Genomic DNA, 144,179 nt, shown 5'->3' on the forward strand with positions numbered 1-144,179 from the left:
CATCTTCTTCAAGCCCACCTCGTTCTGATGCAAGTGATCTGTCTTGGGAACCACAACTGCGGTCTGACAGTGAGGCACACCATGATCTGACACCGGTACCTAAGCGTAAAAGGAAGGTCGTCCAAAAACTCAAACCTATGGAGTGTGATGAGGCTCAACAAGAAGTGACAGATACTGCTGGTGATGAAGCCTCTCACGATGACAACGAGCCAGTCATCACAAAGGTCACTGCAGCCCCACCGGGCATGCAGCAAAGAGACATTTTGACCCTATCCCGAGAAGCTGCTGAGCGTGATGATGATGTCGGCGAGGAGGCAATGGAAATGGAATCATTAGATTTGGAGTTAAGTAGTACACCAAAACCTACCGCTTCCATATTTCTTCCTCGCAAGAAGGTACCCACCTCGTCCTCGACCTCAATTCGTGGTGGTGAAAGTGCAAAACGTACTGAAGTTCGGCAATCCACATCCTCCACTTCATCTGACATTAGCAGCAGGACCACCACCACCACCAGTATCGCCGCCTCCTCCGGCCCCCGAAGACATTTCAAGTCTCCAGTTTGGGACTTCTTTAGTGTTTGCCCAAAAAATGAAAACGTAGCCATTTGTAGCATTTGTAAGCTTCGAGTTAGTCGTGGTAAGTTGGGTTCCAACTATGGTACCGGAGGCCAGAGAGGTCATCTTAGGAGAACGCACGATGTCCAATGGTTTGCGCACCTACACGCGATCAAGGAAGCCGGAATTGCACGCAATGAAAACGTTGTTTTTTCATCTGATGATGACGAGGGGGAAGAAGGCGATTCAAACACTTCACTTACACCCAGTTCCCCTGTCAGCAGCACACCCCATGGGAGCCACACTAAGAGTGTGGGAGAGAGTGAGACATCAATGCGGAAAAGTTCATCAGTGAGCGTAACTGGGTCGAAAAGATCATCATCATCCCGTAAATCCTTGGTCCAGGGCAACAATAAAAAGATGTTGTTTACAGAAGCGCAATATGAACGCAACCACCCAATGACCCGTCTGTATAACACTAAGCTGGCTAAAATGCTAGGTCTGGACCTTCTCCCTTTTTCTTTTGTAGAAGGGGTTGGTTTTCTAGAATTAGTGACAGCGCTCTGCCCTAAATGGAAGGTTCCTAGCCGGTTCTATTTTGCCCGAGTTGCGGTTCCAGCACTACATGAAGATGTTCTGAAGGTGATTGGGGCAGCTTTGCAGAAGAGTGCTGTTCACACTATACATCTGACAACAGACATGTGGACCAGTGGCGCAGGCGCTGATTACATGTGCATCACTGCACACTGGGTCTCTTTTTCAGGGGCTAAATCAAAGCTAAACGCAGGTGTTGACACGAACATTGTTTTTAAAGGTGCTCGGAAACATGCAACACTAGCCATGTTTGGTTTGGAGAAACGTCACACAGCAGAAAACATTTTGGATGTCTTTAACACAAAGGTCCTTAACTGGCTGTCCCCACTAAAACGCAAGGTTGGTTATGTTTCCACGGACAATGGCGCCAATATAGTTAAGGCCATGAGGGACGGTTACTATTTCAGAGTGCCGTGTTTGGCGCACTGTATAAACCTGGTTGTCCAAAAATTCTTGGGTAATAAAGGCAGTGCAGCGTACAGTGTATTGGACACCTGCCGAAAAATGTGCAAGCATTTCAGCCATTCTTTTAAGGCCCGGAAGCAGCTGAGGAGCCTGCTATATCAACGTCAAATGCCAGTGAAAGCACTCATCCAGGAGGTGGTAACACGTTGGAACTCAACCTTCTACATGCTTGAGCGTCTGTATGAGCAGTATACGGAACTCGATCAATATTTCCTTAAAGAGGGTACAGAGGAGCTGAGGATGGGTGGGCCGCAATGGAACATAGTTGAAAGCCTGACACGCATGCTTCGTCCTTTTGAGTTCTTCACGCGTGCAGTCAGCAAGGAGGACTCTAATTTGGGAAAAGCTATCCCATTGTTGTACATGCTGGAGGACCAACTGAAGGAGGTGTGTTCTGTGTTTGGAAAAGATAAAAACCAAGACTCTTTGCTTCTGGCTGAGCAATTATTAGAGCTCCTACAAGGTGATGAACGTCTTCAAAAGATCCACTCAGAACAGCATTACATTTGTGCTACTATTCTGGATCCACGCTACAAAAAGGCGCTGGCAGGCCAAGCATTCTTTCCTTTTGATGATGAACATGTTCCAAAGTACAAACGTTGGCTAGCCTTGTCAGCCAAGAAGTTTGAAACAGAACGGCTGGAAATTGAAGGAAATGGCAGTACATCAGCAGGCCATCCCCAGTCAAAACAATCCACTTCTGCACCTGTGGCTGTGGCACAAGTGACCTCTCAGCCGTTAAAGACACCGGCAACCGGATCATCTGCACGAAAGACAACAGAAACATTGGAGGCTGAAGAGGATTGGCTAGCTCTGTGTTGGTTTGGTTCTCAAAAGGTCAGAGGCACAGCAAGAGCTAAGCAAAGTGGAGGAACCTTGGATGAGGACCTTGAGTCGATGGTGAAGGACTATCTGAATGACTCAACAGAGGTCTATGTTAATTCTGACCTATTGGCGTATTGGCATGGGAAAAAAGAATTGTGGCCACAGCTCACCAACCTGGCTTTAAACTACTTGTCTTGCCCACTCGCAAGCGTGTCTTCTGAACGGGTTTTCAGTGCGGCTGGTGGGATTGTAACTCCCAAACGGAGCCGCCTCTCGCCCAAAAATGTGGAGAGGTTAACAATGATCAAGATGAATCAGCACCTCATACCACCAGATTTCAGAGTACGAGAGAGCGTGCCGGATGAAGAGGAGGTGGCCAGCAACATAGATGAGGGAATTTCTACTCTGTCAGGTGACACTGAGCTCACCCTGCCTGAATTCACAGAGTATGATGACGAAGCCTTATTCTTATTCCTGGACCGTGATACCGAGCCCTGAAAATGAGACAACGAATCAATAACTTTCTTTTTCATCCTTATTCACTTTTATTCCTGTGTGTCTGTCTTTCTTTGTTGTGCACAGTTAATATAATTCAAACTTTAATCAGATAATCACAAAAACAAGCCCATCAGCAGAACTGTCTTCACTTGTTTGCGAATTGATTTGAAGGTGCCGCAGTCTGCATTCCTCAGGTTCAGAAGTTCCGAAGAACATGCTCCTCTATCCTCCTCCTCCAGACTCCTATTTCCATCAAAGCAGAGGGCTGGTTTACGCCCAATGAAGAAAGACTCAGCACTTGTGGGGGTGTTGTTCTACCTCTTTGCAGGTGAGTTGACGGGTCTCTGGGGCCATTTCTGGGAAGCACTAAAAGTGGTTTGGACCAAATCCGAGGCGGAAATTTTTTTGTGTTTTTGATGACTTGCTTGCCTTTGAGGTGCTCTTAGGGGGGGTTCCGTCTGTTTGTGGGTGAGTTTCGTGGTCTGGGAGCATTGCTGGGACACTCTAATCTTGATTGCATTTGCTTTTCAGGAAATCCGTTGTGCCAACCCCGACTTATGGCCTAGCTACGCAGCGCGTTTGGACCGAAGGCCCAGAAATATTGCAAGTATGAGATATTGCTTTTGGCCTGTTTGGGGGTGTTATGCTTCCTGGCGGGTGGGTTGGCGGGTCTTGGGGCATTCCTGGGAAGGTCTAATACCGGGTAGAAGTGGTTGGGACAAAATCCAGGCCGATTTTTTTTTGGCTATTTCTGACATTTTGCTCTATGTAGCGTTTTCGGGGGCCTGTTTGGGGGGCTTCCTGGTGTTTGTGGGTGAGTTTCGTGGTCTGGGAGCATTGCTGGGACACTCTAATCTTGATTGCATTTGCTTTTCAGGAAATCCGTCGTGGCAACCCCGACTTATGGCCTAGCTACGCAGTGCGTTTGGACCGAAGGCCCAGAAATATTGCAAGTATGAGATTTTGCTTTTGGCCTGTTTGGGGGTGTTATGCTTCCTGGCGGGTGGGTTGGCGGGTCTTGGGGCATTCCTGGGAAGGTCTAATACCGGGTAGAAGTGGTTGGGACAAAATCCAGGCCGAATTTTTTTTGGCTATTTCTGACATTTTGCTCTATGTAGCGTTTTCGGGGGCCTGTTTGGGGGGCTTCCTGGTGTTTGTGGGTGAGTTTCGTGGTCTGGGAGCACTGCTGGGACACTCTAATCTTGATTGCATTTGCTTTTCAGGAAATCCGTCGTGGCAACCCCGACTTATGGCCTAGCTACGCAGTGCGTTTGGACCGAAGGCCCAGAAATATTGCAAGTATGAGATTTTGCTTTTGGCCTGTTTGGGGGTGTTATGCTTCTTGGCGGGTGGGTTGGCGGGTCTTGGGGCATTCCTGGGAAGGTCTAATACCGGGTAGAAGTGGTTGGGACTTGGGACAAAATCCAGGCCGATTTTTTTTTTGGCTATTTCTGACATTTTGCTCTATGTAGCGTTTTCGGGGGCCTGTTTGGGGGGCTTCCTGGTGTTTGTGGGTGAGTTTCGTGGTCTGGGAGCATTGCTGGGACACTCTAATCTTGATTGCATTTGCTTTTCAGGAAATCCGTCGTGGCAACCCCGACTTATGGCCTAGCTACGCAGTGCGTTTGGACCGAAGGCCCAGAAATATTGCAAGTATGAGATTTTGCTTTTGGCCTGTTTGGGGGTGTTATGCTTCTTGGCGGGTGGGTTGGCGGGTCTTGGGGCATTCCTGGGAAGGTCTAATACCGGGTAGAAGTGGTTGGGACAAAATCCAGGCCGATTTTTTTTGGGCTATTTCTGACATTTTGCTCTATGTAGCGTTTTCGGGGGCCTGTTTGGGGGGCTTCCTGGTGTTTGTGGGTGAGTTTCGTGGTCTGGGAGCACTGCTGGCTATATATACTTTACTTTGCAAGAGGTTTGAAGCAAATCCATGGTGGCAGAGGGGAGTTAGGGCCTAGCTGCAGAGCGCGCGCGGAGTGATTTGGGAAATTTGTGAAAAATTGACTAAGTCCCCATTTTTGTACTTTTGCTCTCTGGCTGTTTGGGGGTCTTCTACTCGTTTTCTCCTGGGTTGACGGCTCTGGGGCCAATGCTGGGAAGCTCTAATACCGGATAAAAGTGTTTTGGACCAAATCCCAGGCGGAATTTTTTTTGTGTTTTTGATGACTTGCTTGCCTTTGAGGTGCTCTTAGGGGGGGTTACGTCTGTTTGTGGGTGAGTTTCGTGGTCTGGGAGCATTGCTGGGACACTCTAATCTTGATTGCATTTGCTTTTCAGGAAATCCGTTGTGCCAACCCCGACTTATGGCCTAGCTACGCAGCGCGTTTGGACCGAAGGCCCAGAAATATTGCAAGTATGAGATTTTGCTTTTGGCCTGTTTGGGGGTGTTATGCTTCTTGGCGGGTGGGTTGGCGGGTCTTGGGGCATTCCTGGGAAGGTCTAATACCGGGTAGAAGTGGTTGGGACAAAATCCAGGCCGATTTTTTTTTAGCTATTTCTGACATTTTGCTCTATGTAGCGTTTTCGGGGGCCTGTTTGGGGGGCTTCCTGGTGTTTGTGGGTGAGTTTCGTGGTCTGGGAGCACTGCTGGCTATATATACTTTACTTTGCAAGAGGTTTGAAGCAAATCCATGGTGGCAGAGGGGAGTTAGGGCCTAGCTGCAGAGCGCGCGCGGAGTGATTTGGGAAATTTGTGAAAAATTGATTAAGTCCCCATTTTTGTACTTTTGCTCTTTGGCTGTTTGGGGGTCTTCTACTCGTTTTCTCCTGGGTTGACGGCTCTGGGGCCAATGCTGGGAAGCTCTAATACCGGATAAAAGTGTTTTGGACCAAATCCCAGGCGGAATTTTTTTTGTGTTTTTGATGACTTGCTTGCCTTTGAGGTGCTCTTACGGGGGTTACGTCTGTTTGTGGGTGAGTTTCGTGGTCTGGGAGCATTGCTGGGACACTCTAATCTTGATTGCATTTGCTTTTCAGGAAATCCGTTGTGCCAACCCCGACTTATGGCCTAGCTACGCAGCGAGTTTGGACCGAAGGCCCAGAAATATTGCAAGTATGAGATTTTGCTTTTGGCCTGTTTGGGGGTGTTATGCTTCTTGGCGGGTGGGTTGGCGGGTCTTGGGGCATTCCTGGGAAGGTCTAATACCGGGTAGAAGTGGTTGGGACAAAATCCTCGCGGAAAAGCCTTTTGGCACTTTTTGTAACTTAGGGTTCGTTAGGGTTAGCCCTAGCAGCAGGATTGCATGTGTTTCGGGGTGTTCTAGATTATTCCAACTGAGTTCTGGGGTCTTAGAGCACTCGTGAGAATGTGTGATTTTGGTTGCAAGTCATTTGAAGAAAATCCAAGGTGGGAAAGGGGGGATTTGGCATAGTTAAAGAAAGCCTTTGCCACTATTCTTAACTTAGGGTTCGTTAGGGTTAGCAGTATTTCTATTGCATGTGTTTGAGTGGGGGGGATTTCGAGTCTTGGAGCGATGCTGGCTATGGCTACTTTTGCTTGGTTGCTTGCAAGTGGTTTCAATGCAATCCACGGTGGGTAATGGGTAATTAGGAAGGGGGTACTTCGGCCTATTTTTACTTTCAAAGTAAGTTTTGTCACCAGTTTTCTGCTAGGCCTCGTTTTTTGAGATTTGATTGGGGGTCTTCTACATTTTTGCGACTGGCTTTAGTAAGGGTCTGGGTGGGAGCACTGCTAGGAAGATCTAATTTTGTTCTAAAACACAGTTTACAGTACAGCTAGCTTGAGGGGCAAGATCCGCTACATTAATTTGCCCATACTTATTTATCCTTCAAAAGGTGACTCAGAGTACGCACTTTCAAAAATATTGTACTGTCTACTAGGAAAATCAAATTGTGACTTTTTGCACTCCACAGCCTACATACCTTATATTTATTTATCAGTGGTGTTGTAATATTATATCACTTCCTGTTTTTCGTTGAATAATTACAGGCCGGGTTTCAGTCTCTGTAATGGGGAAAAAAGGATGGAGTCAGGCTTCACAGTAGCGAGCCACAATTCAGCATCAGGCAGGCAGTGGACAGGGTGTCTTCTGGTGACCAACATCGATGGACGAAGCGTCGGCTGCAATGGAGGAGTGCCGCTAATAAGAGGATTTTTTTTCTGCAGGCAACTTACTTACCACTTCCAACAGGACAACTACAACCACATAGATACAGTATCCCTTGCCTTTTTCTCTGACTGTGACTGCATTTCTTAGATCTCTCTCTGCTTCTAAATTGATCCCTTAACACATCACTTAGTCCACTCCACTATCACATCTGCACCACACATAGTCATTTGTAAGTGCTCCGACGTAATTCGCAAGTCGCAGCACGCCCCAGGCCGTAGAGGACTGGGATGGCCCCAATGATGAAGCATGTCACCAAGGGGCAACCCTGGTGAGTGAGGGGACACCTAGAAAACAAGCAATTTCTCCTTTTCTATCTACTATACCTTCCAGACCAACCCCACTGAGTGTTGTTGTGAATGGATTTATAGTGACCAGCAAGGCTCTCGGGTATCTGGCTAAGTACAGAGACCTTATGTTGAATATCGTTATCAATAATTCCACACAGGCCCTGTACTGTCGCATTCTTTCTTCCACAGTTGTCGAATGTACTACTTACTTTTCACTGACATGCATGCAGTAGTGCATGCACTTTCAAAGATTGATGGATAGGTTTGTACCCAAAGAATTGTTTATGTTCCATTGTTTGTCTATGCTGTGCTTTTTTTTACAGGGTGTCTTCTGGTGACCAACATCGATGGACGAAGCGTCGGCTGCAATGGAGGAGTGCCGCTAAAAGGAGGATTTTTTTTCTGCAGGCAACTTACTTACCACTTCCAACAGGACCACTACAACCACATAGATACAGTATCCCTTGCCTTTTTCTCTGACTGTGACTGCATTTCTTGGATCTCTCTCTGCTTCTAAATTGATCCCTTAACACATCACTTAGTCCACTCCACTATCACATCTGCACCACACATAGTCATTTGTAAGTGCTCCTACGTAATTCGCAAGTCGCAGCACGCCCCAGGCCGTAGAGGACTGGGATGGCCCCAATGATGAAGCATGTCACCAAGGGGCAACCCTGGTGAGTGAGGGGACACCTAGAAAACAAGCAATTTCTCCTTTTCTATCTACTATACCTTCCAGACCAACCCCACTGAGTGTTGTTGTGAATGGATTTATAGTGACCAGCAAGGCTCTCGGGTATCTGGCTAAGTACAGAGACCTTATGTTGAATATCGTTATCAATAATTCCACACAGGCCCTGTACTGTCGCATTCTTTCTTCCACAGTTGTCGAATGTACTACTTACTTTTCACTGACATGCATGCAGTAGTGCATGCACTTTCAAAGATTGATGGATAGGTTTGTACCCAAAGAATTGTTTATGTTCCATTGTTTGTCTATGCTGTGCTTTTTTTTACAGGGTGTCTTCTGGTGACCAACATCGATGGACGAAGCGTCGGCTGCAATGGAGGAGTGCCGCTAAAAGGAGGATTTTTTTTCTGCAGGCAACTTACTTACCACTTCCAACAGGACCACTACAACCACATAGATACAGTATCCCTTGCCTTTTTCTCTGACTGTGACTGCATTTCTTGGATCTCTCTCTGCTTCTAAATTGATCCCTTAACACATCACTTAGTTCACTCCACTATCACATCTGCACCACACATAGTCATTTGTAAGTGCTCCTACGTAATTCGCAAGTCGCAGCACGCCCCAGCCCGTAGAGGACTGGGATGGCCCCAATGATGAAGCATGTCACCAAGGGGCAACCCTGGTGAGTGAGGGGACACCTAGAAAAAAAGCAATTTCTCCTTTTCTATCTACTATACCTTCCAGACCAACCCCATTGAGTGTTGTTGTGAATGGATTTATAGTGACCAGCAAGGCTCTCAGGTATCTGGCTACAGAGACCTTATGTTGAATATAGTTAACAATATTTCCACCCACGCCCTGTACTGTCGCATTCTTTCTTCCACAGTTGTCGAAAGTACTACTTACTTTTAACTGACATGCATGCAGTAGTGTATGCACTTTCAAAGATTGATGGATAGGTTTGTACACAAAGATTTGTTTATGTTCACAATTGTTCGTCCATGCTGTGCTACTTTTTCTTGTCTCCCAAAACCTTTCCCAAAAACCCCCGTACCCATCCATTTTTCAAACCCTAACCCTCTTCCCCCGGGCTGTGTGGTTTTGATTGATGTGTGACTAAATTACAGCAATAAATCCACACACTTGCTGGGGAGGATAAGGTGATAGCAACAGGCTGGTGAAGAAATCCGAGGATATATTCTTACTCTGCTTGACAAAGACCCATGGCTAATGTCAAAGAACTTCAACCAAATTAGTTATACTTTAACATTTGTTAGGCTACAACGTGGCACTGTTCTAGTGTACTTCTGTCACCTGCTATATTCTGTATTGTACCTTTGTATTGCTCAGGAGGACAAACCAGATTTCATTTTCTTTTTTTTCATAGGCAAGCAACTGCCACTGTGTCACACCACTAGTACCACCGCTATGAGGAAATTTTATCCGCCCAGGATTGCCAACCTTATTTGCTGTTTCCCGTGGAGCCAGCCCTGGGCCTAGCCCTACTTGCAAACAGAAATTACAGGTAAGATAGGCGTTTGGTTGGAGGTAGTATAATGGAGTATTAGGAGAGACGAGAGATTTGATTGACGGTAGTACTACTAAAGTCCTAGGACTATTCAGGAAAACAAACTTACTGTTATGTTAAACCCCCACCCACCAGACTCAAAAGCAGTAAAAAACAGGTATGGTCAGATAAAGTTTCAAAAAGTATATTTTTATAGCCCTAACAAAAGAATCTCCAGCAAGACCCTCCCTAACCCCAACGATTGTCCTTCAAAAGTCCCCAAAAATCACAACTCCCAATTCCCACCCCCCAAAAGTCTCTAAAAAAGGGGCAAGGGACACTATGGCAGGGTGCTGTTGGAATTAGCAGCCAGGGCATCATGCTCCTTGCGGAGGGTGGCAAGTTCGAAGCGGAGGCCCTCCACCACGTTCTTATAATTATGGACCTCCTGCTCCAGGTAGGACAGTCTGAGGGATAAGCGGCGCCGGTGTGCCTTGCAAATCCTGTGAGGGGCAGCTGCTTTCTTTGCTGCTGGGCGGTGGCGTTTTGCTTTGGTAGCCCGGCTCCGTACCGCTGGAGCACTGCGCTGGCTGGCAGCCCGCACGGAGGAGGATGCAGCTGTCCCAGTGGACGTTGTTGTTGTTCCAGACTGCGTCTCCTCCTCCTCCAGGGCCACCAGCCGCCGATATTCAGCAACAGTGGCATCCAGCCTCCGTTGCCGGGCCATTCGAGCCAGCTCCTTCCTCCTCGATGGTGTCTTGGATTTGGAAGGAGCAACTACATGAAAAAAGAAAGACATAGTCTGTAACCAATGCTCCTTAAGATTAACACAAAATGATTGAGCAGAAAGTTGTCACAGTACAAGTAGCAAATTGAAAGCACAGTGCATAACTATTGAGGACAGTATCTATGTAACCTCCGACTTCTTCATCCTTGCTCTAACATTAGTGGGAGTTTAAGGAACAAATTCTACGAGCACTATGGACTTCTATTACAGTCGACTATGACAGTACACCACTCTTATTCTTCTTCTTCTCTCTTGTTTAGGAAAATTGGTACGTTATCTTATGCAAGCCGGCATAATGCCAGCGCAGTGAACTTGCACCCGAGAAAAACAGACGCACACCATGGTGAGTGAGACAGACTTGCGTTACTGTACCGGTCCAGTACATGCAGGTGGTGAAGCTCTTACTTTTCTATTACGGGTGGCACTGAGAATACTCTGTTAAAAGGGCTACTGCTTAATTAATTTAGCTTTCACCCTACAGTGCAAATGAGTATTAGAAAAGGAAAATGAAGAAGCTAAATTATCTGATTATCTATCACTTCACATGGGATGTATTTGATGACATATGGGATGACTTTAGGTGCTTTGCTTATTATTGAGTGAACAGTGATACCCCCACACATGAATGACGTACTACTACTAAACTAAAGTTATTAAGGGAGGTAGGGAGTGTCCACCGTAATAACTGGATATATGCTGTGCTTGCAGTTGCAATACAAACTACTGCTACTATTCATGGTAGTCTTTGGACAACGTTACAACTTCTTTTCCTTGCCTTTCCTACACTGGAACGGACGTGCGGGTGCGGTGTTACATGCTCTTCAAAGTAACACTTAGTTCATCCAGTGACCGTCTACTCTCTCTAGATTCACATATGCTATCTAAGAGTCAGATAGTACCATGAATGATCCAGGCATCCATCCATTCAAAGTATATTGAACACATACAGTTTCTGTCTCACCCACCCAGGCTGTTCTCCTTCCACCCATCCTTGCTTCATCATTCACCCAGCCATGCACCATACCATTTTCTTACCTTCCCAGCCACCTCGGGGACCAAGCAAACACATATCATTCTTCTTTGCCAGTCATCATTACATTTCTCGTGCTTCCACACTTACTTACACCCTTCTTTCGCTTTTCGTTCATCCCATCCATCAAGTTCACCTCAGATCTGATTGGGATTCTTCTCGCCAAAAACTTCACAGCTAAGTTGAAGTACATTTAGAGGAGGCTACTACCTGCTTTTTTTATAATACACCCATGCAGAAAGCACACTCTGCAGTCTTCAATCTCAATGACTAAGGAATGTATAGCTTACCTCTGCCCGCCACCACCGTGTGAACCCTCACAGGCATGTCCTTTTCCGGCCCTTGCACCGCCTCCTCCCCAGAGTTGTCCTCCTCGTCCAATGCCACCACCTCCGCGCTGGCCACGTCTCCAGATGTTCCACCTACAAAGTACATTTAATAATGTTAGAATACACCACTCACTACTATATAATATTTGGTCTAGGAGGAAGAAAGAAATGTGAAAAAAAGTGTACATTTTAATAATTTTTGACTGTGTACTCTAGAGTAAAAATGTCCCTTTTTCCAGGGAAGGCTTTTTGGCACAACTGATGAATGTTTGCTTTTTACTTTTTAACACGTACCACTTTTTCTCCTAACAGACAGAACCTTGACTTCTAAGAACACGAGCAGGATCAAGTTCAAACCAGGTGAGAGCTCGGCTCGACCACAAGAAATGTGTCCAATTAATCGTCAGCACTAAGCACTTTTCCATTTTCAGTTACACGTTCACTTTTATGACAAACTTGAATTTAATAAATGTGTTTACTTTTAATAAAGCTTTTAAACTTAAATAGACTCTGTGGTTTTTGGTCCTCCAGACTAGAGTGGATGAGCTAAAGGTTTTCGAATTTTTGCAAGCATGAGTCCGTGCCTCTGCCATCGGTGACTTTGGGAGCTAAATGACTCTGCCACACTATCTAGTCAGTAAGGAGATTGGGGGTTCAACTACAAAGTCTGTTATCACTGAGGTATGTGGAAAGTCTAACAGTTACAGCATCTATTATAATTGATAAGCTAAGCGATGCATTATTTAGTGTCCATAGTTCTGTTTGTGCAGATTTGTCCCTGCAACAGTAGTAGAATGGATTGTCCTCCTATCCAAACCAAAAGTAAAGTAGTATCTTATTATTTCTTGGTGGTGGTCATTCACCTTTTTATTGTTGGCAATGGTCAAAGCATAAACATTTAGAATACTTGAAAAGACATTATGGACAATCCCAGAGGACTACACTCAGTGCATAGAGCTATTGCTGACTAGAATGGGAGTCCAATGGAAATGCCAAATGTGCAATCTTAGTTAGCTACACAGACAGACTAATAAGAATAATCTAGTAATACCACACGGAGTCATAGTCGAGGCAGGATAAGAATTTAGATCCTGTCTACAAGAAGATCAAAGACGATTTAGAAAAAATCGAATGAGGAACGCTAGGAAAAAATAAGTACTCTATATTAAAATTAAAACTTACTGGGGCCAGCAAAGGAGCCCTCGACTGCCCGGTCCTGGCCTGCATCGACAACAGCACCCTCCTCCTCCTCCTCCTGTGTCCTCCTCTTGCCCCTGGGGGAAGCTGATGTACAACATGAAAGAAAGAAAAACAGAAAACATGGATGATATTTCTCAACCAAATCAAACATTTAAAAAAGAACTAACAAAGTAACAAAATATTTTTGCGAAATAGCAAATAGGGAACGACTCCACGGGATATATTATTGACCAATCTCATGTGGTCGACTACGTCATTACTTTAGTATTGCTTGATTTGCGGACCGTCGAATTGGAAACTACCCTATGTAACTCACTAAACAAAGTACTAAAAAGGTTTGCCTAGGATTGGCAGGCAGCAGTCCGCAGCACGCAAAGTGACAGCCAAAGTCCATCGTGATTGAAGATCAGCGACAACACTAAAGTTTCCTACTACATTCACCAGTCATTAAAATACTCAAACTATTAATCCACCACCACTATTTCTTCTTATCGCCATGTGTACAAAGGAAGGACTGGACTTGAGTCTGTAGGGGCTGATTTAGAAGGCCCTTGCGGCTCTTTTGCTCCACTGTTGCGTGACTTTTGTGACGCAGCGACAGCACAAAAGAGGCGCAATGGTGCGGCGTATATTAACAACGTGACGCATCTGGGAGATGCATCACGTTGTAAAGCCCTGCGCCAATAGGGGTGTTCCGGCGCAAGGGAGGGCGTTCCTGCGCAGGAACGCATCCTAAAAGTGGCTGAGGGAAATCTACAAGATTACAATCAGTCACTTTGAGGACAATGATGCGTGACTCAAACCCTGCGCCTGCTTGAAGCAGACGTACGGCTTGACGCAGCATTGGGGAGATAGGGCACCCCAGAGAATTGATGGAGCTGCACCATCGTTGCGACGCAACTCCAGCAATGCGCCGCCTTTACGGCACAGATGCGTAACGCTTTGGTGACGTTTTGGGCCCATGGCGCGCCGCATTGTAAATACGGCGCACCATGGGTGATGGTGGCGTGACGCACAATTACTGGCGCATCCCTGCAACTTTGCAGGGATGCGCCGGTAATTAAAAATCTGAACCTTAGTGTGTAGCATTGCGCAGTTCTTTCAACTACACTCATACATAATTTCACAGGCCAATGAAATGAACACAAAATCTAAAACAAATAGGCATAGTAGCAACACTACTGAGAAGGAGAGCAGTGTACCTGAAATGCACAGAAGATTTTGAAATAAAATTTACCTACAATGTAATGAGCAGCATTATTGCTCTTGGTAAAAAACAAAAATTTGCAATATAATAACACAGCAGGAGAAAACATAGTAGTAAAGACATAGCTACTACTACTCACCAAGCCCGGGGATCTCAAGGCCAAGGAGGTCGAGCAGATCTCGCTCACGGGTCAGGACATCCGTCCAGCGGTGGGTGGCCTGGTTGTAGGTGCGCCAGACCCGAGAGTGGTGGTAAATGGCCTGGCACACCTTCTCCCACCGCTTCCGGCGCTCCCGGGCCCCGTACCCGGCACTGATCTTGCCGCCTCCCATGATGGTCCTGGGGAGGCGGCGCTGAACATAAAAAATGAGTTGGGCCACCTCCTCCGGGGTAAAGATCTCCCGTGGCATCACTAGCTCCCCCCTCAAACGCCCGCACGGGAGCCGGACACGGGGTGCGGGACCCTTCCCCTTCTCGGGATGCTTCCCGGCTCCCTTCACCATGGTCTGGGCGGAAAGGAATAAAGAAAATAGAATAGGGAAGAGAAGAAAAGAAAAGAGTTTACAAAAGTAGTTTAAAATTAACCAAAAGTAGCAGTAAACACAAAAATATAGGGCTAGAAAAATAGAGGGATAGATAATAAGTAAAATAGATAAAAAAAAACTTCAAACAAGCAAAGGATGGCAGAGATTGACAGAGGATACAAAGACCATGCCCAGAACCATAGCAATGAATGAGAAACAAGATGGCCGCGCCCGTTCACGACCGCGCGGGTAAGTTCGCGCGAGATTTTCCTTGCGAACACGCGCGAGACTGTACTGGCAAGCCGCGGACTTTGCGAGATTACACTTCGCGACCGGAAACGGAAATACGTCAGGCAAACAAGATGGCTGCGCCCTTGAACGACCGCAAGGGTAACTTCGCGTCTTGCGCTACGAGCGGCTCGCAAAAACGCACAAAACCTTGCCAACTAACACGCCGCAAAAAAAACAAATTGCATATTCGCACGAATTTGCGGCTTCCGAATCCGATCTCGCGCGTGTTCGCACCCCGCGAACCCCGCGAAATTGCAGAAAAACGAATTTTTCAAAACTGAAAGCACTCGGCAGGGGCAAGAGTTCAAACTCATCATTAGTAACAATTCCCGGTAGTGCTTCCTGACTGGGGCCCCTCCAGAATTCAGTTGCTAGTTGCAACAATTGTATGACCCTGCTCTGACCCTCACAGCAGGCTCATACAATAGCTACAAGTAGGCCACAAAGAAGGTCCTGGGGGAAAAAAATGCACTGCAACAGAAAGCAAAATTACAGATAAGGAAGCAGGTGCCAGACTGGAATTTTAAAACAGTGACACATTAATAAACTAACCCCAAATTAATTCATCTCAGTTGAAGCAGGGCTGGTGTGCTTGCTTTCCCCCCCATAATCTACAGTAATGATGAACCAGAGGGTGGCATTGATGTAACAGAGGGTTGCAGTGGTGAAACAGAGGGTGCTGGGAACCTGTGATGATGAACCAGACGTAGAAACAACATAATTCGCGACCGTTGCGAGACGAAATGTAAGTTCGCAATTGCGAACTGGTACGAAACCCTCGCGAACTGGCAGAAATCCTTGCGAACACACAAAAAAAAAATCCGCAAATTCGCAAGAATTCGCGGATTTTGCGGATTGCGAGTTCGCAAATCCGCAAAATTCGCGAACGCGAGATCCGCAAAATTCGCCCATGCTTAGTCTCACCTGAGCCACGCATGCGCTGCTGTGTGCAAGACATTTTGGGGCTCTAAGAAATGATCTTTTGCGGCGATCAGCTTGCTAGAATGTGCACAAGCGTGCCTCAATATGCACAGCTGTCTCGGCTTCTTTGATGTCTACTCCTAGCTGACAAGCATTTTCTTTCATCCTTTGCGGACGTGAATGCTTCCCTTTGTCCCCTTTGCTTTGCTCTCTACCCCCAGCTGGCATGCTTCTTCTTTCATTTGGGGCGGTTCCTCTTTGAGGGCGGGGTGTGGCCCCCCTTAATTGTAGCCCCCCCAGCCCCTATTTGTGGCCTCTCTCCCCAGTATTAAACTTAAAACTCGCGCAATTATTTTTTTCTTGCCCGCAGCGTCAGGTTTTTTTCAGCCGGGGGCCAGTTGTTAAGTGCTTGATGAAGGTGGGAGCGGCTAAACTGACCTCGCGTTGCACTGTTGTTCCAGTCACGCACTCTTCAAAGTGGCAGTGAGCATGTCGGGTAGGGCGACACCCTTTCAGCGCCCAGCCCGGACGTGAGCACGAGCTGCCTCTCTCACATGCTCAACAGTGAGCCAGGGGGAGTCACAGCTGATTCCCCCTGGTCTCCTAATGAGCGCTAACGTCGCCTGCCAATCCAATCCCGACACTGCTTTTATGCTGTATGTTGATAACATAAAGCAAAGAGCAGTGTCTGGATTGGTGCGGGTACCAGGCCTCTGATGGTGATTTGAGGCAGCCGCAGTGTCGGGTGCGTCTAAGCACTCACATGTAACTTGGTGTTCGGAGGAGTAAACCCTTTCTTTGTCCAGTCTGTTTCGAAGCGGGGACCCCCTGCTCTGTCAGAAAAGCTGCTGGCCTGTGCAGTGTTTCCGACCGGTCGGGTTTAATTTGGCCAGGAAAACCAGGTAAATGTCGACTCTTTCCCAGATTAGGGATGGGGAGGGCGGTTTGCAGAGAGGTGCCAAAACCTCTTCTCGGCCTCTGAATTAGAAGCGTCCAACTGCAAAACCTCCCGATTGCAAGCACCCCACATTTAGAAATCTAAATTACAGCCAGGAGGTTTGGGTAGAGCTGAGTCTGTGTGTGCGCATAATGCAATTTGTGTCTTGTTAACTTGCCAAATAAAATACATAATCACAAACCATTTTGGATAGATACAGCATGGTCCGTTCTGTGTGTCTGACGCACCTCCTTTATGGCATTTTTTTAATAGATTTTTTTTGCGTGTGCCTGAGCTTTCTGCCAAGTCAATCAACCACCTTCCCACCTTTCAAGGTCAGCAGGCCAGAGAGGAGGGGGAGAGGCAGCAGAAGGTGAGGGTAAGGACTTGTTGACTCTTCCTGTGGCGCACCTGGACGGGGGGACCTTGGAGGCTAAGGGAGAACACACGCTTGTGTGTTGTACCTCTTTGGCACACAGAGAAACCCACGAGCGTGTGTCATCTGTCTGTAATGTGTGCAAATAGCTATGTTAAAATCAAAAGTGATTTATTTCTAGATATGTTCATTTATTTACACAATAAGAGTTGTGACCTGACCTCTGGTCGCTCCCCATGCCGCACGGCTCTTCCTGTACTCCCTGACTCTCCCCTCTTCTGCCGCCACCAGGAGTCCGCCGCTCGTGTGCCCCTGGTGACTGTCTCTGCATTTTTCTGCTAAGTTGTTTCTTCGCTCTGCTTTTTGCATTTTTATTCCGTATTCTGTATTGTGTATTTTATCCTGTTAGCATTCCTTGCGGCCCTCGCCCTCTGTGCCCCCCCTGCCCCTCGCTTCCTGCCGCTGCTTCCCTGCGGCCCGCCCCCTTTTGCCTTCTGTGTCCCTTCCCTCGCCCATTGTCCGCCCGATCCCGCCTCCCAGCTGCTCCTCCCTCCCACTTGGCCTCTTTTGGAGCTCGCCGCGCGGCAGTGGTTGTGACCTGATCTCTGGTCGCTCCCCACACCGCACGGCTCCTCCTGTGCTCCCTGACTCTCCCCTCTGCTGCCGTCGCCGGGAGTCCGCCAATCGTGTGCCCCTGGTGACTGTCTCTGCATTTTTCTGCTAAGTTGTTTTTTCGCTCTGCTTTCTGCATTTTTATTCCGTATTCTGTATTGTGTATTTTATCCTGTTAGCGTTCCTTGCGCCCCTGGCTCTTTGTGCCCCTTGCTTCCCGCCGCTGCTCCCCTGCGGCCCCACCCCCTTTTGCCTTCTGTGTCCCTTCCCTCTCCCATTGGCCGCCCCGCTCCCGCCTCCCAGCTGCTCCTCCCTCCCACTTCGCCTCTTATGGAGCTCGCCGCGCGGAGGCGCAGAGGACGCACGCGGTGAGCGTGCCGCTAGCAAGCCCGTCTGCGCCCATCCGCGCCTGGACCGCGCCCAGCGCCAGAACCCCTGCACTCTAACACCAGACTGCACTACGACTCCAACACCCTCCACGCACTCAACCCCAGAAGACACCACTCCTGCTGCCAGGCCGTCCCTAAGCACACCGAAGGTCCCTTCACCTGCCGGAACTGCAGATACACCAGCATCCGGCCCGCCAAACCACCAGCCAGAGAACCCAACCACCACAGATGCATCCTCCTCAACACCCGCTCCGCTCGCAAGCACACCATCGAACTCTGGGACCTCCTAGACTCTACCGCCCCCGACGTCGCCTTCCTGGCGGAGACCTGGCTGAACGCCACCCCAGCACCTGACATCCCTATAGCCATACTACAGGGCTACAAGATCTCCCGCAGAGACCGCGCCAACGGAGCTGGAGGGGGAATCAGCATCGTCCATAAAGACACCCTCAGAGTCTCGACCGACACCGACACAACCCTACCCACTGCCGAGCACATGCACTTACAGGTCCACACCGACCCCAACACGACCCTCAGAGGAACACTCGTCTACAGAACACCCAGACCACGACCAGTTCTGCGACACCATCGCCGACCTCGTCAGCACCCACGCCCTCACCTCCAAGGACTACATCCTCCTCGGGGACCTGAACTTTCACCTCGAGACCAACAACAACGCCAACTCCACCGCCCTGATCGACAATCTGGCCAACCTCGGACTCAAACAACTCGTGACAACTCCCACCCATGCCGCTGGGCACACTTTGGACCCCATCTTCTCCTCAAGTCGGCATATCCCCTTCAACCACACCACCGTACCCCACTGGACCGACAACAGATGCATCCACTTCACCTTCAGGAAACCCACCACTCACCACCGCACCCAACAGTTGCCACGCCGCAACTGGGGCAAGGTCACCAAGGACCAACTGACCACCACCCTCGCCCTCAGACCACCCACCGACCCCATCGACCCCGACACCGCTGCTGTCAACCTCAAACAGTGGATCAACGACTGCGCCAACACCCTCACTCCTTTCAAGACCTCCACAACCAACCACACCAACAAGAAAGCTGCCTGGTTCACCAAAGACCTCCGGACCTCCAAGCGCACCTGTCGGAAGCTGGAGAAGAAATGGTACCGCGACAGATCACCAGACAGCCTCGCAGCCCACAAGAACGCCACCAGCGGACACCACCAACTCATCAGGACCGCCAAAAGAACCGCCTTCAGAGACCTCCTAGACAACAACGCACACAACACCAAGGAGCTCTTCAACATTGTGAAAGAACTCTCCAACCCAGCTCCAACACAAACGACATTCCACCATCACAAGACCTGTGAGACTCCCTGGCCAGCTTCTTTCACCGCAAGATCACCGACATCCACGACAGCTTGAACTGCGACACCCCCGCACCCACCACGAGACCACCATCCCCGTGACCTCCACCCACTCCAGTCACCTGACTGCCTGGGCCAACGTCAGCGGCGAAGACACCATCAAAACCATGAACTCCATCCACTCTGGATCCCCATCCGACTCGTGCCCCCACCAAGTCTTCAACCAAGCAAGCACAACCATCGCATCCCACCTTCGGAAAACAATCAACATCTCCTTCGAGACAGCATTCTTCCTGGAAAGCTGTAAGCACGCCGAGATCAACGCCCTTCTGAAGAAACCCAAGGCGGACCCCAAGGACCTCAAGAACTTCCGGCCCATCTCCCTGCTCCCCTTCCTGTCAAAAGTGACAGAGAAGATTGTCAATAAACAGCTAACCCGATACCTCGAAGACAACAACATCCTGGACCCTTCCTAATCCGGCTTCCGCAGCAACCACAGCACCGCAACCACCCTCATCGCCGCCACCGACGACATCAGGACCCTGATGGACAAAGGAGAAACAGCCGCCCTCCTCCTCCTGGACCTGTCAGCTGCCTTTGACATGGTCTGCCACCGCACCCTATCAATGCGCCTCCATGACGCCGGAATTCAAGAAAAGGCCCTGGCCTGGACCACATCTTTCCTCTCCAGCAGAACCCAGAGCGTCCGCCTCCCACCCTTCCGCTCCAAAACCGCCAAGATCATCTGTGGCGTCCCTCAGGGATCCTCCTTTAGCCTGACACTGTTCAACATTTAAATGGCACCTCTTGCCCACGTCGCACGACAACACAACCTCAACATCATCTTCTACGCCGACGACACCCAGCTGATCATATCCCTCACCGAAGACCCCCACACTGCCAAAGCCAACCTCCACAGAGGAATGAAGGCCGTAGCCGACTGGATGAAGGACAGCAGACTGAAGCTGAACTCAGACAAGACAGAGGTCCTCATCCTCTGACCCAACCCATCAGCCTGGGACGACACCTGGTGGCCCACATCGCTAGGCACAGCCCCGGAACCCACCGACCACGCACGCAACCTGGGGGTCATCCTCGACTCCACCCTCTCCATGACCAAACAAGTCAATGCCGACTCCTCGATCTGCTTCAACACCCTCTGCATGCTCCACAGGATCTTCAAATGGATCCCTCTTGACACAAGGAAAACCATCACCCAGGCCCTCGTCACCAGCAGACTCGACTACGGGAACGCCCTCTACTCAGGAACAACAACCAAGCTCCTGAGACGACTACAACAAATCCAGAACGCCTCGGCACGACTGATCCTCGACGTCCCCCGATGCAGCCACATCACACCCCACCTGAGTGGCCTGCACTGGCTCCCCGTCAACAAGAAAAACACCTTCAAACTCCTCACCCACGCACACAAAGCGCTACACAACACCGGACCTACATACCTCAACAACAGACTCAGCTTCCACACCCCCACCCGCAACCTCTGCTCTGCCACCCTCGCCCTCGCCACAGTTCCTCGTATTCGGAAAACCACCGCTGGTGGCAGATCCTTCTCCTACCTCGCCGCCAAGACCTGGAACGCTCTCCCTACCAGTCTTCGACAGACCCAGGACCTGCTGGCCTTCAGAAGACTTCTCAAGACCTCGCTCTTCGATCAGCGGCAGCCCCCCCGCGCCTTGAGACCCTCACGGGTATGTAGCGTGCTGTACAAATGCTTGATTGATTGAGAGTTGTTTAACCTGCTTCCAATCATCTAATTGTGACAGCTGAGAGCGCTGAGATAAAACTATTTCCCCAGGATCATATATCTTGCTCTAGAGACGAAGCAATGATTTGCACCGGGTTTCCTTGTTCCTCTGTGGGCTCTTTCACTAGAACGAGGCCCCACTTCTCCTTATGTGCTGTTGGTGTAATGTGCGAGGTGTGCACAGCCCTGTTCTACAGCTGGCACCCGTGGCACCCATATATGCCCTGGCACCGATCACTGGCAGCCACGGGTGCACCTAGGGTGCTACTACAAAAGAGGGCTCTACATACAGCTGCCTTGGGATCCTGGGACACCTCAGACAAGTATGACACTTTAACCAACAACATAGTGTCACTGCGCATGCCCCTGCCACCGCCATCTGTGCAGCTTCCAGTGAGGGGCCGTGTGCAGACACCCTAAGGAAGTGTTTCCAAAGTGGAGGTCCATGCGGGAGGCTCTCTGCAGGGGGTACTGTGAGATGTCTCTGTGAGAGGGCATGTGGCACTGGCTCTACGCCGAGGCATGTTGCTGAGGCATTGTTCCATGCCTGTCAATGTAAAACCCTTGCGCTGGGATGAATGTACAGGGCACAGTGCAGGGCTATGTTATGTAGAGGAGCACTGTACAAGTTTGACATCCAACGGTCATTTACTGGGCTATTGTGCCCTGGGCTATTGTGCCTGGGTCTGTTGAAGAGTTATAACGAAGGAGTCGTGTACTTAAGACTTGTTGTGTGGGCAATGGACAGCTGTTCTGTTCTGTTCTGTTAACTGTCATTTGTACATTGCCAACATAAGATGCAGAACTGAAATGGCTTTTTACTTCCAAGAAGTTGGACAGGAATGAATGGCAGCGACTGTGTTGCACGTCATCATGTGTTAATTAGAACTTACTGAAATATATCTAAAGGCTGTACATATTGCAAAAACAGGTTTATTACGCAGTTTTAGATAGCACTTTATGAACCTACTTGCTTTCTCTAATTTGCTTGAAAATGAATAATTTGCCCACTCTTTTTCAAATATTTTTGTGGGGGAGAACCCCCTGAAACCTCCTTATGGCAGTCAGCTCATTCGCTGCCAGTCACTCATCCTGAACATTTACGCCTCACCACTTTCAAATGTCACCAGCCGCCACTGTTTTTAATGCGTGAATGCTTTCCTCTACCCGCGTTCCACTTGCTTCGAGTTTTCTTGTTTTGTAATCCCTATTTCTTTTGTTTTTCCCCAGCTCCGGTCTTATAATGTGCCCCAATGAGACGCTTGCACAGAATGGCGGTGGCAGAGCGCAGCGATGTCAAGGTAAGTTGTACTTAGCGCTATGTTATGTTTGCTATTGCAGATTTGTCTCTGTAATGTTTTGTAATCCTTATTTCTTTTGTTTTTCCCCAGCTCCGGTCGGTTTGTAGTGCTCATTTCTTCTTTTTTTTATTTTTTATCTCCGGTCGACATGCTAAGTGTTTTTTACAACTACTTTCCAAGGCAGGGACGCGCCTTCTTGTGAAAGGCCCTCGCTCTGCCATCAGTTTGCCTCTTGCTTGGTTCGTCCCGCACAAGTGGAAGGTTTGATCTGATGAGTTTTTGCCCCCTTGGGACAGCCACAAGTAGAGTCTTTCTTATCGACGGCGCCACCATTTACAACTCATCACTAGCGCCTCGAGCTGCAGCTTGGCGCGCCCTTTCACCACTACTATGCGTGTTCGTACGCCCCCTTCTATTTGCTAACACTGGTTTTGCTTTGGTTTCACTTACATTTCAAAATAAAAAAATATCACTTGTAGTTCTTGGACCTTTCTATACGAAGAACAATGTTTATACTTATGAAATTACAAAATATATTTGATGTATAATGCGTGTTGTATTGCTTTCGCACTAAAGGAAAATATAATTTATGTTTTGGGGTTTGTTACACTCTATTTGTGCGCGTGCTTTCTTTTCTTAACATTGGCTCAGCGGACCTGAAGAGAGCACAGCCTGAAAAAAAGCTTTTTTTATTCACATCATGTTGATTTATGGGCAACATAAGTTTTATCAGATTACTCGAGGCTTCGTGGCGCTAAATGCGCTGACCAGCTTTGCAACATTAGACCCAATTAAAACAATTTACAAAGGGTGGGAATGTTTTGCTTCAATGGTAATCATTTCATGAATAACATTTTACACATGCGTTACTCAACATAGTTCATGCCTTTCACACGTGAATATGTTTACAACCTTTTCAGGGGAGTTATATCAAATCGCTGTAGATTTTGGGATCAGTATTAAAGTTTGGAAAGATTCTTGTAGTTAAGCAGTTCCGCTGTTGTCTGTCCACCTTTGGAGCCATCCCTGCACGAAGTGACATCCTACGGCGACCTGCCCTTTCACCCTTGACCTGTGATCACACGCAGCGCCATCTTTACACCTTCTTGTGTCTGTGGCATGGCTCCGCCTCTTGCTGTGCTCGACCCGCACAGGTGAAGCCCCCGCCCTTTCACCCTTGACCTGTGACCACACGCAGCGCCATCTTTACACCTTCTTGTGTCTGTGGCATGGCTCCGCCTCTTGCTGTGCTCGACCCGCACAGGTGAAGCCCCCCCCCTGTTCCACCCTCCCGACCCGCCCTTTCACCCTTGACCTGTGACCACACGCAGCGCCATCTTTACACCTTCTTGTGTCTGTGGCATGGCTCCGCCTCTTGCTGTGCTCGACCCGCACAGGTGAAGCCCCCCCCCCTGTTCCACCCTCCCGACCCGCCCTTTCACCCTTGACCTGTGACCACACGCAGCGCCATCTTTACACCTTCTTGTGTCTGTGGCATGGCTCCGCCTCTTGCTGTGCTCGACCCGCACAGGTGAAGCCCCCCCCCCTGTTCCACCCTCCCGACCCGCCCTTTCACCCTTGACCTGTGACCACACGCAGCGCCATCTTTACACCTTCTTGTGTCTGTGGCATGGCTCCGCCTCTTGCTGTGCTCGACCCGCACAGGTGAAGCCCCCCCCCCTGTTCCACCCTCCCGACCCGCCCTTTCACCCTTGACCTGTGACCACACGCAGCGCCATCTTTACACCTTCTTGTGTCTGTGGCATGGCTCCGCCTCTTGCTGTGCTCGACCCGCACAAGTGGAACAACCCCGACCTGCCCTTTCACCCTTGACCTGTGGCCTTCGCACCTCCTCGGCAGACGAGGAAACATTAGCAAAGCATCGCGAGCTTCTGGCGAGACGAAAGGCGAGCGCGAGGCCTTTGTTATTTAAAAAACACGCCCCTTTTTCCCTCCAAACTAGTTTGCTACTTAAATGAGCATTTGGCAGCTCTTCTTGACACGACGCCACACCTGGACAGCACCGACGGTGAAAGCTCCACAACTGTTGCTTTAAACACAGTAAGTCTCACAATGTTTCGTTGTAATCACAGCGCGGGCTTCATTCCGCTGCAGCATTCAAGAGTAGGAGAGGACTGGGGGCCATGTTTGTTTGTTAATAATGTACCAGCCTAGCACGTCCATGGTGCACCATGAAATATTACATGCTGTGTCTGCTTTACATGCTTGTATGCCAAGTCTGCGCTCCTGCGTGTGTGTGTACACAGCCTCCCTCAGCACAGCTTGTGATTCACTGAAAGCAGTGTGTGCACAGCCTCCCTCAGCACAGCTTGTGATTCACTGAAAGCAGTGTGTGCACAGCCTCCCTCAGCACATGTCCGCTTGCTCCCTTCGCCCTCTGCCTACCCCAGACGCTGCACCCACTGCTGACTGCTTTCGCGCCTGCCTGCCTGCCTGCCTGCTGTTGGAGCGCACTCAGCGCTTGGTATCGTTTAGCAGTTTATTTACTTATTTATTTATTTACTTATTGCTGCATTCGGCGCTTATTCATATCTGCCTGCTTGCTCAGTGTTGTTTTCCTTCTGCACATTGCTGCTAGTTGGTGAGGGAAAAGACGATTGTGTAGGGTGCATTTCACTGTATTTTCTAGCGTGTTACCCACTCCGGCTGTGTCGCAGTTTCGTTTCTGTTTACCCTCGGCAGCCCGTGGCTCCTCCTAGATCCCGCCTCCCAGCTGCCCCTCCCACGCTCCGCCCCCCTCCACTCTCCATTTATGTCAGATGTCCCAACGTGCAGCGGCCACGCGCTACGGCCGCGCCGAAGGTGCGCCAAAGGTAAGCCCGTCTACGCCCGTCCGCGCCTGGACCGCGCCCAGGGCCAGACCCCCTGGTTCTCTTAATTCCCACCCCACCCGCATCACTTATGATTCCTCCTCCCTCCTTGCTCTAAACCCCGGCCGACTCCCCAACTGCGCCCAAGCCGCTCCTGGACACACCCATGGACCCTTCTCTTGCAACTGCTGCAAGTTCGACGGCACCAAAACCAACTCCTCATCCACCAACACCAATCAGAGACCTGACCCCAACCACCTAAAATGCATCCTGCTCAACACCCGCTCGGTCCACAGACACGCCATCGACCTCTGGAATCTACTAGACACCATCTCACCGGACGTCGCCTTCCTAACAGAAACTTGGATGAATGCCTTTTCAGCCCCAGACATCACCATTGCCATCCCGGAAGGATACAAGATCATCCGTAAGGACCGCACCGACCAAACAGGAGGAGGCATCGCTATCGTCCATAAGAACTCCATCCGCATCTCAACCAACTCAGACGTCAACCTTGCCAGCGCCGAACACCTCCACTTCCAGATCCATACCGACCCCAAGACCACACTCAGAGGCACCCTCCTCTACCGGCCTCCAGGACCCCGTGCACAATTCTGTGAAGACATCACTGACTTTATCACCCCACACGCCCTCCCTTCCGAGGACTACATTCTATTGGGAGACCTCAATTTTCACCTGGAAAAGAGCAACGACAGCAGCGCCACCACCCTTCTGGACAATCTTGCCAACCTCGGACTCAAACAACTTGTCACTACCCCCACCCACATTGCAGGTCACACACTCGACCCCATCTTCACCTCCAGCAAACATGTCTCATTCAGTCACACCACAGCTCTTCATTGGACGGACCACAGCTGCGTTCACTTTACCTACAATAAGACCACAATCCACAACCATCCTCAACCCACCCTGCGAAGAAACTGGAACAAAATCACCATCAACCAGATCTCCTCATCACTTCTTCTAAACCCCCCCGCCCACTCCTCAAACCCTGACCAAGCAGCCATTAACCTCACCCAATGGCTATCCAACAGCGCCGACATCCTAGGACCGTTGAAAAAATGTCAAAACAAACTAGCCAGCAAAAACGCCTCCTGGTTCAACGATGATCTTAAGAAATCGAAGAAACTTTGTCGCTCCCTCGAGAAGACCTGGAAATAAGACCCAAACACCAGCACCAGGGACGCCTTCAAAAACGCCACCCGCATACACCACCAACTAATCCGGTCTGCCAAAAAAGTCGCATTCAAAGACCGACTAGATAACAACGCCCACAACAGCAAGGAATTATTCAACATCGTCAAAGAATTTACCAACCCATCAGCCAACTCCAACGACATCACCCCCTCCCAAGCCCTCTGCGACTCCCTAGCTTCCTTCTTCCACAACAAAACCGCAGACATCCACAACAGCTTCGACAACCGACCCGGAGACCAACCCACCCAACCTTCACCAGGACCTTCACCCCCCTTGAACATCCTTAACGAATCGAACCCAATCTCCACTGAGGACACCATCCGCCTGATGAACTCCATCCACTCAGGATCCCCAACTGACCCATGCCCTCACCACATCTTCAACAAAGCAGACTCCATCATAGCACCACACCTCAGAGATGTCATCAACTGCTCCCTCAACTCCGCCACCTTCCCGGAAAGCTGGAAACATGCAGAACTCAGCGCTCTGCTGAAAAAACCCACAGCTGACCCCAACGAACTCAAAAACTACCTCCCCATCTCGCTTCTTCCATTTCTGGCCAAAGTCATCGAGAAAGCTGTCAACAACCAATTCGCCACCTTCCTCGAAACAAACAAATCCCTCGACCCCTCACAGTCCGGATTCCGAGCCAAACACAGCACTGAGACCGCACTTATCGCAGCAACAGACGACATTCGAACTCTACTGGACAATGGAGTCACAGTCGCCCTCATCCTCCTCGACCTCTCCGCTGCCTTCGACACAGTCTGTCATAGCACCCTTCTACAGCGCCTCAGAAACGTCAGAATCCAAGGAAAAGCACTGGAATGGATCACCTCGTTCCTCACCGGAAGAACACAGAGAGTCCGCCTCCCACCATTCAAGTCAGAGGCCTCTGAAGTAATTTGCGGCGTGCCACAAGGATCGTCTCTCAGCCCCATCCTCTTCAACGTATACATGAGCCCCCTTGCGGCCATCGCTCGCCAACACAATCTCAACATCATCTCCTACGCTGACGACACTCAACTGATCCTCTCACTCACCAAAGACCCTAACACCGCCAAAACCAACTTACACGAAGGAATGAAAGAAGTAGCTGAGTGGATGAAGCACAGCCGTCTGAAACTGAACTCAGACAAAACAGAAGTCCTCATCTTAGGCACCTCCCCCTCCGCCTGGGATGACTCTTGGTGGCCAGAGGCCCTTGGAAAAGCACCCATCCCGACGGACCACGCACGGAACCTGGGCGTCATCCTGGACTCCTCACTCTCGATGACCAGACAAGTCAACGCCGTTTCATCATCTTGCTTCAACATTCTTCGCATGCTCAAAAAAACATTACGCTGGATCCCCACCAAAACTAGAAAAACGGTCACCCACGCACTGGTCACGAGCCGCCTGGACTACGGAAACACACTATACGCCGGTACCACCGCAAAACTCCAGAAAAAACTCCAACGCATCCAGAACGCTTCAGCCAGGCTCATACTAGACATCCCGCGTAAAGAACACATCTCTGGTCACCTGAAAAACCTCCACTGGCTCCCCGTAAATAAGAGGATTACCTTCCGCCTCCTAACCCACGCACACAAAGCACTTTACGAACTTGGACCCGAATGCCTCAACACACGACTGTCCTTCTACACCCCCTCCCGTCAACTACGATCCTCCAACCAAGCCCTTGCCACTGTACCTCGCATGAACAAAACCACCATGGGACGTAGATCCTTCTCCTACCTGGCAGCTAAAACGTGGAACTCACTTCCCACTCAACTTCGCCTTACTCAGAACCACCTTGCATTCAGAAAGCAACTCAAAACTTGGATATTCGACAAGTAATTCCCCACCCTTCCTCAAGCGCCTTGAGACCCTATGGGTATGTAGCGCGCTATACAAATATCTTGACTTGACTTGACTTGACTTGTACACAGCCGCCCTCAGCACATGCCAGTTTGTGATTCACTGAAAGCAGTGTGTGCACAGCCTGCCCTCAGCACATGCCAGCTTGTAATTCACTGAAAGCAGTGTGTGCACAGCCTGCCCTCAGCACATGCCAGCTTGTAATTCACTGAAAGCAGTGTGTACACAGCCGGCCCTCAGCACAGCTTGTAATTCACTGAAAGCAGTGTGTACACAGCCTGCCCTCAGCACATGTCAGCTTGTAATTCACTGAAAGCAGTGTGTACACAGCCTCCCTCAGCACATGTCAGCTTGTAATTCACTGAAAGCAGTGTGTACACAGCCGCCCTCAGCACATGCCAGTTTGTGATTCACTGAAAGCAGTGTGTGCACAGCCTGCACTCAGCACATGCCAGCTTGTAATTCACTGAAAGCAGTGTGTACACAGCCTGCCCACAGCACATGTCAGCTTGTGATTCACTGAAAGCAGTGTGTACACAGCCTGCCCTCAGCACATGCAAGCTTGTGATTCACTGAAAGCAGTGTGTACACAGCCACCTTCAGCACATGCCAGCTTGTGATTCACTGAAAGCAGGGTGTACACAGCCGGCCCTCAGCACATGTTAGCTTGTGATTCACTGAAAGCAGTGTGTACACAGCCGGCCCTCAGCACATGTCAGCTTGTGATTCACTGAAAGCAGTGTGTACACAGCCTGCCCTCAGCACATGCCAGCTTGTGATTCACTGAAAGCAGTGTGTACACATCCTACCCTCAGCACATGTCAGCTTGTGATTCACTGAAAGCAGTGTGTACACAGCCTGCCCTCAGCACATGCAAGCTTGTGATTCACTGAACGCAGTGTGTACACAGCCACCTTCAGCACATGCCAGCTTGTGATTCACTGAAAGCAGGGTGTACACAGCCGGCCCTCAGCACATGTTAGCTTGTGATTCACTGAAAGCAGTGTGTACACAGCCGGCCCTCAGCACATGTCAGCTTGTGATTCACTGAAAGCAGTGTGTACACAGCCTGCCCTCAGCACATGCCAGCTTGTGATTCACTGAAAGCAGTGTGTACACAGCCTGCCCTCAGCACATGTCAGCTTGTGATTCACTGAAAGCAGTGTGTACACATCCTGCCCTCAGCACATGTCAGCTTGTGATTCACTGAAAGCAGTGTGTACACAGCCTGCCCTCAGCACATGTCAGCTTGTGATTCACTGAAAGCAGTGTGTACACAGCCGGCCCTCAGCACATGCCAGCTTGTGATTCACTGAAAGCAGTGTGTACACAGCCTCCCTCAGCACATGCCAGCTTGTGATTCACTGAAAGCAGTGTGTACACAGCCGGCCCTCAGCACATGCCAGCTTGTGATTCACTGAAAGCAGTGTGTACACAGCCACCTTCAGCACATGCCAGCTTGTGATTCACTGAAAGCAGTGTGTACACAGCCTGCCCTCAGCACATGTCAGCTTGTGGTTCACTGAAAGCAGTGTGTACACAGCCTGCCCTCAGCACATGTCAGCTTGTGATTCACTGAAAGCATTGTGTACACAGCCTCCCTCAGCACATGCCAGCTTGTAATTCACTGAAAGCAGTGTGTACACAGCCGGCCCTCAGCACAGCTTGTAATTCACTGAAAGCAGTGTGTACACAGCCTGCCCTCAGCACATGCCAGCTTGTGATTCACTGAAAGCAGTGTGTGCTCAGCCTCCCTCAGCACATGCCAGCTTGTAATTCACTGAAAGCAGTGTGTACACAGCCTCCCTCAGCACAGCTTGTGATTCCATGAAAGCAGTGTGTACACAGCCTGCCTCAGCACATGCCAGCTTGTAATTCACTGAAAGCAGTGTGTACACAGCCTGCCCTCAGCACATGCCAGCTTGTAATTCACTGAAAGCAGTGTGTACACAGCCGGCCCTCAGCACAGCTTGTAATTCACTGAAAGCAGTGTGTACACAGCCTGCCCTCAGCACATGCCAGCTTGCAATTCACTGAAAGCAGTGTGTACACAGCCTGCCCTCAGCACATGCCAGCTTGTAATTCACTGAAAGCAGCGTATACACAGCCGGCCCTCAGCACAGCTTGTAATTCACTAAAAGCAGTGTGTACACATCCGGCCCTCAGCACATGCCAGCTTGTAATTCACTGAAAGCAGCGTATACACAGCCGGCCCTCAGCACAGCTTGTAATTCACTGAAAGCAGCGTATACACAGCCGGCCCTCAGCACAGCTTGTAATTCACTGAAAGCAGCGTATACACAGCCGGCCCTCAGCACAGCTTGTAATTCACTGAAAGCAGTGTGTACACAGCCTGCCCTCAGCACAGCTTGTGATTCACTGAAAGCAGTGTGTACACAGCCTGCCCTCAGCACATGCCAGCTTGTAATTCACTGAAAGCAGTGTGTACACAGCCTCCCTCAGCACATGCCAGCTTGTGATTCACTGAAAGCAGTGTGTACACAGCCTCCCGCAGCACATGCCAGCTTGTAATTCACTGAAAGCAGTGTGTACACAGCCGGCCCTCAGCACAGCTTGTGATTCACTGAAAGCAGTGTGTACACAGCCTCCCTCAGCACATGCCAGCTTGTGATTCACTGAAAGCAGTGTGTACACAGCCTGCCCTCAGCACAGCTTGTGATTCACTGAAAGCAGTGTGTACACAGCCTGCCTCAGCACATGTAAATGTAAATGTGTTTCGATTTATATAGCGCACTTTAACCCAGGGGTCCCAAGGCGCTTGCTTAGGGAACCCGTCCTGGTATTCCCCTGTGAGATATCCCGGCCGGGTATCCACAAGGTGAAAGCCAGGCATCCCGCCGCGAGGGGCCATAGTGGAGATTAAGCAAGCTATTGCCCAGAGTCGCAGAGTGAGACCCCGTGAGTCGAGTAGGCACCGGAGCGAGAATTGTCGACTCCGTGGAATTTTTGAGCCCGAGACCCGCCGAGGCGGGGAATCGAACCCTGGTCCACGGACGATCTCAGCTTCCGGGTCTGCCGCCTCTAACCACTGAGCCACGCTTCTCCACATGTCAGCTTGTGATTCACTGAAAGCAGTGTGTACACAGCCGCCCTCAGCACATGCCAGCTTGTGATTCACTGAAAGCAGTGTGTACACAGCCTGCCCTCAGCACATGCCAGCTTGTGAGTCACTGAAAGCAGTGTGTACACAGCCTCCCTCAGCACATGTCAGCTTGTAATTCACTGAAAGCAGTGTGTACACAGCCGGCCCTCAGCACAGCTTGTGATTTACTGAAAGCAGTGTGTACACAGCCTGCCCTCAGCACAAGTCAGCTTGTAATTCACTGAAAGCAGTAAGTACACAGCCTCCCTCAGCACATGTCAGTTTGTAATTCACTGAAAGCAGTGTGTACACAGCCTGCCCTCAGCACAGCTTGTGATTCACTGAAAGCAGTGTGTACACAGCCTGCCTCAGCACATGCCAGCTTGTAATTCACTGAAAGCAGTGTGTACACAGTCTGCCCTCAGCACATGCCAGCTTGTAATTCATTGAAAGCAGTGTGTACACAGCCGGCCCTCAGCACAGCTTGTAATTCACTGAAAGCAGTGTGTACACAGCCTGCCCTCAGCACATGCCAGCTTGTAATTCACTGAAAGCAGTGTGTACACAGCCTGCCCTCAGCACATGCCAGCTTGTTATTCCCTGAAAGCAGCGTGTACACAGCCGGCCCTCAGCAAAGCTTGTAATTCACTGAAAGCAGTGTGTACACAGACGGCCCTCAGCACATTCCAGCTTCTAATTCACTGAAAGCAGTGTGTACACAGCCTGCCCTCAGCACAGTTTGTGATTCACTGAAAGCAGTGTGTACACAGCCTGCCTCAGCACATGCCAGATTGTAATTCACTGAAAGCAGTGTGTACACAGCCTCCCTCAGCACATGTCAGCTTGTAATTCACTGAAAGCAGTGTGTACACAGCCGGTCCTCAGCACATGCCAGCTTGTGATTCACTGAAAGCAGTGTGTACTCAGCCTCCCTCAGCACAGCTTGTAATTCACTGAAAGCAGTGTGTACACAGCCTGCCCTCAGCACAGCTTGTGATTCACTGAAAGCAGTGTGTACACAGCCTGCCTCAGCACATGCCAGCTTGTAATTCACTGAAAGCAGTGTGTACACAGCCTGCCTCAGCACATGCCAGCTTGTAATTCACTGAAAGCAGTGTGTACACAGCCTGCCCTCCGCACCTGCCAGCTTGTAATTCACTAAAAGCAGTGTGTACACAGCCGGCCCTCAGCACAGCTTGTAATTCATTGAAAGCAGTGTGTACACAGCCTGCCCTCAGCACATGCCAGCTTGTAATTCACTGAAAGCAGTGTGTACACAGCCTGCCCTCAGCACATGCCAGCTTGTGATTCACTGAAAGCAGCGTGTACACAGCCGGCCCTCAGCACAGCTTGTAATTCACTGAAAGCAGTGTGTACACAGCCGGCCCTCAGCACATGCCAGCTTGTAATTCACTGAAAGCAGTGTGTACACAGCCTGCTTTCAGCACAGCTTGTGATTCACTGACAGCAGTGTGTACACAGCCTGCCTCAGCACATGCCAGCTTGTAATTCACTGAAAGCAGTGTGTACACAGCCTCCCTCAGCACATGTCAGCTTGTAATTCACTGAAAGCAGTGTGTGCTCAGCCTCCCTCAGCACATGCCAGCTTGTAATTCACTGAAAGCAGTGTGTACACAGCCGGCCCTCAGCACAGCTTGTGATTCACTGAAAGCAGTGTGTGCACAGCCTCACGCAGCACATGCCAGCTTGTAATTCACTGAAAGCAGTGTGTGCACAGCCTCCCGCAGCACATGTCAGCTTGTAATTCACTGAAAGCAGTGTGTACACAGCCGGCCCTCAGCACAGCTTGTGATTCACTGAAAGCAGTGTGTACACAGCCTGCCCTCAGCACATGTCAGCTTGTAATTCACTGAAAGCAGTGTGTACACAGCCTCCGTCAGCACATGTCAGCTTGTAATTCACTGAAAGCAGTGTGTACACAGCCTCCCTCAGCACATGTCAGCTTGTAATTCACTGAAAGCAGTGTGTACACAGCCTCCCTCAGCACATGTCAGCTTGTAATTCACTGAAAGCAGTGTGTACACAGCCTGCCCTCAGCACATGTCAGCTTGTGATTCACTGAAAGCAGTGTGTACACAGCCGGCCCTCAGCACATGCCAGCTTGTGATTCACTGAAAGCAGTGTGTACACAGCCTCCCTCAGCACATGTCAGCTTGTAATTCACTGAAAGCAGTGTGTACACAGCCTGCCCTCAGCACATGTCAGCTTGTGATTCACTGAAAGCAGTGTGTACACAGCCTCCCTCAGCACATGTCAGCTTGTGATTCACTGAAAGCAGTGTGTACACAGCCGGCCCTCAGCACATGCCAGCTTGTGATTCACTGAAAGCAGTGTGTACACAGCCTCCCTCAGCACAGCTTGTGATTCACTGAAAGCAGTGTGTGCACAGCCTCCCGCAGCACATGTCAGCTTGTAATTCACTGAAAGCAGTGTGTGCACAGCCTCCCACAGCACATGTCAGCTTGTAATTCACTGAAAGCAGTGTGTACACAGCCGGCCCTCAGCACAGCTTGTGATTCACTGAAAGCAGTGTGTACACAGCCTGCCCTCAGCACATGTCAGCTTGTAATTCACTGAAAGCAGTGTGTACACAGCCTCCGTCAGCACATGTCAGCTTGTAATTCACTGAAAGCAGTGTGTACACAGCCTCCCTCAGCACATGTCAGCTTGTAATTCACTGAAAGCAGTGTGTACACAGCCTGCCCTCAGCACATGTCAGCTTGTGATTCACTGAAAGCAGTGTGTACACAGCCGGCCCTCAGCACATGCCAGCTTGTGATTCACTGAAAGCAGTGTGTACACAGCCTCCCTCAGCACATGTCAGCTTGTAATTCACTGAAAGCAGTGTGTACACAGCCTGCCCTCAGCACATGTCAGCTTGTGATTCACTGAAAGCAGTGTGTACACAGCCTCCCTCAGCACATGTCAGCTTGTGATTCACTGAAAGCAGTGTGTACACAGCCGGCCCTCAGCACAGCTTGTAATTGACTGAAAGCAGTGTGTACACAGCCTGCTTTCAGCACAGTTTGTGATTCACTGAAAGCAGTGTGTACACAGCCTGCCTCAGCACATGCCAGCTTGTAATTCACTGAAAGCAGTGTGTACACAGCCTCCCTCAGCACATGTCAGCTTGTAATTCACTGAAAGCAGTGTGTACACAGCCTGCCCTCAGCACATGTCAGCTTGTGATTCACTGAAAGCAGTGTGTACACAGCCTGCCCTCAGCACATGTCAGCTTGTAATTCACTGAAAGCAGTGTGTACACAGCCTGCCCTCAGCACATGTCAGCTTGTGATTCACTGAAAGCAGTGTGTACACAGCCTCCCTCAGCACATGTCAGCTTGTAATTCACTGAAAGCAGTGTGTACACAGCCTGCCCTCAGCACATGTCAGCTTGTGATTCACTGAAAGCAGTGTGTACACAGCCTGCCCTCAGCACATGTCAGCTTGTAATTCACTGAAAGCAGTGTGTACACAGCCTGCCCTCAGCACATGTCAGCTTGTGATTCACTGAAAGCAGTGTGTACACAGCCTCCCTCAGCACATGTCAGCTTGTAATTGACTGAAAGCAGTGTGTACACAGCCTGCTTTCAGCACAGTTTGTGATTCACTGAAAGCAGTGTGTACACAGCCTGCCTCAGCACATGCCAGCTTGTAATTCACTGAAAGCAGTGTGTACACAGCCGGCCCTCAGCACAGCTTGTAATTGACTGAAAGCAGTGTGTACACAGCCTGCTTTCAGCACAGTTTGTGATTCACTGAAAGCAGTGTGTACACAGCCTGCCTCAGCACATGCCAGCTTGTAATTCACTGAAAGCAGTGTGTACACAGCCTGCCCTCAGCACATGTCAGCTTGTGATTCACTGAAAGCAGTGTGTACACAGCCTGCCCTCAGCACATGTCAGCTTGTAATTCACTGAAAGCAGTGTGTACACAGCCTGCCCTCAGCACATGTCAGCTTGTGATTCACTGAAAGCAGTGTGTACACAGCCTCCCTCAGCACATGTCAGCTTGTAATTCACTGAAAGCAGTGTGTACACAGCCTGCCCTCAGCACATGTCAGCTTGTGATTCACTGAAAGCAGTGTGTACACAGCCTGCCCTCAGCACATGTCAGCTTGTAATTCACTGAAAGCAGTGTGTACACAGCCTGCCCTCAGCACATGTCAGCTTGTGATTCACTGAAAGCAGTGTGTACACAGCCTCCCACAGCACATGTCAACTTGTAATTGACTGAAAGCAGTGTGTACACAGCCTGCTTTCAGCTCAGTTTGTGATTCACTGAAAGCAGTGTGTACACAGCCGGCCCTCAGCACATGCCAGCTTGTGATTCACTGAAAGCAGTGTGTACACAGCCTCCCTCAGCACATGTCAGCTTGTAATTCACTGAAAGCAGTGTGTTCACAGCCTGCCCTCAGCACATGTCAGCTTGTGATTCACTGAAAGCAGTGTGCACACAGCCTCCCTCAGCACATGTCAGCTTGTAATTCACTGAAAGCAGTGTGTACACAGCCTGCCCTCAGCACATGTCAGCTTGTGATTCACTGAAAGCAGTGTGTACACAGCCGGCCCTCAGCACAGCTTGTAATTGACTGAAAGCAGTGTGTACACAGCCGGCCCTCAGCACAGCTTGTGATTCACTGAAAGCAGTGTGTACACAGCCTGCCCTCAGCACATGCCAGCTTGTAATTCACTGAAAGCAGTGTGTGCACAGCCTGCCCTCAGCACATGCCAGCTTGTAATTCACTGAAAGCAGTGTGTACACAGCCTCCCGCAGCACATGCCAGCTTGTAATTCACTGAAAGCAGTGTGTACACAGCCTCCCGCAGCACGTCAGCTTGTGATTCACTGAAAGCAGTGTGTACACAGCCTCCCGCAGCACATGCCAGCTTGTAATTCACTGAAAGCAGTGTGTACACAGCCTCCCTCAGCACATGTCAGCTTGTAATTCACTGAAAACAGTGTGTACACAGCCTGCCCTCAGCACATGTCCGCTTGTGATTCACTGAAAGCAGTGTGTACACAGCCTGCCCTCAGCACATGTCAGCTTGTGATTCACTGAAAGCAGTGTGTACACAGCCTCCCTCAGCACATGTCAGCTTGTAATTCACTGAAAGCAGTGTGTACACAGCCTGCCCTCAGCACAGCTTGTGATTCACTGAAAGCAGTGTGTACACAGCCGGCCCTCAGCACATGCCAGCTTGTGATTCACTGAAAGCAGTGTGTGCACAGCCTGCCCTCAGCACATGCCAGCTTGTAATTCACTGAAAGCAGTGTGTACACAGCCTGCCCTCAGCACATGTTAGCTTGTGATTCACTGAAAGCAGTGTGTACACAGCCGGCCCTCAGCACATGCCAGCTTGTGATTCACTGAAAGCAGTGTGTACACAGCCTGCCCTCAGCACATGTCAGCTTGTGATTCACTGAAAGCAGTGTTGGCTTCTTGAAGGGTTTCCTTTCATAAAGACCCACCCCTGGCCGCCAGTCTGGTGCGCGCATGCCTTTGGACTCCAGCCTTTTGAGGGGAGAGCTTTACCAAGGCCAAGAGTTCGTCATTTTGCAGCTGGGACGGATTGGCTTTGCCAGTGATTGTCTTCTTGTCTTGTCGAGTACTTTACACCCTTAAGGTGCAGCCCTGCTTCCATGTGTTCCTGCGCTCAGGCGAGTGGCCTGTGTGTGATCTTTCATTGGAGCAGCGCAGGTCATACGGGGCTGTTATTGACACAACCACAGAGTCATGGGACCTGCGCGCGCCTGTCGCAAAAACAGATGTTCAAAGCGACAACAGCTGGAATTATCCCTGGTATATTGTCACAGACTCCGCTTGTGTTCCTTGAAGGAGGCACCAGAGGCCACTAGGCGTTGTATCTCACATCAACAGCCTGAGAGTGACCCTCTGGGGACATTGAAACACCATTTGTGACTGACCCTGAATGTGACCCGATAAAGACTAATATTGTGAGCGTGCGCGGCCAGGAGCCTTTTTGCCGTTCACGCTTAGGGGCCCCCTCTCAGCATCCCCTTCCGCCCCTTGAGCGTACACAGCGCTATTGTGCCAGCCACTCTGCCCGGCCAGACCTCTGCTCCCCAGGCCCCCTCCGGAGCCACCCCCGGCCCTGCTGAAGCCACCCTGCCCTGCCAGACCTCTGCTCCCCAGGCCCCCTCCGGAGCCACCCCTGGCCCTGCCCCAGCGCCACTGCCCGGCCAGACCTCTGCCACCCAGGCTCCCTCCGGAGCCACCCCGGCCCTGCTCCAGCCACACTGCCCGGCCAGACCTCTGCCACCCAGGCTCCCTCCGGAGCCACCTCCGGCCCTACTGCAGACACACTGCCCGGCCAGACCTCTGCCACCCAGGCTCCCTCCGCATTCCTTCTTGTCCCCTCCAGGCCACCCCGGGCTCTGGGCAGGTTCAGCCCCTCTTCGGTCCATCAGCCCCCAGGGCCGTTGTTCACTTGGTCTCTCTGGGCACCGTCTCATTCTGGGCTCTCTGTTCCTGCCAGCTGCACCCCTTACTGTGCAGGCCCAAGAGACTGCGTGATGTTGAACTTTCACCTTTATGGGAACAGTGAGTGTCCATCGTTTCAGCCCGGCCGGGGTCGCGTATTTGTGCCTCTGGCGCCTGTGTCCGGCCTCATCCCTGCTCAATCCGACAGACACGAGCTGTCTTTTCTCTACACAACAGGAGGTGTCAGGGTCCCTTCGCATCCATGACAGACGTGCATTCCCTGCAAGCATTGCGCGTTCGTTACTAGCCCTTGCCAATGCTTGTTTAAATGTAGAAATGAGCTCTTTTCGTCGTTACCTGAAGAGGGTAGTGTGTGCCACGTGACCTTGAAAGAACTGGGAGTCATGTGTGTATGTGTTTGGGGTGGTGTCATATTTCTATACTGGGCCCTTTCACGTGCCATTAGCATACCGCTGAGGACCCCCAGCCCCTGACCAGAGGGCCGGAGCCCCCGGTGGAGAGGTACGGTGAGGAAAGGCTCAGAGAGTTCACTTGCGAGGTGTAAGAATGGTGCCAGCCTGTAGACCGACTCAGGATTGCAAAGGAGGTGAAAATCACCTGTTCTACAAGCTCCCAAATGCTGAAAGTTGTCAATCCCAGCTTTATTTAATTATTTATTATTTATTTATTCAAGAGTTTTATATAGCGCTGGCTAGACCCGGAGGTATCAGAGCGCTTTACATGAGGTTCCACAAATATTACAAGATTACATCAGTTCCAATTTACATCAGATGCTAGACAAACAAATGCAAGAGCATAGGAGACGAGATGATTGAAGTGTAGAGAGGAAGGGGGTAAAGGGGTGGGAGGGAGATACGGCAGAGAGACGAAAGGAAAGTCTATCCAAAGTCCGGCTGGGTAGGTGACGGTCGAGGGGAAGTCCCAAAACCCATCTCCACTATAGCTATCAGGTATCTCCACCGGGCATTGGCCAAATAGCTAGGTCTCAATGGAAAGCATTTAAATAACATGGAGGGCAAAATAAATGGAGCGTAGAGGGGAGGGGGCATGGAAGGAGAGAAAGGGGGGGATGAGGGAAGAGACAACAGGGAGAGACAAAATGAAGTCTGATTGGGTAGGTGACGACCAAGGAGGGAGTCCACGGCCCATCTCCCCTATAGCTAAACCAGGTAGCTCCATCGGGCATCAGACAAAATAGCTAGATCTCAAAAGACGAGGTAAAATTCACAGATGGACAGGGTGGGAACTAAGGGCCAGGACAGGTGAAGGCAGAGGTCAGCAGCAGGAAACTGGAGAGGAGTAGAGCGAGGAGGGGTAGGGGGAAGGTAGTTCGGCAGGAAGTTCCCATGGATCTGGTGGGCTATTATTGCCAGCTTAGCCAATGTGCGGGTGCTTGGATGATTCTCCGGTGCAGTCTCAGGTACAGTCAGGTTCTGCGTGATTTTTGGTTTCCCCGTTGTGCAGGCTGGAGTGGATCTTTGCGTGCGGGGTGTTGCCAGTGTCCGGGACTTTTGCACGCATACCAAGATACCGTACCAGATCCGATGTCCACTGTAGGGGGTCGTCCAGTCCCATTGTCAGAATGAAGTTACTGGCAGCTCTGTCTAGGAAAGTCCTGATTCTATCAAGAATGGATTTCTGCATCTCTTTATACAAAGGCATATCTAAATATCTCCTTCATATAAACACAGCATCTGGGCTTAAAAAATCAATGTTGATCGCCAATAGTGAATTGCCCACTTCGTTAAGGGTTTTGCAAAGTTTTTCTTACATCATTTGCTAGATGTATTGAGCATATTTATAAGGGCCTACCCACCAATATTTTTCATGTAAGAAGATTGAGACCTTTTCTTTTAGCCTTGGACCAAAAGCTGCTTGTTGTAGGGGACTACCCTCCCGACAACCAGTCCATGACACTACTAACTAGTGTAGTCAGTTTCCAGTAACGTGTCCCTGAACACCTACTAGCTCTTCCTTCTATGTTTGTGTTCTGAGCCCCTCCTCCTCCTCTAGGACCCATCAAGGATGTTTGGTCTGTGTGTAAAGGCGCTTTTGTGTACTGGATTCATGTGAGGCGCAGAGCCCATTTCAGGTGTCTCCCTTGTATTTACGTAGCCTCTAAAGTTGTGTGCTGTTCCATAACGTTAGTTACAATCTGCGTTCTCTCCTCTCACTGCATGTCCCGCCGCATCTTTTTACAGTCTCTCCTCATATTGAAATTCTTTGTAAAGCAGATGACCCTTGTAGAGAAGATTATAATCTCTCTGACACCCCTTGGTACGTAATATCCCAAACCTGGCCCCCAAAAAACTGAGTCTGCATGATTTACTATATGGTAATACTTCCTTGAAATATTGCTCATTTTGCCCATGTTTCAGTCCTTATGAAAGTATTCTTTGCCCCCCCCACCCTCTTGACCTCAAAGTTCCCTGGATCCCGCCAGCTATTACATGCTGATCTGTCCAGAGAGCTTGTAGACAGAATAGTCTGGCTGGTGGTCACTGAACATTCTCTGCTACAAACTCCACTGGGTGCAATCCCATTGGTGCCTGGCCTGTGTTATTGCATTGTTTGCATCATTCCTAGTGTCTGGCCTGTGTTATTGCATGTTTGCATCAGATTCTCCTCGTGCCTGTGTTATTGCATTGTTTGCATCAGATTCTCCTCGTGCTTGGCCTTTGTTATTGCATTGTTTGCATTAACCAATCGGCCTGGCCTGAGTTATTGCGTTGTTTTCATCAGATTCTCCTCGTGCCTGGCCTGTGCTATTACATTGTTTGCATTAACCATCGTCCCTGGCCTGTGTTATTGCATTGTTTTCATCAGATTCTCCTCGTGCCTGGCCTGTTATTGCATTGTTTGCATCAGATTCTCCTAGTGCCTCGCACATGGTATCACATTGTTTGTGAAAGAATCTCCTAGTGCCCGGACTGTGTTATTGCATTGTTTGCGTCATATTCTCCCAACGCCTGGCTTGTGTTATTGCATTGTTTGCATCAACCCTAGTGCCTGGCCTGTGTTATTGCATTGTTTGCATCAATCCTCGTGCCTGGCCTGTGTTGTTGCATTGTTTGCATCAACCCTAGTGCCTGGCCTGTGTTATTGCATTGTTTGCATCAGAATCTCTTCGTGCCTGGCATGTATTATTGCATTGTTTGCGTCACATTTTCCTAGTGCCTGGACTGTGTTATTGCATTGTTTACGCCAGATTCGCCTCGTGCCTGGCCTGTGTTATTGCATTGTTTGCAACAACCCTAGCGTCTGGCCTGTGTTATTGCATTGTTTACGCCAGATTCTCCTCGTACCTGGCCTGTGTTATTGCATTGTTTGCATCAGCTTCTTCTAGTGCCTGGCCTGTGGTATTGCATTGTTTGCATCAATCCTAGTGCTTGGCCTTTGTTATTGCATTGTTTGCATAAGATTCACCAAGTGCCTGGCCTGTGTTATTGCATTGTTTGCATCAGATTGTCCTAGTGCCTATTCTGTGTTATTGCATTGTTTGTGTCACATTTTCCTAGTACCTGGTCTGTGTTATTGCATTGTATGCACTGCTCTTGGTATGTTATTATTCTAATAGTTGCAGCTTTTCTACCAAACATGGTACCTTTTATCCCAATCAAGTGCATCTGACTGCAGGGACACTGCACTCTTCCTGCAGTAGCAATCTACTTCCTATTTATGTAGCAAACAACAGCACAGCATGTCTGCCAGAGATGTGGTAGGGTCAGAAACAGTACATAGGTAAGTAGGTATGATGCAAAACAAACTGTTGAGTAAGATTTTCAACGAAGACGCTGCTGTGATAGACGGCAAAACATCAATGTGGAAACATCAGCAGTAGGACAATGGTACATGGAATGATAATGATAGATTTATTTACACTTCTGTGCAGTGCGTGTCACTCATTGTTCTTTTCTTCCACTCTCATGAGATGGTTTTAGAAGGGAACTCTGAGCTCACTGAGTGTGGAGCTTCTACGAATCTGAGAGGCGGGCCGTTCCAAAGACGGTAACAGAGATGGTTGAAAGATCTGAGTCTTAATCCTGGCAGATGGACTGGTGATCCCTGAGGGGGTGAAGTTGGTCTGTGGGTTACCACGGCTGTCCAGAGGGTGTAAGAAAATGTCAGCAATTTGTGGAGGGCCCTCTTTTGGGTGAGAACCATCCAACTTCATGCAATACGGAGTTTGTGTCTGCGCTGGATGAGTTACATTCTCATAGCAAAATGGAGGACCTTGTCCAAAGGGGATTGATGTTACCAAGGTTTAACATCTTCAGTTACGGCAGATAGAAAAGTCCATGTACCTCGAGGTGCTTGAAAAGCTTTCTGCACTCTGCTGGTGCAGGCTGGAAGTGTATTCTCTAGTTAGCATTTGCCAGGGGATGTTCAGATACAGTGGTTGTATTAAACCTTGGAGCAGCACATGTACCGTTGACAGAAATCCTGCCTGGAAGGAAGATCTTCACATGGCACAGCTGACAGAAGCCCACCCTGGAAGGAAGATGAAATTAAATTAAATGAAAGTTAGTGTTAAAATTGGGGATCTCTGGTTGGCACAGGTATACACTTGTGACAAGCAGGGACCCTCTCCTCTAGTCAGGGCAAAGGACTACTCCTAGAAATAACCCCTGCTCAACCTCTAGGCGGTTTGGCGCGAGCAGACAAGGCTACTCCCTAGAGCATATATGGTTAAGCATTTGCAATACTACACATAGTAATTCATCAACACACCACAGAGAGACACAAGGCTGTTCTTAGGTAAAAATATACTCTTTATATTTAAACTTCCAAGCAGGCTTTAGATTACAGGCTTAATGACTTAAAATGGTTCCAGTAACTTTTAAAACTGTGCCACAATACTTAAAGGCAACGTTCAGTTCTCTTAGCGATGTTAAAAGACAGGTTGTGCACTTCGTGGGGCTCCTGTGCGCTTCGTAGGGCTCCTGTGCGCTGGGTTCAGTGCGTACAGCAAGACCGTGCCTAATCTCACGCGCCTTGCGGTACGCGGAGTACGGTACAGGCTGATACAATGGGGGGGGGGGGACGAGTCGTAGCACTCCTGTGCGACGCGTACCGTGCTTAACAAAACAAAGGCTTCTCAAGATGATGTGCGCTTCACGGACGTCTCAGTATGGGGCGCAGTGTACAGGGCGACACGGGCACAGTATCTTTGGAGCTTGAAGAGTTCGATGCGGGCGATGCCGGGCCAGATGTCCTACGTCACGGTGCCTTCCTGATGCGGGTGGAGCTACGGCTCGAAGGCTCAGCAATCACGGTGCGTGCAGGGCTGCAATGCGTTGTAGGGCCAGCTTGAAGTGCGATCGTACGCTTCGATCCTGAAGGGGGGAAGCGGCGGACGGTGAAAGCAGGGTGTGGTGCGATCCCAAGTATGGGAAGGCCACCAACCGCACTACGCGTCGCAGCTGCTCAGTCACAGTAGCGTGGCGCGAACAGCAGGACGCCACACGGGGGAAGCGAACACAGGCAGGCGTCAGTCTTTAGGATGCGAGCTATGGCTCGGAGGCCACAGGGTCATGGTGCTCGGACCAGACAGTTCCTTTCTTACGTTGCGCGCAACGGCTCGGAGGGGCACAGTCACGGCGCTCGGGTCAGGCGGGGCTGACCTTTACTTTGCGAGCTGCGGCTCAGCGGGCAGAAGTCACGGTGCTCGGCAGGACAGGGGGTTGCACAGCCTCTTCAGAGTGCGTGATGGCGGGGCACAGCACACTCAACTTTCCGTGGGCAGCACTGCAGGGACAGGCAACACCAGCAGCAGCTTCTCCTTCAGGGGAGTAGGGCCGAGTGTTCCTGGGGCGCAGTTCAGGGGGCAGGCTCACATGCAAGCCCTTGGAGATTGTTCACAAAAATACACAAGTTGAAATAAATAAAGCCTTTCTCAGTTTTGTCTTCTCTCCTTCTTGCAGCAAGGCACCCACCACAGGCCAGTCTCTCAGTCTAGAGACAGTAGTCCTTCATGCAGCTTTCCCAGGTCCTTCTCTGCGGGCAAAGTTTCTTCTTGGCGTAAACAGGATCTAATTTCTTGGGAGCAGGGCTCTTACTTTTATACACCATTTCTTTTGTTCTTGCAGACCAGGGGGCCTGAGCCTGGTTCAGCCCAATTTTGGAGCACTTTGTTGTGGTGACTCTGGCTTCTTCTTTGAGTGAGCAGGGCAGAGACATCAGACGCTCCGCAATAGGTGGAGCCAGCATTGTGGTGGCAGAGCACAGCCCTATTCAGAGTCAAGGGGCACTCCTCCCACCCATCCTGGTGTAATCTCTCTTGACCACCTGGCAGCCCAGCCTGTCTCCTGGAATCCCCCAGCCCTGTCACTCACAGAAACCAGACAGCAGATACACATCTTAGCAGAGGCGGGCTGAAATAGTCAGGCAAGCAAAGGCTAACTTTCTAAAAGTAGCATTTGCAAACACAGAATATTAAAATAAACTTGACTAAAATAAGTATTTTATTATTCTGAGTTCAGGCATACTAAACTTGACTTTCTACCATGCTCTCTGGGTCTGTTAGGATTATATAGTGTAATAATTCCAGCAGCCCATTCTGGCCTATGGAGAGCAGGTAGCCTTACAATAGTGAAAAACAAAAATGGCTGTAATTCAATATTAGGACATGCCACACACATCAGGGCTTGTCCTACGTTATGCTTACAATGCACCCTGACCTTGGGCCTACCATAAGGGTGACTAATATGAAGTTATGGGACGGTTTAGGTACTGGCAAGTAGGTGTACTTGTGCAGTCAGCATGATAGTACCAGACTGCATGCAGGTTCTGCAATGGCAGACCTTAGACATATTTTACTGGGCCACTTCTGTGGGTGGCACCACCAGTGCTGCAAACCCACTAGCAGCATTTGTGTTTACAAGCCCTGGCACACCTCATGCACTTTACTGGGGACTGACAGTAAACCAAATAAGCCAATCATGAAATCCAATCAATGTTTACACTTTTCATAGGGAGCACTTACACTGTGGCACTAAATGGCAGTGGCACAGTGCCCTGAGCTAACACCAGCAAAACACATGAGGCACATCAGCAAAAAGTGGAAGGGAGACTCACGCCAAGGTGCCAGGTCTAACAGTTAGCTTTGTAGAGCGCTCTGCTACCCAAAGGTGTCTGGGCGCTGGAAACTCAGATTAAGAAGAAGGAAACAAGCCAAAAGATAGAATGAACTGGAAGCTTCAATCAAGAAGAGCTTCTGGTTGGAAAGGCAGGTTTTTAATCATTTATGGAACAAGAGCAGGTCTGACGTTTTTGGTGAGATCAGGTGGTATAGAATTCCACATCCTAGCTGTGCAGGCTACAAAGCTTCTGTCTCCCCAAGGAGCCCTTCTGACCTTAGGTATAATGAGATTGGATGTATAAGATATGGGCAGTGATCTTTTAGTGACGTACCACTGGAAGCGTTGATTAAGGTATTCTGGACTGGAGTTACGCAGTGCCTTGAATGCAATGCATGAAGATTTGAACTCAATCCTGTTTTTATAGGAAGCCAATGAACTAAAGGAAGAACATGTGAAACTGATTGGCGTTTGGGTATTGCCATAAGCAGCAGAGTGGCTGCATTTTGGACAACGTGAACTTTATTTTAGAATTTTTTCTGAATGTTGGTGAATAAATCCGCTATAATAATCTATTTTAGCAAGAATAAGTGCAGAGATCAGAGATTTCCTTAAGTCAGAAGGGATAAAGGTAAAGATTTTACTTAGGATTTGGAGTATGAAAAACAGGAGGAAGTATCAAAATGTACGTGTCCTTCAAAAGAGTTTGTTGTCAAAGTATACACCAAGATTTGTCACTCTGGTAATCAGGGTAGGGAGCACCCCAACTCCTGTGGCCACCAGGTGGGGGGCCAGAACAATGTGTTCCTGCCAAAAAGCAGAACCTTGGTTTTACCCTAGTTCAGTTTTAGACCGTTGTTTGACATCCAACTACTGACTTGTAGCATACACTCATGGAAGCGAGCTGCAGTGTCATCAGGGTTGCTGGCCACAAACCCCACAATGTGGGTGTCATCAGCAGAGGATACCATTGCAAAGCCAAATGATTTTATAAGGTTAGCCAAATGGGTTATGTTTAAGGTAAAAAGGGTTGGACTAAGGGCAGAGCCCTGCGGAACCGCACACGGTCGACAGAAAGAGGGCGACTTGAAGCCATTGAGCTCAACAAATTGCTATCCATCTGAAAAGAAAGATTTAACGAGCTTAAGGGCCTTGCCCCTGATCCCTAAAGTGAAGAGACAGTCACTAAGAAGGCTTTGGTTAACTCTTGAAAGCTGCAGAGGGTTCGACAAGGTCAGGGCAGCATTTCCACCTGTGTTAAGGGTTTGCCGTATCTCTTCTGAGGCTGTAATCAGAGATAGTCCATCGGTTGGCTTCTAAAGTCAAATTGGGTGGCATCCAGAAGTGAATTATTAATAATAAAATGTGGATGGACAGAGTTTGCAGCCTTCTCCACATCCTCTGCAGGGAAAGGAAGACCCAAGATAGGCTGTAATTATTTCTATCGCTACTGACTACGTTGGGCTTTTATAGGAGAGGCAGAATGGAGGCCATCCTCTATTCCATAGGAAAATAACCAGACGTGAGCATCCTGTTGAGGATGTCTCCGAGGTGCCTGGAGACGGCATCAGGTGGTAAGTGAAGAATTCCAGGAGGGCCGGGATCCAAGGAGAGCTACATTTTATTTGGCTAAATAATGATTGAACTTGATCTTCCAATAGAAGATTAAAAGGTAGCAAAAACGTATCTCCGGCTGAGGGACCGGCTTCCCTTGTCATAGAGTGGGGGGTCATCCGTATTTTCTGTTGTACTGATCGAGTCGTGGAGGTGGTATCTGCCAGTACCAGATACTACCTGATTCCAACTCCTTTTCTGGCCTGTTTCCTGTTGTTCTGGCGGGGTGGTAGCCATCAGTACCAGTACAATGCCTGTATCCTTCTCATTGGTTACACCACAGGGAGGATGCTTGTGCGAACACGTATTATAGGTAGCTATGACCTTATTTTGAAAAAAAAGTTGCTAACAAATTGCAGAAGGATTGGTCAGCAGTAATGTTTTTAGGTTCAGGAAGCTTGCTCGGTTTTATCACTGTCACAAAGAGTTCTTTGGGGATGTTTAAAGAAGATTCAATTTTGACGACACAGTGACTGGATTTTGCATATCCTGGAAGGCCCGAATGGCCTGCTTATATGGGATTTTATCACAGGGATCATAGTGGATGTTCCGTTTCCTTTCTAGACTTCTGCACGCTTGTTTGTGAGCTCTAAGGTTCTCGTCAAACCAAGGTTCGGAGGGAAAAAATATTTTATTTTTCTGATTTTTAAATGGAACAAGCAAATGGAGACTAGAGTCAATCCACTGACGATATACATCCGCGGCTGCATCTAAATCTGCAGTAATCTCAGGCATAGATTGAGGGAGCTGTGCCATCAATAGTTCAGGGGTCATTTTATGCCAGGAGTGGCATAAGGACCACAGCGGCTGAGGATGAACAGTAAGAATATCAGCTTCCAAATTCAGTTGAAGCATAAGTGCACGATGGTCTGACTAGAGAAGTGGACGTGCAGTAGTGAGTTGAAGAGAGGGATTGTCTGAGAAAATACCATCTGAGTGGCCGGCTGAGTGTTTCGGAGCCGTCACTAAAGGGGTGAGACCGAGACTTGCCCCAGGGTCTGAGAGATCGATTCTATCTTTATTCACAGAATTTTCAAGATGGAACTTGAAGTCACTGAGTAGAGTGAAATCGAGGGAATTGGGTTTAATGTCCTAGAGCTGATTGTTACTATTTAAGATGGCTGTCCTAGGGTCTGGGGGTCGGTAAATAAGTACCCCACTTAAGGAGTAACGATTAGAATGAGCAATTTTAAATGCAAGTGCTTCATAATCAGATGCGGCCGGTAATGTCTCAAAGGAGGCACTGAGGCTGTCCATGTAAATGATTGCTAACCCACCACCCCTTTCCCCAAAAAATCAAGCCTGAAATTGGAAAAACCGGGGTTGTCGGAACAATTAGATCTCGGCGGAATGAAGCATCTGCTCAGGTCTCAGTGATGAAAGCAAAATACAGGCCACAAGCTTCTAGAAAGTTCACAAAATAGGATGCACTCTCTGTTAGAGACCATGCATTAATAAACATGCCTCTGATTTCTCTCTGAGGAGTGGGTAATCTGAGGACATGCAGTGTAGCAGAGCTAAGTCCGACAATCCTGGATCCTCAGAGTCAGCTTACAATCTGGGCAACTATTCTCGCCAATAGTATTATTCGAAATCAAAGTAGGGCCTAAACAAGGCTTACCTAAAGGTTCAAAAGTGAGCAGCTCATCCTGTGCGTAGCGGATATGAACAGCCGGATGGGGGGTGAAACCAACAGGAGGACCGGCGCTGAGCACAGTCTAAGCCTGTACGGGCTTAGACCAGCTTGCCTTAGGCGCCACTTCAGGGCGCCGTAGATCTGTCCTTGTAGCACAACCTCCCGGGGTGTGCCAGAGAGGCATGTACGAAACTAAAGTACTACTCATCACAATATCAGCAAGTTTAAAAGATAATGTGAGGGCAAAATCTAAACCTAATTAGGGTCCAGCAACCCCTGCGACTTTCACACGCGCCCTGGTGAAGTATCAGCTACTGGCAACAGAGACAAAGAAAATAAATGGTGTCAAACTCTAACAACACATAAAACAAAAGTCATAACAATCCACCATTCCAGTGTGGCGGCAGGAGAGCCAGACACCTCCCAAAACTACATGCTTGTGTAATACAGGGAAATCAAAAATCTGCACAAGGCGCTGCTGACAGAAGTCCTGCCTGGAAGGAAGATCTGCACAAGGCACAGCTGACAGAGGTACTGCCTGGAAGGAAGATCTGCACAAGGCACAGCTGACAGAAGTCTTGCCTGGAAGGAACATCAACACAAGGTGCAAGCGACACAAGCCATGCCTGGAAGGAAGGTCTGCACAAGGCGCTGCTGAAAGAAGTTCTGCCAGGTGGTGACCTCAAAGCAGTGAGAGACCCACACACCACAAGATCCTTCAAGCCCAGCTAGCCACACTGGACACAATGTACACCAAAGGCCTGATTTAGATTTCAGTGGATGGTTTATCCCATCACAAATGCGACAGGTATCTTGGACCCGTCCCAGTCCAGATTCAGACGAAACCACAGCACAGAGACAGCCCTCATCGCCACCACAGACGACATCAGGCACCAACTAGACAACGGCAAAACATCAGCCCTCATCCTCCTGGACCTGTCAGCCGCCTTCGACACGGTCTGCCATCACAATCTAAAGACACGCCTCCTAGAAGCCGGAATCCAAGAGAAGGCCCTTGACTGGACTACGTCCTTCCTCTCCAGCAGAACCCAGAGTGTCTGCCTCCCACCCTTCCGATCCGAAGCCACCGACATCATCTGCAGCGTCCCCCAGGGCTCATCCCTCAACCCGATGTTGTTTAACATCTACACAGCCCCCCTCGCACAAGTGGCCCACCATCATGACCTCAACATTATCTCCTACGCCGACGACACCCAGCTCACCCTCTCCCTCACAGTGGACCCACACACCGACAAAACCAACCTCCACGAGGGAATGAAGGCCATCGCCGACTGGATGAGGAGCAGCCGTTTGAAGCTGAACTCGGACAAGACGGAGGTCCTCATCCCTGGACCCACCCCCTCAGCCTGGGACGACGTCTGGTGGCCGACCACACTGGGAACAGCACCGACACCCATCGACCATGCACGCAACCTCGGATACATCCTCGACTTCTCCCTCTCTATGTCTATGCAGTTCAACACCGTCTCCTCCTCCAGCTACAACACCCTCCGCAGGATCTACAAGTGGATCGCTATCAAAACAAGAAGAACGGTAACACAGGCCTTCATCAGCAGCAGACTAGACTACGGCAACGCACTCTACGCAGGAATCCCAGCCAAACACCTACGACGACTACAACGCATCTAAAACGCCTCCGCCCGACTGATCGTCAACGTCCCTCGCCGCATCCATATCACCTCCCACCTGAGAGACCTACACTGGCTCCCCGTCGACAAGTGGATCACCTTCAAGCTCCTCACACATGCACACAAAGCACTCCACAATGCCGGACCAGCCTACCTGAACAGCAGACTCAGCTTCTACACCCCCACCCGCCAGCTCCGCTCCGCCAGCATCGCCCTCGCTTTTGTCCCCCGCAAACAAGGAATGACCTCCGGCGGCAGATCCTTCTCCTACCTCGCCGCCAAGACCTGGAACACCCTCCCTACCCACCTACGGCAGCCCCAAGACCTACTCACCCTCAGAAGACTCCTCAAGACCTGGCTCTTCGAGCAGTAGCAGCACCCACCCTCCCCTCAGAGCCTTTGGACCCACACGGGTAAGTAGCGCACTTTACAAGTACTCTAATTGATTGATTGCTCTTGCCCGCCCCATTAAAATGCATTACATCCAGTGGCAATTATAAAAAGGCAGACAGGATATCTGTCACATTTTGGTAATGCCTTTCTGTAGTTCGCAGAGTTTTACTCCGCTGAACTCCACGAAGTGCCAGGGAACCTCCGCTGCACTCTGCAGACTTCTGCTAGTGGCAGAGTTTCTTAAGTTGTGCTGCTCTTGCTGATTTTTTTGTGCCAGGATTTTGTCCCGCACTGTAAAATCAGCACGAACGGCACTACACGTCGTGCCAGAGGGCGCTGCTGCTTTCTGGCGTTCGAATTGACATTCTAATCGAGTGGCAGCTTTATCAACGAGAATGGCAGATTTCTACACTCGGGTAGTTGCGACCTGCTGCGACCTCCCGCAATGATAAATCTCACCAGAAGGAGGTCTAGCGCATTATATTTTCTCCTAAGCGCTCATCACCTTTCCGTTGGCGAACAGCTTGAGAAAAAAAACTCTGTTCTGCATCACTTTGTGGAGTTTTTGGGAACGGAGTGGGCAAAACTTTGCAAGGTCTGCCGGCAAAGCGGAATTCTTCACCCACCCCTAGTTTTGAGGCAATAATCTGTGAACAAATTCCTAACTAGGTTCTATGTCTGCAATTAGTGTTGTAGAAGAAGTGAGATCCATGGCATTCTGACTTCTGATGAACCCCACAGAGTGAGTGTCTAGCCAGAAGACAGTAGGGGGGCCGAAGGACAGAAAATTAGGTAAACTTGAATATGAGAAATATGGAAAGGTAGAAATGCTGCTTCACCTGTGGATAACTTGCACCTCCTCCCGCTTTACCAAATGCCCATCCGGTCACAAAGTGGCATCTTGGGCCCCAAACAGACAACATTATGCCTGATGCCATGTAATGGTGGAAAAGGGGTGAAAAAAGAGTAATATGCACACATCTGCTGCGGGGATATGTCAGGTAAATTATTGGTTGTGATGGATTCTCTATAAGTACTAACTGACTGATATCGTTGAATATTATATTATATGAATCAATGTTTGTTTGCCTTATCTGCGCTTATCATGTAAAGGATGGGCCTTACAGTGAACCCCCTCATTCTGTTTTACACAAAAGCCCCGGAAGGAGCTGCATCTTACAGAACTTTATCTACTTTAGGAAGAACTAAAGACTTGCCTATTAAAGTTGTCTTTCAGGGCCAGAACCGAGCGCTGTAAGCTGCACTAGTTTCAGGGAGATGGACAGATGTTATGGCGATAGGAAACCCCACTCAACTCACAATAATGTTCCAGTCTTCCAGGTTAGAAGAAACCAGAATTGCTTCAACCAAGGGAGCTGTTGAAAGTGTCAAAGGTGACTTATGAACAGCGAAGTAAAGACAAGAGTTGGTATTTGAGATGATCTTAAGTGAATAGGAAAGGAACGAGAAGAAGTGTGTGAATGGAGTTACATTTGTTGTATACTTCGTAAAGAGTTACTGGACATTTTGCAGCCCAGCCTGATCTATCCCTTTTTCTAAAATCTATTGTTGTTTAAATGAAATCTTGACCATCTTGTCTATCTTTAGCTATACCACCAAGCACTTGGGTTCTCCGTGAGTGCTCCTTTTCAGACGTCAATAAGATGTCCCCTGATCAACAGAATTTTTTGTTAAATATCTGTGTATGATTAAATATTCCTTGCTAAGTTTCAAAAGCAGTAAAGAAGAAGGGGAGATTTACTAACATTTTGTGCCGTGTTTTCGTCACAAAAGTGGCACAAACCAGCGCAAAATCCTTTTTTCCCTAATTTACTTTCAAGCAAATAACGTAAAATGAATGTGAAGCAGCGCATAGCACTGCGTCGCATTACTTTGTGCCATGGGGGCCTGCCAAGGGTGGTGCATGGGCGTTCCCGTGCAACCACCCAAGGTATCTCACGCTAAACCCAATTTACCAAATACAGTAGAATGGGTTTAGCATGAGAAAAGTGCACCCTTTTAAACTAGGTGCACGGAAGGAGAAATGCTTTCATTTCTCCTTCCTTTTCTAACTTTGCATGCGTGCTGCACTGTGCAACACGTATACAAAATGGGAAAAGCTTTCCCTTGTGTCTAGGCATCGTATTTTGTACAGGAAGGGTGTCCTTCCTGTACAAAACCTATGATGGACTCACACACACACACAATCTAGTGCTCTGGTGCTAAGGTGTGTGCATGGCGCAGGGCCGCTGTAATCAGTGCCGGCGCAAGGGCAAGGGAAGGAGAGAGCCATATCTTTGAAAATATGGTCCTCTCCTTCTCCCTCCCTGTCGCGCAACACAGCGCAGTCTCGCGTGCAGGGGGGGCTGCGCTGCAATGTGTGGAGATTTGGTCAATCTCCTCCGATATTTCTTTTACAACCAGTTAAACATTGTGAATTCTCATTCTATTATGTTTCAATTTAGTAATGTTAAATATTTTTGCATCCAGCAGAATGTATGAAATGACCATCAATAAAGAAGCTAATGCTGTAAATCTTCAATAATAGCAGAAATAATCGGCTACAGTATTCAGCAAAACATCAGCGCAGTCGGCGACAGATGAACCTGCACACAAACAGACAGATCCCGGATGAAGCATCAAGTGCAGTTCAGTGATTGTAAGAGGCTGAGCTGTGCACCTCCACGCCACAAGACGATGAAATGACCTCTACAAAATTAAGGCAACAACAATAACCAACCACCTCCTGTATAAACAAGTGTCCAACACCAGCTATGATCATGGGATCGGTATGATGTGATTACTGCAGTACTCTGTTTTCTAATATAATGACAAGCCATTATTCTAGGTGATTTGTAAACTCTTTCTGGGTAACTCACAACAGCCAGAGAAAAGCACAACAGAGCGGAGCCAGACAATTGACAGGTAAAGGAAAGAGGAGTTCTTGTATCTACAATACAACAGACTGTCCTAATTTGCACCGGCCAAAAGGAAGATACATCTTTACCCGCAAGTGTGCATAGCCACAATGCAATCTAAAGGCACAATCGCCTAGAAAGACACCTTTTACGTATTAGGAGTGTGGCAAATGTTTGGTGGCTATTGCATTTTATTGTTTTATTGTTAAATCAAAACGTATAAAATATTGCACACATAAAAAGTGTCTGTGAAAAACACAGTGCTTTATCAGCCATGTTGGCCCAACAGGAAATACAGTCAAGGGATGTAGACAAATATATACCCGATCCACAGCCACTAACCAAGAAAGAAGACTCATACACATGCAGCGAGAGCTTTATTTTGTCATCACTACTCAAGCTTCATCAGCACACGTACACAGGGGAAAAACCATTCAAGTGCAGTGAATATGTGAAGAGCTTTAGTGAGTTATCACAACTTCGAAGTCATCAGCGAACACACACGGGGGAAAAACCATTCAAGTGCACCGAATGTGCAAAGTGCTTTAGTGAGTTATCAAGCTTTCAAAGACATCAGCGAACACACACTGGGGAAAAGCCATATAAATGCAGTGAATGTGTGAAGAGCTATAGTCGATTATCAGTGCTTCAAAGCCATCAGCGAATACACATGGGGAAAAAACCATACAAGTGCACTGAATGTGAAAAGTGCTTTAGAGAGTTATCACACCTTCAAAGTCATCAGCCAACACACACATGGGGAAAAGCCATACCATTGCAATGAATGTGTGAAGAGCTTTAGTCAGTTATCAAGCCTTAAAAGTCATCAGCAAACTCACACAGGAGAAAAGCCATTCAGGTGCTGTGAATGTGTAAAGAGCTTTAGTCGGTTATCACAACTTCAGAGTCATCAGCAAACACACACGGGGGAAAAGCCATTTAAATGCAGTGAATGTGTAAAGAGCTTTAGTCGATTATCACTGCTTCAAAGCCATCAGCGAATACACACGGGGGAAAAACAATACAAGTGCACTGAATGTGCAAAGTGGTTTAGAAAGTTATCACACCTTCAAAGTCATCAGCGAATACACACAGGGGAAAAACCATTCAAGTGCACTGAATGTGCAAAGTGCTTTAGTGAGTTATCACACCTTCGAAGACATCAGCGAACACACACTGGGGAAAAGCCATTTAATTGCAGTGAATGTGTGAAGAGCTATAGTCGATTATCAGACCTACAAAGTCATCAGCGAACACACACGGGGGAAAAACCCTATCATTGTAGTGAATGTGACAGTAGTTTTCGTGTCTCTTCAGCATTAAGGAATCATCAGCGAACTCACACAGGAGAAAAACCATTCAAGTGCAATGAATGTGGGAAGAGCTTTAGTCTATTTTCAGGCCTACAAAGACATCAGCGAACACACACAGGGGAAAAGCCATACCATTGCAATAAATGTGTGAAGAGCTTTAGTCTGTTATCAAACCTTCAAAGACACCAGCGAAGACACACAGGGGAAAAGCCATTCAAGTGCAGTGAATGTGCAAAGTGCTTTAGTCGCTTATCAAACCTCCAAACACATCAGCGAATACACACAGGGGAAATACCATTCAAGTGCAGTTAATGTGCAAAGTGCTTTAGTCAGTTATCAAAACTTCATACACATAATCGAACACACACAGGGGAAAAAGAAATTCAAGTGCACTGGACGTGCAAAGTGCTTAAGTCATTTATTAAGCCTACAAAGTCATCAGCGAACACACATAGGGAAAAACTATACCAGTGCAGTGAATGTGCAAAGTGCTTTAGTCGCTTATCAAACCTCCAAACACATCAGTGAATACACACAGGGGAAACACCATTCAAGTGCAGTGAATGTGCAAAGTGCTTTAGTCAGTTATCAAAACTTCATACACATAATCGAACACACATAGGGGAAAATCAAATTCAAGTGCACTGAATGTTCAAAGTTCTTTAGTCATTTATCAAGCCTACAAAGTCATCAGCGAACACACACGGGGGAAATACCATTCAAGTGCAGTGAATGTGTGAAGAGCTTTAATCAGTTATCAGACCTACAAAGTTATCAGCGAACACACACGGGTAAAAAACCCTATCATTGTAGCGAATGTGACAGTAGTTTTCGGAGCTCTTCAGCATTAAGGTGTCATCAGCGAACTCACACAAGAGAAAAACCATTCAAGTGCAGTGAATTTGCAAAGTGCTTTAGTCAGTTATCACAACTTCATAGTCATCAGCGAACACACACGGGGGAAAAACCCTATTATTGTAGTGGATGTGACAGTAGTTTTCGCTTCTCGTCAGCATTAAGGTATCATCAGCGAACTCACACAGGAGAAAAAACCATTCAAGTGCAATGAATGTGGGAACAGCTTTAGTCGATTATCAGAGCTACAAAGTCATCAGCGAACACACAGGGAGAAAACATAGAAGGGTGCTGAAAGTGTGAAGGGCTTTTGATAGAAGACCAGAAAGCAGTACAGAAGAAAAACAGATACCAGTATTTTCAGAGTTATAAAAGTGTTTTTTCCAGAGATTGTTCACTTCCAAACACAAAGCAAAGCAACATGATGCACCGGGATACACAGTTGGAGGCGAGCACAATGTGGATTAGAAGAAAAGAAACATTCTTGATTTTTATTTGATGAAGAAGAGATACAAAAAAAAATTAAATCGCACCTGATCACACTTCCTGTAAAAGCAACACTGAACAATACTGGGACTATCAATTGTATTTTCAGCTAACCTGTAAGATTAGTGATAAAACCTATAAACCCAACACATCCAGAGTAGGCATGTTGTCAGGACTCTGGAGATGGAAGCTTCATTGGTAAAATGTATGTATTACTATTAACAAATACCACTGCAGTATATGTAATGAACTAAAGTGAAGCACAAGTGTTCAAGAAATAACTTATTTTTAGAAATAAAAGAGCAAATACCTTGTTTTTAAGTAACATTTGCTGCATCTTTTACACACTTATCAGTTGTTGGATCAGCTCGTGCCTCGGGCCTTATAACTAAGTTTGACCCGTGGCTCCTCACCGACTTGGCTCTCCCTATTAATTTTGTGACTTGCCAAATTCTACTTTTTACCATAATTGAGCGACTGTAAGCAGCAGACTCTGGTTTAAGAATGTGGTGAAATAGTGAAATCCCACATCAAAAGCATATATGTACCAGGACAATCTGTTGCACTCCCAGCAACTCGCCTTCCACACTGATTGTCCCTTGTTCTCAAATGTTCTAAAGGATTTGTCGTATGAATGCCAGAAGTGGCAGTGACATTCATGAAGCTAACCCTAACAGGAGTGTGTGGAAGATAGAGAGGGGGAGAGCTAAAAGGAGCGAGAGAGACAAAGAAAAGGGGAGAGAAATAAAAGGAGGGGGAACGACACGTTATTTGTACTCACCTAAAACTAGAAGAAGCAGCCGAATACATATCCATGTGTGACATCACCAGAGAAACGGGCTGAACATCTGTGAATTTATATATTTATTTTTAATACCTATAGACCCATGTCATGCCAATAAACAGGGCACAAGTATGGAAAATAGTGAAGGAGCCCATTATCAAATGCAAAGCACAGGATGCCAAATGTAGTGACATCACAAGAAGTGATGTCAGGCCCTTATAATAATTTTCACTCGAAAGCTTGACGGCCTGTTTTAAAAACAAAAAACAAGAAACAGAATAATTACAACATCTGTTCTTGCAAATATTAGTTTGTAACTAAACTCAGAAATGAAAGTGTAAATATTTTTAAACAGATATGTGGAACTTGGAAATTACTTTTTTAACAGTTTTCAGCGAATAAATAAAATGTGCTTTCAATTTGCTTTTGTTTCCTGACATTATTCTTTATCCAGCCTCTAAGCCCCAAACTGTTCCACATTTTCAGTGTATTAAGCACTAGAAGGGCTAATTTTGTCAAGTTCTCTGTTCCTCTCTTGCTCCACTCACACAAACAAACACTCAGAGGCCTGTGTCTGCAGTGCTGGGGCACAAAGTAACAATTATCAGTCGCAGGCTAAGGAGCTAGGTGGAACTGAGTCAAGTTTCTAGATATTAGTGGAGGGACCCCTTCAAACTGTGGCTACCCCGACTTGTGCCGTGCTGATAAAGCAATAGTGAATTTTAGTAATTTATGATGAATTGAAATGAGAGAAAGAGAAGACGAGAGCGAGGTGCAAGATATATTAAAGAAAATGAAAAAAAGAGATGCAAGACTTTACCCTGTTCTGTGTACAAGCACTTTACGTAAACAAGTTGTGCTGTGCGTTGTGAACAGGCTGTCACCCCCCTTGGTATGTAAATGAGCTTCTGTGACCAGACACCCCAGGCTCCCATCTCTTCTAGTGCGGATGATAATGTGAGCACTGTAAGGTAATCACAAACTAGGGCTATATTGAGAAACAATTGGCTTCCAGGTCACACAGCTGTGGATATGTAGTTCTTTATTCGTTTTTTTTTATTTACTTTAATTTGCAGCAATTCTCCAGGTTACTTTTTCTCAGTATATCACTTTATATTGCTTGTTGCGCTCCATCAGTTAAACGTGAGGTTTGATGTAGGATTTGTTGTTTTCTGTCCCTAGACCATGTCCTAATCCCTTTGTCCTTGATTTGTCGGCATGGGTTTTGTCCACACACTGGTCTAAGACGGGCCTTCTCAAGGTAGAAGGCGCTGTAATAGGAATAATAAATCAGACATATATGAAATTGTATGTAAACAAATATGTGCCTTTCAGTTATCAGGCACCACCAGACTCACATCTACACATGTAATTGAGCACCAGACTAAAGTGACTCCTCACTGTATAAATATGTGCCATCAGTAATCGGGCTGATGGTTCCGCTGATGCGCCCAGCAAATTAAGTTTCTGGGACTGTACGCATTGGCCTAAATTTTAATTGCTGAAGTTTCACACAGTTTTGCTGATGCGCACAGCTTATAAGGTTTGTGGATATTGTGCACTGTACGCAGATCACTGAAGTTCACCCTTAAGTAGTAACTTAACCGGTCAAAACATAGTACATACATAATGCAAAATGTCACTGCCCCTCTTTTTTGATATCTCCAGGAGTTCCTCCTCTCTCAAGAAAGAAGGTTTTCACAGATTATGCTCGTGTCTCTTCCTTAAGTGCAGAGAGGAAAGCCTCGTGGTTAATGCATTGTTTGGGCTCTGAGGGACAAGAATTCTTTGAACACCTTCCTGAACTCTCTGATAGTGACTCTGACACTCCTAATGAATACGAGATATGCATCAAAAAGTTGGACTTGCACTACCTCCCCAAAGTAAGTACTATCCTTGAATGATATTACTTCAGGAGAAGAATGCAAAGGCAGGATGAGTCGGTTGAACAGTACATAACTACTTTGCGCAAATTGGCTTCCACGTGCAATGTTGGTACAGCTTTAGAGGAGCGCTCAAGGGATCAGTTCATGTTGGGATGCGCCTCAACAAAACGAGAAACGCCCTGTGGCAAAAAGACACGCCCTCGCTTCTAGAATTGCTGACCATGGCCAAAAGTCATGAGCATTCAAAACCGTGTGTTGATATTATGCGTAAAGACAGTTCAGGTGACATTAATGTCAAAGTGCTGGTGGATAGATTTGTTAAACCCAAATCAAGCACCACTTCAAAGCCCTTTAACACAAAATATTGTCAGAGAAAGTGCTTCAGGTGTGGCAACTCTGGCCATATGGCCAACTTTAACCCGTTGTGTGCGTCGGACGCCCCCAGGCCATCCAACGTCACAGTGAGCATGTGCGGAGGATGGCCGGAAGCCGTCCCAACCGCGCCCGCTCATTAAAATGCCCGCACAGTGGCAAAATTTGCGCCCCAGTCACAGGTTAAAGACTGGCCAAGCTGGAAGGCCATGTGCAAAACTTGTGAGAGAAAAGGTCACGTCTCAAAGAGCTGCAGAATCGGCAAGAAGCATAAAAAAGTCAGGGAAGTTGATCTTTATGAAGATTTGGAAGGAATCAATATTCTCCCAGTCACAGGGAATGCTAGTGATGACCCTCGGGAGCTAGTTTTGATCAATGATGCTCCGGTGAGCATGCTCTTCGACTCTGGGGCCAAGATACCGCTAGTCCCCAAAACATTTTATGAGCGTAATCTGCTGGGCAAAGTCACCCTGTTGAAGACAGACATTAGACCAATAGGTTAAGGTGTGGTGACTATTGAGTTGCTGGGTTATTTCTGGGGCACGATTGACTTCAAAGGTAGAGTTATCCCTGGTAAAATCTATGTCTTGATGAAAGGGGACCAGCTCATAAGTTGGTTCCATCAACGTGAGCTACATATCTGCCTTGATCCCAATGAGATCTGTCTGCCTAAAATAATTACCACCAGTTAGGGTTGTTAGTAATGCTAATCGAGACTGGATCAAGGAATTCCCTGAGGTCTTTGCTGGTGAACAGGGTTTGTCTCAAAAACTAATACATTGGATAAAGGTCAAATCTAACGCTATTCCAAAAACAGTTAAGGTCAGGAATGCACCACTGTAAGTAAGGGAGAGCACGAAAGTTGAATTAGACAATCTCTTATCCAAGTGCATCATTCACACTGACCCCAACACCACCCTCAGAGGAACCCTCATCTACAGACCCCCCGGACCCCGACCGCAGTTCAGCAACTCTATCGCCGACCTCGTCAGCACCAACGCCTTCACCTCAACGGACTACATACTCCTCGGGGACCTGAACATCCACCTCGAGAACAACAACGCCAACTCCACCACCCTGATCGCCAACCTCGGCCTCAGACAACTCGTCACTGCACCCACCCACGCCGCCGGACACACACTGGACCCCATCTTCCCCGCAAGCCCCCACGTCTCCTCCGACCATACCACGGAACTCCACTGGACCGACCACCACTGCTTCCACCTCACCTTCAGGAAGCCCACCACGCACCACCGCACCCAACAGATGCCCCGACTTTGCTGGAGCAGAATCACTGAAGGCCAGCTAACTACCACGCTCTCCCAGAAACCACCAGCCGACACCACCGACCCCTACACTGCCGCACACAACCTCAGACGATGGATCGACGACTGCGCCAACACCCATGCCCCGGTCAAGAAACCCTCCAACAGCCGCACCAACAAGAAAGCCATCTGGTTCACCGAAGAACTCTAGACCTCCAAACGAGCATGCCGGAAACTGGAGAAGAAATGGCTCAGCGAGGGAACACCGGACAGCTATGCAGCTCACAAGAACGCCACATGCAGATACCATAACCTCATCAGATCCGCCAAAAGATCCTCATCCAAAGAGCGCCTTGACAACAATGCACACAACAGCAAAGAGTTCTTCAACATTGTGAAGGAACTCTCCAACCCCAGCTCCAACACCAACGACATTCCTCCCTTGCAAGACCTGCGGCACTTGCTGGCCACCTTCTTTCATCGCAAGATCGCCGACAATTACAACCGCTTCAACATCACGACCCCGACAGCAGATCCCTCCCCCACTGCATCCACCACCTGCACCAGCCACCTGATCTCCTGGACCAACATCAGCGACGACGACACACGCAGGATCATGAACTCCACCCTCTCTGGATCTCGGTCAGACCCATGCCCGCAGCACATCCTCAATAAAGCCGGCACAGCCATCGCACCCCAACTCCGGAAAGACATCTCCTTCGAGACAGCAACCTTCCCGGAAAGCTGGAAGCATGGCGAGATCAAGCCCTGCTCAAGAAGCTGAAGGCAACCCCAGGGACCTCAAGAACTTCCGGCCAATCTCCCTGCTCCCATTCCCGGCAAAAGTCATCGAGAAAGCCGTCAACAAGCAACTGACCCTCTACCTTGAAGAGAACAACATCTTGGACCCATCCCAGTCTGGTTTCCGAAGCAGCTACAGCACCGAGACCGCTCTCATCTCCGCCACCGATTACATCACAACCATACTGGACAACGGAAAAACAGCTGCTCCATCCTCCTGGACCTATCAGCCACTTTCGACACAGTCTGCCACCACACACTCCGAACACGCTTCCACAAAGCCAGGATCCAAGAGAAGGCCCTGGACTGGACCACATCATTCCTCTCTGGCAGAACACAGAGCGTCCGCCTCTTGCCCTTGTGCTCCGAAGCCACCAACATCATCTGCAGCGTACCCCAGGGATCATCCCTCAGCCTGACGCTGTTCAACACCTACATGGCTCCTCTAGCCCATGTCGCCCGACAACACGACCTCAAAATCATCTCCTACGCCGACGACACCCAGCTGATCCTCTCCCTCACCAAGGACACTCGGACCGCCAAAACCAACCTCCATGAAGGAATGAAGGCTGTCGCAGAATGGATAGGAACAGCCGACTTAAGTTGAACTCAGACAAGACTGAGGTCCTCATCCTCGGTTCCAACCCCTCAGCATGGGATGACACCTGGTGGCCAACCACACTGGAAGCAGCACCTACACCCACAGATCACGCAAGCAACATAGGAATCATCCTCGACTCCACCCTCTCCATGACCAAGCAGGTCAACTCCGTCTCCTCCTCCTGCTTCAACACCCTCCGCATGCTCCGCAGGATCTACAAGTGGATCCCCACCGAAACGAGAAGAACGGTCACCCAGGCCCTCGTCAGTAGCAGGCTGGACTACGGCAACGTACTCTATGCAGGAATTCCAGCAAAACTCCTAAAGCGGCTACAACGTATCCAGAATGCCTCGGCACATCTAATCCTGGACGTCCCCCGCCACAGCCACATCACCCCCCACCTGAGACACCTGCACTGGCTCCCCATCAACAAGAGGATCACCTTCAAGCTCTTCACCCACGCACACAAGGCCAAAGCACCTGGAAACCCTCACGGGTGAGTAGTGTGCTTTACAAATGGATTGGTTGATTGATTCATTCATTGATTCATTGATTGATTTAGTGATTCAAGAAATTGAAGCAACAAAGTGGGTCTCTCCTGTTTTTATGGCCCACAAAGCCAATGGGGAGGCTAGGCTCTGTGTCAGCTTGAGGGAGCTCAACAAAGCAGTTATTGTAGATTATTACCCTTTACCCAACATAACTAAAATTCTGTGTTCTCTTGAGGGGGCAAGGCATTTTTCTCCTTGGACTTGACCTCCAGCTAGCACAAGGCCAGCCTTTACTCTTCTTCAGAACATTCAGAATATTCACTCCTCTTCCCAGTACCTTACCTCCTGTGTAACATCCTTTGGTACCTTTAGATTTCTAAGAATGCCTTTCGGACTGATTTCTGCATCATTTTTTCAGAGGGCGACAAAGGTCATTCTTGGAGGCCTTCTGGGTGTCATGGTATGCCCAGATGATGTGCTCATCTTTGGTGTCGATTTTGAGGAGCATAATGGGAGGCTGAGATCAGTATTGAAGAAGTTACGTGATGCTGACCTCACCCTTAGGGCTGAGAAGTGCAAATTTGATGTCAAAGAAATAGAGTACTTAGGGCATTTTGTGTCCGCTGCAGGCATCAAACCCAAAGACTCATTGGTAAACACCCTTTGTAATTTGCACACCCCTTTGAACAAAGAAGAGTTTGTAAAGTTTCTGGGAATAGCTGAATTTTATCACAAGTTCGGAAAAGTTCTTGTTTGAGGTCTCTCCTCCAGAAGGGATGCATATTTGTTTGGTCCAAGAGCTGTGAGGAAGAATTTGAGTGCATTAAGAAACATCTGAATGCTTAACTTTTCTAGGAAGTTTTGACCTCACAAAGGTATCTTATCTCATGACTGATGTCAGCTTGAAGGGGTTAGGAGCAGTTCTTTTGCAGAACGTTGATGTGGAGGTTAAAACGATTCTTTTTGTCTCTACGCCCTTGAGAAGTTCTGGGTGTTTTCTGGGTGGTGCGCAAGCAGAGAAATGTTTTGTGGGGGAAAAGGTTCAGAATTCTTACTGACCACAAACCTCTTAGGGATACGGAAGTGGGTTGTGGCTCTACAGTTCTGGCAGACTGTCTGTCAAAACTCGGGTGAGGAATGTGAAACGACAGATGATGTTGAGTAGTTTGGAGGTGAAGAACTGGAGGAAGAAATTAATGTGTGTGTGATTAGTGAAGGGTTGATTTCCAAGAGAGAGTGGAGGAAACATCACCGATTTAGACTTGCGGAAAGTCCTAACCATGGTTACAGGTGGTTGGTGTGAGAAGAAGGACTGTGAAGAGGTCCTCGAAGGCTTTTGGCGAGTTAGGGAAGATCTGACGGTGGAGGATGGTCTCCTCATGCGCGGTAGTGAGTTGGTTGCACCCCTTGCAGCAAGGGATAAGCCAGTAAAGACTGCTCACACCTCGCACATGGGCATTGCCATGACAAAGGAAAGGATCAAGTAAGCATATTGGTGGCCTGCCATGGATGTACATGTAGAGAGGTTGGTGCGTGAATGTGCTGAATGTGCGTGTTGTGACACGATATTGAAGTGCAGGACGCAACCCATATTTATTAGGGAACAGGCTACTGGTCCATGTTGGACATTTCTATAGATATTTTGGGCCCTGTGAAGTTGAAGACTCAGGATCTCTATTTGATCGTGTGTATTGATATGTTTTCCCATTGGCCTGATATCAAGGTGGTTCATTCCGTTGAGTCTGGTGAAGTGATTGAGTTTCTAGAAGAGTTATTTGAATAAGAGGGTTTCCAGTTAACAATCTTGTTAGACAATTGTGTTCAGTTCACGTCCTTAGTCATGGAAGAGTTTCGGAGTTCCAGGGGGATCAAGCATAAGAAGGCATCCCTGTACCATCCACAAAGCAATGGTGTGGTGGAAAGGTTTGTCAAGTTTGTTAGAGACTCTGCAACATGGTACCAGGTCTAACAGTGGACAGTAGTGAGGACTGGAAAGAGAGAAAGAGGTGATGAAAAAAAGAAAGATCTGGTATGATAAAAGTAGGGCTGTGAAGAGAACAGTGGTCGACGTGGGAGACTGGGTCAAGATCAAGTCTCCCATATCCAAATTCGGTTTTCCGTTTAAGGTTATCATGGTTTTCAAAATGCAATAAAGACCAGTGACCATAGAATTTGGAATCTAAGTTGAGTGGTGAAGTGCCAGGCTAGTGCTAGTTTTGATACTAGCACCGCAACTGGTGGGCCTAATTCGGGTTCTGAGGTGGGAGAGCCTGTTGCACGAGAAAGGGGCTCTGGGCCACTTCGCTTGAAACGTATTCCCCGACGTTTGCACAATTGCGTTTCTTAAAGTGAGCTCTTTCCCATTTCCCATGCACCCCAGTTATCTCTTTGCCTATAAATAAAATTGGCGAAAGGGAGGAACCCTGAGGAACGCCACAGTTCAGGTCTACCATTCTAGATTTGAAGAGTGATAGCCACACTGACTGTTTACGGGCTTCCAGAAATGAGCTGAACCAGGCAAGGCCAGAGCCCCCGAGACCTGCTGCGGCAACGCGCTCCAACACGATTTTGTGGTTGACGGTGTCAAATGCCGCAGACAGGTCAAGGAGGATCAGAGTCTGAGTATGGCCCATGTCGACCTGTCCCTTCAGGTCGTCCAGTACTGATAGAATCACTGCTTCAGTGGAGTGTGCGGGATGAAAACCTGCCTGATGGTTGTCCAAGAATGTAGGGGTTTCCAGAAAAGAGATTAGGCAAGTAGCCACATGGGTCTCCAGCACTTTCGCAGGGAAAGAGAGGAGAGAGATGGGTCTGTAGTTCTCCAATTTATTGGGGTCTATGCCTTCCTTTTTAACTAAAGTGCAACGACCAATGCCAAGGTACAGTGAATGGTTCAATAATTTAAGAAAGATATTGGGGAAGGACCGATAGATTGCTTAGGAGACATAGATGGGGCAATCCTCCTTGGGTGAGCCTGAATTGATCTTAGCTATAAGGTCCAGGAAACATTTCTTGTCCATTAAGGGAAGGGGTTTAAAACACAAGGATTGGAAGTCGCCCTATTGTTTCGGCGGTCACAGTTAGTGGGAGCAATGGAATTTTGAATTTTCTTTATTTTGTCGAAGAAAAAGGAGTTCAGGTCATCGCAAAGTACCCGACTAGGCACAAAAGATGGCATGACACGACTGGGGTTAGAGAGTTCTTTCACTATCTTGAAGATTTCTTTCGAGCCATTGTCTGAGTCGAGTACCCTCTTCATAAAGAAAGCTCTCTTGGCCTCCAGTATAGCTGCCTTATACTGATGTAGAATGGTGGTGTAATCAAGTTTATCTTGTGCTTGGTAGGTTTTCCTCCACTTCCGCTCGGCTTGGCGTACTTGGAGTTTAATGTTTTTTTAGATCTTTGCGAAACCATTTGACCTTTTCAAGCTAGCTAGGGCGGTAGGTTTTGGTCTGTAGAGGTGCATGGAGATCGAAGGCCTTCCTTTGCCAATCGGTAATCTCACTCTCCCAGTTATCAGAATTGGCTTCTGGTACCGGCTGCTCCCTAGACAGAGTTTCTACTAGTTTATCCAGCACAACCCGATTCCAGTTTCTAAAAGTGCTTTTTGTGTGTGAGGGATTAGAGTTTAGTGGGGGGCAGGCAGATTAAAACTGATGATATAGTGATCAGACCAAGCGCAGGGTAGTACTGCCAGGTTAGTCAAGTTAACATTGATTAACCTCACTTGATCAAGGGTGTGGCCCCTACTGTGCATAGGGGTATCAATGTGTTGAGTAAGGTTTAGACTGGCAAGGGGCTCAGAGAGCTCTCTGGAAGATTTTCCATCGTCAGTCTCATTGGCCCAGTAGTTCAGGTCACCTATAATCATTACTTTGTCATAGTCAGTGATCAAAGATGCAATGTGATTAGCAAGGGTCAGGCATTGTTGCGGGGGGTCTGTATAATATCAGAAAACTAAGCGTGCTACTGTATACAGTAAATTTAATTACAAGAGAATCTACTGATGGAATTACCAGGTGAGACAGGGAAGAGGCGGGAAGTTATTTTTTTATAATTGCAGCCACTCCTCCCCCTCTCTTCCCTAGCGGCCTGTCTGTACGTAGGATATAGTAATTGTTGGGGAGGGCTGCCAGGATGTCAGGTGATGACTCAGTAAGTAGAAGGCAATCCGGTGCATTCGTTCGTTTAAGTGACATATCACACAGCAGAAAATGCATAAATGACTCAGGACCCCTTATGTATGGGGACACGTGTCAGATCCGCCTCCGGGGGCTTTAACCATGATTTAGTAAAGGCCCGCACCTGAAGAGTTCCTAATCTGAACATGAGATATAAAGATATAAATATAATGCAAATAACAAGGACCCCCTGATTAAGTTTGATAGTTTGTGTTTCAGGGACAAAACAAATGTGTATATAAAGTTATAAAACAATATTGAGGGTAGTTGCAAGAAGGAACTCTAACAAGTCTATGGTGACAGAGCGCTATACAAGTCCCTCTTAAGATAAGATAAGATAAGAAGTTATTTAAAAAATACACCTTTCCCAACGGCCCGAAGACGCAAGCAGTCATTGAATGCAGCGCCTGTCATGCAACGTAATCTACCAAAGGGAGTACGGATAGAAGAATTATCTAACCTGAACATATGATAGATATCCTACGAAGAGGTGGCCGAATTGTGTCGGCTCTGTATTTAACTTTGAACCGTTTCTGAAAGGGAGAAATATTGATGACAGCACTCCCGGTTTATCTGAAGCCTTTGAACGTCACCAAATTGAATATTTTACATATCTTCACGACTTTTATAGTCTTTTTATCTGAATCACACGCGATGCAGTTTTCGAAAAATGGACTAAGCCTTGATTAGAGTCCCACACTGTAACGGATTCTTAGATCACCTTTAGTTTCATCCGAACCATACACGAGGCGATTTTCAGAAAGTGAATTAAGTCTCAATCAGAGTCCCATATTACAACGGATTCTCGCATCACTTTTAGTTAGGATTTTTTGCAGCAATTATATCATTGTTTGATGTATCGCTAAAGACAGAAAGACTATAAGCGGCCAGCTATTAATATAGATTGTGGCTCCTGAGGAAGGCGTTTTTTCAGCACGCCGAAACCCGCGTCGAGAGTATTAATTTGCCACTTTTTTCGTCAACTTTTTAACGATTGTGTAAAACCTTAATGACTATGTTTTTTATGTAATAATTTCTTATGTAATGTTGATATATGTTTATAGGTTGTATGGTGTTCCTTTCATATAACATTGATGTATTGTAATATCTGTTTTTTAACTTGAAAAGTTATTAAAAGTGATATATTTTTTTAAATAACTTGTTAGAGTTCCTTCTTGCAACTACCCTCAATATTGTTTTATAACTTTATATATAAAGATATAAAGCCATTTTCTCAGAAGGGAACATCAATATTTCTTTTTAACCAGTTCTAGTGTTGCCTTATTCATCAGTTCCAGATTATTCTATTGCTCTACTCAACTAGTGTATGTTAGAATGTTCTCAGCGTGCTTGAACCAGGGTAAACTATTGTAATCCTGCATCATTGCAGTTCCTGCGGGACCATTCTATATGATGCAAAGGATAGATTTGACCACACTTGCATCCATTATCTTACGGGGTGAGATCCTCCGGTGAACCCCAGCTCAGCTCTTAATACTTTCATTGGGGTTCCAGGACCCAGGTTTAGTACATGTCACAAGAAGATGTTTCCCAGTTTAAGAAGAGCCTGAACTTTTGTACAATCCCACAGTTCAGTACCATAAGGGCAGGCCACCCGTGCATTTGTCTTGAATGCATCAGTGCTAGTTTTATTGGTCCCTTGCTGCTTGAGTTAGCAAAATGTAGAATAGTGGCGTCAAGTTTGTTTCTGCCTTCGCCACATGAGCTTTCAATATAAATGGTCATCCATTCGTATGCCGAGGTAGTCATGTTTTAAATCACTTATTTGGTTTACTATTAATCCTGAATGTCAACAAAAATTTTGATTTAGGAATAATTATCATATATTTTTCTCTTTATTGATTATTAACTTTTGTACCGGCAGCGATTCCGAGACTGTAAAAGGATCCCCGGTACCACCTGGGTAGAATATGTGACCTTTTTTAGCCGAGCCCTAGAAGGATGGATCAAGGGCAGCCAGGTCATCACCTACGAGCAATTGTTCAATCTCATCGTATGGGAACACCTCTCCAATAACTGCTACAGAATAGCTCGAAGCCTTCCAAAAGTTGATGCATGGATTTTTCAGTACGCGCTAATGTTACTGCATCATCTGCAACCACCGGGATTGGGATATTCTCCTTCTCCAATATCGGAACATCAAGACGAAGATTCCAGAGAGAATCAGTTCCATTGATGTGAATGTTGAATAAAGCTGGGGCAAGTACGCAACCCTGCCCAACGCCAATGTGTATTTCAAACTTCTCTGTGCATTCTCCTTTTACACTAAATCTTACTCTGTAATAATTGCCGTGGGCAGATCCTTTCGGTTACTCAAATAGTTGCTTGGGAACCTCCTTCCTCCAGAAGACTCTGAAGGACGGAGCGGCGACAGAATAGAATGCTGTTCTTGGGTCTCTGAAGACCAAGAAGAGCGGGGAGTTTCCAGGGACACAAACTTCATACAGATCATGTACAACCTCCGAGCCTGGTTGATTCTACTTTGGCCTCTTCAGGATCGGGCCTGAGGGATAGAGAGAATATTGTTTTCCTCTGTCCAGGTCTCGAGTCGGGACTGTAAGATTTTCCCAAAGATTTTCCAATGTTGCCTAATTGGGAAATTAGCCGATAGATGGAGGGGTCATCTCTCCCCCCTTTCTTGTGAATCACCACAGCTATAGAAACTTTCATGATTCTGGACCCACACCAAGAGTCATTACGGTGTTAAATAACGCTGTTAAAGACCCTGAAGCACTGAAAGTCTGAACTTGCCATCTCTCCTCTCCTCTGAATCCATGCAATAACTCTTAGTGAAGGTGTGGAGGAGGGAAGCCCATGTCACCGCACAGTAAATTTCAGCCACAGGAACACCACTGACAAGTGCTGATGCAGAGGACTGTGGGGGCATATTAGCAAGGGCGATATCGCCGCTTTAGCTGGCAATATTTTTATCGCCCTATTAGCAAGCTGTCGCTAACAGCAGTTAGCGACAGCTTATAGGCGATAGCTACAGGTTTGGGGCCCGCTTTGCATGTCAGCGATATTTATCTCTAATGACATGCAAAGTGGGCGTACCCAAACTGTTAGCGACTGAAAACAGTCGCTAACACAGCTATCGCCTATTATCAAGGCAGGCGAAGCGATTAAAAAAAATGCGCTAAGCACGATTATCGCTAGAATGCAACGCCTGCTAAAAAGTTGACTTACCTGTATAGTCAATGGGGGAGTGGATTATCACATTAGGCACCCATTGGCGTTAACGCAAGAATATCGCTGGATTTCCAGCGATATTCTTGCATTGACCCGCTATCCCCGGATATTTTATCGCAATGGAGATAAATGTTGCTAACAGCACGTTATCTCTGTGATAATATCCGGCGATAGCAAGCGGTAAAAAATAATGCACTAAGCGCATTTAGCTATAAATATCGTTACTCCTTGATAATATGCCCCTCTGTTTTGGAGGACTGAGCATGGATTCCCTTAGTCAGTTCCTTTGTGATGCACAAGATGATGCAATGAGATAAGGTCCTCTTCTGGGTAGAGGTACCGTTCTTGCAGCCTCTACAGTCCTCACCTAGGGTCAATATCTTACTGATATGATCTCGCCTCCTTTGGGGGTAGAAGGTGGGAAGGGTGACAGATCGCCTCAGAAGGAAAGAGGTCACCACCTTGGGAAGGAGAGGCGATGTAGTTCTGAGGAATAATTCCTCCAGGAAGAAGCATGTGAAGGGCGGCCACATGCTCAGTGCCTGTAACTCACTGATGTGCCGCAACGAAGTGATGCTATAAAGAGAACAAAGGTATACCCAAACTGCTACAGCAGGAACCTGGGGGAACAGCAGATGACAAGTAGCTATCCTTCGTTGTAGATTAAAGATGTGAACATTTCGTTCTATGGTTTGTAAACTGTCTTAGTTAATAATAAGTCTAGAGCGAACCATTGTTGTTTGTTGTATATCATCAAAATAATAGCAATAAAAAACGGTGTACAAGATCAGTGACCAAAGCTGGTATTTGTGGAAGGGCTCAGAATTGTGAAAACAAGTCCATTGACGCATAAGAAAGGGAATAGGTACAAAGATATGTGCCAGGCCCATCAAAAATCTGACTATGATTGGAGATTGTATGAGGCATGCTGAACAGGGCGGCAATGAATCCTTTGTCTACTGCAAAACTCTGCAGGGCCTGCGACAGAGCACAATGGAAACCTCCTGAAAGAAGAGCCTTCGAAGGGTCCAGGTTATGATTAACAGGTCAAACGATGTATGAGTTTTACCTTCCAGAATAGACTGACTAGGTGGAGGGGCAACAAGCTGACAAAATTACATCGACCACCTCCATTGGAAGCTGGAAGGAGCTCTGATGCCCCTTTCAATTTGCAGACATGAAGGGGGAGGCTCTGCATGGTGAGGTGCGGGTCCCGCCCCTCTCCGTCTCCAGACATGAAGGTGGAGGCTCTGGAGAGTGAGGTGCATATCCTGCCCCTCTCGATTTCCAGACTTTCCAATCTGCCTCTCAGAGTGGACCTTGAGAGAGATCTGCAACAGGACAGCGTTGGATTGACTGAATCCCGTCAAAGTGAAGTAGAAAAAGAAGAGATCACATTCTTTGGCCGCATCTATACCGACACAAGATGTTTGGAAGAAAGAGCCAGACCCCCAGTAGGATCATAAGACAACCATGAGCCAGAATAGGTTACCATCACTCCTCCCGTAGGAATGAAGACCACCGTGAACCAAACCAGATTACCCCTCACCCATAGGATCATGAGACCACCATGAGCCAGACCAGATTACCCCCCCCTAACCGTAGGATCATGAGACTACCATAGCATTTGAGCGAGAAGCGACAGCTAAAACGCAGACATTCGCTGTATTTGAAGTCCACAGTGATGGATCGAGGAGATGCGGTCATGGAGTGACTCGCGTGTATTCTCTTCCTCGGCATTCTCTTTTTTGTGTTTTCTTTCCTTTCATTCTTCTACTTCCTGTCTTTTTTTCTTCTTCCCCTCACCCCGCCCGATTGCCCTAAATTCTTTCATTTATCAACCAAGAGGTAAGATGTTGATTAGAGCTTAATTTGAGCCGGTGGTCGCAGGTGGGGCCCATCAGCACTATCCTTTTGGGGGGCGACACTTATTTTTCCTCATCAGACTTTGACACAAAACAAGGGAGTGAAAAACACACAAGGGGGAAGAAAGAGGAAGAGAAAGATGAAATGAAGTGACAGAGGGAGAAAGCAGGGACCTACAGGAGTGAGATAAAGGAGCCAAGAGTGTCTGGGGTGAATTAAAGAGCCATGAGGTGGAATCAAGAGTCAGATAAAGGAGCCAAGAGTGTCTGGGGTGAATTAAAGAGCCATGAGGTGGAATCAAGAGTGAGATAAAGGAGCAGAGAGGGTCTGGGGTGGATTAAAGAGTTCATGAGGTGGAATCAAGAGTGAGATAAAGGAGCCAGGAGTGTCTGGGGTGGATTAAAGAGCCATGAGGTGGAATCAAGAGTGAGATAAAGGAGCCGAGAGTGTCTGGGGTGAATTAAAGAGCCGTGAGGTGGAATCAAGAGTGAGATAAAGGTGCCAGGAGTGTCTGGGGTGGATTAAAGAGCCATGAGGTAGAATCAAGGGTGAGATAAAGGAGCCGAGATTGTCTGGGGTGGATTAAAGAGCCATGAGGTGGAATCAAGAGTGAGATAAAGGAGGCAAGAGTTTCTGGGGTGAATTAAAGAGCCATGAGGTGGAATCAAGAGTGATATAAAGGAGCCGAGAGTGTCTGGGGGTGGATTAAAGAGCCATGAGGTGGAATCAAGAGTAAGATAAAGGAACCATGAGTGGCTGGTGGTGGAATAAAGAGCCGCTTTGCTGAGACTGCTCTGAGAGGACGCTGGGCTGCGAGGCTTTGTGTTTTAATCCGCCACATCGCGCGGAACCCGCTGCGCGGGTCCCGCTTCGCTGGATTGCCAGCTCAACTACCTGGACTCCTGTGTGATTGCTCCTGGGGTTTGCCAAGGGTAAGGCAGGGCTGTGAGCAGAGTGCTAGCACCGGCCAGGGACTACCTGTCCCAGAAGCACCGGCGGCCGGATCAACTGCCCCTGGGCTGCTCTCCCCGCCTGCCCCTCCCCATCTGGTTTAAAAGCTGTGCAGTTCATGCTTCGTTGGGACGCTTTGCTGAGACTGCTCTGAGAGGACGCTGGGCTGCGAGGCTTTGTGTTTTAATCCGCCACTTCCCGCGGAACCCGCTGCGCGGGTCCCGCTTAGCTGGATTGCCAGCTCAACTACCTGGACTCCTGTGTGATTGCTCCTGGGGTTTGCCGAGGGTTATGTAGGGCTGCGAGCAGAGTGCTAGCGCCGGCCAGGGACTACCTGTCCCAGAAGCACCGGCGGCTGGATCAACTGCACCTGGGCTGCTCTCCCCGCCTGCCCCTCCCCATCTGGTTTAAAACCTGTGCAGTTCATGCTTCGTTGGGACGCTTTGCTGAGACTGCTCTGAGAGGACGCTGGGCTGCGAGGCTTTGTGTTTTAATCCGCGTCAGAGTCATGAGGTGGAATAAAGAGTGAGATAAAGGAGCCGAGAGTGTCTGGGGTGAATTAAAGAGCCATGAGGTAGAATCAAGAGTGAGATAAAGGACCTGAGAGTGTCTGGGGGTGGATTAAAGAGCCATGAGGGAGAATCAAGAGTGAGATAAAGGAGCAGAGAGTGGCTGGTGGTGTATTAAAGAGCCATGAAACAAGAGTGAGATAAAGGAGCGACCCTTGACCCTGATCCAGGCAGGTCGCTCCCCACGCTGCACAGATCTACCTGTCTGTGCCCATGTCCCTGCTCCCTGATCTCGCTGCTGCCGCGAGTTCGAGGCCCTCCTCCTCCCGCAGGCTCACACCTGTGCCTCCTCCCTAGTGACCTAGTGATGAGCCGTAAGTATCTGTGTGTTCGCTCTGTTCCTTTTTGCCTGTTATTTGTCTGCTGTTGTATTACTTTTTTGCGGTATCGGTTATCCACTGTTGTATTACTTTTTAGTATTCCGCTGCTGTAGTATTTTGTGCCCACTGTTGTATTCCTTTTCTTTGTATTCTTTGCTTCCGCCCGTTTTTCGCTCTGTAGCCCTCCAGCATTCCAGCCTTCATCTCCCCTTCCAGGCGCCATCCGCTGACACCACCAACTCATTCAAACTGCCAAAAGGACTTCCTTCAAGGAACGCATTGACAGCAACGCACACAACAGCAAAGAGCTCTTCAACATCATGAAGGAACTCTCCAACCCCAGTTCCAACTCCAACGACATCCTGCCATCGCAAGACCTCTGCGACTCTCTAGCCACCTTCTTCCACCACAAGATCGCAGACATTCACAACAGCTTAAACAACCAGAACACCACAGCACCCAACGGCACCTCAGACGCCACGACCCCCACCCACAGCGACCCCCTGCTTGCAACGACGACGACACCATCAAATTCATGAGCATTATCCACTCCGGCTCACCATCTGACCCCTGCCCACACCACATCTTCAACAAAGCAACATCCACCATCGCACCCCATCTCTGCAAGATCATCAACACCTCCTTTGAGACCGCCACCTTCCCGGAGAGCTGGAAGCAACGCAGAGATCAACGCCCTACTCAAGAAACCCGAGGCGAACCCTAAGGACCTCAAGTACTTCCAGCCCATCTCCCTACTCCTGTTCCCGGCGAAAGTCATGGAGAAGATTGTCAACAGGCAACTGACTCTCTTCCTCGAGGAGAACAACATCCTGTACCCATCCCAATCCGGATTCCACAGCAACCACAGCACCGAAACTGCCCTCATCACCGCCACTGATGACATCCGGACCCTGCTGGACAAAGGAGAAACCGCGGCCCTCATCCTCCTGGACCTTTTGGCTGCCTTCGACACCGTCTGCCACCCAACCCTATGCACACACCTCCCCAATGCAGGGATCTGCGACAAAGCCCTGGACTGGACCACCTCCTTCCTCACTGGCAGAACCCAGAGTGTCCGCCTCCCTCCGTTCCGATCTAAAGCCACGAAGATCATCTGCGGCGTACCCCAAGGATCATCCCTCAGCCCGACACTCACTCTTAAACGTGTACATGGCAAAACTCACCCACATAGCACAATCGCACGACCTCAACATCATCTCATATGCCAACGAAACCCAGCTGATCCTCTCCCTCACCAAGGCCCCCACCACAGCCAAAACCAACGTCCATGATGGAATGAAGGTTGTCACCGAATGGATGAAGAACAGCCGCCTGAAACTGAACTCGGACAGGACGAATGCACCCCGTCTGCCTGGGACGACTCCTGATGGCGGCTGCACCGACTCCCACCAACCACGCAAGCAATCTGGCGTCCATCCTGGACTCATCGCTGTCAATGACCCAACAAGTCAATGTTGTATCCTGCTCCTGCTTCAACACCCTCTGCATGCTCCGCAAGATCAACAGTTGGATCCCCACCGGAACCAGAAGTACAGTCACCCAGGCCCTCGTCACCAGCCGGTAAGACTACGGCAACACCCTCTATGTAGGAACTTCGGCCAACCTCCAGAAACAACTACTATGCATAAAGATTGCCTCTGCACGCCTCATCCTCGACATCCCCCATTACAGCAACATCACATCCCACCTGGGAGACCTGCCCTGGCTCCCCGTCAACAAGAGGATCACCTTCAAGCTCCTCACTCATGCTCACAGAGCACTCCACAACACCCGACCAGCATACCTCAATGAACCACTCACCATCTACATCCCGGACCACCAGCTTTGCTCCGTTGACCTCGCCCTCACCACTGTCCCTGTGTGGGTGAAATACACCCTCCATCCTCAGACCCCATCCACTGAATGAAAGACCCCTGTGTGGATGAAATACCCCTCTATCAGACCCCATCCACTGAGTGAGAGACCCCTGTGTGGGTGAAATACCCCCTCCATCCTCAGACCCCATCCACTGAGTGAGAGACCCTTGTGTGGGTGAAATACCCCCTCCGTCCACAGACCCCATCCACTGCGTGAGAGACCCCTGTGTGGGTGAAATACCCCCTCCATCAGACCCCGTCCACTGAGTGAGAGACCCCTGTGTGGGTGAAATACCCCCTCCGTCCTCAGACCCCCATCCACTACGTGAGAGACCCCTGTGTGGGTGAAATACCCCCTCCATCAGACCCCATCCACTGAGTGAGAGACCCCTGTGTGGGTGAAATACCCCCCTCTGTCCTCAGACCCCATCCACTGAGTGAGAGACCCCTGTGTGGGTGAAATACCCCCTCCATCAGACCCCATCCACTGAGTGAGAGACCCCTGTGTGGGTGAAATACCCCCTCCATCAGACCCCATCCACTGAGTGAGAGACCCCTGTGCGGGTCACACCTGATGGTTCTGTGTTATGACTTTATTGTGACTACAACCTGCTTCTTTCCTTGTTTTGTGAGTGAACCCTTGAAGGGGGAGGTGGACAGGAAAGCAGCAGAGAAATGCAAACTCTGATGTGAAGCAAAGCAGCGGGAGAGTGTTGATTGTCGGAGGTAGTCATTGCGGCGAGGACGGGCCCGTACAATTGCTGCTCCTCGAGAGATATCGGTTTTCTTCAAAGTGTACTTTACATTTTATTAATAGTGCTAGCGCGCTGCCAGTGCTACCGTTCCTAATACTTTCAGTGCCAGTTTGTGACCTGAGTTGTTTGTACTAAATAGTAAAAGGTTGTGCTGCTTATTCACAGCGAAACCCTCTTCTATGCAGTCCCGGCTATGTTTTTGCTTACTGGAGTGGCATCGTTCAATAAAAATGTTATGTTATATTATGTTATGCCCACTTGTAGCACGCACAGATACTCATGAGTGTCCCGGCACGATGCCTGAGGGGTACAAGAGGAAATTAACAAACAAAGAAGTGGGTCTTGAGTTTCCTTTTGAATATGATGGGATTCTGAATAGACCGCAGGGAGAGGGGGAGGGCATTCCAGGCTGCGCTGGCCTTCACCGCAAAGGAGCTGCCACACATCCTCTGAAGCTTAAAGCGAGGAACCCGAGCAAAACACTGAGTTGTAGATCCAAGAGCACGCGTAGGGAAGTAGAAGAAAAACCGCTTCGGAAGATAAAGGGGGCCAAGACCATGGAGAGCACGATGGGCCAAAACTAGAGATTTAAACCTGACCCTATCGGCAACAGGAAGCCAATGAAGGGAGCGTAATTGAAAGGTCACGCTATTCCTTGCCGAGATGCCCAATAGCAATCTGGCGGCCGCGTTCTGGACTACCTGAAGCTTTTTAAGCAGATATCCAGGGGACCCAACAAAAAGAGCATTGGCATAGTGCAAGCAAGATAGAATCAGGGCACATGTAACAGTTTCTCTAGCCGCTTGAGGGAGAACCGGGATAAAGGTCTGCATAGTCTTAAGGAGGCCAAAGCAGCAACCTGCCAGTTTCTTAATATGGGTTGAAAAGTAGAGACTCTCGTCAAACCAGACTCCCAGGTTTTTGCAGGCTGTCCCGACACAGGGGGGGAGCGGGGAGTCAGGGGGCCACAGCTGCTCACGAAAATCAGCGGGAAACTTGCCATCAAGCAAGATCTCGGATTTTTGTTTGTTGCATTTTAGCTGTGCATCTGCTAGCCATTTAAAGATGGAGACTAGGCACTGTTGAGCTGCTGAGACGGAGCTGGATGTCTTATCCCAAGTGAACAGCAACTGCGTATCGTCAGCATAGGCCATCACCTTAGCCCCAAGCTCCTCTGCCAGATATATAAGAGGCATAACATAAATGTTAAAGAGGAGCGGGCTGAGGGAAGAGCCTTGAGGGACTCCAGTGGTGAGCAGCTGTGGGGAGGAAGAGAAAGGGGGGAGCCAAATCTGCTCAACCCGCTCCTCCAGAAAGGACCTAAGACAGCCCCAGGCCGCTCCCAACACCCCAATCTCCGCCAGTCGGGCCAGAAGGAGAGCATGAGGGACCGTGTCAAACGCGGCTGAGAGGTCAAGCAAAATTAATGCTGCCCTCCCGCCCGCGTCAAGACACTCCCGAATATCCTCCACCACCTCCACTAAGACAGTCTCAGTGCTGTGAGAGGCAGAAAACCCTGATTGTGCTGGGTGCAGGAGTCCCTCTGTCTCCACATACTCTGTGAGTTGATTGTTGACAACCTTCCACAGACCTTAGCAATGGCCGGGAGAAGGGAGATGGGACGATAATTCCCTGGAATAAGGGGATCCAGAGAGGCTTTCTTAAGAAGAGGCAGAATCTTAGCCTGCTTCCACCCCAGAGGGACCACTGCAGTCTGAAAGGACATGTTGACAATACAGTTCACCTCTGTATGCAGGCTCTCTGCCACTGCTGCCAGAAGCCTAGCCGAGCAGGAGTCCTAAGGAGAGCCGGACTTGAGCCCCCTGAGGATTTTGAGAGATTCCAGGGGGTCAACTGCTCTAAAAACTGACAGAGAGCAGATGAGGGCGGCAGGTTGAACAGCCAAAGGTCCCATGCAACAGCCATTACCCGAGGAAAAGGAAGCCTGGATGGTCTGAATTTTCTCTCTGAAGCAGCAGGAAAGCGTATCATGCCAGGCGAGCGAAGATAGAATAACACTCGCTTTGGCCCGCGGTGACCTAAAATTCTGCACTATGGAGAAAATGTCTTTGGCGTTATTCCTAGCTGAATCGATGCAGACTGCATAGAATTGCCCTTTAGCCAAGGCAACGGCCTCATAGTAGATTTTTTGCATAACTTTGAGATTCCTCTTGGCTATGGGGCAGTACCCGCTCTGGCGCCAGGCACGCTCCAAGACCTTGCAATCATACATGGCACCCTTGAGAGTCACATTAAACCAGGGTTTGGACGGGGTATCTCTAGCAGGTCTTACAGGCCGATGAGAGGCTGCAGAATCCGCCGCCTTAGCAACCCAAGTGGTGAACCCTGGCAGGCACTCCTCCAGTTCTCCTGGCAAAACAGGCCTGGAATGGTCAAGAGCCAGTTTGAATTCCAGAGGGTCGATTTTCCCGAAAGCAGGTTTCTGGTAAGAATGGACCCGTGGTACTACACTAGATAACATCCAGGAAAAATAAGATATAGAATGGTCTGACCAGGGCACGGGACAGGGATCCCCTACGGAAAGGGGGGAATTGGAGCAAATTGGATCTAATAGATGGCCAGCCTGATGAGTCGGAAGGCGGACGTGCTGGGTAAGTTAAGCCATTTGGAAAATGTCCAGCAGGTCAGCCGCCTCCCTAGTATCAGGACAATCCAAATGAATATTAAAGCCCCCCAGAATCATATAATGCGAAAACCTTAGCACCCTAGAGACAATTGCATCCCCACAGCTCAAGAGAAATGGGCCCGCGGGACCAGGTGGCCTATAGATCAAAGAGGCCCCCAGAGTAAAGTGTGATGAGAAGCGGACGCTAAAGTCAAGCACCTCACAGCCTGCCCAAGCTGAAGGATCCCCCAAACGGAGTTCCCAAATATCTTTATAAACGATGGCCACACCGCCACCTCTACCCCCTGGCGGTCGGCTCTAAGAATCTTATAGCCTGATGGAATGGCAAAGGAAACAATAGGGTCGGAGGAAGAATCAAGCCATGTCTCTGTAACGAACAGCATGTCTAAAGAATTATCCTCCAAAAGATCATGAACATCTGTTTCCTAAGGGACCGGGTTGACCATAGCTGCCCTAATGTGAACATCCTTTGCCCGCTGAGCCGAAGGACGGCCCTTGGTAGCCGAGGGGAGGGAGGGGCAGGCTCGCCCTTCAAAATGGAAGCCGCAATCTGAATACGGGGCAAATGGAAACATCGCCACATCCCAGGTCTGTGAGTGGCAGCGAGCCAAGCAATCCAGTGCTCTAAGAGACGTTCCACAATAGCTTCTCCTTGACTCATTACCTGGGGACTTTCGGGCAGCATGGCTGGCCCTGGCCGCATCCGGGACGCTGACGGGCGCAGACGGGCTTGCCTTGGGCGCGCCCGCTGCGCACCCATTCTGCGCGCATTTAAATGAACCCGGACGCCAGAGAGCTGGAACGCCAACAACCACAAAATGGCGTCTCTCGGAGGCACCACGAGACGAGCAGGTAGTAAATAGAAGCCCTCGCCCCGAGAGCAGCAGCAATAGGGAAGTGTGCAAAATGAGTCAAAGACTCGAATATTTTTAATGTGCACGTATGCAGGACGGTTAAAAAATTACAGTTTTAAAAACAAAGTGGCAAGATGAACAGGCACACGATCAGAACACGCAGCCAGACGTAAAAATACAGGGAGAACCCCTCAAGAATGGGAACTATATCTTCAATTTGAAACGTTCCTTAAAAAGTAAACATTTCTTTAATTGCGAATTGTCCTTGATTTATGTGTGGTACAACGTTCCCGCTGTGCGCTCTCTATCCTCATGTAACTAGCGTGTGTGTTAGAGTTTTTTCTTTTTTTATAAGACATGCGAATACATTGCAGGTGTCTTATTCCATTGTTGTAAAAACAGAGGTCTCATTTGTCCCAATTGTCTAAGCTATTCAGCTAAGTTGTGCCAATGTACATTTGTTTTTAGACTGAATCTAGTTAGTAAACGGGTTCTCTTGTTTTCTTCTAGCGAACTTAATTCAGCGCAGCTCACGTGCTCAGTATCTATGTAGTAGCTCTCCGTGACAGCAACTTCTGAAAACAAATGTGTGCAGGGCCCTTCTGTTCATCTGGGCAGTGTGTGGGCTCTGCATTCACATCATAATGTTATGCAATTATTTCATAACCTGTTGCAGAGGCCTGCTTGGGAATTGTTTAGCAGTGATACGAGTGTATTTAACACCGAACCCCTCTTGTTTTGCACATACTCCGGTTCTTAGCTACATGACTGTATCTCCTGCTTTGACTGTTGTTTTATACTGTTGTCTTTTTATGCTGTGCTTTTATTGACTTGTCTTTTGCTTCGAATAAAGCCTTATGAAATGAAATGAATGACTGCATTTTTATCTAAACAATTGCATTTTATTTTCCATGGGATGTTTTTTTAGTGCATTGTGGCGTCTCGAGGTTACCTAAAAGCGATCATGGGAGTTCTGTGCTTCGTTTTCATGTTACACCTGACCTAGCACTGTCATCCGTGCTGGAGTGTGCACGTGCCCTGCTCTCCACATGCGGCCTAAGCAGAATATTGCTTGTAAGACCTGAACTCTTCTGTTTTTATAAACGCCAAAACAAAAACCTTTTTTGAAAAGCAGTATGAAGACGGAAAAGGGAGAAGTGGTCCCTTAAAAAAACATGCTTGGACGAGTTACAGTTCACATTTAATGCTTCTAAAAATTATTTCTTAATTACCATGATTGATCATCTGTGTGCAATTTATATCCCTAGAAGTTTTAAAACACATGCCTTTTGCTAGCAGGTCCCCTTCCAGTAACATTCATCTTATAAAGGGGCTGTAGGTTAGTACGTTTGCAATTCAGGAGCTATGCAAAATCCCCTTTAAGAACCTCTTTCCAAAGCTTATTATTGTTTTAAAGGGCGTAATTTCTGATATTTAGCTTTTTCCGTTAACTTATGTGTTTGGTTTTATTTCAGGGGGAAATGTCTCTGTCACTGAGAGCTGCAGTCATGCTGCTGTCTCCGGTTAGGGCCCTTCCTTCCATTTCTGGTGCTTTGCTGTAGTTTGAAGACCTTGTTAGAGTTTATGTTGGCTCAAATGGGGGCAATTTCTGATATTTATCTGTTTCCCTAATCTTCATTACTTGATTTTGCCTGCCACAAGACAGTGTCACTCATAGTCATTGAAATGTCACTCATAATTTCACTGAAAAGATGAAAATGTCACACACAGCAATCTGAAACTTGGCAGCTATGGTTTGAGGATTCACAGCACTCTCAAATATGAAGAATCACCAACAGGAACAGGAATATTATAAGCATGGGTGGAAAATTTGTTCCGCTCGTGGAATTTGTGAATTTTTGGCAATTTTGTGATCCACGAAGCGCGCAAAATTGCCCAAAAATCTGCAATTCGCGAGTTTTTGGATTTTTTTTCTTGCTCGCGCTTCAAAAATACAATCTCTCACGCGCTGCATTGACTTATCATGATTCTGCGTTTGCTGATGCGTTTTCCTCCCTGTTCGCATGCACTGCGAGATTTTGGTAGCTGGCCAAGCGAAGCCGCGATTGCGAATACGTCACTGCGACCCAAAACAGGAAATTGCGAACCCGAACACGTCATTGCAACCCGAAACAGGAAAAAGGCATCGCGAGCAGGCTGGTGAAGTGGAAACAACATGTTTGCGACCGTTACGACCACATGCGCGAGTTCTCGTTCCCGAACTGGTAAAAAAAAATTCGCAAAAAAAACCATTCGCAAGCTTGCAGAATTTGGCGGATTTTTGAGAAATCTCAATTACGAATTCGCGTGAATTCGCGTATCGCAAATTCGCAAACTCCGCCCATGCTTAGAACATTAGAAGACGCTGCCCGGAGTCATTGCAGAAGCTGTGTCTACATTTCAGACATTGAATGAAATACAAGTCCTCATTTAAATTCACTACTGAATGTCATGTCTGTTCTTTTGCAGAAGTTTAAAAAATGAAAAAAATGCTGGTATTTCACTGAGGGATGGAGGGGGGCAGAGCTGGCATGAGGGGCTAAATCTGAGGCTCCTCAAGAACACACCAGGCACACCAGACCATAATGATGAGCCCACGGGGGCTTGGGATCATGCTGAGAGACACACGGGGTGAGGGGACACAGTGACAGGCGCAGAGGGGGTTACTGTCCATTAACGAGGCGTGGGGTCATAATGATGAGCACACAGGGGCTTGGGATCACAGTGAGAGACACACAGGGTGAGGGGACACAATGACGGGCAGAGAGGGGCTGGAGGGAGTCACTGTTCATTAACGAGGCTTCGGGTCATAATGATGAGCACACAGGGGCTTGGGATCACGGTGAGAGACACACGGGGTGAGAGACACACGGGGTGAGGGGACACAATGACGGGCACAGAGGGGCCGGAGGGAGTCACTGTTCATTAACGAGGCGATGGGTCATAATGATGAGCACACAGGGGCTTGGGATCACGGTGAGAGACACACGGGGTGAGAGACACACGGGGTGAGAGACACACGGGGTGAGGGGACACAATGACGGGCACAGAGGGGCCGGAGGGAGTCACTGTTCATTAACGAGGCGATGGGTCATAATGATGAGCACACAGGGGCTTGGGATCACGGTGAGAGACACACGGGGTGAGAGACACACGGGGTGAGGGGACACAATGACGGGCACAGAGGGGCCGGAGGGAGTCACTGTTCATTAACGAGGCGTGGGGTCATAATGATGAGTACACGGGGGCTTGGGATCACGGTGAGAGACACACGGGGTGAGAGACACACGGGGTGAGGGGACACAATGACGGGCACAGAGGGGCCGGAGGGAGTCACTGTTCATTAACGAGGCGATGGGTCATAATGATGAGCACACAGGGGCTTGGGATCACGGTGAGAGACACACGGGGTGAGAGACACACGGGGTGAGGGGACACAATGACGGGCACAGAGGGGCCGGAGGGAGTCACTGTTCATTAACGAGGCGTGGGGTCATAATGATGAGTACACGGGGGCTTGGGATCATGATGAGAGACACATGGGATGAGTGGACACAGTGATGGGCACAGAGGAGCTGGAGGGGGTCACTGTTCATTAATGAGGTGAGGGGTCATAATGATGAGCACACGGGGACTTGGGATCACAGTGAGAGACACACGGGGGAGGGGACACAGTGACAGGCACAGAGGGGCTGGAGGGGGTCACTGTTCATTAACGAGGTGTGGGGGCATAATGAAGAGCACACAGGGGCTTGGGATCACGGTGAGAGACACACGGGGTGAGTGGACACAGTGACGGGCACAGAGGGGCTGGAGGGGGTCACTGTTCATTAACAAGGCGTGGGGACAATGATGAGCATACGGGGGCTTGCGATCACAGTGAGAGACACACGGGGTGAGTGGACACAGTGTGTATACACATTGTTGCATTATGCGAAGTGTAGGGAATACTGTTATAGTCTATGAGGTATTATGGTACGATACTTATTCACATTAGCTATGTATGTAGCGACAAATGCTTTAACGATTAAACTGTTTGACACTCTGAATTAACCTATGAGACCACCAGGTAATAGACAACATGTATACCTGCTAGCATGTGAAGTTTAATTATTATTTCCACAAGAATCCTCAACAGAACACCTCTGTATACATGGTGAACACAGGAATTACTTTTAGTTATGGTTCAGTTCAATCCGTTTATACCATCATGATATGTGCATATTTAAAGACAATGAGTTATGAAAACATTAAGCAAAAAGCAAATAGAATAGGCTATCAATCATATTAGTCGGTGTATTCAGTATTTAATAGTATCAATAGTGTACATTTCTATATCATTTATTCTAGAGGTAGAATATTAGAAAGTTTTATTTGTTTCTGCAGATTTCCCTGATGAAGGCATCTAATTGCCGAAATGCATTGGAATGGAATGGAATGTAAATATGAAAACCATGGAATGATGATTATCGAAGTTTACTTTTGATCATTAGAATACTTGTTTATTCGTGGAATTGAAGAGGAACATATGAAATTGATAAATGAAGTATGATTAAAATACTCTGAAGATACACTCTACAGCGTTACTCGTTTAATTTTGAAGAAATATGATTAGCAGATATATCGCACACTTCTGTGCCCCAGGAGACACTCACACAAACTGTGTAGGTGCAAACCTTATTGACATAATGATGAGCACACGGGGGCTTGGGATCACAGTGAGAGACACAGGCTGAGGGGACACAGTGACGGGCACAGAGGGGCTGGAGTGGGTCACTGTTCATTGCGAGGAGTGGGGACATAATGATGAGCACACGGAGGCTTGGGATCACGGTGAGAGACACATGGGGGAGGGGACATAGTGACGAGCACAGAGGGGCTGGAGGGGGGTCACTGTTCATTAATGAGGTGTGGGGTCATAATAATGAGAAGTGTCCTCCGGGCTCCTCAAAAGTCCTTGTATAAAGGTTTCACCAATATAAGCGATAGATTCAAGTGATTTTATCCATATGTGCTTTTATTGTTGCTGTTTCATCTTGTTGTATTCACAAGGAATTCTTTATTTCAGAAGAATCTCTCAGTTTTACAAAGTGCACTCAAATAAATCCCAATGCATTTCGGCATTGTATAAATGCCTTCTTCCAGGGGATAAATGTCTGTCAATAAAGAAAAACGAGGTATGTATAAGGAAACGAACTTAATATAAAAATCATCACAGTGCAAGGCTGATAAAATAAGTGCTCGGGAAAGGGTATAGTGAAAGCGGAAAAAAATTACTCTAAAGAACGTGTGCCGACTACCTGGTAAATTTAATCCATGCCGTAGTGTAAGGGCAGTGATAGGATATTGACCCCAAAGTTGAATTGAACGCGTAAAGACGCGTGTGCAGCATGCGTAATGAATGTGCACCAAAAGGTGAGGTGAAATACCGTCAGCGTGTTTTAGATACCAGAAAGTAGAAACGGCGGGTGCAAGTTTACAAAAGGCTTACCGTGACGTGCTGTTGAGAGTTAGAAAGATTCCACGTTCGGGTGCCGGGTTTAAGCGTGTGGTTAATTCCCGGAAGCGGATAAAGGCTGTTGGTTGCTAAGTTACGTAAGACGCTGGTGTTAGTGCGGTGCATAAACAGAAACAAAGGACTCATCACGACGAGCTGTGATACAAGTATGGAAGAAGTGCCGGAACGTTGAAAATGGGACTAATAACAAAAATATGCCCAGGCAATACACAAAAGTAATCATTGGAATCACATGAAATATATGGCTGTGTGTAAACCTGATAAAATAATAAGGTGGGGAAAAAAATATACACGTGATAATAAACGTGGTTAAATGGGGATAAAACCTGTGAAACATATAAAACAATGTGTATGAAAAAAATGAACCATAAATAAGATGTATCATACAGGGCTAACCAATGGTCGCACTCAGGGAAACCCCAAAAATGGGGTTATAGGTAAAAAGTATATTCGACTCGGTCATTAAGTCTATGTGGTTTCATGGTGGACAGTGTGAAAATCCAATAATTTTCACGTCTCAGGAGTTCGTTGTGATTGTTTTTGCCTGGTTCTTTGATGATGGTTTCCAATGCGCAAAAACGCAATTGGCTGATGCCATGGCCTGCTTCAAGAAAATGTTGCGCTATGGTGGATTTAATTTGTTTGGTTCTTATGTTAGACTTATGCTCAGTTAGTCTTGTTTTAAGCTTTCTCTCGGTCTGTCCAACATACATTTTGCCGCACGGGCACTTCAATCCGTATATAACGTTGGATGTATCACAAGTGGCTGTAGCTCTTATTTTGATTTGGTGCCCTTTCATGGGATGATTGATTGTTGTGCCTTTTATGACACTGCTACAGTGGCTGCAGTTCCAACATGGATTGGTTCCTTTGAAAGTTTGGTTCGTGTCTTTAGGATGTTTGATGAGTTCTCCCAAGTTTTTAGCTCTGCAGTAAGCAAAAATAGGTTCATTTTCAAAAATTTTGTTGAAGTCGGGTTCAATTCTCAAAATATTCCAGTGTCTTTTGATGATTTGTTTGATTTTACGACTTGCTGTGGAATATTTGGAAACCATAGTTATGACTTCTGTTTTGGGTGCTGTAATGGAATTCAAAAGATCGTCTCTGGATTTGATTGCACATCGTTGTTTTGCCTGCTCAAGGATCTGGTCCGGGTACCCTCGGGTTTTGAAGCATGATGTTATGTTGTTCGCTTCTTCAATGAATTTATTGGGATTGGAAGTTATTCTTTTGGCTCGAATGAGTTGACTGTAAGGTAAATGGTTTTTGAGTGGTAGAGGGTGAAAGCTTGAATAGTGTACCGTGTTATTCCTGTCGGGTTTTTTTCTGAACAAACTTGTTTCAAATCCTGTGATGGTCTTGGTAATCTTGACGTCCAGATAAGTTATGGAGTGTGATTGAACTTCATGGGTGAATTGTAACCGTGGATCAATAGAGTTAAGTTGGGTTAGCTCGTTAAGCAAAATGTCTTCTGGACCCTGCCATATTAAAAAAATGTCATCAATGAATCTGACAAACATTTTCAGATGATGTTTCCACGTTGTTTTACTGAGAATATGATCCTGCTCAAACCTGTGCATGAAGATATTTGCATAGGCAGGTGCTGCCGAATTGCCCATTGAGGTACCAGTCAATTGTTGAAACCATTCGTCTTTCCATGAAAAATAGCTGTGGAGTAAACTGAATTCTAGTAGCTCCATTAACAGTAGTTTCAAATCCTGGTTTGAAGTAATAACGTTCTTCACAGGGCCAGAGAGCATGTACCATTTTATTGGATTCATTTATATTAAATGACATTTTGAATGAAAAATATTGAGAATATATTCTGTAAATAAAAATGCCTCAAAAGTGAATGAGGAGACTAAACATTTATTTTTGTAAATGATCATATGGGTCCTTTGGCTAATTTGAAACAATAACCAGGAAGAATGTAAGATCAGGGTCCGAGCCCGCTTTAAGCCGGTTTCTGCTATTCATGCAGAATCAAAATGCGTCGTCCAGGCTCCTCCCCTCAGGCACAGGTTTAACCATCAGACATCGATTAGAATTCATGTTATATTGAGATTCTGACAAGTATGATTTACAGTTCGATTAGAAATTCTAAAGATACGGGGAGAGAGGGTAAAGATGAAATGTGTGTGCTGCGCCTTAGCTACTCGGTTGCACCAGTGAGGAACTTCAAATTAATAGGTTCAATGCTGCATAGATGCAAATAATTTAACAGTAGTATTGAGTCTTTGCTTATCGACCCACGGAAAGAAGACTGGGCAGTGTCCCTGGGCCCTGCCATGGTCTGGGCATAGAGGGACGGAGAAAGGCTTACCTTTAGCGTGCTTCTCGCTGCTGCCAGTCTAAAATAGGGCGTGGATGGATGGCATATCCAAACTAGCAAAGACTAGAGAGCACGCTTCCAATACGGCACCTCTAAAATGGCACAATCAGGAGTGAAGTGATAATGGCCGTTGCTCTTGCTGGAATACAAGTGGATCATAAAGTTAAATTAAAACAAGCTTTGGCAAAGCCAATAGGTCTGACCAATCAAAGAGATATTGCCTTTGCGGAAGTGTTTTAGCCATGGTGTATCCAATGCACTACCCTATATTTCACCCTATACCTCTCTCAATATATATTGTCTGCCTCCACTCTCTGACTCATCCTAAACCTCATTCTACTACTATGAGCTCCAAAATAATACAGACCCCACCTGACACACCTCCTGTGAGCAGCGCGAGATCGGGGAGAACACTACACACTCTTGCTAGCAATGAGCTACTCCTGTGATACCGCTAAGGTATTTAAATGCCGCAACTCCAGGAGCTCATTTCCATCAGAGCTCACAACCAGACAACAGGTTCCTTTCTGGTCTGGAGACCATGCACAGTAAGTAATAGAGGCCGGCCCCGCTCGAGGTACAGCTGCCAGTCATGCTACCTTTACCGCCTGTAGCACATGGCCGAAGCCTCCCCCACACAATGACATTTTGTTTTCTCTCCACTGATTCCAGAGTGCAAAAAGGTCCTGGCCCCAGCAGAGGTCCATGGAGCTTTGTCCCCTGAGTATATGTACAAGCAGTGCTTCACAGCAATGTTTGACCGCATTTAGACACTAGCCCCCATATTGCATATATAATGAGATCGGCTACATGCCACGTTCCGCCACCAGTGCCAACACTACCGCCTTATTCGCTGACACGTTTAGGCACCTGGCGCTGACTTACTTCGTGTATATGGCCGAATACTATGTGCCTTCACATTATGTGTTTTTTTGTCTGTCTTTCTTTTAAATCCCTAACAGGTACAAACTGAGAGGAAATACCTCTTGCATATACAAGCACCTTATCGCGTGCTTTACACACAGGGCACTGACAAACATAAAGATCCCTGTAACACCGTTACGCATAATAGGTCCTGAAGAAAGCCAGTAGAAGAAAAGGCCTGGCTGAAACTAGTCAACCGCACTGGACATTGGAGACCATAAGTCTACCATGCATGTCCAAACCCTTTGTTTTTAATTACTGCCTGGGGCCCACCAATAAAGCAATCTTTGGGACCCCAAGGACAGTATTTTAAAATCTCATGCAACACACACGCATAGCACACTCACGACTCAATAAAACCCGCTCCGGAGTAATCTGGCGTCACAGCACACCTGAGGCACACTCAATGCCACGAGTGCAGCCCGATGATGAAGCATGCCACCAACTAGGTTGGTGGGTGAGGACCTTCATAAAAAACAAATGGTTTCCCACACAGACACATGGCACAGTGACAGAGCTAGTTCTTGTTTTTTAACTACAATACCCTAGGGGAAAAGAACTAGCGTCTCTCGTTCCTCTCTCTCTCCTTTGATCATAAAACCTAGGTAATTCCCTTGCCTTTATTGTTTACATCATGAAAACTGGATTTTACAATGAATGCTGAACCCAGCCAGCTAGTGGACAAGGGAGGAGGGAACCAGATCCAGTCACTTATTTCAACCAGTGAGGATGAGTAGTATTGATAAACAGGTATGATAGTGAACCCCCCCAGCTGGTGGACCAGGGAGGAGGTGACCAGATCCAGTCACTTATTTCAACCAGTGAGGATGAGTAGTATTGATAAACGGGTATGATAGTGAACCCCCCCCCCCCCCACCCAGCTAGTGGACCAAGGAGGAGGTGACCAGCTCCAGTCCCTTATTTCAATCAGTGAGGATGAGTAGTATTGATAAACAGGTATGAGACTGAACCCCCCACAGCTAGTGGACCAGGAAGGAGGGAACCAGCTCCAGTCACGTATTTCAATCAGTGCGGATGAGTAGTATTGATAAACAGGTATGAGACTGAACCCCGCACAGCTAGTGGACCAGGAAGGAGGGAACCAGATCCAGTCACTTATTTCAGTCAGTGAGGATGAGTAGTATTGATAAGCAGGTATGATAGTGAACCCACCCAGCTAGTGGACCAGGGAGGAGGGAACCAGATCCAGTCACTTATTATAATCAGTGAGGATGAGTAGTATTGATAAACAGGTATGATACTGAACCCAGCCAGCTAGTGGACCAGGGAGGAGGGAACCAGATCCAGTCACTTATTTCAATCAGTGAGGATGAGTAGTATTGATAAACGGGTATGATAGTGAACCCCCCCCCCCCCCACCCAGCTAGTGGACCAAGGAGGAGGTGACCAGCTCCAGTCACGTATTTCAATCAGTGCGGATGAGTAGTATTGATAAACAGGTATGAGACTGAACCCCCCACAGCTAGTGGACCAGGGAGGAGGGAACCAGATCCAGTCACTTATTTCAACCAGTGAGGATGAGTAGTATTGATAAACAGGTATGATACTCAACCCCCCCCCCAGCTAGTGGACCAAGGATGAGGTGACCAGCTCCAGTCACGTATTTCTGTCAGGGTCTACATTGGCGCCTGCATGACAAAACCCGGTACATCGCCTTAAAATACTACGTTTCCCAGAAGCCTCGGCTGAGGCTTTATCAGGAAGTAAGACACGCTTCCTGTTGCGTGTTATTCCAGCGTTGGTGCTACGCGAGAGGGAAGCCTTCTCTCGCGGTTTCCGTTTGGTCTTCGAGGATTCCCCTGCGTGAAGGTTCTCGTGCAGGTAGGAGAGGATCCCTATTCTGTTTCTTCTCCGTCATTGAGCGGAGCGCGGTGGCGGCTGCTACGCGTTGCCGTCTCGTCGCGTGCAGTGAAGGAACTGCGCGCGTTCTTGTTTTGTTTTGTGATCGCCATTGGTGCGGAGCGTAGTGGTTCCCAGCCACACGTTACCGTGTTGATCTGGACTGGGTGTACTTTACTAGTCGCTATTGGCAAGTCTAGGCCACTGAGGCTTTAAGGGGTGCACGGTGGTGTTTCTCGCTGCGTGTCACCAGTACAAGCTGCTTGTGATTATTTTTTGTCTTTGAACCCTTGCTGGATTCCAATTGCTATGAAGCATTGTGACACTCTCTGCTGGGTGTTTCCGTGAGGACAACATTTACTTCCATTTGAAGGTTGTGTTCCGATAGTATTTATCCGTGATAGTGCTATCAACAACTGCTGTTATTTCTTTTGGATTCCTTTATTTCATATCTGTGGATAACTGCCTGTGTGGTATTCTACAGGAACTGGCAGAGCGGAATGCTGTGGTTCTTGCTTCCCACGCATTGCCGTGTTCTGCGTTTCTCTTGTCTGTGCTGCCACCTCTTTGGTCCTCATCAGTCCTCCTTGTTGAATGAGATGGTGGGATGCTATCCCAGGAACCCCTTGTTTAGAGCTTGTTGCTTCTTGTAGAAGGTATGAGAGCTGTAGCATACTAGGTGCATTTGTTCTGGTTGCGTCTGTGATTCCTGGTCTCACTGTATTTATATATTATATAGGACGAGAGTACCCAAAGAGGGATAACAGAAATACTTTCCAGAACTCCTGTTTTATCTCCACAGGTATATGGTTTACATATGTTTAATATATGAGTAGTCAGGTCATAGAAAGGAACAGTATTCTTATATTTGTGCCTTTTGTCATTTCAGATATTCCCTTCCCCTGCAGACCCCTCCCTTACCTTCCCTGTTTATTATTTTGCATTTACCCCTCGCCTAATGGCTCAAATCCTCTGTTAACATATACTCAGAGGGTTTGTGACGTTTGGAGGTGGGCTGTATGATCTTCATCCGGATCCTGTGGAGCGTACCTGACAATTTCAGTCAGTGAGGATGAGTAGTATTGATAAACAGGTATGATACTGAACCCAGCCAGCTAGTGGACCAGGGAGGAGGGAACCAGATCCAGTCACTTATTATAATCAGTGAGGATGAGTAGTATTGATAAACAGGTATGATACTGACCCCCCCACCCCCAGCTAGTGGACAAGGGAGGAGGGAACCAGATCCAGTCACTTATTTCAATCAGTGAGGATGAGTAGTATTGATAAACAGGTATGATACTGAACCCCCCCCCCCGCTAGTGGACCAGGGAGGAGGGGACCAGATCCAGTCACTTATTTCAGTCAGTGAGGATGAGTAGTATTGATAAGCAGGTATGATACTGAAACCCTCCAGCTGAGTCTCTGTGCCCACCACTTTAAGCTTTGACGGACCAACAGTGGTACATCGGGTCCCTCACACGTTCCTGATGAGGAGGCACGTAGACATATATTTCAAGCACTCTCTGTCCAAAAACAAGAAAATCACAGAAGAGTTGACAGAATTTGAGTAAATTAATCGATTAACATTTATTTTAGAATTCATGTATATTCCAATAAGTCGATCAATCAATATCATAGAACAGCGTTCCCCTAACTGTGGGCCGCCAGTTAATTTTTGGGGTGTCGTGAAAGAGTAACAAATGACGGTGCCTTTACATTTTGTATTTATCTCATCACATCTACTGTGCTTTAAAGGCATAGGTTAAAATTACGGCTATGTCTTCTGACAAATTCCTGCTTACGCTGTTAACATGGGGATTGGTGTTTACTTTTCTTACTCTGATTCCAAAGCGATTGGTGTTTTTAAAGTGAACTTTGTTTAAAGCTCGCTGGTGTGAATAGAGTGTGAAAGGAAAGGCTGTAGGGTGTCATTTTTTCTAACACACAACATCTTACCTTTCTTAACTGCTGATTTATTTCAGAATATATCAGTAGTTTGGAAAGCAAAATGAAATCCATTATTTTGCAATTCTGAAGCGTGATTGGAACAAAGATTTTAAAAGGATCAAAACAAATCAAGACAGTTTTACTGGGTGATGCACAAAGGATATTCACTGAAACCCGACTTCCATACATCATAATTTGTGTGCCAGACACCTTTATCAGTAAAGCTGTCTGCAAATCTAGTGGTCAGAAAATGTGTTGCCTGTAAATGACGTATGTTACTCTATGATGCTTTAATAATTTATGAGTGACCCACGGCCACCATGCACAGTTCAGTTATCAATGATTTCATTTGAAATACTGATGCGATGATATTAATGATGTTACAGAACAGGTCACGAGTGATGTAATATGTGGGGTAATTAGCTGTGCATGGGGAGGGTATGACTTATAGTTACTTTAGGGCACGAGTTATAGTTACCAAGGATAATTATAACTGGTGAATTTTAGTGTTTTTTCAGTTTGAAATGCAACACTGTCACTGAAATTCTCACCTACCTTTTTTATGTAAAGAAAGATACTATTACAACTCATAACTGTAACGTCACTTTACCCTTTGTTTTTTTTCAGAGAATTTCTAGGTTTTTTTTAACATAAAGGATTATCTTTTAATACGATACATAAAGCCTGCACGTGCCGCACACAGCCTTTGCTTGTGCGTGTCGTGGGGTCAGTCACAGGGCCTTTTCTGATGCCAGGCCCTGCCTTAAACTCCCAGAGGGCAGCCAACCCCCATGCACACGGTCATTATGTTAGAGGTTTGGCAGACAGGCCCTGCATCCAACCCCTCTCATACAAGTAGCCCCACCCCACACATGACCTTTTGCCATACACGTCATAAGATTGGCTGAAGGGTGGCATGTGACCAGGCCCTGCACCCAACCCCATGCAAGCAGCTAACCCCGCCCCATAACCGACCTTCTGGCACACGCAGGGAGCGGTTTGTCTCAATGTCCTGGGTGCACTCAGGTAGACTAACGATTTTGTTAAAGAGTCACACAATCGAAATATGTGGACCTATTGGCTTCATCAAGGGGTGAGCATATAAATCTACATAATGCATATATAGCATAATAGATATACAAATCATCCTTCTCCAAAAATCATTAATGTGTTTATTCAAATCTATATTTCAGAAATTCACACACTGCAATGTTTAATAATAGTGCTAATTAAAAAAATGTTTAATAAGGTTTTAATTAAAAAAAATCATGTCTGTGAGTCATAGTGTTTATTAACAAAGCAGTTTGTGGTCTGCAAAATATTAAAAGAAAGAACCAGAGATTTTTTTTTTAAATAAAACCAACATATCTCTGAATCTTTCTTTTAATATTGTTTCAGCTCACAAAATGGAATCAGAAAAACACAAGAGGGCCTTGCACTCCAGCTGAAGACCATAGAGCTCCAGGTAGGAGTGTTTTAAAAAAAATATGGTAAGTTCCCCGGGGGTCATGGATACAAAGACCTAGGAGACTTCATGTTTTTTTAGAAATGTTGCGGGAAAGCTGCTGCACTCAATGCAGCCCCCCAAAACGTTACTAACATGCTTTGTCGTCCCCCTCTGCCTTCTTGGAGCACCCAAGCTGCAAACATATATTCAAAAACACCTGCAGGGCATTATAGGGAACTCTTTCAAGGAGCAATAAATGATAAATGTGTGGCTTATGCCTCTCATTTGTTCTTTTTTAAATTATTTTTATTTATGGTGTTCTGTGCAGCTCCACTCCCGAGCCTTTATTGGCCCCGGGGACCCCACCCCCAGGGCTGTACTCATTTATTTAGGGAAGGGGCTCTTACCTCTGCGGGACCCTAACCCCCGGGAGGTTTTCTATTATAGCTTCTGAAAATTCACTAAACTACTTCCACATTCATTGCAATGGTATGGTTTTGCCCCAGTGTGTATTTGTTTGTCTTTGTAGGTCTGATATTTGACTAAAGCTCTTCACACATTCACTGAACTGAATGTTTCCCCCGGTCTATGTTTATTGATGTCTTTGTAGGCCTTATAAGTGACTCAAGTTCTTCACAAATTCAGTGCGATTGAATGGCTTTGCCTGTGTGTGTTCTTGGAGGAATCCTGAGATTTGAGGAATCACTAAAGCTACTTCAACATTCTTAGAAATTGTATTGTTTTTCCCCAGCCTGTGTTCACAGATGTGTTTGGAGGTTTGGAGGGTTGATAATTGACTAAAGCTCTTCACACATTCACTGCACTTGAATGGTGTTTCCCTAGTGGGTGTTCGCTGATGATGCGTAAATGCTGAAGAGTAACTGCAACTCCTTCCACATTCATGCGATTATGTAGTCATTTACTGTGTGTGTTCGCTGAAGACTCTGAAGGTCTGGTAATCGACTAAAGCTCTTCACACATTCATTGCAACTGATTGGCTATTCCCCTGTATGTGTTCACTGATTCTCATTTACGTGTGCTGATTTAATAAAGCTATTCACAGCAACTGAATGGATTTGCCCTGTGTGTGTTTACTGATGAATCCTTACTACTAAAGAGTCACTAAAACTACTGCCACATACACTGCAATAGCATGTTTTTTTCCACATTATGTGTTTGCAGATGTCTTTGTAGATGTGATAACCTACTAAAGCACTTAGCATATTCACTGCAAGGGTATGGTTTTTCCCCTGTGTGTGTTCGCTGATGTCTTATGAAAGATGATGAGTGGCTAAAGCTCTTCACACAATCACTGCACTTAAATGGCTTTTCCCCTGTGTGTGTTCGCTGATGTACTTGTAGCTGTGAAAACCAACTAAAGCTCTTCATGCATTCACTGCACTTGAATGGCTTGACGCCTGCGTGTGTTTGCTGATGAATCCTGAGATTTGAGGAATCACTGAAACTACTTCCACATTCACTGCAATCATAGAGTTTTTCGCCAGTGTGTGTTCATTGATGACTTCGTAGAATTGATAATCGACTAAAGCTCTTCACACATTCACTGCACTTGAATGGCTTTTCCCCTGAGTGAGTTCGCTGATGAATCCTTAATTTTAAAGAGACTATAAAAGCACTGCCACATTCACTGCAATGATATGGTTGTTCTCCTGTGTGCCTTCGCAGGTGTGTTTGGAGGCTTGATAAGTGACTAAAGCACTTTGCACATTCACTGCACTTGAATGCTTTCTCCCCAGTGTGTCTTCGCTGATGTGTTTGTAAGTTCGATAACTGACTGAAGCTCTTCACACATTCATTGCACTTGAAGGGTTTTTTCCCTGTGTGCGTTCGTTCATGAGTCCTTAATGCAGGGCAATGACTAGAGCTTCTTCCACATTCATTGCAATGGTATGGTTTTTCACCTGTGTGTGTTCGCTGATGAATCCTTAACGCTGAGCAACATCTAAAACAACTTCCACATTCATTGCAAACATATGGTTTTTCCCCTATGTGTGTACGCTGATGTATTTGTAGGTCTGGTAAATGACTAAAGCACTTTGCACATTCACTGCACTTGAATGGTTTTTCCCGTGTGTGTTCGCTGATGCTCTTTTAGGTGTGCTGACTGACTAAAGCACTTTGCACATTCACTGCACTTGAATGGTTTTTCCCCTCTGTGTGTTCACTGATGAATCCTTAATGATGAAGAGTCAATAAATGCCCTGTCACATTCATTGCAATGGTACGGCTTTTCACCTGTGTGTGTTCGCTGATGGCTTTGTAGGTTTGATAACTGCCTAAATCTCTTCTCACACTAACTGCACTTGAATGGCTTATAAGAAACAAAGTAATCAGCATAGTTACTAGTCCGTAGAATACAAAGGGTGAAAGCTAAAGCGAAGAAGGCTAAATAACAACTAATTCTCACCCTCCCTCGCTAGTATATTATGTTATATCTAAGAAGGTCTCTTTGGGTTTTAGCAGGGTGGCCCCATACCCCAGATCCTAGTGGTAAGGGAGCACATCATCTTCCACCAGCTCTCTGCATACAAAGCACCATCAAGTGTGTGCATTCTCTGTGTGTTGCAATATTAAATGCGCCTAAAGCCAGAATTTGGCCACAGCTGCATGTATGTTATGTCTCGAACGTGCGAAGATCAGACTTTACAACAACCACTGTGTTGAGATATCCTTGAAGGCCTCGGCACTCACTGTACAGACACAGCTCACCAAGCAAAGCTGATATCAGAGCAACAACATATTATTCTCGTGTGAAGCAAAACATTCTACTAGGCTCAAAGCTAAAGTAACAATTATGTGCCATGTGCAGAAGCAGCAGAAAGGTAAAATGGCGTTTAAACTCCTAATAAGCTCATGCTAACTTAGCACAGTGTGTAGGCAAAGCATATCTATATGACAGTACGAAAGAGCAGCCCCGTCCATGTGTGATTACCATTTGCTCTTCAAAGGCAGCTTCACCTTTGAAGCTCGCTTTTTGGGTGCACAACTACTCTGGCCATCCTTTCAGGAAGAAGCCACCTCTCTTCCCTCTACAGGTCCTTTGTTTGTTGAGTGGTTCTCACATATCCCCAGGAGGGCAGAAGGCTACCTAGAGGATGGCAGCTTTTGTGCAACGTGAACGGCTACTTGAAAACCTTTGGCAACAATTACATTAAATTCTGCTTGAAGAACAAGTCCGTATAATGCAATAATTTGTTTGATAACTTGAAGTAACGTATTTAGTAGTCCCATCCGGAAGGTAGCCCTGCTGGGTTGCTAGAGTTAGAGCTAGTAGCCCAATCGATCTACTAACCTTTCCACAGCAAAAACAAGAATGTGGAGCTTTACTGTCAGGACATTTGAAGTCAATAAAACAGAAGCCATTCTTTTTAGTATAATATATCCTACCTTCAGAAAAAGGAAGGTTTTAGGCTTTGCCATTGCATTGAATGGCAAACTCGGGTTAGCAAGTTAAAAATGCTCTGCCAGCCAGCAGTGGTGGACTGGGAATCATGCTTTACTTGGTGGTGGCACAATAACCTCTGCAGTCCACGGGAGCAGGTAAGTTACAGAGACTAAATACCCTTGGTACCACATACTAGGGGCATATGAGTAGGTTAACTTATGCCAATTGTGGGTAAACCTGCTAGACATACACACCTTCAGAGTAAGAAAACCAGCAGCATCAGTCCAAAGGTTTGGGGGTGTCCTTTAAACTGGATTTACAATGAAGAAGTATTCACAATGGACAGCACCTGCACTTCTTTCATTCACAGGGAACAGCACCTGCACTTCTTTCATTCACAGGGGAGAAACCGGCAGTTCTTTCATTCACAAGGGAGACACCGGCACTTCTTTTATTCAGAACTCTGGCCGAACTGGAGGAGAAGCAGAAGACACCAAATTGCTCTCCGGAGAGCTTTAAGTTGGTCACCATTGAGGAGGTCCTAAAAGGCTTAGCCTTGGGAAAATCAGGGTCTCCCAATGATTCATGCCCCCCAAAAATCATGGCTCTCCTAGCCAAGAGAAGTGCCCCAGCAATTTGTAACATCTTCAATTGCTCTATATCTACAGGTATAATTCCATCCCCCTGGAAAGAAGCAGTGGTCCGCCCTATTCTTAGAAAACCTACAGCAAACCCCGCAACCCTTAGCAATTATCTGCCTATTTCCCTTTTACTTCTCTTGGGGAAACTCCTGGAAAATATCATAAATCATCAACTTAGTTCCTATTTGGAACAGAATGAAATCCTGGATCATTCACAGTCCGGTTTTCGCTCAGGCTTTAGTACAGAAACTGGCGTTCTGGAGGTTACCGACTCATTAAGACAGACTATAGACTCAGGCGGTTCCGCGATACTGATGCTTTTAGATCTCTCCCCAGCTTTTGACACTATCTCTCATACTAAGCTAGCGGAGAGACTATCTGATTGCGGTATCAAAAGAACAGCCTTAAAATGGCTACAACACTTTTTGTCGGAGAGAACACAAATGGTTACCTTAGGTCCCTATTCCTCGGCCAAAATGCCCTTAGAGAAGGGGGTACCACAGGTTCCTGTCGGAGTCCTACCCTCATTAATATATACATGGCCCCTCCGGCTCAGATTGTGGAACAGCTGGGCTTTGAAATCATCTCATATGCGTATGATACTCAGCTTATGTTCACTATCGGGAAATGTCCAGAGTTAAAAAAAACACGCTTCGCCAATGGCATGAAGCTGATCTCAGACTGGATGACTGGGAATTACCTTCAATTGAATCCAGGGAAGACGGAGATCATGTTAATGGGAAAAGCTCCGGACATCTGGTCAGACGACTGGTGGCCAGACCAATTGGGCTCTGCTCCCCCCCCAAACTTTCCGTAAGGAACTTAGGAATAAAATTGACCGATTCCTGTCCATGAAAGACCTTATTGCGACCACGACCAGCACATGCTATTACGGTCTCTGACTCCTTTGGAAAATATTTCTGTTTATACCTACCTCATAATCGTAGGACTTTAGTTCATACAATGGTAACTAGTCATTTAGACTATGGCAATGCCCTGCTGGCAGAAGTGGGTATGCTGGCCAAATTACAGATTGCTCAGAACACAGCCGCAAGGATGATCTTAAATCGCCCGGCAGGCTCTTCGTCAACCCCGTTGCTTAGAGAACTGCACTGGCTCAATGTGAAAAAAAGATCTTTTTTCAAAATCTGCTGCCTAACTCACAAAGCTCTTAACGATAAAGGCTCCCGCTACTTGCAACTTAAACTGATTAAATACTGCCCCTGTAGGAGGCTTAGATCCAGTACACAGGTACTGTTACAAGTTCCTCGAATCTGACTCACCCGGACAGGAGGGAGAGCCTTTTCCTATCTGGCCCCCAGATATTGGAACCAGCTCTCACAGGCTCTACGAGCCACCTCGAGTTATGGCACTTTTAGGAAACATCTGAAAGCTTTGATATTCTAAGTAATGCCCTGGTCTGGCTCCACTCTAGCAGACGTCCAGTCTCTAGTCAGCGCCGAGATGGCCCAGGGTGATTTGAGTGCTTAATACTTAAGCTAACCGTGGCCTAAAAAGGGACAGCACCTGCACTTCTGTCATTCACAAGGGACAGCACCTGTACTTCTTTCATTCACAGGGGACCGCACCTGCACTTCTTTCATTCACAAGGGACAGCACCTGTATTTCTTCCATTCACAAGGGACAGCACCTACACTTTGTGACAGCACCTGTACTTCTTTCATTCACAGGGGACGACACCTGCAAATCTTTCATTCACAGGGGACAGAACCTGCACTTCTTTCATTCACAATGGAGACACCTGCACTTCTTTAATTCACAGGGACGGCACCTGCACTTTTTTCATTCACAAGGGACAGCACCTGCACTTCTTTCATTTACTGGGGACAGCACCTCCACTTTTGTCATTCACAGGGATCATCACCTGCACTTCTTTGTGACAGCACCTCCACTTCTTTCATAGCATCTACATTTTTTTCATTCACAAGGACCAGCGCCTGCACTTTTTTCATTCACAGGGGACAGCACCTGCACTTCCTTCATTCACATGGGAGACACCTGCACTTCTTTCAAGAGCAAATGTTGTGAAGGAAGTGACCCAACTAGGGCCACCTGGGTCACTCTCGACCTCCTCTAAACTTCAAAGAATGAAGAGTTAATGACACAGTAGAGAATAGAAGCAAACTTGTTTATTCACAAAGCACCCTGCACTGGAAATCAATCTGACCATCCTCCTATGATGGCTGACGCGGGACTGACTCTTACAGTCATAAAGTTACATTATGTATGTTGCGGAGCCCACAAAGAACCGCCTATTATGGAAAAACACTGGTAGCCATCATAATAAAATGGGGGTACAGAACATACGTTTCGATTCCACAGCCTGGCACAAGTTATCTACTGCCCAAGGTCGTCTATCTTATCCTCCCCACTAGACAGGTGGGAGAAGGCCTCTATGTAACAGAAAAGGCATGCATTAACAAGCAAGATTCAACCTTTGAGAAACAAAACTTACCAAGGACCATTTCTGGTAAAGGTTTCAAGTAAAATTTTGGATTATAATACAAAATGGTGTCTTCGAAAGCTAAAATGGTGGAACAGATGTCAACCTACCTAACGTAACATCTGTACTTATTAATTGCATATGCATACAGCAAGAATATATTACGAAGTAGCTACTTAAATGCTAACATAATATCAGGTAAAATACGAGTAATATGGGAGTAATACATTTCAACTCTAACAGACCCTCCTTTTAGCATTTATTAGCTAACACGGACATCTTTATTCTTGCTATCAGGTAAAGGTCGTTACAAATATAAAAAAAGGGACAATAGATGAATACAGGCGATAACATGTCAAGTACGAATATAAGTATATATGCATAGCAAACGAGTGGAAGAAAATGACGCTAAACATCAGTATTACGAGTAACATCAGGAACAGAACCTGCAAGAGAAGTAGTTGAACCAAAAACACCCTCATCTATTTGCATAATAGTATCCAGCTCCTTTTGAATCATTATAGTTGTATTAATATTATGAACTGAAATCCTTTTGGGAGAGAAATATGTAGCACAGTATGAACAGCATAAGGGAAGACACTGAATCAAGACACAGCAACAAATTAAAAGAACAATTAAATATATCACCTTTTCTAGAATCCAACCCCAACCACCAAATAAAGACCAACTCAAATTACCGCTCTCCAATCCTCGAACATTTTACAAAATGTCTAAAATATGCTGAGTGATATTCCTTTCCTTATTCGGGATACCGACCACACACTGCTCTCCTATTATTGCGCACCACCGCTCTTAGCTAGAATAAAATTGACCGCATATCTTGTTTGCTCAGAGTATATGTGTTGGACTTGGCCCTTCTGGCAGGTTCACCCCAAAACTTTTTGCTTTTAATTGTGACTTGTGTTAGTGATTTTTGGCTTCTGCACACTTTGCCACTGTGTCCCAGGGTAAAGTGCGTGCGTGTAGTGAGGTTGGCCTGCCCTCCCGTAGGAATGCATGGGGAATGTATGTGTCCATGTTAGTTCCTGATGTGTGGAGAGTGCAGGGTCGAGTTTGGTATGTACGGACTCGTGATATTAAATGCTGCGCGATGATGTGTGCAGCGTTATTGTGTCTAGTGTGGAAGTGCCACTTCTAGAAGTTAATTGCAAACACAACAGTGATGGACAGAATGTGGATCAATGTCACACATTCACCCCAGTCAAAAGATCTGGGCCCAGAACGGAATCAAGCATCCGAGGACCGGCCCGGTTTCTTTGGTCTTGGGTGAATGTGTGACATTGATCCACATTCTGTCCATCATTGTTGTGTTTGCAATTACCGCTCTAAGTGTACTGGGGATGCTCAGATGTGAGTCCCAGTCACTCCACACCACTTGAATCAAGCTAGCCGGGCTGACGAGAGGTGTTACCTCGAAACCGGGCCGGTCCTCGGATGCTTGTTTCCGTTCTGGGAAGGACATGGCTTTTGTAGTTCGGACTGGACTGTTCCCATGGGGCACAGGGTCAGCGCTGATTTGCATATCGCCATTGTCTAACCCAGGGTGGTGTGGAGTGGAAAAACGATGGATTTGGGCCCAGATCTTTGGACTGGGGTGAATGTGTGACATTGATCCACATTCTGTCCATCATTGTTGTGTTTGCAATTACCGCTCTAAGTGTACTGGGGATGCTCAGACGCGAGTCCCAGGCACTCCACACCACTGGAATCAAGCTAGCCGGGCTGACGAGAGGTGTTATCTCGAAACCGGTCCGGTCCTCGGATGCTTGTTTCCGTTCTGGGAAGGACATGGCTTTTGTAGTTCGGACTGGACTGTTCCCATGGGGCACAGGGTCAGCGCTGATTTGCATATCGCCATTGTCTAACCCAGGGTGGTGTGGAGTGGAAAAACAATGGATTTGGGCCCAGATCTTTGGACTGGGGTGAATGTGTGACATTGATCCACATTCTGTCCATCATTGTTGTGTTAGCAATTACCGCTCTAAGTGTACTGGGGATGCTCAGACGTGAGTCCCAGGCACTCCACACCACTGGAATCAAGCTAGCCAGGCTGACGAGAGGTGTTACCTCGAAACCGGGCCGGTCCTCGGATGCTTGTTTCAGTTCTGGGAAGGACATGGCTTTTGTAGTTCGGACTGGACTGTTCCCATGGGGCACAGGGTCAGCGCTGATTTGCATATCGCCATTGTCTAACCCAGGGTGGTGTGGAGTGGAAAAACGATGGATTTGGGCCCAGATCTTTGGACTGGGGTGAATGTGTGACATTGATCTACATTCTGTCCATCATTGTTGTGTTTGCAATTACCGCTCTAAGTGTACTGGGGATGCTCAGACGTGAGTCCCAGGCACTCCACACCACTGGAATCAAGCTAGCCGGGCTGACGAGAGGTGTTACCTCGAAACCGGGCCGGTCCTCGGATGCTTGTTTCCGGTCTGGGAAGGACATGGCTTTTGTAGTTCGGACTGGACTGTTCCCATGGGGCACAGGGTCAGCGCTGATTTGCATATCGCCATTGTCTAACCCAGGGTGGTGTGGAGTGGAAAAACGATGGATTTGGGCCCAGATCTTTGGACTGGGGTGAATGTGTGACATTGATCCACATTCTGTCCATCATTGTTGTGTTTGCAATTACCGCTCTAAGTGTACTGGGGATGCTCAGACGTGAGTCCCAGGCACTCCACACCACTGGAATCAAGCTAGCTGGGCTGACGAGAGGTGTTACCTCGAAACCGGGCCGGTCCTCGGATGCTTGTTTCCGTTCTGGGAAGGACATGGCTTTTGTAGTTCGGACTGGACTGTTCCCATGGGGCACAGGGTCAGCGCTGATTTGCATATCGCCATTGTCTAACCCAGGGTGGTGTGGCGTGGAAAAACAATGGATTTGGGCCCAGATCTTTGGACTGGGGTGAATGTGTGACATTGATCCACATTCTGTCCATCATTGTTGTGTTTGCAATTACCGCTCTAAGTGTACTGGGGATGCTCAGACGTGAGTCCCAGGCACTCCACACCACTGGAATCAAGCTAGCCGGGCTGACGAGAGGTGTTACCTCGAAACCGGGCCGGTCCTCGGATGCTTGTTTCCGTTCTGGGAAGGACATGGCTTTTGTAGTTCGGACTGGACTGTTCCCATGGGGCACAGGGTCAGCGCTGATTTGCATATCGCCATTGTCTAACCCAGGGTGGTGTGGAGTGGAAAAACGATGGATTTGGGCCCAGATCTTTGGACTGGGGTGAATGTGTGACATTGATCCACATTCTGTCCATCATTGTTGTGTTTGCAATTACCGCTCTAAGTGTACTGGGGATGCTCAGATGTGAGTCCCAGGCACTCCACACCACTGGAATCAAGCTAGCCGGGCTGACGAGAGGTGTTACCTCGAAACCGGGCCGGTCCTCGGATGCTTGTTTCCGTTCTGGGAAGGACATGGCTTTTGTAGTTCGGACTGGACTGTTCCCATGGGGCACAGGGTCAGCGCTGATTTGCATATCGCCATTGTCTAACCCAGGGTGCTGTGGAGTGGAAAAACAATGGATTTGGGCCCAGATCTTTGGACTGGGGTGAATGTGTGACATTGATCCACATTCTGCCCATCATTGTTGTGTTTGCAATTACCGCTCTAAGTGTACTGGGGATGCTCAGACGTGAGTCCCAGGCACTCCACACCACTGGAATCAAGCTAGCCGGGCTGACGAGAGGTGTTACCTCGAAACCGGGCCGGTCCTCGGATGCTTGTTTCCGTTCTGGGAAGGACATGGCTTTTGTAGTTCGGACTGGACTTTTCCCATGGGGCACAGGGTCAGCGCTGATTTTCACATCGCCATTGTCTAACCCAGGGTGGTGTGGAGTGGAAAAACGATGGATTTGGGCCCAGATCTTTGGACTGGGGTGAATTTGTGACATTGATCCACATTCTGTCCATCATTGTTGTGTTTGCAATTACCGCTCTAAGTGTACTGGGGATGCTCAGACGTGAGTCCCAGGCACTCCACACCACTGGAATCAAGCTAGCCGGGCTGACGAGAGGTGTTACCTCGAAACCGGGCCGGTCCTCGGATGCTTGTTTCCGTTCTGGGAAGGACATGGCTTTTGTAGTTCGGACTGGACTGTTCCCATGGGGCACAGGGTCAGCGCTGATTTGCATTTCGCCATTGTCTAACCCAGGGTGGTGTGGAGTGGAAAAACGATGGATTTGGGCCCAGATCTTTGGACTGGGGTGAATGTGTGACATTGATCCACATTCTGTCCATCATTGTTGTGTTTGCAATTACCGCTCTTAGTGTACTGGGGATGCTCAGACGTGAGTCCCAGGCACTCCACACCACTGGAATCAAGCTAGCCGGGCTGACGAGAGGTGTTACCTCGAAACCGGGCCGGTCCTCGGATGCTTGTTTCCGTTCTGGGAAGGACATGGCTTTTGTAGTTCGGACTGGACTGTTCCCATGGGGCACAGGGTCAGCGCTGATTTGCATATCGCCATTGTCTAACCCAGGGTGGTGTGGAGTGGAAAAACAATGGATTTGGGCCCAGATCTTTGGACTGGGGTGAATCTGTGACATTGATCCACATTCTGTCCATCATTGTTGTGTTTGCAATTACCGCTCTAAGTGTACTGGGGATGCTCAGACGTGAGTCCCAGGCACTCCACACCACTGGAATCAAGCTAGCTGGGCTGACGAGAGGTGTTACCTCGAAACCGGGCCGGTCCTCGGATGCTTGTTTCCGTTCTGGGAAGGACATGGCTTTTGTTATTCGGACTGGACTGTTCCCATGGGGCACAGGGTCAGCGCTGATTTGCATATCGCCATTGTCTAACCCAGGGTGGTGTGGAGTGGAAAAACGATGGATTTGGGCCCAGATCTTTGGACTGGGGTGAATGTGTGACATTGATCCACATTCTGTCCATCATTGTTGTGTTTGCAATTACCACTCTAAGTGTACTGGGGATGCTCAGACGTGAGTCCCAGGCACTCCACACCACTGGAATCAAGCTAGCCAGGCTGACGAGAGGTGTTACCTCGAAACCGGGCCGGTCCTCGGATGCTTGTTTCCGTTCTGGGAAGGACATGGCTTTTGTAGTTCGGACTGGACTGTTCCCATGGGGCACAGGGTCAGCGCTGATTTGCATATCGCCATTGTCTAACCCAGGGTGGTGTGGAGTGGAAAAACGATGGATTTGGGCCCAGATCTTTGGACTGGGGTGAATGTGTGACATTGATCCACATTCTGTCCATCATTGTTGTGTTTGCAATTACCGCTCTAAGTGTACTGGGGATGCTCAGACATGAGTCCCAGGCACTCCACACCACTGGAATCAAGCTAGCCGGGCTGACGAGAGGTGTTACTTCGAAACCGGGCCGGTCCTCGGATGCTTGTTTCCGTTCTGGGAAGGACATGGCTTTTGTAGTTCGGACTGGACTGTTCCCATGGGGCACAAGGTCAGCGCTGATTTGCATATCGCCATTGTCTAACCCAGGGTGGTGTGGAATGGAAAAACGATGGATTTGGGCCCAGATCTTTGGACTGGGGTGAATGTGTGACATTGATCCACATTCTGTCCATCATTGTTGTGTTTGCAATTACCGCTCTAAGTGTACTGGGGATGCTCAGACGTGAGTCCCAGGCACTCCAAACCACTGGAATCAAGCTAGCTGGGCTGACGAGAGGTGTTACCTCGAAACCGGGCCGGTCCTCGGATGCTTGTTTCCGTTCTGGGAAGGACATGGATTTTGTAGTTCGGACTGGACTGTTCCCATGGGGCACAGGGTCAGCGCTGATTTGCATATCGCCATTGTCTAACCCAGGGTGGTGTGGAGTGGAAAAACGATGGATTTGGGCCCAGATCTTTGGACTGGGGTGAATGTGTGACATTGATCCACATTCTGTCCATCATTGTTGTGTTTGCAATTACCGCTCTAAGTGTACTGGGGATGCTCAGACGTGAGTCCCAGGCACTCCACACCACTGGAATCAAGCTAGCCGGGCTGACGAGAGGTGTTACCTCGAAACCGGACCGGTCCTCGGATGCTTGTTTCCGTTCTGGGGAGGACATGGCTTTTGTAGTTTGGACTGGACTGTTCCCATGGGGCACAGGGTCAGCGCTGATTTGCATATCGCCATTGTCTAACCCAGGGTGGTGTGGAGTGGAAAAACGATGGATTTGGGCCCAGATCTTTGGACTGGGGTGAATGTGTGAAATTGATCCACATTCTGTCCATCATTGTTGTGTTTGCAATTACCGCTCTAAGTGTACTGGGGATGCTCAGACGTGAGTCCCAGGCACTCCACACCACTGGAATCAAGCTAGCCGGGCTGACGAGAGGTGTTACCTTGAAACCGGGCCGGTCCTCGGATGCTTGTTTCCGGTCTGGGAAGGACATGGCTTTTGTAGTTCGGACTGGACTGTTCCCATGGGGCACAGGATCAGCGCTGATTTGCATATCGCCATTGTCTAACCCAGGGTGGTGTGGAGTGGAAAAACGATGGATTTGGGCCCAGATCTTTGGACTGGGGTGAATGTGTGACATTGATCCACATTCTGTCCATCATTGTTGTGTTTGCAATTACTTCTAGAAGTTGGCATGTCTGTGTAATTTATGTGTATTGGCTGTCTGGCTTGTGATTGGCTGGAGCTGGCTGGTGAACCTGGCTCCAGGAGTCAGGATGGGCCTGCCCCGGTGGTGAGTGGAGAGATCTGCATGATTGATGTGAGGGAGGAGTGCACTTGGGACCTGAATAGGGCTGGGATTTCCCCACACAATGCTGGCTCCGCCCCCTGTGGTGCAACTGATGACCCTAGCCTGACTAGTGAATGGTGGGAGGGGCTGAGCACACCAGAGTGCTCCAAAACCAGCTGCAACTGGTTTTCCCCCCACCCTGCAGACACAGACAAAGGATTTGTGTGTATAAAAAGGGGCTGTGACCCCTTGAAAAATGTTCTCTTGCCTGATCCTAAATTGGAGGGGGGCCTGCTGCTGCTGGGCGCCAGGATGAACCACCACTGGGGACTGCCTCCCTGCCTGGAGGGCCCTGTGAGCTGGCCACTAGGTCCAGTCTTTGCCCCCCCACCTCATGAAAGACTGTTTGCTGAGCTTTGCCCTGGACTTGGGTCTTTGGTTCCTTTAGTGCCTGGGAGCACTGTGCTGCTTTCCTTGGTAGCCCTGAAAGAGAGAACCCCCTGTTGAGGGATTCCCTTGTGAGGGTAGTTGTTAGCAGCGTGGGTGCCTACCCCGCTTATTTTCCGATTTGTGGCTCCTTGATTGTCCCGGGTGCCACCCCGCCATTTTTGCTGAGTTTGTATCCCTCCTGACGGGTGCCCACGCGCCAGGGACTTTCTATTAATTGTAACGGGAGCCCACCCCGTGTTGAAATGACTGCCAGCGGCTTGGGAGCTGAGAGGGCCATTTCCCCCGTGGTTGCTGTCGTCCCGGGATCGCCGCGCTGGGATTGGCCACAGCGTTGGGCATCACCTAGCAACCCAGGGGCTCGACCCGGAAGTGTTTCCCCGAGAACCGGAAGCTGACGGGAGCCCACCCCGCGCTCTGGTGAGGAAATGAGAAGTGAGCCGAGCATCGAACCCAGGCGGGAGACTTCCCCGCCTTGGACTCGGGTCACAGAAGCAGTAGAGCCCCGGAGGACATCCGGGGAAGGAGAATGGCTGCCGACGCCAGCAGGGGCTCCCGGGGCATGAGGAGAGCCTCGCATCACCATGGCAACCCAAGAGGAAGATGGCCGCGACATCGGAGCCTCCCCGCAGCAGAGCCCGGTGAGTGTTGACGGGCGGGGGAGAGCTCCGGGCATGTCCATAGAGCCTGAGAGGCTCCACTAGCTCCTCATTAACTGAGAGCGGCCCCGGTTGGCAGAGAGCCGCTCCCCCAAAGTTGACGCACCTTTGTTTAGAGCCCACAAGGGCTCCGGGGGCCATTGTCTTTTGAGTCCACCTGTGAGGGACTCCAACGTCGGGGGCACTCCTTTTGTTAGAGAGCGGACCCGGAAAGCAGCGGGCCGCTCCCCCTTTACTCTCGTTCCCGGGGGGGGCATTGTTGTTCCGAGCCCCGTGGCTCCAAAGTTAGTGCCGGCATTTCTTCCGAGCCCAGCTCGGCGATCCCCGGATGACAGCAACCCCGGGGGAAATGTTCCTCTTTGCTCCCGGGCCGCCAGGGGTGGGCTCCTGTTACAATTAATAGAAAGTCCCTGGCGGGGTGGGCACCCGTCAGGAGGGATACAAACTCAGCAAAAATGGCGAGGTGGTACCCGGGACAATCAAGGAGCCACAAAGTGGCAAATAAGCGGGGTAGGCACCCACGCTGCCAACAACTACGCTCTCTTTCAGGGCCACCTCATGGGTGATGTGTTGGTCTACGAGCATTTCAATGGCAACACCACCTTCTTCAGGACCAATACTTGTTATAAAATGAATCTCAAACAACAAACCAAATGGGTTAATCTATAGCTACCAAGCCAGTGGAGAAATAATTTCAAGTACGACAATAAGAACAGCCTTCGTGCAGCCTTTAGCAATGCCTCCAAATATTGTGCAGGGAAGCAAATTATTATCCTATAACAGGCCTTTTTGTGTAATTTCTTTTGCACAAATAGGAATAGACTCAAATGGCTGTATAAGTTGCGCATCCTCTCGCCAAGGTTCTATCCGTAAAAAAACTTTAACACCTCCACTGTGTTTATTACCACGGACAGCCGTCGGCAAAACTCCTACTAATGGGCTCTGTTCTGGTCCGGCATGCCGGTTTGAGCCCATTAGTCCCTTTTATTTTTTGTGTGAGTGATGCAAGAGAGGAATAGAGATCTAGACAAAATGAGCCCTTCTATTGCTTAATACACCGTAAATGTGAAACACTTTGGGGCTTAGAGGCTGGATAAAGAACAACATCAGGAAACAAACGCAAATTTAAAGCACATTTTATTTATTCACTAAAAAATGTTTAAAAATGTAATTTCCAAGTTCCATATATCTGTTTAAAAATATTTACACTTTCAGCCATTTCCGAGTTTAGTTACAAACTGATAGTGGGAAAAACACATGATGTATAAAAACTGATACCAAAACCTTTTTACATTATTTTATGTTTCTTGTTTTTAAATCAGGCCGTGGACCTTTCATGTGAAAATTATTATAAGGGCCTGATATCACTTCTTGTGATGAACTGCATGTGATGTCATGTTGATTTGCATATGATAATGGGCTCCTGCACTATTTTCCTTACTTGTGACCTGTTTATTGGCACTAAGAGGAAGGGGTCCCAGCGTGAGTGTGATGTAATGAGAACAATTCAAAAAAATATTTACACAAACAATAAATGCATCCACATTGTTTTATTCACAATGGGACTAGGTATACTGAATATACTAGACAACAGATCAATAATTTTAAATGGTTGAACAGTGCCCCAGGGAGGGAAGGGGAGGTGATCAGGTGAGGATATTGCGATGGAAGGGAATTAGTGACAGTAAAATCAGCCTATTAACAAAACTGTATTGGCGAGCTATATACAAAACAAAGGACCATTGGTTCGAAGCTTAAATCAAAAGATATCATACTTCACATAATACAATAAATGTAAAAATGGTGGCGTGAAGTTGATGACCAAACAGGTTATTGTCGACGTTTCGACCCTGAAAAGTTCGCAGGGATTAGTTGTGCCCTTGCTGTGGGGTCTTCATCAGGACAAAAAGAGGGGCAGGCAACCTGATTAGTGTATATAAAATAGAGAAGAGTTATAATTATTGGTAGTGGGATATACCTCACATTATGTACTCAAGACCAATAAACGCACACATAGCTAAACCAGAGAGTTTAGCGTTACGGTAATTGTGAATCCTTAACTAGGCAGGCGTAACCATTTGGTACTACCTGCATGGGGAGATTCTGAGATAGGTAGGGACAGTTATTTTTGGGGGTAGGTCAAAACCGTCATCATACATTTGAAAATTGAGAATATATCGGATTGGTTAAATCGAGCGTTTGGAGCTGCGAACTGGCCCGGGGAGCGGTGACTATGGCATTATCTAAAACAAGATGCTGAAACCACCAATTAATAGGGAATGCCTCATTGTCATTAGTCGCGGTTTACCTTGGTTGGTAAATAAATTGGCACGACATGGGTCTATAGCTATTAAAAATAAATTAATATAAATTCACAGGTATTCAGCCCATTTTTTCTGGTGATGTTACACATTGACATGTATTCGTCTGCTTCTTCTATTTTTAGGTGAATACAAATCAATTGCTGTTCCCCCTCCTTCCATTTCTTTCTTTTTCTCCCCCTTTCTTTGTCTCTCTCGCTTACTTTATCTCTCCTCTTCTCTATCTCCCACACACTCCTGTTAGCTTTAGCTTCATGAATATCACTGCCACTTCTGGCATTCATACAACAAATCCTTCAGAATATTTGAGACATAGGGGACAATCAGTGTGGAAGACGAGTTCCTGGGAGTGCAAATGATTGACCTAGCACATATATGCTTTTGATCTGAGATTTCACTATTTCACCACATTCTTCACAGAGAGTCTGCTGCTTACAGTGGCTCAATTCTGGCAAGTTTGGCAAGTCAGCAAATGAATAGGGAGAGCCAAGTCGGAGAGGAGCCAAGGGTCACACTTAGATATAAGGCCCGAGGCACAAGCTGATCCATCAACTGATAACAGTCTGTAAAAGATGCAGCAAACGTTACTGAAAAACAAGGTATATGCTCTGTTATATTGAAAAAAAATGTATTTGTTGAACACCTGTGCTTCGCTTTAGTTTATTACATATACTGCAGTGGCATTTGGTAACAGTAATACATACATATTACCAATGACGTTTACCATCTCCAGAACCCTGACAACATGTCCACTCTGGGTGCGTTGGGTTTACAGGTTTTAATCCGACAAGTTAGCTGAAAGTACAGTTGTTAGTCCCAGTATTGTTCAGCGTTGCTTGTACAGGAAGTGTGATCAGGTGCGATTGAATGTTTTACTTTGTATCTTATCTTCACCAAATAAAAATAAACAATGTTTCTTTTCATTTACTCCACTATGTGCTCGTCTCCCACTGTGTATCCTGATACATCATGTTGCTTTACTATGTGTTCGGATGTGAACAATCACTGGGCACTAACACTTTTATAATTCTGCAAATACTGTTATCTGTTTTTCTTCTTTACTGCTAGTCCGGTCTTTTATCATCTGGTATTTCAAGGTCCCACTTACTTTGAATTTGATCTTTTTCCATAATTCATTCCTCTTATAATAACTGCACTGTTCAGCTCTTGTCTATGTCCTCCTTCAGATGGGTCAATATTATTTTTGATGTTCTTAAGAACTTTTCAGAGTCTCTGCATCTCTAGGATTATTTCCATTGAGTTAAGTGAAGCAGTGTATTCACTGAGGGTTGTATGGGATTGAAAATTGATAAAAGCACTTCACACTTTCAGTGCCCTTCTATCTTTTCCCCGTGTGTGTTTGCTGATGACTTTGTAGCTCTGATAATCGACTAAAACTCTTCCCACACTCCTGTGTGAGTTTGTTGATGATACCTTAATGCTGAAAAAAATGAAAACTACTGTCACATTCACTACAATTATAGACATTTTCTCCTGTGTGTATTCGCTGATGTGTTTGGAGGTGTGATAAGTGACTAAAGCAATTTGCACATTCACTGCACTTGAATGGCTATTCCCCTGTGTGTGTTCGCTGATGAATCATTAATGTTGAATTGAGTAATGACTAAAAATGCTTTCACATTCATTGCAATGGTATGGTTTTTCTCCTGTGTGTGTTCGCTGATGATTCCTTAATACTGAAGAGAAGCGAAAACTACTGTCACATTCACTGCAATTATAGGGTTTTTCCCAAGTGTGTGTTCGCTGATGACTATTTAGGTCTGATAACCTACTAAAGCACTTTGCACATTCACAGCACTTGAATTGTTTTTCCCCTGTGTGTGTTCGCTGATGACTATTTAGGTCTGATAACCTACTAAAGCACTTTGCACATTCACAGCACTTGAATGTTTTTTCCCCTGTGTGTGTTCGCTGATGACTATATAGGTTTGATAATTGACTAAAGCTATTCACACATTCACTGCACTTGAATGGTTTTTCCCCTGAGTGTGTTTGATTATGTCTTTGAAGGTGTGATAACCGACTAAAGTTCTTTGCACACTCACTGCACTTGAATGGTTTTTCCCCTGTGTGTATTCGCTGATGTATTTGGAGGTTTAATAAGCGACTAAAGCTCTTCACACATTCACTGCACTTGAATGGTTTTTCCCCTGTGTGTGTTCGTTGATGTCTTTGTAGGTCTGATAACTGACTAAAGCTCTTTTCACATTCACTGCACATGAATGGTTTTCCTCCTGAGTGTGTTTGATTATGTCTTTGAAGGTGTGATAACTGACTAAAGTTCTTTGCACACTCACTGCACTTGAATGGTTTTTCCCCTGTGTGTATTCGCTGATGTTTTTGGAGGTTTGATAAGTGACTAAAGCTCTTCACACATTCACTGCACTTGAATGGTTTTTCCCCTGTGTGGGTTCGTTGATGTCTTTGTAGGTCTGATAACTGACTAAAGCTCTTTTCACATTCACTGCAAATGAATGGTTTTTCCCCTGAGTGTGTTTGATTATGTCTTTGAAGGTGTGATAACTGACTAAAGTTCTTTGCACACTCACTGCACTTGAATGGTTTTTCCCCTGTGTGGGTTCGTTGATGTCTTTGTAGGTCTGATAACTGACTAAAGCTCTTGACACATTCACTGCACTTGAATGGTTTTTCTCCTGTGTGTGTTTGAATATGTCTTTGAAGGCTTGATAACCGACGAAAGTTCTTTACACATTCACTGCACTTGAATGGTTTTTCTCCTGTGTGAGTTTGCTGATGTCTTTGTAGTTCTGATAACCTACTAAAGCTCTTGACACATTCACTGCACTTGAATGTTTTTTGTCCTGTGTGCGGGTGCTGATGAAGCTTGAGAAGTGATGAAAAACTAAAGCTCTCGCTGCAGGTGTATGATTCTTCTTTCTTAGTTAGTGTCTGTGGGTCGGGTATATATTTGTCTACATCCCATGACTGCATTTCCTGATGGGCCGACATGTCTGATAAAGCACTTGGGTTTTTCTCACACACTTTATATGTGTGCAGTATTTTGCACGTTTGATTTCTGTTTTAACAATAAAATGCGATAGCCACCAAATATTTGCCACTCTCCTCATATGTAGAAGGTGTCTTTGTAGGTGATTGTGCCTTTAGATTGGATTATGGCTATGCACGATTGCGGGTAAAGATGTATCTTCCTTCTGGCCAGTGCAAATAGGGACAGTCTATTGTATTGTAGATATAAGAACTCCTCTTTCCTTTACCCGTCAGTTGTCTGGCTCCGCTCTGTTGTGCTCTTCTCTGGTTACTGTGGTTCGGCTAGAAAGAGTTTACTATTCACCTAGAGCACGGAATGATGGCTTGTCATCATATTAGAAAACGGAGCACTGCGGTAATCTCACCATACAGATCCCATGATCAAAGTTGCTATTGGACACTTGTTTATACAGGAGGCGGTTTGTTATTGTAGTTGCCTTAATTTTAGCAAGGTCATTTCTTCGTCTTGTGGCGTGGAGGTGCACAGCTCAGACTCTTACAATCACTGAACTGCCCTTGATGCTTCACCGGGATCTGTCAGTTTGTGTGCAGGTTCCTCTGTCGCCGACTGCTCTGATGTTTTCCTGAATATTGGAGCTCATTATTTCTGCTATTATTGAAGAGTTACAGCCTTCGCTTCATTATTGATGGTCAATTCACACATTCAAGGCTTGTTTTCTGTTGGATGTAAAGATATTTAAAATTACTAAATGGAAACATAATGGAATGAGAATTCAGAATGTTTAACTGGTTGTAAAAGAAACTCCACACAATGCAGCGCAGCCCTCCCCCCGCGAGGCTACGCTACGTGGCGCAACAGTAAGGGAACAGGAGAGCACCATATTTTCAGAGATACGGCTCTCTCCTTTCCTTTCCCTTGCGCCGGCACTGATTACAGAGCGCCTGCGCCATGCACACACCTTAGCACCAGAGCACTAGGGTGTGTGGGTCTGTGAGTACAGCATGGGTTTTGTACAGGAAGGACACCCTTCCTGTACAAATTACTATGCCTCGACACGAGGGAAAGCTTTTACCATTTTTCATACGTGTTGCACAGTGCAGCACACATGCAAAGTCAGAAACGGAAGAAGAAATGAAAGCATTTCTCCTTCCTTGCACCTAGTTTTGTGGTTGCACGAGAACACCCATGCACCCCCCTTGGCAGGCCCCCAATGGCACAAAGTAATGCGAAACAATGCTATGCACAGTGTCACATTACTTTAACATTATTTCCAGTGCTAAACAAGTTTAGCGCTGGAAAGTAAATTAGGAAAAAAGATTTTGCGCCATTTTGTTCCTCTTTTGTCACGCAAACACAGTGCACAATCTTAGTAAGTCTCCCCCTTCTTCTTTATTGCTTTTGAAACTTAGCAAGGAATATTTCATCATACACAGATATTTAACTAAATGTTCTGTTGATCAGGTGACATCTTATTAATGTCTGGAAAAGAGGTGATTTACCAATGTTTACAGAGTAACTGAGCAAAGTAAGGGCGCTCACGTAGCACCCAAGTGCTTGAGGTATAGCTTAAGATAGAGGCACATGTTCAAGATTTAATTTAAACAACAGTAGAGTATAGAAAAAGAGATGGATGAGGCTGGGCTGTAAAATTTCCCGTAACTCTTTACGAAGTATACAACAGAAGTAACTCCATTTACACACTTTTTCTCATTCTTTCCGATTTACTTAAGATCATCTCAAATACCAACTCCTGTCTTTACCTCGCTGTTCAAAAGTCACCTTTGACACTTTCAACAGCTCCCTTGGTTCAAGCATTTCTGGTTTCTTCTAACCTGGAAGATTGGAACATTATTGTGGGTTGAGTGGGGTTTCCTATCACCATAACATCTGTCCATCTCCCTGAAACTAGTGTAGCTTACAGCACCCGTTTCTAGCCCTGAAGGACAACTTTAAAAAGCAAGTCTTTAGTTCTTCCTAAGTTAGATAAAGTTCTGTAAGATGCAACTCCTTCTGGGGTTTTTGTGTAAAACAGAGCGAGGTGTTCACTGTAAGGCCCGTCCTTTACATTATAAGCGCAGATAAGGCAAACAAACGTTGAGTCATATAATTTAATATGCAACGATATCAGTCATTTACTACGTATAGAGAATCCATCACAACCAATAATTTACCTGACATATCCCCACAGCAGATGTGTGCCTATTACTCTTTTCCCCCCTTTTCCAACATTACATGGCATCTGGCATGATGTTGTCCTTTTGGGGCCCAGGATGCCATTTGTGACCGGATGGGCATTTTGAAGAGTGGCAGGAGGTGTCAGTTATCCACAGGTGATGCGGCATTTCTACCTTTCCATATTTCTCATATTCAAGTTTACCTAATTGTATGTCCTTCGGCCACCCTACTGCCCTCTGGCTGCACACTCACTCTGTGGGGTTCATCAGAAGTTCTTCCTCGTTCTTCGCCTCGTTCTTCCACAGCAAGATCGCAGACATACACAACAGCTTCAGCACACAGCCGACGCACCTTATGACCCCACCAATGCCCCCCACCACCACCATCCACGCCTGGACCCCGGTCAGCACCGAAGACACCATCCGCACGATGAACACCATCCACTCCGGATCACCAACCGACCCCTGCCCTCGCCACGTCTTCAACAAGGCCGACTCCATCATCGCACCCCACCTCCGAGACATCTTCAACACCTCCTTCGACACCGCCACCTTCCCAGAGAGCTGGAAGCACGCCGAACTCAGTGCCCTACTGAAGAAACCATCAGCGGACCCCACCGACCTAAAAAACTATCCTTCCCATCTCGCTCCTTCCTTTCCCTGCCAAAGTCATCGAGAAGACAGTCAACAGACAGCTGGCCGCCTTCCTCGAGACTAATGGATCCCTCGACCACTCGCAGTCCGGTTTCAGAGCCAACCACAGCACCGAGACCGCCCTCATCGCAGCCACTGACGACATCCGAGCCCTGCTCGACAACGGGGAAACAGCGGCACTCATCCTCCTGGACCTCTCCGCAGCGCTCGACACTGTCTGCCACCGCACCCTAGTGCAGCGCCTTATCGACATCGGAATCCAGGAGAAGGCACTGGAGTGGATCATCTCCTTCCTCACCGGAAGAACACAGAGAGTCCGCCTCCCCCCGTTCAGATCCGAGGCCACCGAAGTCATCTGCAGCGTACCACAAGGATCATCGCTCAGCCCCACCCTCTTCAACGTCTACATGAGTCCCCTCGCGGCCATCGCACGCCAACACAACCTCAACATCATCTCCTACGCTGACGACACTCAGCTGATCCTCTTCCTCACCAACGACCCCGCCACCGCCAGAACCAACCTACACGAAGGGATGAAAGACGTAGCCGAGTGGATGACGAACAGCCACCTGAAACTGAACTCAGATAAGACGGAAGTCCTCATCCTGGGATCATCACCCTCCGCCTGGGACGACTCCTGGTGGCCCCCGGCCATGGGCAGCGCACCCAAACCAACGGACCACGCACGCAACCTGGGCTTCATCCTAGACTCCTCCCTCTCGATGACCAGACAAGTCAACGCCGTCTCCTCGTCATGCTTCAACATCCTACACATGCTACGCAAGATCTTCCGGTGGCTCCCCACATAAAACGGGTTCCCATGAGGCACAGGGTCAGACTGATTTGCATATAGCCGTGTCTGAACTGGGGTGGCAGAGTGGGCTAAAGAACGGTGATGGATTAAACCCAGATCTTTTGACTGGGTGTGAGTGTTTGATTGATTCAGATGCTCCGTCCATCACCACCCCCTTTTGTACTGCAACTCAAGACCTGGCTGTTCGAGCAGTAGCGGACACCCCTCCCCCAAGCGCCTTGAGACCCTCCGGGTGAGTAGCGCGCTATACAAATGCTATGATTGATTGATTGATTGATAGAAGTCATATAACTGTCTCATACTCACAAGGACATGGATCTCACTACTAAAACACTTATTGCAGACAAAGGGCCTAGTTAGGAGTTTGTCCAACAGATTATTGCCTCAAAACTAGGGTTAGGTGAAGAATTACGCTCTGCCGGCAGACCTCGCAAAGTTTTGCCCACTCCGCACTCTGTGCGGAGTTGGTCCAAAAAACTCCATGCAGAACGGAATTCTTTTCTCAAGCGGTTCGCCACCGGTAAGGTGGCAAGCACTTGTGATAAAATATAACACGCTAGACCTCCTCCTGGCGAGATTTCTCATTGCGGTAGGTCGCGGCAGGTCGCGACCACTCAGAGTGTTAAAATCTGCCATTCTCGTTGATGAAGCTGCCATTCGATTAGAATATCAATTAGAGTGGCAGAAAGCAGCATCGCCCTCCGACACGACGCGTAGTGCTGTTCGTGCTGATTTTACAGTGGGGGTTAAACTCCTGGCACTAAAAATCAGTGAGAGCAGCGCAACTTAACAAACTCTGCCACTAGCAGAAGTCTGCAGAGTGCGGCGGAGTTTCCCTGGCACTTCGTGGAGTTCCGCTGAGTAAAACTCTGCAAACTACATCAAGGCATTATCAAAACGTGACAGATATCCTGTCTGCCTTATTATAATTGCCACAGGATCTAATGCATTTTTAATGGGTCGGGCAGGATACCTGTCACACTGAAGTACTAGGCCAACCTCCCGAGCCAAAAGAATGCGTTAAAAATCTGGGAGTCTGGGTGGACTCTGCACTGAAGTTCACTCATCATACTAAAAAAGTGTCTGCCACTTGCTTCGGCATTTTACGTAACATCAGACCTATTCTGAAGTTCTTTGACTGCCGCACTCGCCAGCTAATTGTTCAGGCGACCATTCTTACTAGACTGGATTATGCCAGCTCTCTCTTACTGGGGGCAAATCTCGCCGAAACCACCAGACTGCAGAGAGTCCAGAATGCGGCAGCCAGGGCCCTGGTAGGTCTCCCCCGCCATTCCTCGGTATCCGGAGCCTTGAAAAAATTGTATTGGCTTCCGGTGGGTAAAAGGATCCAGTTTAAGGCACTGTGTCTAGCTTTTAAAGTCCTTAAAACCGCCTCCCCCCCAATGTTGTGCCCCCTCCTGTCAGAATACATTCCGAGGAGGTCGCTCCGCTCAGAGGGACAACACCTCGCGATTATCCCCGCACCAAACTGGCCAGAGTAGGCGGCCGATCCTTTAGCTTCCTAGCTGCCAAGCTATGGAATAGCCTTCCCGAAGCTATCCGCGGTATGCAGGACCTTTTTGCCTTCAGAAAGGCTGTCAAAACTCATCTCTTCCTATAATTTTTTTTCTTCTCTCTGCACCTCCAACTCTCTTCATTCTGTCTGCTTGCAGCGCCGGGACGCCCCTTGGCTGGGGCAGCCGCGCGCTATACAAATCACTATAACATTAACATTAACATTAATATTAACATTTGTGATGGAATAAACAATCCGCTGAAATCTAAATCAGGCCTTTGATGTACATTGCATCCAGTCTGGCTAGCTGGGCTTCAAGGATCTTGTGGTTTGTGGGTCTCTCACTGCTTTGAGGTCACCACCAGGCAGACCTTCCGTCAGCTGTGCCCTGTGCAGATCTTCATTCCAGGCAAGACCTCTGTCAGCTGCGCCTTGTGCAAATCTTCCTTTCTAGACAGGTCTTCTCTCAGCTGTGCCCTGTGCAGATCTTTCTCCCAGGCAGGGTCTTCTGTCAGCTGCGTCTTGAGCGGATCTTCCTTCCAGGCAAGACCTCCGTCAGCTGCGTCTTGAGCGGATCTTCCTTCCAGGCAAGACCTCCGTCAGCTGCGTCTTGAGCGGATCTTCCTTCCAGGTGGGGCTTCTGTCAGCTGCGTCTTGAGCGGATCTTCCTTCCAGGCAGGACCTCTGTCAGCTGTGCCCTGTGCAGATCTTCCTTCCAGGCGGGGGCTTATGTCAACTGTGCCTTGTGCAGATCTTTCTTTCTAGACAGGACGTCAGTCAGCTGCACCTTTTGCAGATCTTCCTTCCAGACGGGGGCTTCTGTCAGCTGTGCCTTGTGCAGATCTTCCTTTCAGGCAGGGCTTCGGTCAGCTGTGCCTTGTGCAGATCTTCCTTCCAGGCAGGGCTTCGTTCCTCAATGATCAATTCAAAGGTCGGGAGAGGTAGAACTGGTCCAGGTCATCTTCTTTATTGCAGTTCAACTGGTCAAGCCCCAGAGGTCGAGCTCTGTGATGAAGGAGAGTCTGAATTTTCTGAGCTCCGTAGAGCATTGAGACATTGGGCATCCACCACACACTACAAGACTCCAAGAGTCAACGCTACAAGTGCTGCTCCGAGGTTTGATTCAACCACTGTATCTGAACATCCCCTGGCAAATGCCAACTAGAGAATAAACAGCCAGCCTGCACCAGCAGAGTGCAGAACGCTTTTCAAGCACCTCGAGGTAAATGGACTTTCCCTATCTGTCGTAACTGAAGATGTTGATCCTTGGTAACATCTATCCGCTTTGGACAAGGTCCTCCATTTTGCTATCAGAATGTAACTCATCCTGCGCAGACACAAACCCTCTAGTCCGTAGTGCATGAAGCTGGGTCGTTCTCACCCAAAAGAGGGCCCTCCGCAAATTGCTGACATTTTCTTACACCCCCTGGACAGCTGTGGCAACACACAGACCAACTATACCCCCTCAGGGATCACCAGTCCATCTGCCAGGATCAAGACTCAGATCTTTCAACCTTCTCTGTTACCGTCTTTGGAACGGCCTGTCTCTGAGATTCGTGGAAGCTCCACACTCAGTGAGCTCAGAGTTGCCTTGTAAAACCATCTCATGAGAGTGGAAGAAAAGAACATTAAGTGACACGCACTGCACAGACGTGTAAATAAATCTACCATTATCATTCCCTGAACCATTGTCCTACTGCTGATGTTTTGACATGGGTGTTTTGCCGTCTATCACAGCAGCTTCTTCATTTAAAATCTTACTTATCAGTTTGTTTTCCATCATACCTATTGTTGGACCCAGGCTCATGGCGTGGTCCTACTCCTCCCGCATGGCGGGCCCAGGACGACATCGGGCCTCCATCGAGCCACGGTCGCCCCCTTGGCACGACCCTACACGAACTACCGATGAGAGCAACCACCCTGGCCAACCACGGCTCTCCCCCCTGGAACACGGCGAACCCTGCACGTCCCAACACTGCCGGTCCGGCTGCCACTCCGGACCGCCCCTACAGGCCCGACTCCATCTGGGGCCCATCAAGTTCCGAGCACGAGGCCTCGCCCGACTCCATCTTGGGCCCATCACGTCCCGAGCATGTGGCCTCGGCCCCGGCCTCGGCCCCAGCGAAGCCCCGACATCGAGGCACCAAGATCCCCCCTGTTGGTAGAGTGGCCACTCAACGGATCCAAGAGGAGGAGAGTTTCGATGGCCCTCCAGCCGTCCCCGGACGCCTGGTATCGATCGCCCTCCAGCCTCCCTGGGAGCTGGCTCTACCCCCCTGCTGGGTGTCTGGACACCTATTATGTAAACAACAAGGACCCCCTGTTAAAATTCGATAATTCATGGGACAGGAAAATAAACAGTGTGAATAATTTCTCATCAATAATACCAAGCCAGGGAGGAAACAGTTACCAAACAACGAAACCACATAGTTATTAAAAATTATATTCTTTTTAATGATATTTCTTTTAAAAGCATATTGCGAATGTACAAAATGTATATAAAAAAATCAATAAACAAATTATTACAATATTAAAAATAAATCATACAATTAAAAATAACCACAAGATGGAAAAGTGGCACTCAATATTTTCTGAAAAACAATACAGATTATTACAAACACAAAAGGAGAGAGTGGCAATCAATACTATCTCGACGCGCGTTTCGGCGCTTGAACCAACGCCTTCATTAGGAGCCACACATATATTTCTGAAATATATAATTAAATCAACATAAGAAATATATAAACATTCAATTATTTATAAAGACAACATAATTACACAAACATTACAAACCGTTTCATTATTTGGCATTTAATCAAAATATACATAATTCAAACCTCCCTGCTAACTATAGCATATGGTATTCACTAAACAAGTTACAAAGCTTATATATATATATTTGAGCAGTTGCTATATCTATTCGAGAAAAGAGAATTCACACTGGTCTCATAAGCTATAAATTAGCTCTTTTAAATGTATGACATATGTGGATCCACAGTGATACTAACAGATAAATGTCTAGATTTCAGGGATAGCCGAAGATCGTTTATTTTCCAGAATATAATTCTAAGGAGAGTGAGCAGTCATTATATCACAATTCCTTGAGACCTATAAAAACTAAATGGTAGTATAAGCACTGTATTCCTTAATGTACTATCCATCAGGTCCATTATATCATAACGTTAGATATACTCGCCTAAGACTTAAAAACTATTATTCGACCATCAATAGTATGGTTACTCAATGCCTGCTTCCAGAACAAGCATCTAAAATTTCCACTGTATGTGTAATTTACGATTATCCTGGGTGAGGAAAAAAACGGTAACTGTCAGTACCTGTATTGAGTCCAATCTGACTATCCATTTAGAGGACACAGTACAGCTTCCCTAATGAAAAGAGAAATGCTTACCTATCGATAAAAGAGAGGAGTCATAAAGCTGCTTGATATGCAACCAAATGGAATCGAAAGACGCTTTTCGTCTCGTAAAAAGCCCTTTTCCTTTTCTTCTTTTCCTTACGACAAACCTACAGATACCAGGCAAAGGCCCCAAGACAAGGAAAGAAGATATTCATTATTGAACACGAACCGTATAACCTGAGCTACTCTTAACCGGTTGCTTAACGGAATAAAAGGCAACACTTACGGCTTAAACGTACACGTGGCATTTGTTTATTCTACCCGCACGATAATTATTCATGTAGGGGGACGCAAAGTTCGTCGGCTCGGCAAAGACTAATCTGTATCCTGCCTCTCGTTCCGTGTAATTCTGTATACAACAAAATTATATACAGCCAATAATTATCTCAAATAAGTATTCTATAAAATTAACTTAACGAACTCCATTTCAAACCGAATTACTCGGTTTCGAACTATTCTCTAAAGCGTTCCTTACCGATAGAAAGTAAATAGCAGGGCTCAGCCGGCGTTCTCGATAGTAACTGCCGAAGAGGCCAGTCAGCGTTCTGTGACCGTTAGAAAAATTCTCAACTGCGGTAGTAATTAGCTTCCTTTAAAACCACCTTGTAAATGGTCACATGATTCGCGACCTTGGATCTTTAAAGCGCCAGTGCGCTTAACATAATAATCGAGCGGATGGTCAAATCGAAGTAAGGAACTTGTTGTGAATTTATATAAACAAACTAAGACGTGAAAATAATTAAAATTATAAGAAATTTTTAACTCGAATCACCACACCAGAAATTAAATTAATAATAGCAAGAAAATAAGTAAAAGGCTATAGGGGTGCAGGGGGCAACAGATAACAATATAGTATTTCTATTTCTATTTTATAATTTTCCATCAAGTTGTCAGGGACTGTGTAATGTCTAGCTCATGGTCGAATTACTCGAGATTGCATAAACCCACGGTCAGTGAGGAGCAATCTGATGTATATAGCTGATCTAACAAAGAGTGGAGACAAGCTATGATATACTGTTCATAGTGCGATAAAATTACTTAAAATATCGCATTCTCCCACGGAATCTCATTGTTTAATCCCTGTTTAAAAGTATTAAGGACAAAAATCCAGAAGACTTCTCTTTTCTTTCTGATGGCGCATCCACCTTTACCATCCGGAGTTCTTATTTTTTCAAGGATGCGCCATTGGAAGTCATCTGAATTATGATTTTTGTAGAGAAAATGTTTCACCAAGGGTGCTGTCAGTTTTTTTGTTTTAATGGCTGATCTGTGTTCGGTCAAACGTGTCTGGATTGGCCTACAGGGTTCTCCGACATAACCAAGGCCACATGAACATAAAATGAAATAAACTACATTTGCCGTTTTGCAATTCCAGATATCCTTGGCCCTAGTAACAAAGCCATTATGTACGAATTCAGCACCTCCAATAATGTTATTACACGACTTATAAGAGGAACATTTAATTGTTCCACGTATCGGAACATTATTCAGCAAGGATCTCTGACTTAGACTGTTATTTGTCTGTGTTGTTCCAAATCTAGAATGTACAATTTTATCCTTTAAGTTTCTGTTCCTCTTGTGAGCAAACAGAGGCTTAACAAGGACATTCTCTGAGGTAGGGTTACAGTTTAAAATATCCAAGAGGAGGGGAGTTTCGATGGCCCTCCAGCCATCCCCGGATGCCTGGTATAGATCGCCCTCCGTCCTCCCTGGGCGCTGGCTCCACCCCCTGCTGGGTGTCTAGACACCACCATCCCGGCCCCTCTGACCCCCAGGCGCGAGGGTCTGGACATCAAAGGACTCCAGTCCTATATCTGGGCCAGACCTGGAGTAGGACACCAGTTGTATCCTGGAGTCAAGAGCCCTGCTGACGCTGTCGCGGCTGACCCCGAGAAGAACTCATTACCCTAATCCTGAAACTACCTTTGGAGCCTGCTGGCGCTGCCGCGGTCCATCTTCACTGAACCATCTTTGGAGCCTACTGGCGCTGCCGCGGTCCATCTTCGCTGAACCATATTTGGAGCCTGCTGGCGCTGCCGCGGTCCATCTTCGCTGAACCATCTTTGGAGCCTGCTGGCGCTGCCGCGGTCCATCTTCGCTGAACCATCTTTGGAGCCTGCTGGCGCTGCCGCGGTCCATCTTCGCTGAACCATCTTTGGAGCCTGCTGGCTCTGCCGCTGCCCATCTTTGCTGAAATCACCTAGGCCTGCTGGCGCTGCCGTGGCCCCCTCTTCGTTAAAAGACCACCTGTCGAGTCCTGCTGGCGCTGCCGCGGCTCGACCTCTCGGAACCCCCCGGCTCGAGGATTGAGAGCTGTGCGCAGGGTATCCCTTCCTTCACCAGTACTGAGACTGTCCCGCTACCCTGTCCCTTATTTACGAGACTTTTCAGATCCCTCGATCTGCCTGTACATATCGCTGAAGACAAGCAACCGTTATTCTTGATAAAGCCTAAGAACTTATCCTCTTGTGTGGTGTCATTTGTAGTGGTGTGGTTACTCTGCTGTACGATTCTAGGAGAGGACCCTCACCCAGGAGGCCTCTCGATAACGCTCGGATACTTCTAGACGGAGGGGTGGACCTAGGGGTGGTCAGTCAGACATCTTCTGCCTCCCCCGGGATCGCCTTTCTAACACCTATTTACTAATGTACTGTTTCTGACCCTACGCCATCTCTGGTAGGCATGCTGTGCTGTCTGTTGCTACATAAATGGGAAGTAGATTGCTACTGCTGTAGCGTAGTTCCTATATTCCCAATAGGCTCTGTGCATTGGAATAATATATCCTGTAGATTAGTCGTAGGACTGAGGTCGACTAAGTCTCTATCGAATATACTAAACTTAATACTGAGTGCCAGCTAGCTCAGAGGTCATTAGAAACTTTCTCGAATTCACAAGAAGGGATTAGTTTCTGACAACCGCATAAACATGACAACTTTGTTTTCTAAGAATAAGAAACATATCTCTAAAGTGGCGGAAACAATAGATAAGTACTTCATTCAGTCAATCCTGCATGCTTCGTTTCAACAGAGTTTGTAGAGAAATGGAGAGACGGGCATTTCCAATAAAAAGGTTTTTTGAACAGTCTTCTTTCTCATACAAGAAAAGTGAACTGCTACAATTGTTAAGCAGACTGCAAAGTATAATGTGTACAGTGAGAATAGTATTATAAAATAATACTGTAAGAGCATTGTATGGTTTCCAAGCCATTTAAAAATACATACATAAATACACAGGCTAAAATACTCAACTGGTGCTTCTGAAATACGCCAAGTTCAATGTACCTAACCTAAGTCTAGTATGAGGGAAGAAGTAAGTATTGTATAGCTAGGTTTCGTTTTCTTTGCCAAGAATCCATCCAAGATTTCTCTAGGTTCTAACCAGCTCCATACCTTAGTTAGAATGATGGAGGTCTGGTATCTCTGTCTCGGGACTCGATTTCCCAACACCCCGCAAGGGGAGCTTGGAAACACTGGAGCTGGATTCTCAGCAGGAGAAGAGATAGCTTCCTGATCAGTGCGTCAGCTGGAGGGTCGGCTTCCGTCGGCACTTGCTGTAGCGAGCTCTGTCGGGCAAGTAGATAGTCGAACTGCTCCAAACCACTGTGTCTCGCTAGAGCAAGTGGAGGTATATTTACACCTTGAAGGTGTCTAGGAATGCCATAGTTTGACATTAAGTCGGGCATAATAACGTCAGGAAAGAACCCCTAGGGAATAGTTGTTCTTTGCAAAGTACATGAGTTCTTGGACAAATCAATATTCTAGCAAGGGGAAGTTCCCTAACTGCTTAAGCCGATTTTCCAAGAAATCGTTGTGACGTTTGGTATGAGTGGAAGTAGCCATGCCTGTATTTGGTCTGAATGGGGTATGTCTAAATAAGGACTTGATTTCTATGCCTATATAAGGGCAATGTGAATTGTACCTATATAAGGGCATGAATCGGGAAAATTCACTTGGACCCTAAAACGCCACACAACACCCACTCCACTTTATTATGTATGACATTACTAAGTTATAATCACATAAAAACATATCTAAACATGATGCTTTAAAACCCACCCAAAATACATAAAAATGCATTGGCTGTACATGAAAAAGAGCATTTGTGCTGTATGCATTTCAAAGCAATGTTTCATACAAAGCATATATTTTTGACATTTGAAAATGCTATCCGAATGAATCACGAAAATACATTTATGAAATGGCTCTTCAATACAGAAAAAAAAGTCGAGCAGATTATATGAACTGTTTGTATGAGGACAAGGTCAATTATTGTCTCTTGGAAGTCTATCAAAGAAATCTAGTTCTCTATGAATAGTTCTACTTTAAGCAGATTACTTGGTGCCAAAAAATGAAAAAATAAGAATTTGGAAAAACAAAAATTAATCATAGGAAAAATAAAGTCCCAAAGTTAGAACTTTGTTTTGAAAAATGAAGGTCGAATTCAGAGTCTCTCAGCACACTGCGTGCCAAATCAAAAGTCAGTGTTAGGGCTTGGAGAAAACATCAAGTCTTTTAAGTCTGTAAAGAATGTGTCTACCATTGTAGGTAAAAGTTGGAGTACCTCGTTCAGCAGATTAACCGCACATAGATGTGAACCATCACCGTCAGCGTCAGTCGCATTAGCAATTTTCGAAGTAGATGGTACCTGTGCGCCTGTTGTTCCTCGTACCTCACCATTAGCATGTTGCGTCTGTGAGATCTCAATGAATGCCGTCATCAGGATTGGTAGCCGCAAGAGACAACACAGTGCATGAGACGTTACTGGTCCAAGTATCAACTTCCATTGGCATGACTGATGGGAGTGTCAGACAGATGTCTAGCACTCATTCCTCTCCACATAGCAGGCATCATAGAACAGGTAAGATGCAATCTTGCCATATTGGTCTGAATGCTAGAAACCATGTGGTATTCAATTCTCTTAAACAAATTAATCTCAACATTTGGATTATGCGCTCACGACACCTCATCGCCAGAAGAGTGTTCTCCAAGGTGATCTGGGCGTCGTTGGTGAGTTGGCTTGCCATATCCGAGCAGAAGGAGCAAAAATAGTATCTCTGCTGCAAGCCCCAAAACGAGAGGCAGTCTGCCAAACACCGAGTGCACGAAGTTTGGAAATATGCCTAGGACTGCTTGAAAAGGTGCCCACAGTCCCGAAAAAACTGTCTTAAATACATGTACAATATCACTCATATCAGACATGTTTAAGATATGACCTAACATTTCCGATAAATGTTTAGGGCAGTTTGTTGTTAAAAGGGCATGTATCTCTGCAGAAGTCCTTGCAACTTGCAGATTATACGTCTCTTTGGCCGACGTCAGTGGCACTGTTTTCTGTAAAAGAATGGCTTTCAGTCTGCTTAAAGTATCAATTCGTATAGAAGAGATGTTCAGTGAAGGCTATAATGGCGACTCCCCGTCTGTCTTTGTTTTAGGAAACAATACTTGCATATAGCAAGTGACCCTGGCTGACACAGTTACAAGATAGGCTATTCCTGGCAACATGCCGCAGCAGCTGTGATCATTCAACACAATATAACTTCCATTAGAAAGTTGCCTAAAAATTGGATCAATCACCGCAGCTGGTGAACCTTGCAGGTGGCAGGATAAGTTATATGTGGAACCATCGCAGGCCCTGTGTAAATTAATATCCCGACATATGAGTGAACCGCTTAGTGTGTTTTTCCAATTTGTACCACTAAGAAACACTACTTTCCCCCACTCCAAGATTTGTGTATATAAGGTAAATCCAAGGATGTCTTGATGTATTCTTTACTCGAAATTTCATATAGGCCTGCTGGTATATGTTTTAAGCAATACTGAAAATGGAAAATCGTCATAGGCAGAGTGATTGTAACATTTTTAAAGTAAAATGTTTCTGGATTTGAAACATTAAAACCTGAAAAGTACGGAAATTTGTTATAAAATGTCTTTGAGCTACTCTTTGGTGCCGTAGGGACAATATTCCCATTGGTTATAAGTTAATACATTTCTAGGATTTGCAGATTTATGCAAGAAATGATGACCAGAGTGATTATTACAATACATTTGTTTGTAATCCGATGAACCTATAAGTATTCATGAATCGTAAATTTTGCAGACATTTCAAAGTCTGACATCATATTATTAACAGTCTCAAAGTCCCAATCATCAGAAAAGGTACTAGATGAAATGAAGTCACTCAAGGAAACCTTGAATTGGTGTAGAATCTTCAACAGCTCTGCAGGACCAAGGATGTCATAATCAAGTCAAGTCAAGTCAAGTCAAAAAGGCTTTATTTCGATAAAATTTATCATAAAAGCTTCATAAAAAGTACACAAATTCATTAGAATATAATAGAAAATACAACAATTTAGTTATATCAAGCTTAAAATTTTTAGTATTCCAGTAAAATAAGCATATCAAAGATATTTAATTTAAAAGAGAATTAAACATTTTCTTTAAGCCTTTTGCATCTAATACACCAGGCCCAAGATAACAATTTTGAAAGGGTGCAAGCATACAGTGGACGTGGATCTGACATTAGAATGCGCAATGCCTCGGCATGGTGTCTAGTCCCCAGCAAGCGGCACAGTTGTTTAAGCCATTTTCGTCTTGGTCGGGCATACTCCTGGCACTCAAACATGAAATGTGCCACTGTCTCCTGAATGAGTGGGCACGAGGGGCAGAACTCTATAGTCTGAGCTGGCGGTTTCCACCGAGATGTAAAAGTATGCAGAGGAAGAGTTCCAGTTCTAAATTTGAAGTACAGGGACTTGTCAAATGGTTTCTCAATGATGTCTAAATAGAGTTCCCGAATTGGCAAGTCCTTGAATCTCAAGAAGGCCTCCGTCAGTCTGCCCAGTGTGCAATTGGTACTTCTTTTGCTCATAATCCAGTTCCAATACAGGGTCTTAAGTGTTGCCTTTGGTGGAGATGTCTTGTTAGTCCAGGCTTCACTTAAGCCCAAATCATATAGGAGGGATTTCATGTCTCTTAACCACTTGATTTTATGCCATCCTGGTAAAACATTATTTCAGAAAGGCCTTTCGCATAGTTGGCGAGCTCTGGGACTCGCCACAACCGGGCCCATAGAAGAAGGGGCCGGAACTTTGCTAGGTCTTCGATAGATCGCCAACCAAGATCGAGCATTAATGGAGTCATGGGAGTGCCTTGGGGAAGTGACATAATTGCCCTGCAAAACTTCCTCTCGGATCTTGTCAGTTCATTGATTTTGCATGAGCCCCATAGCTCTGCCCCATACAGAGAGGAGCTAACTCCCCTTGCTGTATAGATGTCGAGGACAGAGGCTATAGGTCTTAAGGCACAAGATCGTTGTTCCTTCAAGAGGGCCCCAGTTACCCTCTTATGGGCTAACAACATTTTATCTAGGTGGGGAGCCCAGTGCATATTGTGCGACAAACGGATGCCTAGGTAATCAAATACGTCAACCCTCCCCAAAGGTATACCATTCAACTTAGGGGGGCGTACAGTCTTTTTGGGGGGATTCATTACAAGATATTTAGTTTTATCGGTATTGATTACCAGGCCCCGTTCTACACAAAAGGTCTGGAAGTTGTTGAGAAGTTTTTGGAGACCCATTGGGGATTTGGACAGGAGGAGCTTATCATCAGCAAAGAGGAGGGTGGGGATACGCTCCCCGGTCAGGGATGGTTCATCAGAAGGGTCTTTCAGCAGGTGCTCAACCACTCCATTGATGTACAAAGAAAAGAGGGTGGGAGCTAGAACACATCCCTGGCGAACCCCTCTCTCCACTGGAATGCTGCTGGTTCCCCCCCCCCCCTGTGCCCCATCTAATTTGGGCAAAGCTATTGTCGTGGAGCCTAACAAGTAGCGATAGAATATAAGGCGGTATCCCCAAATCGACAAGAACTCTCCAAAGGGTCTCTCTAGGTACAAGGTCAAAGGCAGTCTTTAAATCGATGAATGCGAGATAAAGACTGCCCTTGCCTATAACCACCACCTTCCAGTACACTAGCATCAATCTAAATGCATGTTCAATTGTGCCAGTACCAGCTCTAAATCCTGCCTGATAATCAGAGAGGATGTTATTGTCGTTAATCCAGTCCAATATTCTAATCAGCAGTATCTTTCCGACCACCTTTTGGCTTATATCCAACAAGCTTATAGGCCTATAGTTGGACTGGTCGTCCCTAGCGCCCTTTTTAAACATAGGGACGACCTCCGCCCCTTTCCAAGATGTGGGAATTGGTGCACCCCTACAGATGGCAATGAGTAGGCAGTGAATAAATTTCCCCCATGACGGGATGTCTGATCGCAAGAGATCCCCTGGAATGCCATCAGGACCAGGTGCCTTTTGGGGCATGATGGTACTAATGGCATACTCTACTTCTTTTATCGAGAAGTCTGAATCTATTGGATCTGCATCCCAGGCTTTTTGGGTCTCAATAGGAGCCACTTCCCGTCCCTGGTCTTCCTTGGGAATGTCTAAAGTGTTATGGCCAGGTTGGCGGGTGTATAGTTTGGAAAAGTGGTTGACCCATGCTTGGCTGGTGATATTGCATGTTATAAGGTCACTATCTGGTCTGTTTCTGGTTCTGATTGTATCCCAGAATCACCTTGGATCTTTCTTAACACTTGCCTCTTTTAAGGTGCACCAGAACACTTCTTCCCACTCCTTTTTAGGTCTCGCCTGTCGATGCGCATGCGCATCGAGCAAGCGAGACTATTGCGAGTTATCCACTCTTTATCCAACTGCAAGGAATCGTGGCGATTCCTTGCAGTGCACGAGAAATTTAAGCTCAATGCGCATGCGCATTGAGCTTAAATGCGCGTGCACATGCCCCCAGCCGCCTACTCTCTCTCTCAGCCTTCCCACAACTCCGCCCCCTCACTACTTGATTGCACGGCCGCTAGGCCGTGCCTCCCCTACTCTCCTCCCCCCTCCTCCTCTCCTAGCACCCCCAGCCCGAGGCAGCTTCCCCTGCACAGACCGCTCCGCCCCCTCCCCTTCCCGCCGTCTCGCATTTCCCCTGTCGCACTTCTCCTCCCCCCTCCCCTCTCTTCCCTCCAGCTTGTTTTTTGTTTATTTGACCCGCTCCGCCCCCTCCCCTTCCCGCCGTGTCGCATTTCTCCTCCCCCCTCCCCTCTCTTCCCTCCGGCTTTTTTTTTGTTTATTTTACCCGCCGTGTCTCCGATCCTTTCGCTCTCCTCCCCCCTCCCCTCTCTTCCCTCCTGTTTTAACCTTTCACGAGTTTAATTTTTTTTCTTGGCAAACGTCTCGTTAGTACGTAGACCCTAAAAACTTGCCTAGTCTGGAGGCAGTGTTCGTCGAAGGCAGGGTGTAGCGAGTCAGTCTATTTACATCAGTCGGAAACAGTTAACAATAAGGCATTGGCCATCAGGTCGGAGACCAAGGTTCTTGCTAATTAAGGATCCGTTTTGCACATTTAGTCTAACAACTGACGGAAAGCCAACCACTTTTTTGAACCCTGGGAGTCTTCCGTATTCAGCAATATAAATCCAGTTACTCTGGTGTCAATTGGGCCGTGTCGCATTTCTAGTCACGGTACATTACCGCAACCAATCCCTACCTGCTTCCGCTGCCAGCACTGCAGCAGGCCACATAGCCCCTTCCACTCCTGATACCCTCCGTCACTGTTCCCCGCAGAGGGCCTTCGGGCCTCGCGCCGCTGAGACGCCCATGCGCTCATCTTTTCGTCTCGGCGCGTGCGCAGTCTACAGGCACGGGACAAGATCACAGCTGCGCGCGTTAGCAAGTGAATGTCTCGAGTGTGGGCACGTGGCGGTCCTTGTGCAGGCAAGCGCGTGACGTGGCTCTTCCGCCCCTCCCTCAGCGTTCCAAAGAGTCTGAGACATTCTAGAACAAGATTGAGCTCTAACCTGCGAGGCCTAGTAGAAACTACGCACGCCTCATCTTGGACATGCAGACTATGCAAGGAACAAATGTATGGTCTGAACATACATTCAATTAAAATAAAGCCGTACCAGCCAAATGCTGCAGTGCCATGCGCGTTTCGGCCATGTAAGTAGTGGCAACTATGGAATTATTTTGTGCTGCAACATTCAGATTTGACAAAAAGCGCATTGCTCATCCTATGTAATGGCGCCCTTTAAAAATAGAGCAGGATACAAGGGCTTGCAAGGTGCTGCAGATGGATTAAAATCTAAAATGTGTTCAATCACTGACCAAATGCTCCAATAAAGGCAAACAGTTCTAGTACTAAACGGACTGTGCCCACATCCGAAGGCAATACCCAGAGTCACTTAGCAACTTAATCAATGTTATGCAAATCCGCAATTACGTTTTGCAGGCTATGTACTGCAGATTTAAACACGGCCTGTAAATTTGTGTTCTGCCACTACAACAAAACTGGTGCGCCTGTTACTAGTACTACAAAATAAAGTTAAGTAGGATTTTCCGACCCATACGATGTTTCCTTCTCACTACATACACGTGTGCTCCATGAACATTCAGAGACTACGTCCCCAGCAATGAATTAAACACGTGAGCATTTCATGCACCAAAACAGCAAGAACATGAATCAACTCTCGTCGTTTAAAATGTTTGTCTGTGGCAGTAGTATGCATTCCACTTGCAAGGCTTCAAATGCAGTGAAGTCAACCCATTCACTAAATCTTGCTCTAACACCACAGCACGATTGACTCAAATTTATCACAAGGTTGCTTCATTACGAACCACTGGTTTCAAATACCAATAATAGCCTCGACTGACTTGGTGACAACAAAACCTTTACAATGGGACAGGGGTTGTGTTTCACTTGATGTAAATTTCGTTTCCTGCCTTACTTCTCTGCTATTAGAGTGCATTGGTTATCCTGGTGCACATAACAGAATCCTTGTTTGAAGGTGGTTTAGATGCAGTAAAAAGTGTTTGTATTCTTATTGGAATGTTGAGCAGTTGTGATGACGGTTGGATTACAGTCGGTTGTACCAGCCCGATGCCAAGGGTTGTGAGAATGCAATAAAGCTTAGTAGCCACTAAGCTTGTACACTGTTATTTAATGAACAGTTTTGTTGAGTTGTCTGAACCCGCCGGTAATGAGCCCATGCTACCTGCATTCAAGACAGACTTTACTTGGGAGGGAGCCCAATGGAGCACCCACACCCTCACCCTCACCCTCACTCACTCTCACTCACCCTCACTCACCCTCACTCACCCTCACTCACCCTCACTCACCCTCACTCACCCTCACTCTCACTCACCCTCACTCTCACTCACCCTCACTCTCACTCACCCTCACTCACACTCACCCACCCTCACTCACCCTCACTCACCCTCAACCCCTCACCCTCAATCCCTCACCCTCAATCCCTCACCCTCAATCCCTCACCCTCAATCCCTCACTCACCCCCACTCACCCTCACTCACACACCCTCACTCACCCTCACTCACCCTCACCCTCACTCACCCTCACCCTCACTCACCCTCACTCACCCTCACCCTCACTCACCCTCAACCCCTCACCCTCACTCACCCTCAACCCCTCACCCACCCTCAACCCCTCACCCTCACTCACCCTCAACCCCTCACCCTCAACGCCTCACTCACCCTCACTCACCCTCACCCTCAACCCCTCAGCCTCACCCTCACTCACCCTCAACCCCTCACCCTCACTCACCCTCACTCACCCTCAACCTCATGCTAAAGATTTACAAAAAAACCCATAAACAATTCTAAATGCACTAACTCTAATGCTGCGAGACCTATTGCATTTCTAATGCTTGTTTGCTCTGGTCAATGTTCGCTTGTGCTTTTTCCTGGCTTCCTGTATCTTAGGTTGGGATTTGCCTTTGACAGCCTCAATCAATAGGGATTTGGCATGTCTGCATGCAGATGTATACCAATCATGCTTACCCCTAGAGCTACGGGATGCCATGTTCCTCCCCTCACACCCCTTTTTTAGGAATATATTCCCTATGGACCTAAGAGTGTTTTCAAAAATAGATGTCGCCCTTCCTGTTACCTGGGTTGGATCAATGGTATCCAGTTCCATTTGAGAAGTCGCAAGTAGTTTGTTTATTGTTTTAAGTTTGACTAAATCAGTGGAGATTTTATTCCACTTTAAACGTCTCCCCCAGGTAGAAACAGAAGTTTTGTAAGGATGTTTAGGGGGGTTTTCAGCTGGTTCATTGGGCCAAAGGTTTGTTAACGATAGAGAAAGCAAATTGTGATTGCTTTCTACTGTGGGTAAGACTACCATATCTTTAACTAGTCCCAATAGCTTGAGATCTAACAAGATGTAATCGATCCTCGAGGTATGATTGACTCTATTATATGTATCAGCACCCGGGAGATCCGATGGTGTGCGGCCATTTGCAGCTCTTAGACCAAACTCCAATGTAAGAGCATTTAACTGGATCGCACTATGGGACCATCTTTTGATCGGGGGAATAGTTAGGGCTGGAATGCCCCTTCTGATGTCATCCTCACCCAAATCCAGAATGTCATCTGATGAGAGTGGCTCATAGGTACAATTAAAGTCTCCCGCAACTAAGGTTTGAGCACCCTTAGTGTTTTCTCTTAGTTCTGTTTCAAGGATGGTTACAATCGGGGACATAGACCCATGTTTAGTGCCTCTAACATAAATATTGAACAAATCAAGTGTTGGCCCCCTGCACGAACCTTTTAGAGATAGTCCTAAGATATCTGGACAATTAATCTGCTTAGATTTTACGCAGCAATTGAGGGAGATGCTTACCCAGGTAAGCAAACCCCCCGAAGGGCGTCCCTTACCATTTTTATGTTTTTCCGCAGGCACAAAATATGTGACATAACCAACACGATGGAGTGGCTCTACGCTCCAGGTCTCCTGGAACAAGCAGATTTTATGCGCTTCCACCAAAGAGTTCCACTCGGGTGACCCCAATTTCCGGTGGATACCTGCTAGGTTCCAGCTAAGGATCGTTAGTGCACCCTTAGGATCATAGCTATTGTTATTGTTATTCCGGGGGTCCAGAGCTTCACTTGGAGGCATGGTCGCTGGAAAAGGTTTGGCCAGGGCATTACTAGACTCTAATGTGGGGATAGGGGGGGTGCATGCAGTTATAGTTTCCATTGGAATATTCCCTTCCATATCCAACCTCGGGTCCAATGGCGGAGTATTGGTTCCCTCAAATTTGAGTCAGTCCACCTCATCTAGTGTGCAGAACCTATTCCAGTGTGCGTACTGTGTTAGGAAAGGATCAAAATTGTGGATACCTTGCCAAGGGGATTGCCATTGTGGGAGCCTTTGTTGGGATACTTGCTGGTATCCTCTGCTCATGGGAATTCGATTTCTTGGTATTTGCCTTTGGTGTATAGTTGGATAAAATATGAAAGCTGTAGAGGGTGGATCTGTGTATTAGTTCCAGAAGAGGGTGCATTGCATATATATTCCACCGCAGCCATGTCTCTAAAATTAACAGTTATTACATCCCCTGCTATAGGGGATAATACTTCTGCCTATCCATTCCCCTCGTCTGACCGTTAGTATTTCTCCAGAAATATTAGGGGGTAAGGGTCTGTTTAGCTGTAGCCATTGAACACATTTATTCTTTAGTTCAGTTTCTGTTTCCTTTTTTCCCTCCCTCATGGATGGCACACCGGTTAGTACAAGCACGAAGGGAAGGGCTTCAGGCGGAAGATTAATTGTCCTAAAGCGTGTCAATTTTGCCTTCTCTGCTTGGTTGTTTATTTGTGTAGTGTCTGTGATTGTACTTTTCTTGGGATGTTGGCCAGTTTTATCAGCTAGGGGTATAGCATTTCACAATCCAAGACCTTGCTGCGATTGGGCCTGTAGGGTGGGAGTAGGTGCACTAGGGTTCGAGGGCGCGAGGACTTTCTTCCCAGTCATAGTGTTAACTTGTATTGCATCCTTTGGTTTATTACCTAGGGGTTAAATAGCTGTTGTGACCTTATCATTTGAAGTGTTATTAACCGTGCCCCCTTGTGTTGCCCCTTTGTTTAATAAACCCTCATTTGCAACTTGCCTGGTAGGACCCATCCCTTTGTTGTTTATTAGGGACGTCAATCTGTCAATTTTTGTCATGAGTGGTTTAATATGGGCTATGATCGTATCTTCAAGGTCTGCCTTGAGGTCAGCTACCATATTTGTTACCCAGCAAGGTATTCCTGATGTCGAATTGGGGATTGGAGCAACTAAATTGTGGTTTGTCAAAGTGTTCGGTCCCCTTTTTTTTCCCTTTTCTTATGTGCGGAGGCATCACTAGTTTTTTTTGCCATTAAGCTGCTTGAGTTTGAGTTCAACCTCTCCCCATCCCGTAAAGTACTCAAGTTAGTCTGAGAGATTTCTATATCCCCTATTAGCTCAGTCGGGGCCTGGGCACAAGGGAGCTCAGCAAAGGAAGAGGTGACACCAAGGCTTAAGTCTAAATCATCAGTGGCATCTATGGTGGTTACCAGAGGATTAGTGGCTACATCTTGCGAGTCAAGGGCAAGTATTGTCGGTGGTAGGGACATCCTCCTTTCTGTGTTGGCTATTGCAGTTGAGACTGCCCCTATGGTCTGCTGCAACATTATATCAATTGCAGTGAGTGTAGGGACAGATTGAGGGGCAGCCGCCTTCAATTTAGAGTTTGACCTTAGATTGGGCATCCTGGTCGTTTTGGTGACCTTTCTCATGTTGCTCAAGATCAAAAAAAGGAATGGATTGCCCCTGGAAATTAGGTGATCTTTAGTTGATGCTGAGGATGGACCGGCCACATACAGTAGATAATGATTTGGATGTCAAATGGCTTCAGGTAAATACCTTCTTTGTTGTAGAGGTGCAGTTAGGGGGGTGGCCCAGCTCAGCCTCTTCTAGCCTCTGAGGGCCGTAGAGGGCCCGCCCTTTGCCCGGGCTTCGCCCGGTGCTCCCGCGACGCGGGTGTGGAGGCTTGTTTTTAAGCGCCGCCTGGCGCGCTGGTTCTCTGTCACCCTTCCGGTCCCGGTGCAAGGGCAGCTGGGAGCTGTGGTTTCGCACCCTCTCGCTCTCCCTCACTCGGCGGCTGCTGATGGTCTGCAGCGGCGGAGGGGGAGCGGAAAGCGCACACAGGTCCGGTGTCGAGATTCAAGTTCTGCAGGGCAGTGCAGCAATACGGTGAGTCCAAGGAAAGATATAGCCAGAATGCGTCCCTCGCTCCACCGATGTGGAGGCTTGTTCTTAAGCGCCGCCTGGCACGCTGGTTCTCTGTCACCCTTCCGGTCCCGGTGCAAGGGCAGCTGGGAGATGTGGTTTGGCGCCCTCTCGCTCTCCCTCACTCGGCGGCTGCTGATGGTCTGCAGCGGCGGAGGGGGAGCGGAAAGCGCACACAGGTCCGGGGTCGAGATTCAAGTTCTGCAGGGCAGTGCAGCAATACGGTGAGTCCAAGGAAAGATATGGCCAGAATGCGTCCCTCGCTCCACAGATGTGGAGGCTTGTTCTTAAGCACCACCTGGCGCGCTGGTTCTCTGTCACCCTTCCGGTCCCGGTGCAAGGGCAGCTGGGAGATGTGGTTTCGCGCCCTCTCGCTCTCCCTCACTCAGCGGCTGCTGATGGTCTGCAGCGGCGGAGGGGGAGCAGAAAGCGCACACAGGTCCGGGGTCGAGATTCAAGTTCTGCAGGGCAGTGCAGCAATACGGTGAGTCCAAGGAAAGATATGGCCAGAATGCGTCCCTCACTCCACCGATGTGGAGGCTTGTTCTTAAGCGCCGCCTGGCGCGCTGGTTCTCTGTCACCCTTCCGGTCCCGGTGCAAGGGCAGCTGGGAGATGGGGTTTCGCACCCTCTCGCTCTCCCTCACTCGGCGGCTGCTGATGGTCTGCAGCGGCGGAGGGGGAGCGGAAAGCGCACACAGGTCCTGGGTCTAGATTCAAGTTCTGCAGGGCAGTGCAGCAATACGGTGAGTCCAAGGAAAGATATGGCCAGAATGCGTCATAATCAGTTCTGTCCCAAGTTATACCACCTGGTATAGGAACGTCTGTGATGTTCACTAACGACAAGTCTCTTTGTTCACGATGAGATGATTTGTGTGGTTTGAGGAGTAAGTTGATGTTCTTACTTACTGTGTCCTTTTTAACATATCTTCCAGTTATTACTATTCCCAAGGTAAATACAAGAGTTAAACAAAGTAGAAGAAACAGTACACCCAACACAATCCAAAGTTCAATCCATGGTGAAACCAGATAAGTCTTTTCCAATTGATGCAAAAGGTCTGTTGCTAGTTTTTTAAAAGTTCTCTTTTCTGGCGTTGTTTCAGGTTCACTGGGATCCTCGGAAAACATATCAAAGTTAATGAAATAGGCAGCGGCAGTTCTGTCAATTGTAGGAATTGCATCAGGATTCGTGGAAATCGCTGGAACCCCTTGATCACTTGTCATATTTGTATAGTCAGATGCTATTTCATTGTAGACAGGTGTTTCTTGACAAACTGTTATTTGGGTCTCAAGAGGTACAAGTTCCATTGCTTTATTGCATAGTCCTTTTTTTCGCTCTGCAGATTTCTCAAAGGTGATGAGTCTCTCAGTTTGATCCTCTTGGATAGTAGCCAGATTCGGGCATCTGCTACATATGGAGTCCACTTGGCCTACTACTTATGATCGGCCACATGATGTAGTTTGACCAGGTCGATGGACACAAACCTGTTCTCCTTTTTAACAGCAAGGGGCGTTAGTAAAACTGTTCTTGATCCGTGGACTGCTAGGACAGGTACTGGTTGCCTGGAAGAAGGCCCAAATTCCTTCTTGTCCGTGATCTTTTCTCTGACTAGATCCCCAATCTTTGGAATCCAGGCAGGCCTTGCTGGGACGGGAGGTTTCTCTTCAGTGGTCGTTGGCTTCAGTAACACGTTGCTTTGGCTTTTCCTTATTTCATTTAAGTCCTGCAAAACCGCCAAACGATCTTTGATATTAAAGGGTTTTTGTTCTACCACTGAAATGTGACAATCGAGTTCCTCAACAATCATTCTAGTTCCAAAAAGGATTTCATATGGAGTGATTCCCCCTAGAGAACTTCTTGACAGATTGTTAAGACTACGTTGGACACCTATTAGATGTTTGACTGACCCACCACCCGAGCCTAATACCCTAGCTGTTATAGATTGCTTTATGTCCCGGTTTTTTCTTTCCAATACCGAAATTCCCTCAGGGTGGAATGGACTAGAATACAGCAATACAACGCCCAGATTGGCCATGGCCTCCTTGTAAGCTTTTGAGCTAAATGCAGAACCCTGGTCAGAATGTAGCGTGCTGACTGCGCATGTGCCGATAAAGACTCGCAAATCTTTCATAACAGTTTGAGCGTCAGCCGAGCGCTTAGACCACATCTAAATGAATATGTCCTAATAGTTGTGGGACCGCATTGGTCCATTGGGAAGTCTGCATGTAGATAGTCTAATGCTGTCTAACAATGGTGTCTGTACTGGGCTGGCTACACTGTAGTCAGGTATCTGGCGGTGATCTCTGCTGCGATCTCAGTTGTAGTTTTGGCAGTTAATTACAAACGTGTGAATGTGACCATTCATCCCTAGCCACCAGTACGTCTCTTTTAATTCTAGTATAGATTCAAAGATCCCCTGATGTATCAGACCCTCTCCCAAATGTGCTTTGTGTAACACGACAACCTGCTGAATCTCTTGAAACACAGAATGGGTTTGTCTGGAAGTGTATTTAACTGGTTTGCCTCTTTTCTCCAAAACAGATCCCAAAGTTTCAAGGTCAACCAATCCTGTCCTTCTCCTCGGCTGTCACTTTGGGAGTTCCTCAAAGCTCCTCCCTCTCTCCCACCCTATTCAACCGTTTCATGGAACCCCTCACTGATCTTCTCAAGCCTCTCCAAGATACACTTCCACATGTATGCTGACGAACCCAAATTTACATCAAAATTCACTCTCTGGAAGACATCAAATCACTGAACTCCACACTACAAAAAACCCAAATCTGGCTGGCCGAAAACCACTTGAAACTTAACTCCCTCAAAACGGAATTCCTTGTAATCGCTCCCCCCAAAAAAACTTAAACTATCACGGACTGGATGGAGCACCTAACAGCTCTCAATGGACAACCACTCATAGTCGACTCAGCAAAATCTCTATGGGGTAACGCTGGTCAATAACCTCAAGATGCTGAAACACATCAGTGCCTCAACAAAGGGAGCCAACTTCCACCTAAAGATCCAGTGAAAACTAAAGGCCTATCTGCCCGCCTTCGATTTCAAAACAGGAGTTCAAGCCTTAGTTATCCCCCGCTTGGAATACGGAGCAAGAACCTTATGAGGACTCCCAAGGTCATCGACAGCCCCGCTAAGAGCCACGATCAACTCTGCTGCGAGACTCATCACAGGTTCAGAGAGAAACGCCCACAAATCCCCAGACCTGAGAGCCCTCAACTGGCTACCATTTGAAGCCAGAATTCATTTAAAAATCGCTTGTATGACACACAAGGCTCTCAACCACAACTCCCCACAATACCTAGCTAAGAAACTGGTGCTCTCAGCGGGCAGCAAAGCTTCCAGGAGTGCCAAGACTCTTCTCGTACAACCTCAACAATTTGCCAAGAAAAAAATGTATAACCAGTCCTTATCCGGTATGGCTTCAAGGATATGGAACGCTCTGCCCAGTGAAACTAGAATGAACCCTTCCTCTGCTTCCTTCAAAAGAGAAGTGAAAGCTATCCTCATGGCCCAATCCACGTGAATTCTGTGTTCTATTCATTATACTATATTACTTGCTTCTCTTCGCTTACATTCGTTCCGTTTATCTTTGCTGTTTTGCACTAGCCTCGCACAGCCTTTTCTTGTTCTAGATGTATGTATTACTTACTTATTTCGTGGTTCACTATATCGTAATATATGCTGTATATATTTCTACTTGTCATGTAAAGCACTCTGATACTCACAACAGTCTTGTTCGCGCTATATAAAACCTTAAAAATAAAATAAATAAATAAAAGCTACTCTACGTTTCCTGTTTGGAATTACTTTATCCCCCACTCCAGGAATTCAAGCAAAAGGAACAGAGTTTGTATCAATTATGTATGAGTATTTGAGTGGATAGTTTTGAGGTAACACTGCACCGTTGCCTTTGCTTGTGGCATTGACAGCTAGCATTATTTTGCCGTCTATTTTAGTTTTTGAATGAGTGATTGCAGCTACGGAAGCCGTTTGCACAGCTGCCTTCGCGGCTTCAACAGCTAATGTATTCCCTGCAACCTGAACACCATTACGTTGATGACTCAGTGTATGTATCACGTGAGTCTTTTGTAGTTCTTGGGGTAACTGAACTACCTGTTCCCAAACCAACTTATGCTTAATTGTGCCACCTTTTGCATCTTTGAAACCGTTTTGAACCCAGTTCTGCAAGTATTCATTGTAAGATTGTACCCAGTAATAGAAATCGCACACTATGAGTGTGGGGAATTCGCGATCAGTATTTTCAAGGAACATCTTGAATGCTTGTAGGTCAGCTCACTGAGCTGTACAATCTCCTAGAGATTGAGTTTTAGTGTCCATAGGTCGGAATTTGCCATCTCGCCAGCGACCTTTAATGATCGTGCATGCAGCACTATAATCTTGTTTACCCCCAATAGCGGGCTGTGCTGATCCGTCAGTATAAATGATACATTCATACTGTTCTAGAGGCAGAATATCAGTAGGCAGAGGACATTCTTGTTCATCTTGTAGAAATTATTGTGTTTTTAAATAGGGGTCAAAAACGTAATTAACGTCTGCTGCAGCAAGAGAATGAACCCATTGTATCCATCTTGGATAAAAGGCTTTAGCATTTGGAATGCTCGCCTTTGTTACTGCCTCTAAGGCAGGTACAGGAGTAACGACCATTACGTGCTTACCCTGTGCGAGGGCTCTCTCTTTTGCTACTGCAGTTTGAACCGCTGTCAGAACTTTTTCTGTAGAAGTGAATTTCATTTCTGCTTGTGTGTACAGATGTGATTAATAAGCTATTGGTACTTTTTCTCCTTCAAAGTTGCGTGCGTTTACGCGAGTTTGTACGTGTGTTATTGCCAACGAGTTTGTACGTGTGTTGAATGCAACATTTCTGTGTGTTTTTGAGTCCAATTAATTGTTTTAAAATCAGGTTTGATTAATTCGTAGAGAGGTTTAACCCTTTCTGTGTTATTTAGAATGTAAGTTCTTCCGAAATTTAGGAAACCTAGAATCGACTGTAAGTTTTTCAGCATTTTTGGAGGTTGGAGCAGCACACATTTCTCTAGAAAGTTTGCTGCCAGGCTTTTGCCTTCAATTGATAACTCATATCCTAGAAAAAGGATGTTTAAGGGGTCAATTCTCGATGTCTTGAAATTTAATTTGTACCCTTCAGAGGCGAAGCCCAATATAATATTATGGTGTTCACCCTGTTCAAGTGCCTGTCCAAGTCATCGTCTGTAAGATAGATGTCATTGACATATGATAGACATGACAACTTTGTTTTCCAAGAATAAGAAACATATCTCTAAAGTGGCGGAAACAATAGATAAGTACTTCATTCAGTCAATCCTGCATGCTTCGTTTCAACAGAGTTTGTAGAGAAATAGACAGACGGGCATTTTCAATAAAAAGGTTTTTTGAACAGTCTTCTTTCTCATACAAGAAAAGTGAACTGCTACAATTGTTAAGCAGACTGCAAAGTATAATGTGTACAGTGAGAATAGTATTATAAAATAATACTGTAAGAGCATTGTATGGTTTCTAAGCAATTTAAAAATACATACATAAATACACAGGCCAAAACACTCAACTGGTGCTTCTGAAATACGCCAACTTCAATGTACCTAACCTAAGTCTAGTACGAGGGAAGAAGTAAGTATTGTGTAGCTAGGTTTAGTTTTCTTTGCCAAGAATCTATCCAAGATTTCTCTAGGTTCTAATCAGCTCCATACCTTAGTTAGAATGAAGGAGGTCTGGTATCTCTGTCTCGGGACTCGATTTCCCAACACCCCGCAAGGGGAGCTTGGAAACACTGGAGCTGGATTCTCAGCAGGAGAAGAGATAGCTTCCTGATTAGCGCGTCAGCTGGAGGGTCGGCTTCCGTCAGCACTTGCTGTAGCGAGCTCCGTCGGGCAAGTAGATAGTCAAACTGCCCCGAACCACTGTGTCTCGCTAGAGCAAGTGGAGGTATATTTACACCTTGAAGGTGTCTAGGAATGCCATAGTTTGACATAAAGTCGGGCATAATAACGTCAGGAAAGAACCCCTAGGAAATAGTTGTTCTTTGCAAAGTACATGAGTTTTTGGACAAATCAATATTCTAGCAAGGGGAAGTTCCCTAACTGCTTAAGCCGATTTTCCAAGAAATCGTTTTGACGTTTGGTATGAGTGAAAGTAGCCATGCCTGTATTTGGTCTGAATGGGGTATGTCTAAATAAGGACTTGATTTCTATGCCTATATAAGGGCAATGTGAATTGTACCTATATAAGGGCATGAATCAGGAAAATTCACTTGGACCCTAAAATGCCACACAACACACACTCCACTTTATTATGTATGACATTACTAAGTTCTAAACACACAATAAAAACATATCTAAACATGATGCTTTAAAACCCACCCAAAATACATAAAAATGCATTGGCTGTACATGAAAAAGAGCATTTGTGCTGTATGCATTTCAAAGCAATGTTTCATTCAAAGCACATATTTTTGACATTTGAAAATGCTATCCGAATGAATCACGAAAATACATTTATGAAATGGCTCTTCAATACAGAAAAAAAGTCGAGCAGATTATATGAACTGTTTGTATGAGGACAAGGTCAATTATTGTCTCTTTGAAGTCTATCAAAGAAATCTAGTTCTCTATGAATAGTTCTACTTCAAGCAGATTACTTGGTGCCAAAAAATGAAAAAATAAGAATTTGGAAAAACAAAAATTAATCATAGGAAAAATAAAGTCCCAAAGTTAGAACTTTGTTTTGAAAAATGAAGGTCGAATTCAGAGTCTCTCAGAACACTGCGTGCCAAATCAAAAGTCAGCGTTAGGGCTTGGAGAAAACATCAAGTCTTCTAAGTCTGTAAAGAATTTGTCTACCATTGTAGGTGAAAGTTGGATTACCTCGTTCAGCAGATTAACCGCACATAGATGTGAACCATCACCGTCAGCGTCAGTCGCATTTACAATTTTCGAAGTAGATGGTACCTGTGCGCCTGTTATTCCTCGTACCTCACTATTAGCATGTTGCGTCTGTGAGATCTCAATGAATACCGTCATCAGGATTGGTAGCCGCAGGAGACAACACAGTGCATGAGCCGTTACTGGTCCAAGTATCAACTTCCATTGGCATGACTGATGGGAGTGTCAGACAGATGTCTAGCACGCATTCCTCTCCACATAGCAGGCATCATAGAACAGGTAAGATGCAATCTTGCCATATTGGTCTGAATGCTAGAAACCATGTGGTATTCAATTCTCTTAAGTTAATCTCAACATTTGGATTATGCGCTCACGACACCTCATCGCCAGAAGAGTATTCTCCAAGGTGATCTGAGCGTCGTTGGTGAGTTGGCTTGCCATATCGGAGCAGAAGGAGCAAAAA

General features: G+C 47.1%; 1 protein-coding gene and 3 pseudogenes across 2 annotated transcripts; 2 read left to right on the plus strand and 2 right to left on the minus strand.

The window, feature by feature from the left end:
* Window positions 1-52,931: 52,931 nt before the first annotated feature.
* LOC147737951 (uncharacterized) lies at window positions 52,932-57,216 on the plus strand (annotated as a pseudogene). The gene has a single exon (XR_015305022.1). The product of XR_015305022.1 is annotated as an uncharacterized LOC147737951 (transcript).
* Window positions 54,980-57,216, plus strand: LOC147737952 (uncharacterized). The gene is made up of 2 exons (XM_086925002.1): window positions 54,980-54,988; window positions 55,291-57,216. Exons 1-2 carry the CDS (start codon window positions 54,980-54,982, stop codon window positions 55,735-55,737), a joined length of 456 nt encoding a protein of 151 aa, XP_086781128.1. The 3' UTR covers window positions 55,738-57,216.
* LOC147737953 (uncharacterized) lies at window positions 57,022-96,911 on the minus strand (annotated as a pseudogene).
* A 14,632-nt stretch (window positions 96,912-111,543) lies between these two features.
* LOC147737954 (uncharacterized) lies at window positions 111,544-113,099 on the minus strand (annotated as a pseudogene).
* Window positions 113,100-144,179: the final 31,080 nt, after the last annotated feature.

The sequence above is a fragment of the Lissotriton vulgaris genome, chromosome 1_1 (genome assembly GCF_964263255.1).
Source record: "Lissotriton vulgaris chromosome 1_1, aLisVul1.2, whole genome shotgun sequence".
NCBI classification, from domain to species: Eukaryota; Metazoa; Chordata; class Amphibia; order Caudata; family Salamandridae; genus Lissotriton; species Lissotriton vulgaris.